General features: G+C 43.1%; 2 protein-coding genes across 2 annotated transcripts; both read left to right on the top strand.

The window, feature by feature from the left end:
• The first annotated feature begins 29,735 nt into the window (after positions 1-29,735).
• LOC115460552 (transcobalamin-1-like) lies at positions 29,736-73,622 on the top strand. The gene is made up of 9 exons (XM_030190315.1): positions 29,736-29,869; positions 41,340-41,528; positions 44,027-44,176; positions 55,819-55,968; positions 60,913-61,085; positions 65,309-65,495; positions 70,412-70,598; positions 70,743-70,861; positions 72,773-73,622. The coding sequence occupies exons 1-9, from the start codon at positions 29,803-29,805 to the stop codon at positions 72,832-72,834; spliced, it is 1,284 nt and encodes a 427-aa protein (XP_030046175.1). The 5' UTR covers positions 29,736-29,802; the 3' UTR covers positions 72,835-73,622.
• Positions 73,623-94,476: 20,854 nt separating this feature from the next.
• LOC115460551 (cobalamin binding intrinsic factor-like) lies at positions 94,477-125,156 on the top strand. Its single transcript, XM_030190314.1, has 9 exons — positions 94,477-94,562; positions 101,545-101,733; positions 106,595-106,744; positions 111,113-111,262; positions 113,368-113,570; positions 117,941-118,124; positions 121,754-121,898; positions 124,232-124,350; positions 124,470-125,156. The coding sequence occupies exons 1-9, from the start codon at positions 94,493-94,495 to the stop codon at positions 124,529-124,531; spliced, it is 1,272 nt and encodes a 423-aa protein (XP_030046174.1). The 5' UTR covers positions 94,477-94,492; the 3' UTR covers positions 124,532-125,156.
• The last annotated feature ends 7,022 nt before the right edge of the window (positions 125,157-132,178 follow it).

Genomic DNA, 132,178 nt, shown 5'->3' with positions numbered 1-132,178 from the left:
ATATAAAGACTGCAGAGGTAAATTTGAAAAAAACTAACAAGAACCAATCACCACTTTACAAATTAACAAATAGAAATAAAACAAATATAGAAAATAAAATAATACCATTTTATTGGACTAATACATTTAGCTTTCAGAGGCCAAAACATCCTTCCTCAGGTCAATACAGTATAGTGCTGTTACAGTATCCTATCCTGACCTGAGGAAGGGGGTTTTGTTCTCCGAAAGTTAGTCAAAATGTATTAAAATTAGTCCAATAAAAAGATTACCTATTATAAACATTTATTAACACAGCTACAATACTACTATATCCTAAAGCAAAAAAATAAAAGTAAATATTTTATTTACAGTTTGTTGTCTCTGGTTTCTGCTTTCCTCATCTTCTTTTCACTGTCTTCCTTCCTTCCTTCCATCCAGCATCTGTCTTTGTTCTCTCTCTGCCATCCAGTGTCTGCCCTCTCTGCTGTTCCCTTCATCCAATGTCTGCCCTCTCTCCCTGCCCCTTCCATCTACATCTGCCCTCTATCTCAGCACCTTCCATCCACCATCTGCCCCTGTCTGCCCTCTCTCTCCCCCTTCCATTCACTGTCTGCCCTTTCTATCGCTTCCATCCACTGTCTGCCCTTTCTCTCTGTCCGCTCAATCCACCATTTGCCCTCCCTCTCCCATCCATCTAAGGTCTGCCCTCCCTCTCACTCCCCCTTCCATCTAGGATCTGTCCCCTCTCTCTGCCCCTTTTTTTCAGCCCCCAGTTCCAGCCCCACTATCCCACCAGTCCCCAGTTTCAGCCCTAGCCCTTTTCTCCCACCAGTCTTGAGCTTCGGCCCCCAGCCACTTCTCCCTGTCCCCTTTTCAGCCCCCAGTTTCAAACCCAGCCCTTTTCTCTCACTAGTCCCAAGCTTCAGCCCCAGCCACTTCTCCCTGTCTTCTTTTCAGCCCCCAGTCCCCACAGTTTCAGCTCTTGTCCCTTTTCAGCCCCCAGTCCCAGTACTAGCCCCCTTATCCCACCTACCCTCCTTTTCAGCCCCCAGTTCCAGCTCCCTTCATCCACATGCCTTGCATTAGGGCCTCCCCTTTCAGCCCCAGACCCCATCTGGGCTCCCCTCCCCATCCCCATCTCCCATCTGGGCACCCCACCCCATCCCCTTCTGTCATCTGGGCTCCCCACCCCATCCCCTTCTGCCATCTGGGCTCCCCTCCCCATCCCCTTCTGTCATCTGGGCTCCCATCCCCATCCCCTTCTGTCATCTGGGCTCCCCTCCCCATCTGGGCACCCCATCCCATCCCCTTCTGTCATCTGGGCTCCCCTTCCCATCCCCTTCTCCCATCTGGGCACCCCATCCCATTCCCTTCTGTCATCTGGGCTCCCCTCCCCATCCCCTTCTCCCATCTGGGCTCCCCACCCCATCCCCTTCTGTCATCTGGGCTCCCATCCCCATCCCCTTCTGTCATCTGGGCTCCCCTCCCCATCTGGGCACCCCATCCCATCCCCTTCTGTCATCTGGGCTCCCCTTCCCATCCCCTTCTCCCATCTGGGCACCCCATCCCATTCCCTTCTGTCATCTGGGCTCCCCTCCCCATCCCCTTCTCCCATCTGGGCTCCCCACCCCATTCCCTTCTGTCATCTGGGCTCCCCTCCCCATCTGCCATCTGGGCACCCCTGATCCGACCCGACTACCAGCTCCGTCGAGATGATAGCGGGTGGGGGGGGGGGGTGCTCCGCTCCCGCTGCTCCCACCCTACCTTCTTTTAAAAAAGAAATCAGTAAAGCGGCGTGGCAGGCAGCGCAGCTTCGCGTCTGCCCTGCTTGTAAAACAAGTAGATCTCCTCGTCGGGCCTTCGCTCACTGGGTTCCTATTTCCTCGAGGGCGGGACCTAGTGAGCGAAGGCCCGACGAGGAGATCTACTTGTTTTACAAGCAGGGCAGACGCGAAGCTGCGCTGCCTGCCACGCCGCTTTACTGATTTCTTTTTTAAAAGAAGGTATGGTGGGAGCAGCGGGAGCGGCGCACCCCCCCACCCGCTGACACCCGGGGCGCATCGCCCCCACCGCGCTCTTGGTTCCCTCAGTGTCCGCCTTCTTCTGACGTCAGAAGAAGGCGGGACAATGAGGGAACCAATGAGTGCAAGGGAAGGGAGACGTCGGCAGCGCTTTCACCGACGCTGCTGCAGCGGCTGCGACCGAGGTAATTTAAAGTCCTCGGGGGCGCGGGGCGAGGGTAAGCACCGCGGTGGCGCCCTCCAGAGGTGGGCGCCCCCCTGCGGCGCTTACCTCGCTTACCGCATCGGCACGGCCCTGATCTCCCCTACTTTTTCTAAGTCCTCTAGGCACAGTAATACATAGAAACATAGAAACATGACGGCAGATAAAGGCCATATGATCCATCCAGTCTGCCCATCCTCTGTAACCCCTAATTCTTCCTGTTCCTAAGTGATCCCACATGCTTATCCCATGCCTTTTTAAATTCTGGAACAGTCCTCAACTCCACCACCTCCACCGGGAGGCCATTCCACGCCTCTACCACCCTTTCTGTGAAATAATCTTAGGTTACTCCTAAGACTATTCCCTCTGATCTTTGTCATAAGCCCCCTCATTCCAGAGCTCTCCTTTATTTGAAAAAGGCTCTCTTCCTGTACATAAATGCTCTTGAGATATTTAAATGTCTCTATCATGTCTCCTCTCTCCCTCGTCTCTTCCAGCGTATACATGTTGAGGTTCATAAGCCTGTCCCTATAATTTTTTGCATTCAAGACCGCTTACTAATTTCGTAACTGCCCTCTGGACCGACTCCATCCTGTTTATATCTTTGTGTAGGTGCGGTCTCCAGAACTGCACGCAGTACTCCAAATGAGGCCTCACCAGAGACTTATACAACGGCACTATCACCTCCTTTTTCCTGCTGGTCATGCCTCTCTTTATGCACCCAAACATCCTTCTGGCTTTGGCCGTCGCTTTTTCTACCTGTTTTAAAGCTTTAAGGTCGTCAGACACAATCACCCCTAAGTCCCGCTCTTCCTTCGCACACTGAAGCACTACACCCCCTATACTGTACTGTTCCCTCAGATTTTTGTGACCCAAGTGCATGACCCTGCATTTTTTGGGATTAAACCTTAGTTGCCAAATATCTGTCCATTCTTCTAGCTTCGCTAGGTCCTTCCTCATGTCATTCACACCCTCCAGGGTGTCCACCCTGTTGCAGAGTTTAGTATAATCCGCAAAGAGACAAACCTTACCAGACAGCCCTTCCACAATACAGACCCAGGGTATAAGATGCTTTACGTACAGATGATATTCTTTTATACCATCCTATTTCTCCATCATGTTTGGACCCGAATTCTTTACAGAACCACCTTTCTGTCATATCCAGATGGTTATCCTATATAATAATTCTCACCTCCAACGTTCTGTCTTGCTGCCTGGGACCGTGGTTCATTCCGAGTTGGTCTGCTAGGCTCCGTAGATCAGGCTGAACACGGGGGAAAAAAACATGCCTCATAGCTGATCCATGTCCAGAGGAGGGTCACTGGACATGGGTGGCTGGAGGGGGGGGCAGGGGAGAGATGAGGGTCGCTGGACATGGGTGGCAGGAGGGGGGCAGGGGAGAGAGGAGGTTCGCTGGACATGGGTGGCTGCAGTGGGCGCAGGGGGAGAGGAGGGTCACTGGACATGGGTGGCTGCAGGGGGAGAGGAGGGTCGCTGAATATGGGTGGCTGCAGGGAAGCCGAGGAAAACCTTGCTAGCGCTCGTTTCATTTGTGTCAGAAACTGGCCTTTTTTTACTAGTTTGACCATAAATTAGTCCTAAACCCAGAGAAAACAACAGCTTGCTGGATTACAGGCAAGCTTCCTGCCATGGATTGATTATTGGAGTTAATAATGGTAATGGTAACTTCAACTATGCTGGATTGCTTTAATGTCAGGTTAAACAGCTCCAAACCTTACAGAATACTATGGCACGGCTATTATATAATGCAAAACAATCTAATCAGGCCTCACCTTTGCTATTTCAATTGCACTGGCTTCCTGTCCACATCAGGTAACAGTTTAAGATATTGTCAGGAGCTCATTTTCAAAAGAGAAAAATATCCAAAAAATGGCACAAATCAGCATTTAGATGTTTTTCTTGCAAAAACATCCAAATTGCTATTTTCAAAATATATTTTTAGATGGTTTCTGTGCAGTCCATCTGCAATGCAAATCAAAAGGGAGTTTGTGAGGGGCATGTCAGGGGCAGGATTTGGGCATTCCCAACACTTGGACATTTTTCTGCCATAATGGAACAAAATAAAAACTTCCAGGACTAAAACTAAGATGTTTTGGGCTAGACCTGGTTTCAGAACAGCTAAGGCATAAAAAGGTACCCCAAATGACCAAATGATCATTGGAAGGATTAATTTATGAAAAATCTTCAATAGGTGAGTAGTCCAGTTTTGAAAATGTTTATTGAAACATCTTCAACTAATCATTAGAAAATCTTAAAACATCTTCACTCATATAATCTTCATTAAATTTCAACGTGGGCCATGTTTTGCCACTCTGCGTCATGGCTAGGGTCTAAAATACAAATAAAATGTAATATCAGTAAGCTGAAACCCTCTAAATATACAAAATTATATACAAACAAGACAACCCACATACCTCAACTAAGATGCCATACAACTTTGGTGTCTCCTTCAGTAATTATACATGAACGTCAAAAACATCACGCTTTTTAAATCCGTTTTCTGATAGGATCCCACCCTATGGAACTCCTCCCACTCAACAATCCACATTGCAATAATGAAGCCCAATCAATTTCTAAATTAAGTCCCATCAGTGACATTGTTCTTAAAGAAAAGATCCAATACTGTTCACGATAATTTCATAACCTCTCCAGGTCCCCACCCTCCCAACCCAGATGTATCTGTTCTAGCACTCTCCATTTGATGTCCATTGGAGAATGAGAGTTTTCCAACCAATGAGATACCAGTGGTGCATGGTCCTTTTTACACATAATACGGGACTTATGCTCATTCAAGCGTAACTTTATAGATCTAGAAGTACGCCCTATATAATACAGGTTACAAGGACACTGAATTAGGTTTAGGTGCTGGGATATCAACTAAGCGTATTCTATATACCACACCTAAATCTAGACACTGCTCATAGAATATGCTTAGGCGAAAATGTTTACCATGCGGATTTTTTAGGCACCTTATATAGAATCTAGCCCTATGTGCTAAGGGGTAATATTCAGCAGATATAACCTGCTATTTCACGTTGAATATTAGCGCTTAGCCAGTTAAGTGCTATTTAACTGGCCAGGAGCCATTCCTGGCTGGTTAAATGGTGCTGAATATCAGCCGGACTGTACTTGAATGTATACCACATCAATAGTCTTCAGACTTGCAGGTGTCTTATATATGGATGGTGGTTTCTGTCTGTGTCTTTGTTTGTATATTTGATTATATTACTTCTCTGCAATGTTGTTGCTTTAGTATGCGTATTTGATTGATGTGATTACTCTTATGCCTAAGTCTTAGTGGGTGAGTGAGAACGGTAGTATGTTCTGTCCTATCTACAAATCGATTTATTTTCTGCCCATTTTTAAAGTTAAAGTGGGATTTGAATCTGGGTCCCTTGGTTACAGTCCATTGCACTAACCACTCGACTACTCCTCAGACTTGATTGAACTCTTTCAAGAATGTCCATAATATCTGAAGCAAAAAATTCAATGTAAACAAAATATTGCTGCCAAATAATTTATGGGTCTAGGAAATTTGAGAGAGCAACTTCACTGCTGATGAAACTACACTGGCTCTCTTTCGAAGCTAGAATAATATTTAAGCTGGCATGTTTTGCACATAAAATAATTTTTGGTCAGGTACTTATATATTTAACAGAGCTTCTCCTAACAGAAGATTTTGAATGATTATTCACTATTTGCTAGGTTTTCCAAGCTCTAAAGGTATAAGCTTTAAAAAAAAGTTGTGGACAGTTCTTTTGCCTATCAGATTGCTTTGATTTGGAACAAATTTCTCATATCTGTTAAACAACAATACTCTTTTTTTCTTTTAGTAAACTGTTGAAACCTTATCTTGCAGAAATGTTTTGGCCATAAGTAGAGGTTGTTATAGTTATTGACTAATTTTTACAGTGTTATTTTGCTATTATGTGGAAATTTTGTATAATGTTTGACTAGGCACAGGTTATGACCTAGCACTGTTTTGGACCTATTGAGATTTAGTTGTCTGTAAATCATAGAGAATAAAATAGAATATTTGTATAACACATAGAAGATACTGGCAGATAAGGAATGCTTGGTTCTCCCATTGTGCTCATTTATACCTGTTTACTTTGCCATCAATATGTGACCTTCTCCCCGCCTCTCCTCTCTGTGCCTATCCCATGTATGCTTGATTTCTGTCACAGACTCCTATCACTTCTCTATTTGTTCCCAGTGTCCACCACCCTCTCATTTTCTTGCTTTCATTTTTAGCATCCCTCCCTTCAGCTTCTGAAACCCTTATTTCCCAGGCAAGCAGAACTTTGGGGGTCCACTGGGAGAAGTAAACACCCCATGCTCCTTGGGTTCTACTGGATCAAAGAAAGAAAGCCTTTCAGGGGCCTAGGCTTCTGGAATAGTCCTCTTGAACATTCCAGTAGAAAACACTGCCACACAGTAGGATATTATTCAAAAGCAATCTTTTCACTGGGGTACTTGACACAAATGAATGATTTGGCATGCGGTGCATTTGTGCTTGGTACAATCCATAGAGAAAATGAAAAAAACAACAACCCCAAAACAGTCCAAAAATCCACAGAAATAGTCACAGACAATTCTAGTGTATACTACTGCTGTGTAGAAAAAAGACACTTTTTGGAGAGGGACCTTCCATGGCTTTTCCTGATATTGGTACTTGAAGGCCTGATGCAAACTCCAACTTTATGGAGGCTCAAGACACTTTGAAGGATCCTCCTGACATAGGGCAGATGAGCTCCAGTTCATACACTAACAACAATTCTGAAGCATTCTCATGCCCAAAACTTCACTTCTACTAGAATTTAGGCAAGCTAAAAAGTAGGATCCATGAGCATGGGACTAACTCCTCCTTCACCAACGTCAGCCTCTAACTATCTCCCAGTCTCCAGATCCTCTTTGGATCCTCAGAGACTACCATTCCTGGATAACCGAGAGCTTCTCCCTTAAGTCTCAGCACTCTCCTAGGATAGGAAGGGGAAGAAAAGATGAGGCCCAAAGTGGGCTTGTGAATTTTGTATGTAGCTGCTTCTCTAGTAAATGAGGTTCAGGGTGACCTCTGAGGAGGGGTGCAAATAGTATTTTTTGGTATGCATGGCTAAAAATCTTAATCTCCTCCACCACTCTCTTCCCAAGCACACAGAGCAAAGATAAAGAGTCCTTGGTGGGTAGCTCAGGATTTTCTTGACTATCCCTCGGCAGGAGCAAGCTACCTACACTTGCAAAAACAACAAGGGAGGCTGTTGGTTTAATGGGCACTCCGCAGAGGAACTAAATGGACAAAAGAAGGGCAATAAAAATAATTTGACATAGAGTCTACAGGAAAAGAGTAAAACGATCATGGGTCATTCCATGTCAAGTGGTCTGTTGGTCCCTGCGCGAAGGCTGCAGTATGGGGTAAAACAGATTACTATATCTCAGCAAGTATTGCATCGGCAAACGTAAAACTTTACCAATGTTCATTGGGGACATGTATGAATGTTCACAGAAAATTTCATCGAAATCCGTGATGGTCGCGCAGGGCAGAGACCACCAGACCACTTGACATGGAATGACCCAAAGATTTCTCTGGCTGAAGGCTAGCATGATGCACCTGGAGCTTGGGCCATACCTCTTCTCTTGCACTGGGTCATCCAAACAAACTGCCACACAGCGGCTTCACTCTTCTCCTGCTTCCTGGAATGTGAAACACTTTAGCAGCATCTCTTCTCCTAAGCTGGAGGATTCTCCCTTCTGATCCCAGCTTCTTACTTTTTCAGAAAGTATTTTTTCTCAGCATTTGATAGCCTTACAAAATGGCACTTGTAGCTTCAGCCATGTGACGCCCGCACGATACAGTGAAGAGTCTTGCCGGCAGCCATCTTGATGGCCTCAAGCAACAGGAACCTGCAAGTGCTTGCTCATTAGTTTTATGATTTTGTACTTTCTATCCATAGGCTAAGAAAAAGAGACTGCTGCAGGGCAGACAATACAGTCATATTCATACGCCAAACCTAGAGACAAATCCAACCATCACATCGAGAAAAGAGGACAGCATACGCACTAAGTGCCAGCTGCCGATCATCCCTACTGTTCAAATAAATTTCCCACACAGTGTGGGGAGTCGCCATGACAACAAAGTAAACCTTTATGTTTTGAAAAGAACTGTTGTCTTTGCAGCCTGATATTTCAAATTCGTGGTTACTTACCTGTCAAATACAGAAAGTCTTTTTCTCAGTGTTTACTAGCCTTAGAAAATGACGCTTGTAGCTTCGGTCACATGACGTCTGCATGGTACAGCACCAGGCTTTGGTGGCAGCCATCTTGATGGCCTCAAGCGTCAGGAACCTGTGAGCACTTGTTTGTTAGTTTTATGATTTTATATCTTTTAATCCATAGGTCAGGAAAAAGAACCTGATAGTGAACCTGCCACATTAGGATGTGTGATGCAGATACATCCGTACAACAAGCCTAGAGACAAATCCAAGCATCTCAAAAAACATCTGGGTCACCCTCTCAAGACAAGAGAGAAAAGTCTGAGTCACCTCGCCCCCCCCCCCCCCCAAGAAAAGAGGAAGAAAGAAGATGCATTGAGACATCAATTCAGAGAGCGGGTCTATAACAATCACTTCAAAATTAATGAAACTGATTCCAAAAATTGGTAATGAACAACCTTAAAACCATAATAAGCTCAATTATATAATAAATGTTGTTGCATATATAAATGGTGCAATTAATATACAAATAAGGCAAATACTTTTATCAACATCCAAAAAGCAGTCATTAAAACACCCACCACAGTTAACATGGTGACTTAATGATAAGGTGCAGCCATTACAAAAGAATATTGAAAATACTACAGATGGTGACAATGCTATCTACACATTGGCTTTACGTAACTGTACATTAGCTAAAACTGAAGTTGTGCTGAACCTTTTAGAACAAATACTGTTAGCAGACACTGCAAACAAATCAGTAAACATGTCAGCAGTGCATTTCAAAAGATTCTTAATTAGTCCTTGACAATCAGCTGGTACTTGCCAATCCAGGTTACAAGTACCTGGCAAGATCCAAAAACAGTACACTACATTTTATGCTGCATATCCTAGAAATAAGCAGTGAATTTTCCCCGTCCATTTTAATAATAGCTTATGGACTTTTCGTTTAGAAAGCTATTCAAACCTTTTTTAAACCCCGCTAAGCTAACTGCTTTTACTACATTCTCTGGCAACGAATTCCAGAGTTTAATTACATGTTGAGTGAAGAAATATTTTCTCCAATTCATTTTAAATTTACTACTATGTAGCTTTATTGCATGCCCCTTACTCCTAGTATTTTTGGAAAGAGTAAACAAACGATTCACGTCTACCCGTTCCACTCCACTCATTATTTTATAGATCTCTATCATATCTCCCTTCAGCCATCTTTTATCCAAGCTGTAGAGCCCTAGCTGCTTCAGCCTTTCCTCATAGGGAAGTCGTCCCATCCCCTTTATCATTTTCGTCACCCTTCTCTGTACCTTTTCTAATTCCACTATATCTTTTTTGAGATGCGGCGACCAGAATTGAACACAATATTCGAGGTGTGGTTGTACCATGGACCAATACAAAGGCATTATAATGTCCTCACTTTTGTTTTCTATTCCTTTCCTAATAATACCTAACATTCTATTTGCTTTCTTAGCCGCCATAGCACACTGAGCAGAGGGTTTCAACGTATCATCAACGACAATGCCGAGATCCCTTTCTTGGTCGGTGATTCCTAACGTGGAACCATGCATTATGTAGCAATAGTTCAGGTTTCTCTTTCCCATTGCATCACTTTGCACTTGCTCACATTAAACGTCATCTGCCATTTGGATGCCCGGTCTCCCAGTCTCATAAGGTCCTCTTGTAATTTTTCACAATCCTCTCGTGATTTAAAAAACTTTGAATAATTTTGTGTCATCAGCAAATTTAACTACCTCACTAGTAACTCCCATTTCTAGATCATTTATAAATATGTTAAAAAGCAGCAGTCCCAGCAACTGAAGTGTGATATTTGGAGGGACTAGAGACGCTGTTATAAACTTTTGTCAGGAAACAGCTGTAGCGCTATTTCAAGCTGTAAAAAGCACTTTTTTTGTGATACTAGGAAGGACCAAAAACATTGTTTCAAACTTCTGTTGGGAAGCTGCTAAAGCACTTTTTTGAACACCTTGAAGATTCTGTTGCCCAGATGATCGAAAGCCCCACACTGTTCCAAACAACGCTCTAAAAATAATGCTGGAACAGCGCCAAGCTTTACTGCCCCTATGATCAGAGATAATAGCATGCATATTTATGCGTGCCATTATCTCTGATCATAGGGGAAAGTGCGGGAGGATGGTGCCTGAGCATATCCCACACTTGTTTGATAGGTCTGGGCTGTCAAAAGCCCAGACCTGTCAAACACAGGGGCTGGAAGTTCTTGGGACCACCAGACCCAAAACAGCGAAGCCCTTGTGGCCTAGTATCCCCACTGAATCCCCACCCCAAGCCAGTGACACAAGGGCTGGAGGTCCGCCGGACCTGTAGTCCCCTCGACCCCCTGACAAGTTCACCCCCAAAAGCCCTGGTGGCCCAGTGGGCTGCAAATCAAGCCCCCCACCCTGGTGTTCTAGTGGCCTTCTTCCCCGCCCCCCTGTACCTTTGTTGGAGGAGGGAGGTATTATATGCTTTGAAGCCCCTCTAACGCATCTCAGGATACACTGGGCAGGGCTGGGCACCACCATTTTCAATGCATCGCTGGAAGATTAGGGAGTGTACTACCTACCTCCTCCAACAAATTTACGGGGGGGGGGGGGGCAGGGAAAAGGGCTGCTAGATCACCAGACTGGGGGGGGCTTGATTTAGGCCCCATTAGGCAACCAGGGCTTTTGGGGGGGGATGTGAGGGGGGTTAGGGGGGCTGGAGGTGTGCCAGACCTCCAGCCCCCATGTCGCTGGCTTGGGGTGGGGGGGGGTTGGGGTTCTTGCTCCTGTGGGATGGCTGTAATAGGGGGAATGGGAAGGGCCTGCTAGCATGCAAATGTATGCTAGACAGGGCTCACCATTCCTCCCCAATGGTCTGCAAACCCTAACGCCAGCTCTGAGCTGGTGTAGGGTTTGCTGCGGACAGCGCACCAATGTTTTGCACGCTGCCCGCTGATCATTGGGAAAGAATATGTTTGCATGCTGCTTACACTAAAAGCCCTGTTTAGCATACATTTGCATGCTAGTTGCAGTCAGAGCCCGCGAGCGCATTGTTTCATGTGCTCTGGGGCTCCGATCATGGGGCGGTAGCAAACACAGGCGCTAGTATGGCATTAATAGCCTCTAGCTCCTGTGTTTGCTTCTGATCATCCGCACACTGTGTTTGCCTGTTTTTGCTGGTTTCAGTAAGCTAAATGCTGAAAGAAATTAAAGCTATTCATTGGAATCTCTTTAAGTACAGCTGAGATTGTTAAGGACTAATTAAGAATCCTTTGAAATGCGCTGCTGAAAGGTTTACTGACTTTATTTGTTTGCAGTGTCTGCTTATAGTATTTATTCTAAAAGGTTCAGCACAACTTGTTTTAGCTAATGTGCAGTAGGTAAAGCCAAGGTGTTGATAGCATTGCAGCCATCTGCAGTATTTTCAATATTCTTTTGTAATGGCTGCACCTTATCATTAAATCACTGGGTTAATTGTGGTGTGTGCTTTAATGACTGCTTTATTTGTATATTAATTGCACATTATTTTTGTAATGCATTGATTTATATAATGTCAAGAAGATCATTGTACCCCCATTAGCGGATCTGAAAGGGTAGGCGTCTCATGCGAAAGAACTCCTCCCCCCTCCAAGGCAGAATCAGTACGACACGTCCCTGGTGGCAGGACAGAGCAGTTCCGGGGCAGGTAGGGCAGGGATCCCGCATGGCCAAGGTCGGCTTACGACTTCTGCCAGGGCACCCGGTCAATGTCCCCCGGTTAATTCAATTAGCATAAATGCATACCCAGAGGTTGCCCGGCGTCGTTCAGCAGCCTCCCCATCATGGTGGGATGACTAGGTCCACGGAGAACGACCGCCGGACATAGGACACGTTCCCGAGCAACTGCAATGCAATGATAGACTAGTACTTATGTATTTATGACTATCTACCAACCACTAGTTTATATTGCAGAGTGAGATGTAGACACTCGGTAACACATGGAGAGATTGGGACGCCGTCATGGACAGGATGCGGGGCTCGATGGCCCCTTGGTCTTTTCCCAGGGTAGCATTATTTATGCACTCATGACTGTCTACCTACCGCTAGTTTATGTTGCAGGCGGAGATGTTGGACACTCAGTAAAACATGGCAGGATTGGCTGCCGTCGTGGACAGGATGCTGGGCTCGATGACCTCCTGATCTTTGCCTAGCATGGCATTACTTATGTAATTATGACTATCTACCAACCACTATCTTATATTGCAGAGATTGGACACCGTCGTAGATAGGATGCGGGGCTCTTCCCAGTGTGTCATTATTTATGTACTCGTGACTATATGACTGTATACCTACCGCTATTTTTATCTCGCAGGGTGAGATGTTGGGCCACTCGGCAACACATGTGCGGCACTCGGGCCATATGGCTCACACTCGGGCCGGAACACAGAAGGCAAAGGCGTAAGAACGCACGGGACAGGAGTCAGAGGGACGAAATGGGCCCACGGTTCTCCCGGTATCCCAGTAATTCAGCGCCTGCAGACCCTGAAAGGAAATGAATTGGCAAATCGCCACTTGGTATATGGTTGTGGATAGACGGCAAATGATGCACGATTGGGCACAGGAGATCTGCCCAGGGTGCTTGCTAAGAGATGGGGGCCATCCTATCTGCAAGTGGAAATGACCAGAATCGCGCAGCTCCCCTCCAACTCCGCACCCGGCCGCAGGTAAGCACACAAGTCCACAGTCTGGACCCCTGACGACGAGAAGAGGGGGGGCACGAACGAAAGAACACCTATGCGTGCTGATGCCCAGACGTGGTGGCCCAACAGCCAGGAATCCCTCCCCGATGCACTCCCATACTCACTGTGAAGAGTCAGGAGGGCCCGAGCACCTCTGTGATGCACCTTTGGCCCGACCGCAACAGGAAGCTGGCCGAGGATAAAATGAGACGCCGAGGACTCCACGTGGCCACTCAGTGAGCCGCCCACGGAGCAGAGCTGGACGATCGGGACTCCACGAGGAATACCTCCTCCCATGCGCTCGGGAACGGCGAGGAGTCGCATGTGTAGTGTATGCAGTGCCCGGACGCCTGAAGAGGCCGTCCGGACTCCACCCAGGGGCTTTTAAACCCCTTTGTAGCCCTTCCCTCTTTTCAGCGGGGTGCCCTTTGGGCGGCGGGAACGTGCCCATCACGCCTCACTTGCACCCCGCTGGCCCGGTGCGCATGCCCATCGGGGCACAGTGCCATATTGTAGGCGGCTCCGTGCACCCAAGGGGGCACTGTGCCTTGCTTTTTGCAGTGTCTGCTTATAGTATTTGTTCTAAAAGGTTCAGCACAACTTGTTTTAGCTACTGTGCAGTAGGTAAAGCCAATGTGTTGATAGCATTGTAGCCATCTGCAGTATTTTCAATATTCTTTTGTAATGGCTGCACCTTATCAATAAATCACTGGGTTAATTGTGGTGTGTGCTTTAATGACTGCTTTATTTGTATATTAATTGCACATTATTTTTGTAATGCATTGATTTATATAATTTGAAGGTTATTTTTCATTTGATACCGTTTTATTGTTATTTGTATTGTAATAAATTAATAAATAATCTGCCAATAAATATCTAAATAAAATAATGATATACATACATAGACTTGTACACATACTGCCAGTTAAACCTTTACAGAAACACTGAAAGATTAGATTTGTGATTTAGACCATTTGGCATAACAGTATTAAATTTGAATATGAACTTTTGCTCCTCATGCAGTAATAATCTATCTATATTCTTTCCTCTCTATGGGAGGGAAGGTTTGCTGATAACCACAAATCTTAATTGATCAAAACTGTGTTTATATTGTATGCAATGTTCTACTAACGTTTTCTTTGTGATGTTGCAGGTGACTGTTCAAAAATCCTTGATTTAACCTGTGTTTTTGTTTTTTTAATTTATTTATTTGTTACATTTGTATCCCACCTTTTTCCACTTATTAGTAGGCTCAAAGTGGCTTACATAGTTCCGGAGAGGTGGTTACAGACTCCGGTGTGAACAAATACAGTATAGGGGTACTATTACAGTGACAAGTACAGAAAAGAAGTATCAGTAAATAGGCTGGGGTGATTCAGACAAAATGTTAGGGTGTGATCATACGTCGGGGTTGAAAACTGTCCGTTTCCTGACTAAAATGCCATATTTCATTATTCGGTGTTTATGTCAGATACTGTGAGTATGCCTTCTTGAACAGGTGAGTTTTTAGGTTTTTTCGGAATTCTAGATGATTATTCGTAGATTTCAGGCGTTTTGGTAGAGAATTCCACAGCTGTATGCATATGTAAGAAAAACTTGACGCACATGTTGATTTATACTTCAGGCTTTTATAACTTGGGAAGTGAAGAGTTAAGTACGTTCTGGCTGATTCAGTTGTGTTTCTAATTGGTAAGTCGATTAGTTCAGACATATAGCTCGGGGCTAGACTATATATTCTTCTGTGAACAAAGGTACAAATCTTGAAAGTGATATGTTCCTTGATTGGTAGCCAGTGTAGTTTTTCCCAGAAGGGTTTTGCGCTTTCAAATTTAGATTTTCCACAGATAAGCCTGGCTGCCCTATTCTGATCAGTCTGTAGATTCTTTAGGATTTGTTCCTGCAACCCACATATACTCCATTGCAGTAATCGACATATGTTAATACCATTGTTTGAATCATGTTGCGAAAAGTTTCCTTCGGGAAGAATTGTTTTTACCCATTTGAGTTTCCACATTGTGTGGAACATTTTCTTTGTAATGGCAGTGGCTTGGTTCTTTAGCATTAGGTTGCTGTCAATAATAATGCCGAGGATTTTCAGGTTATCTGAGATTGGAAGAGTGTGTTCCGGGGTATGTATGGCTGTGGGGTAGTTTGTAAAATGTTGAGAAGAAAGAATAAGGCAGTGTGTTTTTTCTTTATTGAGTTTTAGTTTGAATGTCATAGCCATTAGGCTTAGGCTATTTTTTATTATATACTAGCCGTTCAGCCCGTTAAAACGGGCTAGTGGGTCGCCACTGCCCCCTCCCCCCCCGAGTTCGCCGCTGCCAGTGCCCTCCCCCGAGTCGCCGTCGCCACCCCTCCACCCGGCCCGTCTCTTCGCTATTCAACTTACATCTCCACAGCAGGCAGATCAGCTGAGCTGCCGTCGGCCCTTCCTTCTCTGCCTGTGTCCCGCCCTCGTGTGACATAACGTCGGTGAGGGCGGGACACAGGCAGGGAAGGAAAGCCAACGGCAGCTCAGCTGATCTGCCTGCTGCGGAGATGTAAGTTGAATAGCGAAGAGACGGGCCGGATGGAGGGGTGGCGGCAGCGGCGACTCCGGGGGGGCACCAGTAGCGGCAACCTCGGGGGGGGGGAGGGGTGGCGACCTCGGCGGTTCCCTCCCCTTAGCGCAGTTTCCCTCTCTGTCCCACCCCCCATCAGCACGTATTGACGCGGGGGTGGGACAGAGAGGGAAGTCTGTACTGCGCATTTGTGAGTGGGTATGGTCACTCACCGTTTATATGCTTGATTTTTTTTACATTTGTACCCCGCACTTTCCCACTCGTGGCAGGCTCAATGCGGCTTACATGGGGCAATGGAGGGTTAAGTGACTTGCCCAGAGTCACAAGGAGCTGTCTGTGCCTGTGCTGGGAATTGAACTCAGTTCCTCAGGACCAAAGTCCACCACCCTAATCACTAGGCCACTCCTCCACTGTGATTTCTGAAAGGTTCGATTTGAAAGGTATGTATATTGTGACATCATCTGCATACAGTTTTACCAACTTAAAGCAATCTGCAAGGGCAAATAACTATATAAACAATTCCTTCAGATCTATAGTTTGAAAAATGCCTCATTTGATAATTCTCACCCATACTCGGAAACATGAAGATCTCAGTTTTAAGATTAACTCCACAGGTGGAACAATTATCACATGAAACATAAGTACTTTTACTACCTTTGTTCACGTGATCCATAGGGAGCACTGAAGGTACCAGCATGTCTTTTAGAGTTTTCTGTTTCTTGCATGCAACCATCAATTCTTTATCTGAAAAGTGGGAGCTACCCTGAATTACATGCTAGTGTCTGCGTAGTATCTGTACAATCTCATATAACACGTGTTTATAAAACAGATTACACACCAATCTATTGTCATTATTCTTAAGCATGCTTTTACATTATAATAAAGTTTTCCTTTCTATCTTTCCTGCTCTACTCATCTCTTCATTTATTTGCCTAATTGGGAACCCCCCTTTCTTTGAACCTATGCATCATCAATGTTACTGGTAAATATAATCCTCTGTTCTGGAGCAGATACATTTTAGTCTGAGAAATTGACTAAAAGGTAAGTTCTTAAGTGACAAACTGTGACCGCTTTGATGGTGCAGCTTTTTATTTGCATCGGTATCTTTTCTGTATAAAGTCATGTCAACCTTACCATCTTCATATTTAATCATGATGATGTCTAGAAAAGGTATCTTAGACCTATTGTAATTTATTTGGGACATAAGGCTAAGGTCTCTTCCATTCAACCATTTTTGAAATGAATTCAACTGATTCTCATATACTTTCCAGATGACCAAAATATCATCAATGTAATAATTTGGTCCTGAAATGCATAAGGCTGTTTTTTTAAACAAATAAAGGGTATTGTGATGGCAGCCAGTATGGCCCCATCAACTGCCAATCTCTGTGTAGCTGGAAAACCATGCACTGATGTTATTGCATGTGTACATGTTATAGACATCCAGACACTTTTTCTATGTTGGCACTTTTGATGTTGCAATATTCTGTTACATGTCAGTGGTTTGCATGGTTTTTAATTTAATATATAATATTTAATATATGTAATTAGCTCATATATTCCCTCCCACCTACCTCTAGGTTTCCTGTTCTTATATAGGTAACCCACTAAAGAACAATATTTCTCAATCATAGTAGGTGATTTTGCTAGAAGGATGGGGTAATATATGAATAAACAAAAGACTATATTGTAAGGGGGCATTTAAACCAGAGTGTGGGGACAACAAAGTGAAGCAGGTGAAACCCCCAGATAATGCAGTGGTGATGATAATGTTAGCACCATCATCAGCAAAGGAGAAGAAGAGCGTAGGTGAACCATCATACAGAAGATAGTAGTAAAAGTTTGCTGGAAAGCAATGAGCACAAATGCTTGTAGTTTAGGTAATAAAGTTCAGGATTTCCAGGCTCTGATGTTAGAGGCTGACTTGGATATTGTTGCTATCACAGGCACATGGTTCAATGGCTCCCGTGAGGGGGATACAACCATACCAGGCTATAACCTTTTACGAAAGGATAGGGATGGCCGAAGAGGTACAGGAGTGGCACTATATGTAGAAATCAATATTAAAGCAACTGAAATACAGGGGACCTGGAAAATGGAGGAAGCATTATGGATCCTTGAAGAGAGAAGATGGAACCTTTATACACACAGGTGTCATCTACAAGCCTCCAATGCAAACGAAGAAGCTGGACAAAGATCTGGTTACAGACATCCATAAATTGGGTCTGAAAGGGGAGGTGCTGTTACAAGGAGATTTAAACCTTTCTGATGCTAATTGGAATGTCCCAACTGCAGAATCAGAAAGAAGTAAAGAGACTGTAGACGTTCTTCAAAGCGCTGTGCTCAGACAAATGGTGTCAGAACCTATGAGGGAAGGGACAACACTGGATCTAGTGCTCACAAATGGTGAAAGTGTGTCTAATGTCCGGGTGGGTGCCCGTCTGGCATAGTGAGCATCATACAGAATGGTTTGATGTCAAAGCTAAAGTGGACCATGGACACACAAAACACAAAGTCCTGAATTTCAAGCATGCTGAGTTTAGTAAAAGGAGAGCGTTCCTGAAGCAAGAACTGATGGGATGGGAGCTTATAAGAGGAAAGGAAAGACTGTGGTCCAAGCTGAAAGTAGCTATAAAAATGGCACCTGAACGCTATGTAAGGAAAGTTAACAAAAGCAAGAGGAAAAGGAAACTGATATGGTTCTCCAAAGAGGTGGCGAAAAAAATAAAGGCAAAAGAGGTGGCATTCAAGGACTACAGAAGAATGCAGGAAGAGAAACACAGAAAAGAAAACCAGATAAAGCTCAAAAAAAATGAAGAAAGAAGTATGGTTGGCAAAAGTGCAGGCAGATGAAAAAATGGCTAGAGATGTAAAGAGAGGAGACAAGACTTTTTTTCAGGTATATTGGAGTAAGGAGGAAGACTAGAAATGGAATTGAGAGACTGAAAGATGCTGAGTTCCACTATGTGGAAAGTGATGAGGAAAAAGCATACATGCTAAACAAATAATTCCGTTCTGTGTTCACAGAAGAAAAGTCTGGATAAGGACCTCAGTTAGCTGACAAAGGTATATATGGGAATGAAGTGGATATCACACCATTCACAAAAGAAAGCGTTTACGAAGAACTTGAAAAACTAAAAGTGGACAAAGCCATGGGACCGGACAAGATCCATCATGGGATATTGAGGGAGCTCAGAGAAGTTCTTGCAGGTATTCTCAAAGATTTATTTAATAAGTCCTTGGAGACAAGACAGGTTCCATAGGATTGGAGAAGAGTGAATATGGTCCCTCTTCACAAAAGTGGTAACAAAGAGGTAGTTGGCCAGTAAGCCTCACTTCAGTGGTTGGAAAAATAATGGAGGCTCTGCTGAAGGAAAGAATAGTGAACTATCTGGAGTCCAGTGGGTTACAAGATCTGGGTTTCAAGATATGAACATGGCTTTATCAAAAGAAAAACATGCGAAACGAATACGATTGATTTCTTTAACTGGGCGACCAGAGAACATGTGCTAGATGTAGTCTACTTGGATTTCAGCAAAGCCTTTGACACTGTTCCTCATAGGAGGCTCATCAATAAACTTAGCAGACTGAAGTTAGGACCCAGAGTAGAGACCGGATTAGAAATTTGTTGACTCACAGACAACAGAGGGTGGTGGTAAATGGAATTTGCTTGGAGGAAGAAAGGTGAATCATGGAGTGCCTCAGAGATCGATACTGGGGCCGATTCTGTTCAATATATTTGTAAGTGACTATTGCTGAAAGTTTAGAAGGAAAAGTCTTTTTGCAGATGCCACAAAGATTTGCATCAGAGTGGACAAATGAAAAGAGATCTGCAAATGTTAGAAGACTGGCAGTTAAAATTTAATGCGAAGAAGTGCAGAGTGAAGCATTTGGGGACTAAATATCCACAGGAGTTGTAGGCATGGATCAGGAGAGGGACCTTGGAGTAATAGTGTTTGAGGATCTCATGGCTGTGAAACAATGTGACAAAATGGTGGCCGTAGCTGGGCTGCATAGAGAGAGGAATCACCAGCAGAAAAAGGGAGGTTTTAATGCAAGTCGTTGGTGCAAGTTGTCAGTGAGGTCCCACTTGGAATATTGTGATCAATTCTGGAGGCCAAGGATGTAAGAAGACTTCAAGCTGTCCAGAGAAAGGCAAAGAAAATGATATCAGGATTGTGCCAATAGACGTGTTAGAAAAGACTTGAAGACCTGAATATGTGTACCCTAGAGGAAAGAAGGGGTAGAGGATATATGATACAGACATTTAAATACTCAAAAGGTATTAATCTACAAACAAATCTTTTCCAGAGATGATGAAGTGGCAAAACTAGAGGATATAATTTGAGGTTGTGGGGTGGTAGACTTAGGAGTAACATCAGGAAATACTTTTTCACAGAAAGGGTGGTGGATGCCTGGAATGCCCTCCTGGTGGAGGTACTGGAGACAAAAACAGTGACGGAATTCAAAAATGCGTGGGATAGACAAAACGGATCCCTAAATAGAAGAGGATAGTATCGAAACAAAAGTTAACACATTAATAGTTATAAGTTCATTCTGATGTGCAGGATTGGTACTTAAACAGCAGCTCCAACAGTGGAGAAGTGAAGCCAATGCCCAACAGACTTCTACAGTCTGTGTCCCATATATTTATTTATTTGTTACATTTGTATCCCACATTTTCCCACCTATTTGCAGGCTCAATGTGGCTTACATATTGCCGGAAAGGCGTTTGCCGTTTCCGGTGTGAACAAATACAATGTGATGTTGTGATAAGATGAAGTTTAAATGGCAGAGTCACAGTAATAGTCGTAAAGTGGAAGAGTAGTGTTGTGTTCATACATGCTTCGCTCTTCTTGTGTAGCCAAGGTCAGTCCTTTAAGTTGGATCGGGAGGGTATGCTTTTTTGAACAGGGTGGTTTTTAGTATTTTCTGGAAGTTTAGGTGGTCGTAGGTCGCTTTTAATTCTTTTGGTAGTACGCGCCACAATTGAGTGCTTATGTAGGAAAAGCTGGATGCATAGGTAGATTTGTATTTTAGACCTTTACAGCTTGGGTAGTGTAGGGTTAGATATGATCGTGGTGAATCGGAGGCGTTTCTGGTTGGTAGGTCGATGGCAAGACAGATCAGTATGGGCTGGAATGGGTTTTGATGGCAACTCCAGTAGTTGGGAAGTAGGACCGCTGCAGGGCAGACTTTTTTACAGTCCGAACCCTGAAAATGGTAAGGATGGATCTGGAGCAAGTATGCATATTTTATATTCCACAGCTACAGTCAAAAACCCAGCATTTGTAGCAAATTATTCTGGACATCCCTCTCACCTTCACTCCAGAGATCTCTGCCATCATTAAACGATCCTTCTTTAAACTCTGAATGATCCACTCTATATGTTCCTTGGCTTAAATATCCTTGTGCACTCCCTCGTCATCAGTCAACTTGACTACTGCAATGAACTATACAAAAGAATCAAAGTAAAAGACCGTAAATGTCTACAGATTGTTCAGAACACAGCTATCAAACTAAATCACTGGGCACCGAAAATACAACCATGTTACTCCACTTCTTAAGGCAACCCATTGGATGCCAATTTTCCATCGCATTACTTACGAAATCCTACTTCTTGTCTTCAAGATCCATAGTGTAGGTGAACCATTGTACCTCTCCAGATTAATCACTCCTTATTTCCCCTCAAGTACTTAGATCCTCACACCAAAACCAATTCATTGTCCCATCCTTTAGAGAGATTCTCTTAGACTACTACTACTACTTATCATTTCTATAGTTCTACTAGATGTACGCAGCACTGTACACTTGAACATGAAGAGACAGTTGCCAAGATGGCGCCGCTAGCATAGTGCATTGCCCTCACAACTGTTGACTATGATGAAAAGAAAAGGCAAGCTGAGGATTTATCCCTCTGAACCTCAGCTGCATTCTATAATGTTATGTTATTCCAGTGCTTACAGGCCCTATGAATTCTTTTCTTAGGTGAGAAGGACCGAGCTATTCAGCTTCTGGTGAGTCACTGGCTGGTCAGACCCCAGAGTCAGGAGGGGCATCGCCTTACTTCAGCACGATCTTCTTGACTCCTGATTTACGTACATCCCCGCCTCAACCATTGCTGCTGGCGTCGCCGAGTCCAGACCTGGAAGCTCTGCGGAAGTCGCTTGAAGCCTCTGGGCCAGGAGGGAAGGGCTCATCTGTGCAAGAGGATGTGTTTTCTTCCTGTTTGGGTCAACTGCCAGCAGTATCCGGCAGGACAAGGGCTGCTGAACTGAGAGATGAGATGGCACCTGCTGAAGACCAAATTTTCTCTCTGATGGGTCGGGTTGCAGAAATCACTCTTCACAGACCTACAGTTTTCACACTTATCAATTTGGAAGGCTGTTGCTGATTTAGCTAAAGTGTTATCTATACAACTTGTTGCATTAAATTCTAATGTTGTCGTATGCCTCCAGTTTAAATATTCTTCAAACTCAGACTAGTCAGAATTCTCAGTGCTTAGAAGAACATAAAGTACAATTAAAATCTATACAAGAGGTGAATACATCTTTAATTAACAAAAATTATATAATGAAAAGAAGGATTGAAAGTTTAGAGAATAACATGAGACTCTCTAATCTTTGGATAATTAATTTTCCATCTGCGTTACGGTTTGACAGGTGTACCACCCCAGTCAAACTCCCCATCTACCACTGTTCCTAGCTAATTAGCTTATCAGCTACTCATTTTTAAAGTTCTGCATAAATTGCAACCACATTGGTATTTGTTTACTGATAAGGAGTTAGATTAATATTCTGTTAATTGCAACCAGGGGCGGACTGACTGTATTCTGAGCCCTCGGGCAATAAGGACCATGAGCCCCTAACCACCTATCAAAAGTGATAAATTAGATGGGAGGTAGGGGAGAGTGGACCCCGTTACAGCTGTGGGCCCTCTTGTTCCAATGGTCAGTCCAACCCTGATTGTAATTTGTGTATTGTATGGCATAATGGTTTGTCTATGGCTAAAACCTTTGTGACTGTAAGTGAAAGCAAAACTTAGTAAAAGTTCTCTTTTAAATGCCTAAATTGTAAATACCATTTATGTACTCTTTTGCTAGAGAAGGATTTTAGTGTCTTTTCAGACTGAACCTTTGTAAATTTAGCAAAGCAATGTTTTGCGTTTACATTTATTGTTAAGAGAATATTCCTAATCCAGAACAGGAACTGTTTGTGTTTCATTTTTACAGAAGGAGTGAAGAAATCGGATGTGTCATTGTGATATTCCTGTTCCAGATCTTACTTGCTATTGAGATTCTCAGCATTTCACGCACACATTTTTAAAATGCTGGGCACTCAAACAGTTACACAACAGTAAAACAGAGCACATGGGCATTTTACTTAGGGGTCCTTTCGCTAAGCTGCGATAAGCACTAATGCGTGCTTACCACAGCAAAAAATGCCTTACTGTGAGGTACGCTCAGGCATCCCGTGGCAGTGGCATACCAAGGGTGGGGTGGTCCGCCCTGGGTGCATGCTGCAAAGGGCTGCAGGGAGTAGCTGCATGGCTGTTGGTTCCGCCAGTTCCCTTCTCCCTCTGACATTACTTCCTGTTCTGGGGGCAGGGAACTAGCGGAGCTGACAGCTGCACGACTGCCCAGGAGGTAAGAGTTTTGTGCTTTGAGGGGTGAAGGTGGTGCGCCGAGGGGGTGTCTCATTCATTCGGGGGGGGGGAGGGGTGATTCACTGGGGGGGGGGGGGGGGGACAGCAGTGATCCACCCTAGGTGGCAGCTGACCTAAGCACACCACTGTCCCATGGTAATTTTGCCATGTGCACATGCTAACCAGCACATGGTAAAATTAGTCAGGGGCAGAGAGTATGTGTGTTCTGCGTTAATCAGTTAGTGCAGCTACATTGCCACGCACTAACCATTTAGTGTGTGATTAGCACATGAGCCCTTACCTTCTACAAAACAGGTGTCGGTAAGTGCTCACACGCTAATGGCCATTTGCTAATGGGAAATATAGTTAAGGCACACATGTAGTTTCCGCTTGAATTCAGGGGCAGCCCAAGACAGTCTGCTGCCTGAGGCGAGGGGATGTTTTGCCGCCTCGGCTCAGCTCCGCCTCCCCCAGTCTGATATCTCCCTCTTCCTTCCCCAAATTTACCTTCTTTTCTGGCTTTCCAAAAGTCTGGGTGGAAGCAGTTCCCATATGCTGCCCTGCCGCTGGCCCCGGCCTCTTCTCTCTACTGCGGCCCGCCTGAGGAAACAGGAAGTACGTTAGAGAGGTGGGCCGTAAAAGAGAAAGGGTCGGCAACAGGGCAGTGTATCGGAACCGCTGCTGCCCTGACTTTTGGAAAGTGGGGAGGGCGGGGGCAATGCCACAACATGGTGGGCATGAGGGTGGATGCCGCTCCAAAAGAGTAGGTCCGCCACTGCTTGAAGTTATTTAGATTGATTTCTTAGTTCCGTGCTTGACATTTATGACTTGCTCTTCTTAGTTGAGTTAGAGTTACATCCTTTCATATGCATTAAATACATTCAATGTGTTTATGCTACTGTGGTATTACTTATTAGTTATTCATATACTAACTGCGATATCATATATTAGCAGTGTTAGTGGTTACACTATTTGCCATATATTACTTAAAGGAGTATTATTGCTCCTATATATTAGTACAGACATTTTGTCTTAACCGTGTTGCAGTTGGTTCTAATTTGCATAGTCTTCTTTTTAGTTAGTGGAAGCTGCAAAGACTCCATTGAAGTCTTTTCATTTTCTGTACCTGTTTGTGTGCATAAGGCCTGCGTTAGCCTAACTCAGGTCTATAAATCGAATTCACTTTATCATATCCATCCTGTCATGGAATCTTAATGCATGACCTGTGCCAAGGAAACGCTGTTTGTCCAGAGACATTGAATAGGCCTTTGTTCTTTGTGTGATCATGAGGCCTGGGACCTTACACAAGATATTTGTTTTAGGCCTATGTCCTTGATCATCAACACTGTAAGCACACCGGCCTAAACCGGTCTGATACCATAGCCAACTCTGGTCTGTGTCTTGTTCCATCAGCACTTTAGCTATTGCTCGTAATCTTTTTTCACATGGACGCCTGCACTTGATTGGTTCAGAGAGAAATCATGTGACCAACTCCTCCCATCATCCAATCAGGGAACCTTTTTATGCATGATTCGATGTCTGACGTACAATCATTGATTCTTGCTGGAATAACGGGTTCGGTGGCTATGGGAAGCTAAGCCAGGGTATGTCATTCTATATGGAGATGTGAGGTCAGAGAGAGAGAGAAAGAATGACTCTTAAACCTAAGCTGAGCTAAGCTATGCCAAGCTGTGCAGAGAGCTAAGATGTAAGACCAAAGAGACTCTCTAGCTCAGAGCATTTGGACTCAGAGACTTTTCTCTGATTTTGCCCTTTTGATTGTAAGCTCTATTAAGCAGGGACTGTCCTTCTTTGTTAAGTTGTACAGCGCTGCGTAACCCTAGTAGCGCTTTAGAAATGGTAAGTAGTAGTATGAGTGTTTATGTTTATTAAGTATTTGCAATACCACCTAACGGATTAATGCACAAGGTGGGGTACAGGCTAAAACTGAAAAAGGAAAGGAACTCCATTTACTTAATAAGACAGGACAGACAAGCAAGGAGCAAAGAAAAATTTAGTAATTCAGAGTGCCTGAACACTCAGTGCTCATAAATGTACCTGAACTACAAACTTGTGCTGTACTGAACAAAGGCCAGTATAGAGTATCATCCCAGTTACACTAAGCTCCTGAGAATGGCATGCTTCCAGAATTTGAGTCAGCTTTCTGCCGAGAACACAGACCAAAACACCACCAAGTAGAGGCACCTTATCCACACAATTTTGTGCAGTCTGCTACAGCTGATCCAGGAGCCAGCTGTGAAACATCATCTCAGAGTCCAAGAGGGGGAGGTGAGACCTGCCATGCTGAAGGAGCTAAGGACTCTTCTATGCACATCTCACCATTCGGATGAGGACAATGGTTTCCTTCCTATGGTCCAGTGCACCGGTAAAAAAGGCTCTTTTTTTGCCGAAAGTGGACGTGCAGCAAAATCAAAATTGCCACGCATCCATTTTTGGTCTGAGACCTTACCACCAGCCATAGACCTAGCGGTAAAGAATTTGGGCGGTAATGACCTACGCGCATCAGACGCCACTTGGTGCACGTCCGCTACATGCGCCAAAAAATAAAAAAAAATTTCAGATGTGCGTAGCGGACGTGCGCCAAAAATGAAATTACTGCAAGAGCCATGTGGTAGTCGGGCGGTAACTCCATTTTGGCACATGTTGGGCGCGCGTAGACGCTTATGCGGCATAGTAAAAGGACCCCTCTGTAACCACACGGGAAACTTTTTTCATTGGCCCCAGCAGTGCTCTTCAGAACTGCAAGTGGAAACCAATCTGATAAATGAACTGTTTTATTCTGTTTGTTTCCCCAGCAGGAATAAAGATAAGCTCTGCCACTGTTAGGACTTAAAAGGGATTGAAACAAAATGTTTGAGAGGCTTTGTGATACCTTTGTTTGTTTATTTATTAATTTAAAAAATTATATTCCGCTCTATTGCCAAAGGTTCTAGGTGGATTACATCATTACATGCACAGTAGTAAAAACTCATACATATTATACAACAGTATAGATGTGGGCAAAATTGAAAGGAGCTATTGTAAGGGCAACACACCTTTTTATGTTTAAACAATTTTTATTGAACAAACAATAAAATGACAATCCAAATAGCACTGGTAAGTTGTTCATCATTTCCAATGCATGTCATCCCCTCCCCCATCCACCTCCCTATGAATAGTCATAATCGTGTATGTTCCAATGGAAAAGTTAAAGAAAAAAAAACAGTCACTAGGACAACAATATAGCAATTACATAGAAGAAGGGGAGGCCTGGACTCTGACGGCCTTCCCCCATCTAGCCCTAGTGTTCCATTATTATGTTTCAATGATTGTAATGATGACACAACATAAGAAACAACCAGTCAGCTGTAAAAACCACAGCTTTGAATTCTCATAAGGAATTACAAATTATTGGGTAGTCATCAAAGACATTACAGAAGTTCTTCCCAGTTCCCCCTCCCCCCCCCCTAAAACAACTCTCATAATCATATATATATATATATTTTTGGTTACATTTGTACCCCGCGCTTTCCCACTCATGGCAGGCTCAATGTGGCTTACATGGGGCAATGGAGGGTTAAGTGACTTGCCCAGAGTCACAAGGAGCTGCCTGTGCCTGAAGTGGGAATCGAACTCAGTTCCCCAGGACCAAAGTCCACCACCCTAACCACTAGGCCACTCCTCCAAACAAAACAAAAAAAAGGGGGGGGGGGAAGAAGTGTGTGCTGCATACCGTACTCACTACATATAACCCGAGTCCTCAAAATCAGCCCACCTTTTCTGAAAAGAGTCTCCTCGCACCACCACCAAGGAACAAAAATCAATTTGGGTTAAGAATCAGACTCCTGGCTCTATGTGGCAAAGACCAAATGTAAACATCCCACACTGCATGAAACACCCTCAGGCGTTTAGGGGAGCACCTAACGCTCCAAAAGCGTTAATGCGTGCATACATTAATGCATGGAGTGGAGGAGCGGCCTAGTGGCCTAGTGGTTAGGGTGGTGGACTTTGGTCCTGGGGAACTGCCCACTTCAGGCACAGGCAGCTCCTTGTGACTCTGGGCAAGTCACTTAACCCTCCATTGCCCCATGTAAGCCACATTGACCCTGCCATGAGTGGGAAAGCGCAGGGTACAAATGTAACAAATAAATAAAATAAGATTCCTCCAAGCCCAGAAAGGAGCCTCCTCCCCCAAGAAAGGAGCCTCCTCCCCCACCCAGACCCCCAGAATTATTCTCTTACCTATAGCTCCTGCCTTGCGAACAAACAAAACCTGAGAGCGATTTGAAATATGGAGAGCTTCATATTTATCCAACAAGAATCCAACTGGAGAGCATGGCACCGCTCGGCCCAACAACTTAGACAAATAGCTAGCAACGTCAAGCCAGAACCTCCTTATCCTCAGACAGCTCCAAAATGCATGAAAGAATGAGTTCTGACCTTGATTACACTTCTGGAAAGTTGGGGACTCTATCGCACCCATCTTAAAAAGTTGTTCTGGCGTGAGGTATGCCCTATGTAAGGTACAATATTGACACTCCCTCAATTCTGCACTTACTGAAATCTCTGGGATACGTTTAACAAGAGTATGTGGATCCCCTAAGGCCCCCAACCCCCCCCCAAGTCTTGACTCCATTTAGCAGTGTCTCCATAACTCGGAGCAGGTAAAATAGCCTGCAGCGCCTTATATAGAGCTGATACAGACATTCCCCCCTCTCTGAACTTATCAAAAAACGTCTGAAGACTGACACCTAGAGAAGAGGATAAGGCAAGCCCATCCAAGGAACGAACATAATGTCGCAGTTGGCCATAGGCCAGAAAGTCCTTACTCTCTGCCACCCCTTGCCCACACAAAGTGTTTCAGGAAAGAATACCACCTTGGTCATCCAGCACATTCTGCAGCAAAGAATAACCCTTCCTTGGCCAACACTTGAAGCTCCCATTATCCTGTCCTGGGGAGAATTGCAAATTACCTATAATCGGTAACTGATCCGAAGTTTCAGGACAACCACCCAAGATTGGAACCAAGTAGTGCCACAATGAGGCTGTTCAGCTGCTGCAAGCATTGTGGGAAAGGAGCACTCATGGCAAAGGCTAACATCGAGTCAGTCTTTCGGTTGATACCTGTGTACCCTGATAATTTCCCCATACTGGGATTAGTTTGGGGGCCAATATTACTTTGATAAGTGCATGCTGATGGGCTGTTCAGTGTCCTGTTCTCACTTTGAGTGCTTCAGCACATTTCTGCATTGGGTAGTAGCCAGAGCTTCAGGGAGCAGAAGTATTGTGCAGTACCTAGACAATTTCTTGTTTGTTGACCCTGCAAACAACAATTTTTGTCAGTCCCTCTTGCATCACTTTAAGGCAATAGCGGAGAGCTTTGGCGTCCCCCTAGCTTGTGAGAAAAAATTGTGCCCGGTCTCTCGACTATCCCTTCTGGGTATTGAGCTTGACTTGATGGACATGGTCTCCAGATACATTGTTAAAACCCAGAGGTTTAATATCATGAGCTTTGGGTAAAGAAAAGGTTATACTGCGGACAGGGCCGTCGAGAGGGGGGTGGGGGATGGGGGAAATTCCCAGGGCCTGGCCTCCAAGGGAGGGAGGGGGGGCTGGTGCTGGCAAGCTTCTTCCTGCATGCCTGCTTTCGGGTCTGTCTACCTCCTGTTCCTGTGTGCCACAGGAGCAGGAGATGACAGACTGAGGGAGGAGCAGTGATACACAGGAAGGTAAGGGGGCGGTGCCCAAATGTATGTGTGGGGGGGGGGGGGGGCGCCCCAAGTGTGGGGGGAGGCACGGTGCGGCAGCCCAGTTAGGGGGGGGGGGGGTGGACGGTGATCTTGGCCTGGGCCCGGCTATGTCTCTCGGTGGCCCTGACTGGAGGAGATGCAAGACTCATCCCCTCCCTCCCTCCCTCCCTAATTGAACAGATTTAACTTTCCTTTCATAATGTCACAGCTTTTGGGCGGGAGTACCCAAGCCTGAACTGAGAGAAAGTTGCAGCTGAGGCAGTTGCGCCTCATTTTGAACCCCCCCCCTTGCTGGATGGCAGGGGAATTGTTCTTTCTGATCTTGGAACTATCAGTCTTGCTAATGGTGACGGACTGGGAATTGTTATGTTGAAACTGAAAAGTTCCTGGCTGGCTTAGGTGCCCTAACTTCATAAACATGTGTTTTGAATAAAACTGCGGCCATGTTGTTGCCATTTCATTTCACGAGTTTGAAGGTAGTCCAGCAGGATGGAGGAGTCACGGTTGCCTGTGTTAGTGATTCCTTTCTGACCCCTCCCAGGGTGGAGGATGTTATTGGGAAATCCCTGCCCACAATTGTTCTCTAATTACATCACACACTCACACACTGAATAAAAGAAAGAGGAGCTGAGGTCAGGGAGAGTCATTTCCAGGCTCAGCATACCTTCAGGTGTCAAGTGCAGTGCGGAGACTCAACGATGATACTCCTGATCCTGCTTACCCTGCTTGGTCTTCTCAGCTCTGGGCTGGAGACCAGAAAGTGCTGTGAGTCTGTGTCCTGCTCTATCTTTGTGACAGTCTCTCTAGCTTCTGTCTCTTCATTCTCACATGTAACTTCTGCTTATAGCTGCATCTTTCCCTCAGATTCTTTATGTCATGTTTTGTTTGCATTTTTTTTCTATTGGTTTTCTATGTTTGTGTTCCATCTCTCTGCCTCCTCTCTGCTTTGGCCATTAGGTTTTCTCTCTCTCTCACTAGGACTGTTCTCTCTTTCTGTCTCTTTCGAGGATCTGCTGTCCCTCTCTATCTGCTGGTTGTATATAGCTTGATATTCAGTGACACTGACTGAGTACTTTTCTTTTGAAGTATACACTGCTTGTGCATTTTATTTATTTATTTAGATTTTGCTCACACCTTTTTCAGTAGTAGCTCAAGGTGAGTTACATTCAGGTACACTGGATATTTCTCTGTCTCAAGAGGGCTCACACAATCTAAGTTTGTACCTGAGGCAATGGAGGGTTAAGTGACTTGCCCAAGATCACAAGGAGCAGCAGTGGGATGGATTTGAACTGGGCCGCCTCTGGAATGCAAGACCGGTGCTCTAACCACTAGGTCACTCCTCCAACTCCCCTTAACTTTGGCTGTTTAGGATTACTAAACAGAGAAAGTTATGTGGCCCAAAAAAAGGGGAGTGTTTCAGGGTGAAGTGAGAGCAGGAAAAAACATATGTTCAGCAGCAAAATTCAACTATCCCCCCCCCCCCCCCGAAATTCTATAAATGGTGCTAATTGAGTTACAAGCCTATTCACGCCAATAATTGAGTGCTAATGATCATTTATTGACATTAACAGGCAACAATTTGGATTTACATGCGCATCTTGCTATGCACTATGCTATAAAGATGCACGCATACATTTTTTAGCAAGAATTTTTTTAACATAGCCATGGGAGGGGCATGGGTGGGTTAGGGCCATTCACTAAAGATGCGATCAGTATTAGAGAATTTGGGAGATCTGCACCTAACTTATGTGCAAAGATTTATACCAGGTTTCAGTTAGTGTAAATCCTCACACACAGTGGGGGTCCTACCATTAGGCCAACTGAAGCGGGGCTGGTCCCCCAGACATCCCAGGAGAGCAATGGGGCACCCTAGGGGGCACTGCTGTGCACTTCATAAAAATGCTCCCAGGTACACATCTCACCATTGCTCCCTTGTCTTGTCCCCTGAGCTCTCCAAAACCCACCCAAACCGCCGCCCACTGTATACCACTACAATAGCCCTTATGGGTGAAGGGGGCATCTATATGTGGGTACAGTAGGGTTTTGGCAACTTTCCACAGGTGTGACAGGTACAGGGAGATAGGGACCTGTGTCCCCCCACTCCATAGTGCACTGCACCAACCACTACACTACTCCAGGGACCTGCATGATGCTGTAATACACCTGGCTATAACATCTCAGGCTGTCATAGAGGTTCGTAAGATTTTTATTCACATCTTTGGGGAATGGGCAGGGGTCACCCCTGATTCCCTCCAGTGGTCATCTGGTCATTCAGGGCACCTTTTTGTGCCTTATTCGCTCTAAAAAAAACCAGGTCTAGACCAAAATGTTGAAGTCTCAGCCCCAGATGTTTTGGTTTTGTTCCATTATAGCTGTAAAACCTTGAATTGCTAGAAACGCCCTAAAATACATACTATAATGCCAAAAAATATATACAAAATTATTACTTATACATGATATGCATAAAAAAGCATTTTATAATATCAAATAATAAAAATAATAATTGTAAATAATGAATAATAATATACACTCTAAAAATAGACAATATGTAGATCATAAATAAATAAATAAAATACATATTATAATGCAAAACAATAAAAATTGATTATATGTGATACACATAAAATACATATTATAATGTAAATAATAAATAATAAAGTATATGCTGCAAAATGACCGAGACAACTAACTGTGCAATAAATTGAACACCTACCTAATGGATATCTTTGTGATCATATAATTTCCACTTAAAAATCTGAAAAAGAATAAAGAATAGAAAATAAAAGAATAAAAAAATATAAAACATAAATGATAAATAATAATAAGTGAAAATAGATAAATTAAAAATGAAAAATAGATAATACTCTTAAGCAAGTTATGGAATTAAAAAAATTGTTATTTAATAAAACAGTATTGAGATTCAAAATTTTTTTTTAATAATGTAGAAGAATTTATTTGAACCAGTGGTGGAGTTGAAATAATTAAATAAATGATTAAACAGTATTAAATAAATCAAAGAAACCATACATTTTAAAATATTGTGATGATTGGATACTATTAAATAAATCAATAATATTGATTAGATTGGACAAACCATAAATAATGATTATTAATAAAATGAAAAATAATGAGATAAATTACCTAGTTATTGAACTCACAAATGTAAAGTGGAATGAAAGGACTACTTAACCGAAGGCACTTCAAAGAGAAGAGTCCTACAACAAACGTTTGACAATGTATCAGAGATATGTTATCTCAAAGTGGAATGCCGTTCACAATGATCAAAAAGCAAATTTACTCAAACTGCTCAATTTTCCTTTCAACGGACTGAGGATACCGAGTATACTGCTTTGATTAGGCTAAATATAAACAGAGTTGAATGGAAGACCTCCCATATTTGTCATTAGCTTATGAACAGTGCATATGTAGTAAAATAAACGATATGCACATTGACTAATTTAAAGCAAGCAGTGGTTTCGAAAATCCAAAGATAATTATGGCAAAGGGTCTAGCAGATATACTTACACTCCAAAGCCGCAGGTCTACATCTGTCACACAAAAAAAATGAATGAAGGGAAACCACCAGCTCACTACATATTATACCTAATACAAAAGGTCAAAGTGTATGCTGGAGCATTCTATCCAAAACCATTTAAAATAGTCCACATTATAAAAATTAAATAATACAATTCTATTACATTGCATTACAAATTTGAAAAACGTATACATAAATAGTTTTAGTCGTTACCCATCTATCAATGACATCATCACAATGAAAACGTACAAATCGAATGTGTGGAAAATGAAATTTGAGCGCCATCTAGTGGTGTAAAGAAATATATGTTGCATATTTTTCGTATATAAATTTCAGACTTTAAGTACGACATCTAGTAGTATCAAAAAATAAAATAGAAATAAAAATAAAACATATATTCATTTATATGCTTTTTAAACTTAAAAGTTAGTCCTGAAACTATGGTAAATGGTAAACAATGAATGATTATATAGATGAAAAATATGAAAAAATATGAAGTTTATAAAACTTGATGCTTGTCTATCTATAAATGAGAAAATTATGAAAATATAAAAAAATATAAAAAAAATACTTAAATATTTGTAAAAGAATATGTGTATGGACAGTAAATAAAAAATGAAAAACAAAATGAAAAAATAATAAAATTGCCTAAAAAAGAAAGATGAAAAAATAAAAATAAAATAAAAATCGATTTATAAATAAAAATTATTTGAAAATTAGTAAATATTATCATGAAAATTGTCATAAAAATATCATTAAAAAATTGTTTATTTAGAGGATGGAAAAAAAAGTTTGTGTTTTCATATTGACTGCACATACTGAGCCAGTGACGTAGGAAGGGGGGCGGTGGGGCAGTCTGCCCCGGGTGCACGCCGCTGGGGGGGGGCATCATCTCTGTTGGTTACTTCCTGTTCCGGGGCAGAGAGAGCAAGGAACCAATGGAGCCGACGCAGCTCCCATCGACATGGAGTCGGGGGCGGATCGGCCCTCCCGCCCGCCCCTCGCTTCTAAACTAAGTAAGATCGCTTCTAAACTAAGTAAAAATGCACTCCGGGGGAGGGTGCGCGCCGAGGGGGGCGCCGTGCTGCACCCGGGGGGGGGGGGTGCGCAGCGGCAACCCGCCCCGGGTGTCAGCCGCCCTCGCTACGGCACTGTACTGAGCATGTACCACAGGGGAAATGTCCACTCGGTAGATTATTTAATGGTTTAACGTGAAATGGTAGTGCAGATGGAACTAAAAGATCTTATATGCCACAATTAATTTCTTATCATTGAAAGCATCTAATCCTTGTACAAGGGTGCCAATCCTGCTTATTTTCGCAGGGCCGGCCAAAGTTCAAGGGGGCGTGTCGGCAGTATACCGAAGGCGGGACGGGGGCGTGGTTAAGAGATGGCCGGCCTCGGCCAATAATGGAAAAAAGAAGGCCGGCCCTGACGAGCATTTGGCCGGCTTTACTTGGTCCTTTTTTGTTCAGGACCAAGCCTTGAAAAGGTGCCCAAACTGACCAGATGACCACCGGAGGGAATCGGGGATCACCTCCCCTTACTCCCCCAGTGGTCACTAACCCCCTCCCACCCTAAAAAAAAATTTAAAATATTTTTTCCAGCCTCTATGCCAGCCTCAAATGTCATACCCAGCTCCCTGACAGCAGTATGCAGGTCCCTAGAGCAGTTTTTAGTGGGTACTGCAGTGCACTTCAGGCAGGTGGACCCAGGCCCATCCCCCCCTACCTGTTACACTTGTGGTGGTAAATGGGAGCCCTCCAAAACCCACCCGAAACCCACTTTACCCACATCTAGGTGCCCCCCTTCATCCCTAAGGGCTATGGTAGTGTTGTACAGTTGTGGGGAGTGGGTTTTGGGAGGCTCAGCACCCAAGGTAAGGGAGCTGTGCATCTGGGATCATTTTGTGAAGTCCACTGCAGTGCCTCCTAGGGTGCCCAGTTGGTGTCCTGGGATGTGAGGGGGACCAGTGGCTCCTCCCACGACCAAATGGCTTGGATTTGGCCAGGTTTGAGATGGCCGCCATTAGTTTTTATTATCGGCAAAAACCAATGGTGGCTGTCTCTAAGGCCGGCCCAAATGTTGAGATTTGGCTGGCCCCGACCGTATTATCGAAACCAAAGATGGCTGGCCATCTTGTTTTGATAATACGGTCGGGTACGCCGCTTTACGGGGCCGTCATTACAGATGGCCGCCCTTAGAGATGGCTGGTCCCGTTCGATTATGCCCCTCAATGTTTCCTAAAAATATTCGCAATGTATTTAGACATATTGGTAAATGGTAGGGTACAAATTATTTTATTTTGTCAGCTGCTTTTGGTATGGGATTTAACAATAATTCTCTAGACACATTAGAAGCTCTATGAAAACCCATATCTATGTATTTTTTGGGGTAGCCTTTATCTATAAATCAGTTGGCCATATCCATTGATCTTAATGCATACGTCCTAGAATCAGAACAGAGACGTTTCAGATGCAAAAATTGGCTATAAGGTAAGTTAGATTTAAGTGATGTACTATGACAGCTATTATAATTCAAAAATTTATTGACATCCGTGGGTTTCCGATAAATGTCGGTAATAAATTTATCACCTCTAATGCTAATATTAATGTCTAAAAAAAGAAACAATTCTGTTATTATATATCATTTGAAATTTGAGATTTGTATCCAAGGAATTCAACCAATTGAAAAATAATTTAAGGTCATCTTCTGTCCCTTTCCAAATCATGAAGATGTCATCTATAAATCTTTTCCATACATATATGCTATTCATGTATATATTGTCCATAAGATGTTTCTTTTCAAAATCAGCAACATATAAATTCGCTATCGAGGGTGTGAATGTGGCATCCATTGCTGTACCCTTGACTTGTTGGTAAAATTTACCGTCAAATGCAAAATAATTTTTGGTAAGAGCAATAGTCTTCAATTCTATAATGAATTCTGTAGGAATTCTCTGATGAGAGGTGCGATTGGTTAATATATCTCTAATAATTTCAATGGATTCTAATTGTGGAATGTTCGTGTATAAGCTTTCTATATCAAAAGCAACTAAAAGCATATCATTACTAACAATCATGATGTTAAGTGTATTGATTATATCAGCCGAGTCTTGAACATATGATGGAATCTTAAAAACAAAAGGACATAAAAATTTATCTGTAAAAATTGAAAGTGGTTCTAACAATGATCCACAGGCAGAAACAATTGGTCTACCAGGGGGTTTGGACAGAGATTTGTGTATCTTAGGAAGAATATAAATTGTTGGAAGGACCAGTTCATGGACAATCAGGAAATCTGCTTCCTTCTGATGCAGCCCAGTTGGGCGAAACACGGCCTGTGTCGGGCCTTCTAATTTCATTTTCATCGAATTTCCATTAAATACTGTTTTTTTTCATATACGTATCTGCTTTGTCTGTTTTCCATCTTGGAGTTTGCAGATCGGTTACCCTGCTGTTTTCTTCAGTCATGACTAAGTCAGAAAAATTTGCCCTAACTGACCAGTTGACCATTGGAGGGATTAGGACATGTCCCCTCTTAATCCCATAATGATCACTGACCCCCTCCCACCCACCCCCAAAGCTGTGGCAGTGACAGTAGATACCATGCTCTATGATTGCTCCAGATATTATTATGAGATACCATAATGTATTCTTCTCTACAATGTATGTACGTACCTTAATGCAATACCATTTGTAATTCTGTCAACCGGAAATGGCAATTGCCACCACGGTAAATGTAAGCCACATTGAGCCTGCAAATTGGTGGGAAAATGTGGGATACAAATGCTACAAATAAATACAAAATAAATAAATAAAAATTATTATTATTAGCATTTGTATAGCGCTGCAAGACGCACGCAGCGCTGAACACCTGACACAAAGAGACAGTCCCTGCTCAAAAGAGCTTACAATCTAAATAATACAGACAGACAAGTCAGTTACAGGTGAGGGAAGTACTGAGTGAGAAGGAAGGAAGGAGCAAGGGGAAGGCAAATGAGTAGAGGCTAGGAGCCAAAAACAGCAGGGAAAAGGTGGGTTTTCAGCATGGATTTGAAAACAGGTAGAGATGGAGCTAGACGTATAGGTCCAGGAAGACGATTCCAGGCATAAGGTGCCGTGAGAGAAAAGGAATGAAGCCTGGAGTTAGCAGTGGAGGAGAAGGGGGACGACAAGAGAGATTTGTCCAGAGAGCGGAGTTCATGGGAAGGAATATAGGGAGAGATGAGAGTGGAGAGGTAATGGGGGCTGCAGAGTGGATGCATTTAAAGGTCAGTAAGAGAAGTTTAAACTGTATGCGGCAGCGGACAGGGAGCCAGTGAAGTGACTTGAGGAGTGGGCTAGTGTGGGTATAACGATTATGGCCATTCCTAAGAAAGCAACAAGCAAGTGGATGGAGTAGCCTAATGGTCAGCGCAGTGGACAGTGAACAATGAGATCCAGGTTCAATTCCTACTTTAATTCACATTTCAGTACAAATATATGAACCTTCCTGGATCATAAAAATACCTCCTGTACCTAAATATATAAGTGGCCTGCAAGCCTGACAGCAGGGCCGGTGCTAGGGTCTCTTTCCCCCTCCCCCTGCAAACTATCAGTTGGTGCCCCCCCCCCTTCTGTCCAGCATCTCCTTTCTCTATTCTCCCTCCCCCTTCTCCCACCCCACACCCTTTTTCAGCCCAGTGCCTTAAAAGACGAAGAACAAACATTTTTTTTAGTTGACAGCTTTTTAATTTACTCGAAAGCTTCCCATATGTAAATATTTATATCATGAAATAAAATTGAATATCACTAAAACTGCTTAAAAATTATTATAGCTGGTGGAAACAGCACTAATAAAGGCTGCATTTTGTGCTCCTTTTTTCTACACTGTTCTATATAATACAGTAATATATGGCCAAATTTCAGTGAGGATATCCTGTTTACTGATGGGCTCATCTTAACTGTTGTTATAATCTACTTTGGGAAGCCTGGTGTTACAAAGATTGGAAGTAAAATTCAACTTTCCTTTCATTGGAGCACATGGAATCACATCTTCACTTCATCATCATCATCAATACAACACTAACGAATTCAAAGTGATAAATATACCAAACCTAAACCTTCCAATCTCAAAAACGCTAAAAATCCTTGGTGTCACTATCGACCGCCACATAACACTTGAAACCCATGCAAACAACACAACTAAGAAGATGTTCTACTGCATGTGGAAAATGAAAAGGATAAGACCATTCTTCCCAAGATTCGTCTTTCGTAACCTAGTGCAATCCCTCGTCCTCAGCCATCTGGATTACTGCAACTCATTATACGCAGGCTGCAAAGAGCAAACACTGAGGAAACTTCAAACAGCCCAGAACACAGCAGCCAGACTCATCTTCGGAAAACCAAAGTATGAAAGGGCAACACCACTACGAGAAAAACTACACTGGCTTCCACTTAAGGAACGCATCACTTTTAAGGTATGCACACTAGTCCACAAGATCATTCACGGCGAAGCCCCAGCCTACATGTCCGAGTTGATTGACTTACCACCCAGAAATGCTAGGAGATCTTCCCGAAAAAAACCTCAACCTCCATTTCTCTACTTGCAAGGGCGTGAAATACAAGACGCTACACGCTTCAACCTTTTCTCACACGAGCACGCAGCTTTGGAACACACTGCCACGCAACTTAAGAGCGATCCACGAACAAGCATCCTTCCGCAGACTACTGAAGACCCATCTATTTGAATCAATCTATGGAAAGAACCAAAACACATAGAGTCCACACTCACTGTTCATCAATGCATCATACATCCACTTATGATCTCCCATCCCCTATAATTCAACACTACTCATACACTTACTCACAGAAATATGTACACCATATGCCGTTGTGTCTTAACACTGCCCTTAAGCTTCATGTTGACGTCCCATTGTGATATTCCTAATGATAATTCGATTATCTCGCATAATTTGTACAATATAACCCATAACCAAGTTGTAACAAATGTATTTTCATTATTCTTATCTTATTGTAAGCCACACTGAGCCCGCAAAGAGGTGGGAAAATGTGGGATACAAATGCAAACAATAAATAAATAAATCTCTTTTGTACAAATGGATTATTCTGTTTTGAGCGTGTTTCAGGGACAAGTGGTTTTCAGACATCAAAATAATAAAAATAAATATTTTCTTTCATGCAGATCTCTCATTTGCTTAAACATAACTAAACTGGGCTATAAGCCCCTAATGCAGTCCATTGATTTTCTTATATTTTGTCCTTGTGATGAGCTATACTATGCCAAAACCTGCCCCCCTCCCCACTGCCACCGCCATACCTCTTCCGCATACTACAACTCCCCTCTCCCACACACTACAACCCTCCCAAGAAGACTTAACTTTGATCCTTGAAGGCCGCCCTGGTTGTGTAGTGGCCTCTGCGGCTGTGGAGTCAGAAAAGAATCCTACTCTTACCTGCCCTCTGCTGCTCCTCCGTCTCCTTTTGCTCTTCTGTGCTGTGGGTGGTGGCACCGCTGGGTTTTCAAAAAGGCTGCCGAGATTGCTGCCAGAAGCCTCGGCAGCCATTTTGAAAATATGGCGGTGCCGCCCATGGCACAGAAGAGCAAAGGGAAACAGAGGAGGTGGCAGAGGGCAGGAAAGAGTGGGATTCTTTTCTGCCCCTGCAGCGGCCTCTACAGCACTAGGGCAGCCTTCAAGGATCAAGGTAGGTCTTCTAGGGAGGGCTGTAGTGTAGTGCAGGGTAAGTATGGCAGTTTCTGGTGCCTCTTGAATGTTGGCGCCCCCCTGCCATGCATACCCTGCTTACCACGTTCCGCCAGCCCTGCCTGAGAGCTATTGCAGTGGTAGACCTTTAGGTACGGTAGGTTTTCTGTGCTCCTAGAGGGCTCACAATACAATATGAAGGAGTTTAGGTGGGATTTGTACCTGGGTCCCTTTATGTGAAGTCTACTGCACTTTTTTTTTTAATTTATTGGGATTTATTAACCACCACTAGGCTGCCTCTCTGGTACTTACTGATGGACATGTTGACCTAGCTCAAACCCATAACTGAACTAGAAATTCAGACGTTTTGGGTCCTTTGAGTGAAAGTGTCAAATCTGAAAATATTTCTGTTCCTCTTGCAGCAAAAGTTTATTCAAATCTCCTCCTCCATGAGAGATTGGGTTTACTTATTACCAGAAATCTAAGCTGCTCAAGCGTACAGGTTTCTGAATTGCCTTATGACTGATTGCACGTTGATGTTCTATAATTCTTGTTCTAAGTTCTCTCTTGGTTTTATCTACATACAGAAGTTGGAATGGAGAAATAACTATCCAACTTATTTTCGAAAGAGATCGCCGGCCATCTTCCAACACAAATCGGGAGATGGCCGGCGATCTCCTGAACCCGGCCAAATCGGTATAATCGAAAGCCGATTTTGGCCGGCGCCAACTGCTTTCCGTCGCAGAGCCGGGCAAACTTCAAGGCAGGGTACAGAAGGCGGGATGGGGGCATGGCTACGAGATGGCCGGCTTCGCCCAATAATGGAAAAAAGATGGCTGGCTCTGACGAGCATTTCGCCGGCTGCACTTGGTCCATTTATTTTTAGGACTAAGTCTAAAAAATGTGCCCCAATTGACCAGATGACCACCGGAGGGAATCGGGGATCACCTCCCCTTACTCCCCCAGTGGTCACCAACCCCCTCCCACCCTAAAAAAATAAAAACAAAGACTTTTTTTGCCAGCCTGTATGCCAGCCTCAAATGTCATACCCAGCTCCCTGACAGCAGTATGCAAGTCCCTGGAGTAGTTTTTAGTGGGTGCAGTGCACTTCAGGCAGGTGGACCCAGACCCACCCCCCTACCTGTTACATTTGTGGTGGTAAATGTTAAGCCCTCCTAAACCCCCCAAAACCCACTGTGCCCACATGTAGGAGCCCCCCTTGATCCCTAAGGGCTATGGTAGTGGTGTAGAGTTGTGGGGAGTGGGTTTTGGGGGGCTCAGCACACAAGGTAAGGGAGGTATGCACCTGGGAGCAATTTTTATTTTATTTTTTAATTTTTAGAAGTGCCCCCTAGGGTGCCCGGTTGGTGTCCTAACATATCAGGGGGACCAGTGCACTACAAATGCTGGCTCCTCCCACAACCAAAGGGCTTGGATTTGGCCAGGTTTGAGATGACCGGCATTAGTTTCCATTATGGCCGAAAACCGACAGCTCTGGTTGTATTTGTGCATTAAAGTTCTGAATTTGACTTCCACTACACCTACGTCTTCAATTGGTGATCTACCCTATGTATGTATCACTAGCAACACTCATTCAGAAGGTCCAACTCCTTCCCTGCTTCTAGGATTTGTTTCTGAAACTGTCAGAAATTGCTGTAATCCTCTGGTACAATCTGGTGCCAGAAGGTCTGAGTACCTCATGTACTAGAACAGATGCAGGATGTACACAGGAAAAACAGCAAGTCAGACATGCAGCCTAGAGACCCTAGGTCTGCAGATGACTAAAAACAAAGCCACCAGCTATTCACTCTTATTGGCTAACAGAAAAGGCTGCCAGCCACCAGCTACATACAGACACTGATGTACAATTAGGAAGAGCAAGGGGAAAATACAGGTTTAATCTGTATATTTTCTCTTACAATTGAATCTCATTGTCAACAACTGGGTGCTCATTTCACAGACTCACCTTTCCTGTTGTTGTTCTTCTTCTTCAGCTGTCAGTGAGAATGAACAATCTTCAGTGACCTATCTACTGAGACGGATGCTCAGTTCCTACAATCCAGATGACATTCCGAACCCTAGTATCCTATTAGCTCTGCGGCTGGCTAGAGACCACAACCTGAAGATAGAAAAAGAGATGATTGAGAAACTCAAAGAAGATGCAGTCTTTAGAGATCAAATCAGTAAGGAATCAATTTTCAAATCAGTGGCGTAGCCAGAAGGCAATTTTTGGGTGGGTCAACGGGTTGGATGGGTGGGCACTACAACCCCCACATACACACACGTGTCTGTCCAGCAAATTTAAAGTTATTGGCGCTGCCTCCACTCACCTTCTCCCCGCCCTCACCATGGCGCTGCCTCCTCTCCTGCACTTCATGGTCTCCGTCTCCCACCCCCGCGGCAGCGCTTGCAATTTGCTAACGGCACTGCCTGACAGCTGACAGACGCGGCACGACGACATCCTGCTCTGGGACCTTCCCTCTGCCTCGTGCATTCCACCCTGGGTAAACAGAAAGTTGAATCAACACAGCAGAGGGAAGGCCCCGGAGCAGGAGGACGTTGCACCGCATCTGTCAACTGTCAGGCAGGCAGCGCTGATAGCAAATTGCAAGCGCTGCCGCGAGGGTGGGAAACAGAGACCGTGAAGTGCAGGAGAGGAGGCAGCGCTATGGCGGGGGTGGGAGAAGGTGAGGATGGGCCTGAGACAAAACTGGGTGGGTCTGGGCCCATCCAGGCCCACCCATAGCTACGCCCCTGTTTCAAATAAGGCATTCTTAACCTTTATCTACTAATTTTTATGTTTCTCTCTCAAATTTACTTGCCCTTGCTGTGTCTCCCTCTTTCTCTCTCCCTATTGCTCTTCCTGTGGGTCAGAAACATTCTCTCTGTGCCTGTTAGGCCTTTCTATGGTCACCTGCTTATGGGTCGCTTAACAATTTTAATAATAACACCTTGTATTTGTTTCAAGAGACTTGAATCATGTAGTCTCTTGAAGTCCTTCATCTGTTCTTGCCTCTCCTCTGCTGTCTTTTTCATTCTCACTCTGTCTTTGACATGGAGAGTGATGGAGACAGAGACACAGAGATGTAATCCAAGGTTATCTGCTTCTGAATAAATAATCCAAGGTTATCTGCTTCTGAATAAGTCTCAGGTGAGACCTCATTTAGAGTACTCTGTACAAATCTATAGACCAATATTAATAGGGCTCCATCCTGAGAAGGTAGCCACCAAGGTGGAGGAACAAATGACCACTGCAAATACTTCACAGCAACCAAAACAAGTGGAGCAGAAGGATGGGTCTTTCAACAATGGACACTCGTACACTGATTAGTCCACGGTGAACAGTCTTTGTCAAACAGCTAGACCTGACACGGGACCATGTTTTGGCAAAAACAGCCTGCTTCAGGAGTCTGCTGTTGATGTAATATGTAGAGAAAAAAAAACCCCTGCTGAGATAAAGACCAATATCACATATAACCAGCCGTATAAAAACTAAATTTTTTCAGAAAGTACGGTATATAAACAGCTGTATTGATCTCAGTGTGTCATTCTTTCAATCGTGGGTAAAGTAAAAACCATTTGACAAATAAAGACTGCTTACTGGTGTAGACTAATCAGCATATGGGTGTCCATTGTTGGAAGACCATTCCTTCTTCTCCACTTGTTTTGGTTGCTATAAAATTATCCCCAACATTTCACTCTTAAGAGCATTCAAGGATATAAACTAGATAGAACTGGTGCAGAGAGCAGCTACTAAAATGGTTGGAGGTCGTTATCTTAAAGATACAAACTGGTGAATTTCTGGAAAAAATACAGGAAATATACGTAACCTTTTCACAAATAAGGAGGAAAAGATCTCATAAAGACCGTTATCAATGATACTTAGGTTTAAATTTGAATATAACCACTCAACATTGTAATCGGTCAAAACATAATCATCAGTCTAAAAACCTCCAAAAATTGTTTGATAGCTTCAATATCAAAACTTTAATTCTCATCTATAGTATCTACCAAACTTTGGACGCACAACAGTGTAACTTCACTGTATGAGAGGTCAACAGCACCATCAAATATTCAGGCAATAATGTCAGTTGTGCTCACTGTGCAGTGCTTTGATTCTTTCTTAGAGCTGGCTAAGGTCTTTTCCTCCTTATTTTTGAAAAGGTTATATATATATGTCCTGTATTTTTCCAGGTAATCAATAGAAATAAAACAATGTTTTATTTTGTTTTATTTCTATTGATTACCTTTAAAAGTGGACTAACACGGCTACCACACCTCTGTATTTTTCCAGAAATTCACCAGTATGTATCTTAGATTTTTCAGATTTTTATTTGGTGTAATAGATCTTATTTTTTGTTGTTGTTGTAGGTCTTTATCTTATAGGGAAGAAATGATAACGAGATTTATATTCCTCCAAGGTGTAAATGCACTAGGAGGCTCTAGAATGAGGGGGTCATAGGGTAGAGGTGAAAGGAGATATACTCAGGAGTAATCCAAGGAAAGTGTTAAACACATGGAACAGCCTCCCAGTGGTGGTGGTAGAAACAAAGAAAGCATAGGACAAGGATACTGGATGGAAAACAAGGGACTGTAAGGCTGAGCAGGTAGCATGGATGAGCAGACTGGATTGGTCATATGGTCTTTGTTTGCAAGCATGTTCTATGTTTGTTTCCTACAGATGTGACTTTCAGCTCAGGGCAAGTGGCCCTTTCTGTTCTAGCACTTCAGGCATCATGTAGTGATCCTCAGAACGTCTTAGCCTGGAATTCCAGTGTCGACCTGGTGGACCTATTACAGAGGAAGTACAATGAAGAGTTGCAAAATATCCGTAAGTGTCCCATCGTTTCTCTGAATGTTGGCCGTCTAAGTATGTGTGCTTGTCATTCTCTTTTACCCTGTTTCACTCTTATTTTCATTGCACCTGTAACTTACTCCTGCACATAGTTACACCAGGCATTTACTCCCTCCTTTCTCACTCCTGATATGCAGACATTGTTTATATCCACATTCAGTCACACCATGGAATTAATCCCATAAGCAGTCTTAACTTTCAACAGTTTTTTATTGATGACAGAACATAAGTAACATATCAGTCAATAAAATGCACGCATTGTCCAATGTCATGACATGTAGGGTTATATCAACAAAATACTGTCTGTCATCCATATTTCCAATAAACTAGCCCCTCAACCCCTTCTCCTCCCCTACCCCTCCTTTCCTTGTCATCGCTAAACAATTTTTAAATTTATGACTAAATTATGTTGAAACTACTAGTAGCATCGATAAATACCTTTCCAGAACAACTAACACCCGCTCAACTAACACCCGCTCAGTACAGTAAGGCAAATACAGTCATCAAACTTTTAACCATTTTAACCTCTCCCCCCCCCCCCCCACTACAACCCCACACCAAATTTATTGCCCTGACCGCACATTGATCAACTGCGCATAACATACAAGGCAATCTTGAATGAAACAGATCAATATCTTCTAAAAGATTAACACTCCTATCCTAAACCCCAATCATAACCCCATAAGCAGTCACAGTCAGGCATTACTCACTCTCACACTCATTCTCTTGACCACTATAGGTAATCTAGGAAAATTGGTATAGGAAGTCCAGTGTCCTGAATTCCCAGAAGCAGTGCTGTCACCCCAGTCCGGTTAATTCTCTAGAGTCCCTCTAGGGTAAGACCGATAGATTGAGATTTATCAAAGCTCCAGGCAAAAATCAAAGTAAAAGATTGCAGGCAGAAGTCCAAGGTAAACCAGAGTGCAGGTGAGAATTCCAAACTGAGCAGTAGGAGGATGCTAAAATGTTCCTTGCATTTAATAACTTGGGGGTCGATATTCAAAGAGACTCCCCTTGCCACTTAAGTTGTCTGTCCGGGTCTAACTGGGGATATTATAATATTATTATTTTATGTATGTTATGCTGTGCTGAGAGTGTAGGATTTTGTGGAATAGACATTTTTTAAAATAAATGTTCAGTGGCAGTTACAGTGCCGCTGAATATCCCTTCTAACCACCTATGCCGAAACTGGCTAATTTGTGGGCAATGTGGAGACAGAGTTAGGATGGAGACAGGGTGGTAAGGAAAGCTATCCAGTTTGTAGAGATTTTCAATCTGTTAACCACTGAGCAACTGCATAAAGTTAGGACAGAAAAAAGGCTGTCCTAATTTTATGTGGTGATGGTAACTGGGCCTCCCCCCAAGCTAGACCCCCCCCCCCCCCCGGGCCTACCTGATAGCCCTGGTGGACCTAGTGGGTTTGATGGGTGCAGAAGCGAAGCTCACTCACTTTTGCCCTTTGTGGCTGCTTTAGGAAAATGGCTGCCCCTATTAACCCCACTAGGACCACCAAGGCTATCAAGCAAGTCTGGGGGGAGGGCCTATCTGGACCAGGTGGGGTTGGGGAGGCCATTCTGGAGGGGAAGGAGGAGGAGGGCTTTGAGTTCTGTAGGCTGGGGGGAGAGGGTAGAAAGAAGGAGGCTTTTGGGGGGGCCAGGAGGGGGATTGGGGGGACTTAACTTTTTTCTGTCCTAACTTTATCTTGCTGCACCATATGCCTGGAATAGACTTCCTGAGCCGGTACGTCAAGCTCCATCTCTGGCCGTCTTCAAATCTAAGCTAAAAGCCCACCTTTTTGATGCTGATTTTAACTCCTAACCCTTATTCACTTGTTCAGAACCCTTATTTTATCATCCTCACTTTAATATTCCCTTATCTCTTGTTTGTCCTGTTTGTCTGTCCTAATTAGATTGTAAGCTCTGTCGAGCAGGGAGTGTCTCTTCATGTTCAAGTGTACAGCGCTGTGTACGTCTAGTAGCGCTTTAGAAATGATAAGTAGTAGTAACCAGGACCTGCATAACTTGCATTTAATTTTTAAGTGTAAAATCGTGTGCTTAAATTTATAGAGTTAGGGGGTTAGTATGTAAGTAGGCTAACATATTTTGTAATCAATATGCGTGCTTTGCAACTCTACCAAATCTCTGCTCAGACCATACCCCCAACAAAGCCTACAGTAACACAGAATGCAACAGCATGCCATTATACATAGTTTATATAAGGGGGTTGATACTTAACACCATTATTTTTGCGAAAACTGACACTATAAGTAAAAAGAAGTTGTTTCCATCAGGGTTCTCCACTGAGGTCCAAAAAAGTTTTTTTTTTTTTTTTTGTGGTATAAGAATTTATAGAACTGTAGTTTTCACCACAAGCCTAAGCGACAAAGGTTTTTTTTTTTTTACAAAGCTACATGGCTGCCGGCAGTAGTTCTGGCCCGAGTGTGCGCTATTTTCAGGGTAAAAAGAAAACCCCTGGAAATGACTTGTGTGGCGGTAATCAGGCATCACCGCATGCTGACCGATTATGGCCGGGTTAATGTGGGAGCCCTTATCACCACCTCAGTGGGTGGTGGTAAGGGTTCCCCGCCGCATGGCCATGCAGTAAGAGTTCTCTTATCACTTGGCCATGATTGTGTTCTGCAGTAAAAAGGGACAAAAGGCCTATGATGCTAGCGCAGGGCCCTTTTTCCTGCAGCTTGGTAAAGGGACCCCATAGTTAACATTTGAGAATCAGTCATTTTTAGCGCTTTATAAAACAGCTATTTTACCCATGTACATTGACACATAGATGATAAATTAACTTTATAAAATGATGTCCCTGATATGCTAAGCGATATGTGTGGTGTATCACAGAAACATCGGATGACCCTGCTTAATATCATCCCTATAGCGTAACCTAGTAGTGGCGTATACGCCTCCTTTTTGAAGACGAGGTAATTCTATAACCGAGCACCTATAAAAAGTCAGGTCTTGACATGGTTATCTCTTTTCCGTCATCTTTACCATCAGCACAATTTGAGTTACACATTTGTATGTTTTATTTACTGCATTTGTATCCCACATTTTCCCACCTATTTGCAGGCTCAATGTGGCTTACATTATGCCTAAATGGCGGTAACCATTTCCGGAATGAGAAGTACATATTATTAATTATTACAATTAAAGTATAGAAATATGAAGTACATTAGAAGTAAATGGTTATACAGCACATTAGTATTTTCTATTAGTATTAAGCAGGATAGACCCATTATTAAAACAAGAGGGAAAATTGATGCAGTTAGTTTTTGGAATTTAGTTTCTGATAAGATTTGTACACAACAAAACGATCCTATTGAAATGAAGGCCAAATGGGACCTAATTATTAAAGACGCTTTAGATACTATTGCTCCTATGAAATACCTGAAGGTTAGGTCTTGTAAACCTAATCCTTGGTATACTGATTTAATAAGAAATTTAAAAGGGACTTGTAGATGCCTTGAAGGAAATTTGGAGAAAAGCCTATGATTATTCTGCTAAGTTTAAATGGAAGGAAGCTTTAAGCTCCTATAAATTTCATTTTGCTGAAGCTAAAAAGGCACAATGAAAACCTATAGCCCACTAATTCACCTCACCAACCCACTCAACTCTGAACGCTTACCCTATAATTTCCCTAAACACTCTCTTCCTTCCTCTTTTTTCCCTTCCTAATCACTACACATTATTAACTGAACCGATCTGATATCCTGTAATGACAATATTAACAAATTTATGTAAGCCACATTGAGCCTGCAAATAGGTGGGGGAATGTGGGGTACAAATGCAATAAATAATAATAATAATAATAATAGGGAATGAATTGGTTGATTCGAAAAAGTTATTTGCTTTGGTAAATGGTCTTCCTTCTCCTCCAAGTCTTGGTAGAAAGATGCTTAAAGTTCAACCTAATGCAGAGGACGTAGCAGACTTTTTTTAAATACAAAAGTCCAGAAAATACGCGATGATTTTATTAAAAATCAGTTGTCGGTAATAGACTCCTATTCTTTAGTTTTGCATTCTGATCCAGAGGTTGATATTGTTGCAGATCTATTATGGGTTTTGTTTGAGCCCATTACTATTAGTGATCTTCAATCATTGATCCCAAAATTGTCATCTACTCGATGTGTATTGGATATCTGTCCTTCCAATTTGTTTGCTTATCTACCGATTACCATAATTTTGTGTTTTTTAAATTTTTTAAAGTTTGTTGATGGCTGGGAAGCTTCCTGGAGAGACAAAATGTATTGCTCTTTCTCCTATACCAAAAGCCCAGAATTTGGATTTATCGCTTATCTGTAGTTTCAGACCTATAGCGGGGATTCCCCTGCTTACTAAATTACTAGAAACACTTGTTAGTCAACAGTTATCCAAATATATTGCAACATTTTCATGTTATCATTCAACACAATTTGGATTCAGACCTCAGCATAGAACTAAGTCTTTTACTGGTGTTAACTACTATTGTAAAAGAATATTTGAGTAGAGATAAACAGATCATTTTATTTCAGTATGATATTTCTACAGCTTTTGAGGCTGTCAATCATGGCTTATTATTGACTAGATTTAGTGGATTGGGTTTGTCTGGTTCTGTGTTAAACTGGTTTAGGGATTTTTTGACAAATAGATCTTATGTTGTTTGGAAGGGGGTTGTAATGTTGAAGACTTGTGGGTTCATTTTCGAAAGAGAAGGGCACCCATCTTTCAACAAAAATCGGGAGATGGGCGTCCTCCCAGGGTCGCCCAAATCGGCATAATCGAAAGCCGATTTTGGGTGCCCTCAACTGCTTTCCATCGCGGGGATGACCAAAGTTCCTGGGGGCATGTCGGAAGCGTAGTGAAGGCGGGACTGGGGCGTGCTTAACACATGGGCGTCCTCGGCCGATAATGGAAAAAAGAAGGGCGTCCCTGACGAACACTTGGCTGCCTTTACTTGGTCTTTTTTTTTTTTACGACCAAGCCACAAAAATGTGCCCTAAATGACCAGATGACCACCAGAGGGAATCGGGGATGACCTCCCCCTACTCTCCCAGTGGTCACTAAACCCCTCCCACCCTAAAAAAAATTAAATACTTTTTCCAGCCTGTATGCCAGCCTCAAATATCATACCCAGCTCCATGAGAGCAGTATGCAGGTCCCGGGAGCAGTTTTAGTGGGAACTGCAGTGCACTTCAGGCAGGCGGACCCTACTACTACTACTTAACATTTCTAAAGCGCTACTAGGGTTACGCAGCGCTGTACAATTTAACATGGAAGGACAGTCCCTGCTCAAGGAGCTTACAATCTAAAAGACAGGTGTACAATCTAAACACAATCTAAACAGGCCCATCCTCCCCCCCCCCCCCCCCACCTGTTAAACTTGTGGTGGTAAATGTGAGTCCTCCAAAACCCACCAGAAACCCACTGTACCCACATGTAGGTGCTCTCCCTTCATCCCTAAGGGCTATGGTAGTGGTGTACAGTTGTGGGGAGTGGGTTTTGGGGGACTCAGCATACAAGGTAAGGGAGCTATGCACCTGGGAGCTTTTTCTGAAGTCCACTGCAGTGCCCCCTAGGGTGTCCGGATGGTGTCCTGGCATTTGAGGGGGACCAGTGCACTACGAATGCTGGCTCCTCCCACATCCAAAGGGCTTGGATTTGGTCGTTTCTGAGATGGGCATCCTCAGTTTCCATTATAGCCAAAAATCAGGGACGACCATCTCTAAGGTCAACCTAAATGTTGAGATTTGGGCATCCCCGACCGTATTATCGAAACGAAAGATGGCCGCCCATCTTGTTTCGATAATAAGGGTTCCCCACCCCTTCGCAGGGACGTCCTGCGAGGACGCCTTCAGGAAAACTTGGGCACCCAGTTCGATTATGCCCCTCTTGGGTACCTACTTGGGGAGTGCTTCAGGGCTCACCACTGTCCCCCATGTTCTTCAATCTTTTTATGAGTTTCCTTGTTTTGGATGAAGGCGGGCGCCTATTTTCATACGCTGATGATATTTTAATGTTGGTTCCTGCAAGTTCTATGTTGAGTGGAACATCTGATAGAATTTCTTGTGCCATAAATAAAATTCAGAAATGGGCTGTAGAACTTACGCTTCAATTAAACCAGGCCAAGACAAAATTGTTATGGTTTTCTAATTCTGTGAATGATATTCATTTTAGCATTGTCTAATGGAATAATTTTAAATGTGGTAAAAGAATCTAGGGTCTTAGTTATTATTTTGGATTCTTCTTTGACTTTTGAAGCCCAGATTAGTCAAGGCTGGAAAAAAACCTTTTTTCATTTGCTTCAACTGAGGTTGATGAGGTCTTACTATCAAAGGTCACATTTTACTGTGTTAGTTCAGACGCTGGTATTATCTAATATGGATAACTGCAATTCTTTATATATTAGTAAACATAGTAGATGACGGCAGAAAAAGACCTGCACGGTCCATCCAGTCTGCCCAAGAAGATAAATTCATATGTACTACTTTTTTATTTGTACTGTCCTCTTCAGTGCACAGACCGTATAAGTCTGGCCAGCCCTATCCCTGCCTCCCAACCACCAGCTCTGGCACAGACCCTATAAGTCTGCCCAGCACTATCCCCGCCTCCCAACTACCAGTCCCGCCTTCCACCACCAGCTCTGGCACAGACCGTATAAGTCTGCCCAGCACTATCCCTGCCTCCCACCACCAGCTCTGGCACAGACCGTATAAGTCTGCCCAGCACTATCCCCACCGCCCAACCACCAGCCCCGGCACAGACCGTATAAGTCTGCCCAGCACTAGTCCCGCCTCCCAACCACCAGCCCCAGCACAGACCGTATACGTCTGCCCAGCACTAGCCCCGCCTCCCAACCACCAGCTCTGCCACCCATTCTAGGCTAAGCTCCTGAGAATCCCTTCCTTCTGCACAGGATTCCGTTATGTTTATCCCACGCATGTTTGAATTCCGTTACCGTTTTCATCTCCACCACCTCCCGCGGGAGGGCATTCCAAGCATCCAACACCCTCTCCGTGAAAAAATACTTCCTGACATTCTTCTTGAGTCTGCCCCCCTTCAATCTCATTTCATGCCCTCTCGTTCTACCGCCTTCCCATCTCCGGAAAAGGGTTGTTTGCGGATTAATACCTTTCAAATATTTGAACATCTGTATCATATCACCCCTGTTTCTTCTTTCCTCCAGGGTATACATGTTCAGGTCCGCAAGTCTCTCCTCATACGTCTTGTAACACAAATCCCATACCATCCTCATAGCTTTTCTTTGCACCGCTTCAATTCTTTTTACATCCTTAGCAAGATACGGCCTCCAAAACTGAACACAATACTTCAGGTGGGGCCTGAGTAGTAAGTTGTTAGTCAAACTGCAACTTTTACAGAATACCACAGTTCAGCTGATTTTTTGATTAAGGAAATAAGATAGTGTCTCTGGTTATCTTAATTATTATTATTATTATTATTTGTTACATTTGTATCCCACATTTTCCCACCTATTTGCAAGCTCAATGTGGCTTACATTGTACCGTAGAGGTGTTTGCCATCTCCGGTAGAGAGACAGATACAAAGAGTTGATGTGGTCGGATAAGGTTCATGTGTTATAGACACATTGGGGAATCGTTGAGATGAAGAGTTATGCATAGTTATGCATAGTCTAATACAAGAGTTGCATTGACTTTGTATATAAGTGCAAATTACTTTCAAAACAGTTTGCTTAGTTTTTCAGGTATTACATGGGAATACTTCTAAATTGTTAATCCAATTTTTTTCTCATTCTTTTTATAATTCTGTTAGAGTTTGTGAAAGTTTATTACTGAGATATCCAGGTTTTAAGAAAATTAGATTTAAAAATCAGCTAGGCTCTATGTTTTCTTTCCAAGCTATTACTGTGTGGAGTACTTTACCAGGATTAGTTCATTTAGAATCAAATTATAGGCAGCTATGTAAGAACCTGAAGAGCTTTTTATTTGATAAATTTTTTAATTAGTTTCTTTCTTATTTTATGATTATGTTGTTGTTCCTGCTTTTGTGTGGGTTTTTGAATTGTAAACTGCCTGGAACCTCCTGTTGGGACATGTGTGGTATATAAACTGTGGATTAGATTAGATTAGATTAGAGGGCACCATGTTGGAGCCGTTCTATGAAGGAACGTAGTTGTCTACTTTCCTTTATAAAACACTAGTGAAACAGTGAAAATATGGAGCAGGTGTAAGTGTGTGCACTGAAGTGCCAGTGATACACGTCACTTATAGTAGTCTATAAATTATGGGCTAGATTCTATATATAGTGCATGAAAAATCTGCATGGAAAAAATTACGCCTAGGCGTATTCTCTAAAGTACGCCTACATTTTATAGAATAGACTTAAATTTCCACACGGTATATAGAATGCGCTGAGCGGCTCACCACATTACCAAATTTGGTCATGTCCATTTAGGCCACTTTTTACTTGGTGTAAATCCCGACACCTAAATTAGGTGCAGATTGGGTGTATTCTTTAATAATGCCCATAGATTTTAGAAACACCCACATCCTGCCCATGGCCATGCCCCCTTTCCAGCTATGACTTAGAATTTAAGTGCACCATGTTACAGAATACACTTAGCAAGTTCTGCATGTAAATATTAATTAATGCCAATTAGTGCTAATAATTGCTTGTTAATATCCAATTAACAACGCTCATTAGCTAGTTGACCACAGTTATGCACATTGTTATAGAATATGCTTCAGTTTCTGCATGGCTTTTCAGGCACCATATATATAGAATCCGGGGGTATGTGTGTAACTATCTGCTCCACCTAAGCTCCACCTACTCGTATGCCTACCTGTACAATGCATGCTATGTAAGCTAAGTGTATTTTTACAGAATAACTCTTAGGTGGCATTTTGGCATATATGCACACATGTGTACACACATTCCATTATTTTAATCACTTATGCACATAATCACCATGCAACTGAGTGTACATATTAGAAAATTGCCCTGAATGTATCAGTGTTAAGATCATGCAGGGTATGAATAGTACTACTACTACTACTTGTCATTTCTATAGCGCTACCAGACGTACACAGCGCTTTACACTTGAACGTGGAGAGACAGTCCCTGCTCGATAGAGCTTACAATCTAATTAGATATGTGATGTTGCAGCTATGAACTGAGCATGCAACATGCCTAGAAGACTGCAAGATAGATCAGGAGTGGGCAACCTTGTTCTTCGAGGACGCAGTCAGGTTTTCAGGATTTCCTCAATGAATATGCATGAGATCTATTTGCATGCACTTCCTCCCTTGTATGCAAATAGATCTCATGCATAGTCATTGGGGAAATCTTGAAAACACAACTGGGTTGTGGCCCTCGAGGACCGATGCCTAGATGGTCGAAAGCCCATCATATCAAATAACTACTTAAGGCCATAATGTTTTATTGTAATCTATAATTATTATTAGCATTTGTATATTTCTTATACAGCCATGTTTTTAGACCTCAATGAAATTTCTGATGCTCCTGCTGTGAATATAAATGTAAAGGTAAGAAATGTTATAATTGGGGCCCGATACTATCAATAGTTCGTTTTTCCCAATGTTAAATTAAATTTCTTAACTGGAGGGAGAGTGACCTCGTAAACTTCAACGAGGAACTTACCAGGATATTTTAATATTTTAGAAATTTATTTATTTATTTATTTGTTGCATTTGTATCCCACGTTTTTCCACCTCTTTGCAGGCTCAATGTGGCTTACAATACATCATGAATAGTGGAAATGAGAAGAGAATAAACAATTGGTATTACAGAAGGATTTTGGGTTACATGATAATGATAAAGCATAATAGTGAAATAACAAGAAAGCATTATAAGACAGTTCTGGATACATATGGGGTTTCACATGTTTTGATCTTTGTGATATGTCTTGTCGAAAAGATAGGTCTTCAGTAGTTTGCGGAAGCTGGCTAGTTCATCGATCATTTTCAGGTTGCATGGTAGCACGTTCCAGAACTGTGTGCTCATATAGGAAAAGGTTGATGCGTGCATTACTTTATATTTTAGGCCTTTGCAGTTGGGGAAGTGAAGATTAAGGAATGTGCTGGATGATTTTTTGGCATTCCTGGGTGGTAGGTCTATCAGGTCTGACATGTAGGCTGGGGCATCACCATGGATGATTTTGTGAACCAGGGTGCATACCTTGAACGCGATGCATTCTTTGAGTGGGAGCCAGTGTAGCTTCTCTCGTTGGGATTTAGCACTTTCATACTTTGATTTTCCGAATATGAGTCTGGCTGCAGTGTTCTGGGCTGTCTGGCGTTTTTTGAGTATTTGCTCTTTGCAGCCAGCATAAATTGCATTACAAAAGTCTAGATGACTTGCATTACAAAAGTCTAGATGACTGAGTACCAATGATTGGACCAAGTTACGGAAGACGGTCCTTGGGAAGAATGGTCTTATTCTTTTTAATTTCCACATTGAGTGGAACATCTTTTTGGTTGTGTTTTTCGCGTGACTTTCTAATGTTAGGTGCCGATCAATGGTAACTCCAAGAATTTTTAGGGTGTTCGAAATTGGTAGGTTCAGTTTTGGTGTATTGATGGTGGTACATTTGTCCGTGTTGTGTTGAGAGGTATTAGGCATTGGGTTTTTTCTGCATTTAGTTTCAGCTAGAATGCATCTGCCCATGAATGCATGATATGTAGACTTTGGTTGATGTCGTTTGAAATTTCCTTTAAGTCTTCTTGAAATGGGATGTAGATCGTTACATCATCAGCATATATGTATGGGTTGCGGTTGTTGTTTGATAGTAGTTTGGCCAAGGGTATCATCATTAGGTTGAATAAGGTCAGTGACAGGGGGGATCCCTGTGGGACTCCGCATTCAGGTGTCCATGTGGCTGATGTAGTCGAATTTGATGTCACTTGATATGAGCGTGTGGTTAGGAACCCCTTGAACCAATTGAGAACGTTGCCTCCGATACCGAAGTATTCGAGGATGTGTAGTAGAATTCCATGATCGACCATGTCAAAGGTGCTAGACATGTCGAATTGTAAAAGTAGTATGTTCTTGCTGGTTGCAATCATTTGTTTGAATTTAGTCGTGAGCGTAACTAGTACTGCTTCAGTACTGTGGTTAGTATGAAATCCTGACTGGGAGTCGTGTAGTATTGAGAATTTGTTTAGATAATTTGTGAGTTGTTTGGTCACCATCCCCTCTGTTATTTTGGTTATTAAGGGAATGGATGCTACTGGCCTATAGTTGGTTAGTTCACTTGCATTTTTCTTTGCATCTTTGGGTATGGGGGTGAGTAGGATGTTTCCTTTCTCCTTCGGGAAGAGTCCATTTTGCAGCATAAAGTTCACGTGTTTCGTTAAGGGACTGAATGGTGCAAAGTACAGACAGATTCTGGGTCTGCAAAAAATAAGCTCTTTCCTGCCCTATTAATGTAGGCATCCTTTTAAAAAAATGACCCCCAACATGTCACTCTTAAGAGCATTCAAGGCTTGAAGAGACCCAGTGATTCTACACAACTAACACCTGAGATAGGCAGTGAAGAATTATTGCACATTGTAAACAGCTTTATTTTCTTCATCTAACAACTACCTGATTGGTTGAACTAATGTCTTTTTTCCCCCCTGTTTTCTTTATCAGAAAATCATGGGTACCCAATCACCAACTACTATCAGTTGGGCCTGGATGTCTTAGCGCTCTGTCTGCAGAATGTCAAGCCTGATGTATCCCCACTCCTCGTCCCTACTTGCAAACCTACGCAATATTACCATGGCAACCAGTTTTCTGTTGGTGAGCAAAATTCCTGAAAGTTCTAAGGTGTTTGTAGCTGCAGGGACAAGGTGTTATAATTCAGGCTTCTCTATTCCCTTTGAATAGATTCTAGATGCAGCCTCAGCATAAATGTTGCTACAGGGTGGCAAGTGTCATCTCCCCAAAGAAATGACTTGCCACGCCAGTTTCACCAGGCATGTGGTTCGTCATTTCCCACCCGCTGTTCCCCAGAGGTCTGGCAATTCTATTTCTTCCCCCCTTCAAGGGTGGGGGAATAGAGCAGAAGATGAATGGGATTCAGGAGTACGGGAACAGAGTAGAAGATGAATGGGACTCAGGGGTGGAGGTTGGGGAATAGAGCAGAAGATGAGTGGGATTTGGGTGGAGGATAGGGGAACAGAGCAGAAGATGGATGGGACTCAGCGGTGGGGGAGTAGGGAAACAGAGCAGAAGGATGGGACTCAGGGGTGGAGATGAGGTAAAGGAACAGAGCAGAAGGATGGGTTGCGTGGGGTAGGGTAGGGTAGGGGAACAGAGCAGAAGATGGATAGGACACAGAGGTGGAGGGGGTAGGGTAATAGAGGCAAAAATGAATGGGGCACAGGGATGGGGAAGATAGAGGAATAGAGTGGAAGATGACTGGGACTTGCTGATTGGTGAGAGAATATTGGGGTTAGGGCAGAATATGGAATTATGGCTAGGAGAGATGGAGAGGGAATTTTGAGAGGATAGTGAGGACAAGGCAATTGATAGGTATGAGTAGGGGTGTGTTGATAGGTTGGCAAAATGAGTGAGGGTATGAAATGGGGGGTAAGAGAGAGGGGATGAAGTGTGGGGACAGGTTGAGACATAATGTGAATGACCTGGAGGACTGGAGAGAGGATGAAAGGCATTAAAAAGGAATGGGGGTATTAGGGAAGGGATATGAGAGGAAGGAGATAGGTCTATGGCGGGGTTGAGTGAGGGTGGAATTGGGGTTAAATGATGGTGAAAGAGTGGCACTAGGAGATGGAGAAGAGGGTAAGAGATAGAACCTGGAGGCAAGGGAAAGAAGGGGAGACAGGGATGGAGCTAGACTGGTGAGAGGCAGTGGAGGGTTGGTGAGAGCTGAAAGAGTGAGTACTGAGGACGGAAATAGAGGACTAGGGAGTGGGTAAAAGGGGGGGGGGGGATAGGAGACTATGGAAAGAGAGAAAAGGGGGCAATGCGAGTACTGGAAAGCTAGTAGGTAAATAAGAGGTGAAAAGAAGGAGACTAAGATGAGGATGGGAGAATTAGGGTGAAATCAAATGGGTGGATATAAACGCAGAGAATCGAAAAGTGGAAAAAAACACAAAAAGAAAGATCAGTGGCAGAGAGTTGTAGAGAAGAAAAAAAAAAATGACGAGAGAGAAGAACTGGAAAGGCAAACCTGGAAAATAGTTTGGGAGAAAACTGATACAAGGAAAGTGGAAAAGAGACTGGGACCAGCCCAATCAGAAAAATAAAATACCTAGACAACAAAGGTAGAAAACAAAAATATTATTTAATATTTTTTAAGGATTGGGAAATGTCCATCTTTTCTATTTTTGTATTTTGTAGAGTACAGGGGGAAATGCATTTCTGTTTCCAGGAATGAACCTCACTCTTAAGCCAGGGCCAGTGCTAAGGTTTCTGTTGCCCCCCTGCAATTTATAAATCAGCACCCTCCTCCCTACAGTGCAGCATCTCCTGTTTCTATCCCTTTCCCTCACCTTCCCTCCCCTGTCCTGCATTATTCCTTCTCTCTTCTCCACCCTCCCTCCTACCCATGCAGCATCACACAGGCTCTCTCTCCCCTCCCCTTAGTCTAACATTTCCCTTACTCTCTTCATTCCCTCCCACCCACCCGCTCAGTATTTCCCTTGAAACCTTCTTACTTCCATCCCTTCTGCTATTATATGCCTCCAGGCCCCTAAGCTCACAGCAGCAACCAAAGCACCAGTGTGTGCAGGAAAGCCTTTCAGTCCAGTGCTCACAACTCCCGAATGCCCTGCTGGTCCTGCCCTCTCTGATGCGTACTTCCCGTTGTCAAGGGACAGCACCAGCAGGGCATTTGTAAGAGTTGTAAGCACTGGGCTGAAAGACTCTCCAGAGCATATTGGCATTTTAGTGCTGCTGCAAGCCAATGGACCTGGAGCACAGATACAACAGTGGTGTCTTTAAACAGAAATATTGGGTAGCAACAGGGGCACAAACCAAAGTGACACTTCTACTCATTCTGCCCACCACCACATCATTGTCTGTTTCTGTTTTACCAGTATTGCCCTACTTATAGGGACTGGCTTTCTTGAGTGTGTATGTGTGTGTGTGTGTGTGTGTGTGTGTGTGTGAGGGGGGGGGTCTCCATTTCAGTTTTTGTCTGCATGTTTTTGTGGTCCCCTATTTTGTATCAGGTGAGGGTCATAAGTACATATAAGTACATAAGTAATGCCACACTGGGAAAAGACCAAGGGTCCATCGAGCCCAGCATCCTGTCCATGACAGCGGCCAATCCAGGCCAAGGGCACCTGGCAAGCTTCCCAAACGTACAAACATTCTATACATGTTATTCCTGGGATTTTGGATTTTTCCAAGTCCGTTTAGTAGCAGTTTATGGACTTGTCCTTTAGGAAACCGTCCAACCCCTTTTTAAACTCTGCTAAGCTAACCGCCTTCACCACATTTTTCGGCAATGAATTCCAGAGTTTAATTACACGTTGGGTGAAGAAAACTTTTCTCCGATTTGTTTTAAATTTACTACACTGTAGTTTAATCGCATGCCCCCTAGTCCTAGTATTTTTGGAAAGCGTGAACAGACGCTTCACATCCACCTGTTCTACTCCACTCATTATTTTATATACCTCTATCATGTCTCCCCTCAGCCATCTCTTCTCCAAGCTGAATAGCCCTAGCCTCCTTAGTCTTTCTTCATAGGGAAGTCGTCCCATCCCCGCTATCATTTTAGTCGCCCTTCGCTGCACCTTTTCCAATTCTACTATATCTTTCTTGAGATGCGGCGACCAGAATTGAACACAATACTCAAGGTGCGGTCGCACCATGGAGCGATACAATGGCATTATAACATCCTCACACCTGTTTTCCATACCTTTCCTAATAATACCCAACATTCTATTCGCTTTCCTAGCCGCAGCAGCACACTGAGCAGAAGGTTTCAGTGTGTTATCGACGACGACACCCAGATCCCTTTCTTGGTCCGTAACTCCTAACATGGAACCTTGCATGACGTAGCTATAATTCGGGTTCTTTTTTCCCACATGCATCACCTTGCACTTGCTCACATTAAACGTCATCTGCCATTTAGCCGCCCAGTCTCCCAGTCTCGTAAGGTCCTCTTGTAATTTTTCACAATCCTGTCGCGAGTTAACGACTTTGAATAACTTTGTGTCATCAGCAAATTTAATTACCTCGCTAGTTACTCCCATCTCTAATTCATTTATAAATATATTAAAAAGCAGCGGTCCTAGCACAGACCCCTGAGGAACCCCACTAACTACCCTTCTCCATTGTGAATACTGCCCATTTAACCCCACTCTCTGTTTCCTATCCTTCAACCAGTTTTTAATCCACAATATGACATTTCCTCCTATCCCATTACCCTCCAATTTCCTCTGTAGTCTGTCCATGTTCTATATGTGCACCTGAGGTGAAGGACTTGGCTAACATGTACTGTTTATTTAAGAATCTGTACAGTCCAACCTGTTCCAGTTTCCCAGTAGTAGGTATACTGGTTCTCTAGGGTCCAGTTTAATATTTATAGCTCTGTCTTTTCAAAGGTAGGTTAGGGCTATTATGGTTTAGTAAGTTTGTTATATAGGTTTCGAATGTGTCTTTGCAAGGTTTTGTGTTTTGAAAAAAATGTTTGGCTTTATTTGAAAGCAGGCTCTTGGCACCCAAAATAAAAATCTGCAAGACTAGTGGTCCCCATATCCTGTAGAGTCACCATACAAGCAAAAGCTGTTTTAAACAAAGAGTCTGGCAATGGAAGGAGTGTGTGCTGTTCCCGATGTGATAATTACAATTTGAATATTTATTTGTACGGTGAGTTGTAATGGGGATAGCTCCTTTGTTGGAGAATATGAAGTTTGTGATACAGAGCTGGAGGTACACAGTTTATATTGAGATTCTGTCCAATCCTGTAGAGAATAAACACACCACTCAGAAGAATTTACTAAGTAGTGGTAGGCACTAGTGCGCTGAGGTGTTCTGCAGTACTGTGCGAATTGTCATGTGCTAATCCTGTGCTGAAAAAATAGGTTTTATTTTTTAGTGAGGGGGCATGTTTATGGGCAGAGACTAAGCTTGCCCTGTGCTAATGGGTACATTGCCATGCACTGCCTGATTAACGTGGGATCCCTTTCCGCCTTGTAATAGATGGCGGTAAGGGCTAATGTGCTATGCCAGGCTCTAATTGGTAAATAGCGTGTGGCCATTATGGGAAAAAAAGAAAAATGCAGCCATTTTACTGCAGCGCTAAAAGTGGCCTCAGCGCATGGGAAACCCACCTGCTAAAAGTAGCGTGGGCCACTTTTTAGCGTGGCTTAGTAAAAGGCCCCTTATTTTGCAATTTAAAAAGGGGGGGGGGGGGTTGTGGGAGGGGTGTGTGATGTGGTAGGCTTGATGAGCGGAAATATCACTTTGGCTTGCCACCACACTCCATACCTAGCTTACCCCCCTGTTGCTACCCCAAATATTTCTGTCCGGAGATATCACTGAGCCCCAGAGAACTGGGTTTCTGTTCATGGAATGGATTCTGAATGCAGGTCTGAATTAGATTTCAATATGTTCGGTATGAATTCTGAGTGTTTTCTGATGGGTTCTCTAGTTCTCGTTAACCATCTCTTTCCTCAAATTTGGGCATTTTCAAAGATACTGTATTGAAAAACTGAGAGCAGAAGTTTTAGTCCCAAAGTCTAGCATATGAGCTGTGTTTGTCTCTTGCAGATACCGCCTCAGTTGCAGTTCTTGGTATGGTATGTGTGAAGAACAGAACAGACCTGAATTTAAAAGAGAGACTGAAGATAAAGCTCTCTCTGTTCTGCCTGATGGAGAAAATGCGAAAGGAGAAAACAAGTGGAATGATTGGGAATATCTACAGCACAGGCCTGGCGATGCAGGTGAGCAGGACTCCCCGAGGCTTCCACTGAGATCAAAGAAAGGGAATAAGTGGACAGTTTGCTGGACTGGAGAGGGAGAAGAGTGATAAGAATATTTTATTTATTTTTATTACATTTGTACCCCACACTTTCCCACTCATGGCAGGCAATGGAAGGTTAAGTGACTTGCCCAGAGTCACAAGGAGCTGCCTGTGCCAGGAATCAAACTCAGTTCCTCAGGACCAAAGTCCACCACCCTAACCACTAGGCCACTCCTGAGTTGCTTGGTATTTGCAGGAACTTGGTAAAAGGAGGTTAGATGGTTTCCTAAAGGACAAGTGCATAAACCACTACTAAATGGACTTGGGAAAAATCCACAATTCCAGGAATAACATGTATAGAATGTTTGTACATTTGGGAAGCTTGCCAGGTGCCCTTGGCCTGGATTGGCCGCTGTCGTGGGCAGGATGCTGGGCTCGATGGACCCTTGGTCTTTTCCCAGTATGGCATTACTTATGTACTTATGAGATGGTAGCTGAGTAATTTAATTTTGTCCTCTACCTGCTCTGTCCCTTGTCTTATGGTATACTACAGTGGCCAACTGTGTCTTGATTAGTAGTAGTAGTAGCTTTGAGTGGAGGAGTGGCCTAATGGTTAGTGCAGCAGGCCTTGATCCTGGCAACCATTCCTACCTCAGATCTTTGTGACCTTGGGCAAGTCACTTAACCCTCTATTATCCCAGGTACCAAAAAACTTAGATTGTGAGCCCTCTAGGGACAGAGAAAGAACATGCATATAATGTGTACAGCACTGCATACTCTAGTAGCACTATAGAAATTATTAGTAGTCTTCTTGGGCTCCTTCTCTGACTGTGCTGTATATCAGCCTCTTCTGCCCCCTTCTCTTACTGTGGTGTGGAGGTAAAATGTTTTTGTTTTGTTTCATTTCCTGTGTCATTTGCAGATTTTTTTGTTTTGTTTTTATGAATTTTCATTTTGTTTAATTTTTTTAAATAAATTTTAATTTCATTTTATTTTTATATTTTATATAGTTCTCCTCAGTTGCATCTTTTTTGTTATAAAAATTCAATAAAATGTTCGAAGTTAAAAAAGAATTTCACTGCAAAAATACCACAAAACAGACACCAAGGTACATCAATGTTCCTACGTGAAAGGAAACTAAAACAATCCAGGAATGTACAACTTCTGAAGGTACAACGATTAGACACTTTAGAACAGACAAGAAAAGGCTTAATGAAGATTCATGCTTTCTAATGTATTATTAGCCTTAAAATTCTAACACCTGTCAACTTCTGATCATCTAGGGTCATGGATTTGATATACTGCCTTTCTGTGGGTACAGCCAAAGTGGTTTACATATATTATATGCAGGTACTTTCTCTGTCCCTAGTGGACTCACAATCTAAGGGGTCCTTTTACGAAATGGCAGTAAAAAGGGTCCTGCGGTGGCGCTGGTGTGCAGGTTTGCTGTGCACTGAAGCCCCCTTTCACCACCGCCAGTAAAAGGCTTTTTCTTTTAAGGAAGGAAATGGCCGTGCGGCCATACAGCCATTTCCTGGGGGAGCCCTTAGGAGGCGGTAGGGGCTCCGGTGGTAGCCTGGTGGTAATGATTACCACCAGGCATGCCCCCAATGCTAGAAAATTAAAAAAATATTTTCTAGCTCCAGAATTGGAGCTACTGCTGGGCTCCCCCAGGAGCCCAGCTATAGGGGTGAATCACTGTGTGCCAGGGCCTTTTATAAAAGAGCCTCTTTGTTTTTTTGTACCGGGGGCAAAGGAGGGTTAGGTGACTTGCCCAGGGTCCTAGGGAGCTGCACTGGGAATTGAACCCAGTTCCCCAGGTATTTAGCCCACTCGCTAACCATTAGGTTACTCCTCCACTCCTATCTATGTCTCCTCCCACCCTCACACATATCAGACTATTCTTGAAAGACTTACGATTCACTTATATTTTCTAGAAATATCTTTTGCTCATTCTGTTCTAACATGAGGTAGCATCAGCTCACCAAATCTAGTCATGAAATAGTCCAGTAAACAAAAAAGTATCAGCTTATACATTTTCATTTCAGGGCAATTTTGTTAAGTAAGAGGTGGCTGTGGCTGCAGTTGCTTCCCATACAGGGCCGGTCTTAGGCAGAGGCGACCAAGGCGACCGCATAGGGCCCCGCGCCTAAGGGGGTCCCGCACGGCACACCTAAGGGGGCCCCGCTCAGCACCTCAACTCTGCCTCGCTCGTGCCTCCGCTCCGACCTCCACCGCTGCTCGCCTTAGTCGCCTGAGATGATCCCCATTCCCGCGGCTCGGCCACTCCACTCCCACCACCACCGGCGCGGCATCCACCCCCGGCTTGGGCCCGCTACTAATTGTAGTGGACTTGAACTGAATAATTTCTGGGGAGGGGAGGTTTCATGATAGCATTGTGCTTATTATTTCAATCAGTTTTTTTTTGTAGAAGTTTAGCTTCATTTGTCTTTATTTGAAATTTCATAAATAAAAAAATGTTCTAAAAATGGAATAATCTAATCAATGGGGTGGAGCTAGGGTGGGGACGGGGCTAGGATGGGGCCCCACCAAATTGGTCTGCATAGGGCCCCGCACTTGCTAAGACCGGCCCTGTTCCCATAAATCCTGTTTGTAACAAAGCATCTCAATCACAACTTGAACTCCTGATGACAAACTGCAATCCCCAAAGTACATTACCTGATCCCCTCTGATTTCCCTGTCACCATCCTTAGGCAGTATATCATTTTGTACTCTTCTGGTGTTAGCATCAACTCTCCCCCCACCAAAGAGGCAGCCAATCTTCCATCCACTCCATGATTCCCCCTCTGCATTTACTGCAGGGACTGTCTCTCTTTGTTAAATTGTACAGCTCTGCATAACCCTAGTAGCGCTCTAGAAATGTTAAGTAGTAGTAGTAGTACTGCAGGTATTGTCGCTGGTATAGTGTTGTGGCAGAAGCAATCCCCCTTTGGGGCCCTTTTACTAAATCACGTAGGCGCCTATGTGCACCCAATGTGTGTCAATTTGGAGTTACCACCTGGCTACCACATGTCCTGGGGAGTAATTTCAATTTTTATGCACATCCGCTTCGCATGCCGGAAAAGAATTTCTATTTTCCAGCGCGCAGCAGAAACTGGGCGGTAATTGTCATTCTACGTGCGTAGACCATTATCGCCCGGTTAACGCGTGAGACCTTACTGCTAAGTCAATGGGTAGCGGTAAGGTCTCGGGCCCAAAATGGACGCACACAAACTTTTATTTTGCCGCACGTCTATTTTCGGCCAAAAAAACAAAAAGGCTTCTTTTTGCGGATGCACTGAAAAATGGACCTGCGCGCATCCAATACACGCATCTACACCAGCGCAGGCCATTTTTCAGCGTACCTTAGTAAATGGACCCCTTTGTTTCTAACCCCCTTGCCGCCTGGGTTCATAATGGCAGCTCTGACCCCTAGTGGTAGTTTTGTGGACCTACTACTCTCTGGAATTGGGCTTTCTGCTGAAGAAGCAGGAACAACCCTGGAAACTGGAGTCTCTGGAACTGTAAATCTGCAGTATAAGAGCCCCTGAAACCAAGACTGGAGGCATGAGTGTTGAAGTCTTCAGAGAAGGAGGTAGTGAAGCAAAGGTAGATGTAACCTGGGCTGGAATACCAGGAGCCGGAGTCTTGGAAGCTATAAACACTAAAGCAAAGGTAGGTAACCTGGACTGGAATACTAGGAGTTGGAGTTTTGGAAGCAAGAGACTTTAAAGCACTGCCTGAAGCAGGTGATTTTTATTGTTTGCTACAAGTTGAAGGCAACTTCTAGTGACCGAATAACTTGACTTTTTTTTAGAAGGTCCTGTCTTCTATTTGTATATGGAGGCTTTTTAATTCATTGTAGTTATGATTGTGATTGTGTCAATCCATCTTAGTGCTGGTCTTCCATGTCCTTTCTTAGCATAATTGCTTTTTCTAGGGACTCTGGCCATTACATAATATTTAAGAAATATGATAGCTTCAGTGTAATCTTCCGTGTAGTCATGCGAGCTTCTAGTGAGAATTTGGGTACTATTTGGTTAATGTGCTCAGTGGGCATGATTTTCATTTAGAAAGACCTAAGCACCCACCTCTTTAGAAAAGATGCCTATACTTCATACTGGTAAGTTTTTAAAGATAATCATGAAGTCTTAAAATCTGCCTTGAACTTACTCTTCCTGTCTTCTGGTCTCCCTTCTACAGGCATTTTTTGAATCAGACGAGTTTTACATCCCACTTTTCTGGAACTGCAGCCAAACTCTTCACAAAGTTCTAGGGGAAATTCCATTGGGTACTTTTGATAACCCCATGGCAGCATCACAGATCACCCCTGCCCTGGAGGGAAAGACATACCTGGATGTAAGAGGCAAGAACTGTGCAGCTGATAAAGGTATTGTTCCATAAGCTATACTAAAGGGAATAGAGTTAGGTAGTTCACCACTATTTATCTGCTGTCTTTGCCTCTCTGTCAGTTCAGCTCATTCTCTGAGTGTCTGGCTGCCTTCTTTTTTCTATGCCTGCCTATCTTTTTTTAATATGTTTGTTAGAAGGCAACTGAAATTGGGGTTTTTAGTTTTAGCCTTAACTGAATCTGTGGCCAAAGTTTGCTGCTTGATTTTGGGTGAAACCTCCCCCGGTAGACAGCAGGTCACCCTAGGCCTCCCTGGCAGAAAGAGGGCTCCCCTGGGCCACCCATTCCCCCCCAACCATAATCGCCTTCCTCTCATCACCTGTAGGTCCACCCTGGGCCAAACTTAGAAGCCCTGGTGGTCTAGAGGCCTCGTTAGGGAAGGAGCAATTCTGAGTTGCTTCTGCCCATGCCAGCTCCGCAGACAAAATGGCTGCTGTGGGAGACTGTGGCAACCATTTTGAGATTGGAACCAGCACAAACAGAACAATTTCCAGTTGTTCCTGCCAATGCAGGCTCCAATCTCAAAATGGCTGTGGTGACCACCTGCGCCAGTCTCATGAGGCCACTAGACCACCAGGGCTTCTAAAGGTAGGCCTAGGGAGGGGGGGTCTGCTGATGGTGAGAGAGTGGCACTTGTGGTCATGGAAGGGGGGGGGGGGGGGGCGTAGCAATGCACTGGCATTTTGGGCCAAAACTGAAGCATGGCTTAACTTGGATATCAGGCCGATTTTGATGCTGAAGTCCAAACTGAAACCAAAATTTGGTTGGCCTCTGATGTTTGTACCTACCTCTGTTTTGGTTTATGAATCTCATTATTCATGTTTTCTTAGACTCCCTACAATGGTCTGTCTTTAGCTGTGCCTATGATGCCAACTTTCGGAGCCATTTTAATGGGGAAAAGATGTTTTACTCTATTAAACATTAACATCCCTTGATAGGTCTAAAAGAATGTGCAATGTTCCTAGGAGTATATTGGCAGAACTAGAAAATAACGTACATAGAATGTATTTTTAACTTACATATAAGTACATAAGTACAGTATTGCCATACTGGGTCACTTCAAAGGTCTATCTAGCCCAGTGTCTTGTTTACAACAGTGGCCAATCCAGGTCATGAGTACCTGGCAAAATCCTAAAAACTAATATAATTTCATGTTGCTTACCCAAGATCTACTTAATAACAGTTTCTGAACTTTTTCTCTAGTAACTTGTCAAAACCTTTTTTAAACCTAGCTATACTAACTGCCTTTACTATAACCTCTGGCAGTGAATTCCAGATCTTGATTATGCATTGAGTGAAAAAATATCTTCTATGTGCTTTAAATATACTTCTTATTAACTTCAGGGTATATCTCCTAGACTTTGTACTTTTCGAAAGAGTAGACAAATGATTCATGTTTATCTGTTCCACTCACTTCAAGGATTTGGTAGATCTTTATCATATTTCCCCTCAGCTATCCCTTCTCCAAACTGAATAACCCTAGATTCTTTAGCCTTTCCTTATAGGGGAATCGATCCATCCCTTTTATCATTTTGGTCACCCTTTATTGTACCTTTTTCAATTCTGCCATCTTTTTTGAGGATGGAGCAACCAGAACTGTATACAAACCCCAAGATGCCATTACACTGTCAGGAACACGGGGCAATATGATACCCCTGATAGGGAAGCTACTGAAACTCAAGCTGGACCAGGGGACCATGATCTTCATTGTGTCTTATTGGTTGAGACAGATATGGTTTCCTCTACTTCTGGAGTTAGTCTTCAGAGGACTGTGGAGACTGGAGTGGTTTCCGACTCTGATCACTCAGGTCTGTTCTGCATCCCAACCTCCAGTCCCTAGCCCTCAAGACCTGGATGTTGAGAGATTAGAATTTGACTCCCTCCACCTGAAAGAGAGTATCACCAAGGCCCTACTTGTTTCCAGGAAAGATTCCACTAAGCGGTCATATGGTTTCAAGTGTAGGAGATTTGCTTTCTGGTGTGAGGGTAAGGCCCTAGACCCTTTCTCCTTTCCTACACAAAAACTGCTTGAATACCTTCAACACTTCTCCGAGTCTGGTCTCAAGACCAACTTTCTGAGGGTTCACCTTGGTACAACTGGTGCTTAGCTTCAAAATGTAAATGGAAAGCCCAACTCTTTATAGCCTTTAGTTGCTCACTTCTGGTTTGCACTTACTGAAATCCCCAGTCAAACCTCTCACTGTGTCATGAGACCTCAACGTTGTTCTCACCAAGCTGACAAAAGCTCCTTTTGAGCCACTTGATAACTTGTTACCTAAAGTACCTGACTTGTAAGGTCATGTTTTTGGTGGTGGACACTTCAGCCTGCAGGATCAGTGAGCTCCACCACCTTACAAAAATTTTCATCACAAGAGAGTAGTGCTCCACACAGTTCCTAAGTTACTTACTAAGGGGGGTCTTTTACTGAAGTTTAGCTCAAGATATCTGCAGCAGGGCCCACTTTATTCCTATGGGCCCTGCTGCAGATAACTTGAGCTAAGCTTTTAGTAAAAGACCCCCTCAGGTAGGGCTGGAATTCTATCTTAATCAGTCAATTGTTCTGTCATCTTTTTTCCCCAAACCTCACCCCCATCCTGGTGAAAGCACACTGCACACCTTGGATTGCAACAGAGTTGGTGGCCTTCTATCTGGAGTGGGCTAAAGTCCATAGATAGTCCACCCAGTTTCTTTTTATTTCTTTTTTATCCAAACAGGTTGGGACAACCATTACTTTACGCAACTGGCTACAGACTGCATCTCCTGTACTTACGTAAGTCCAATCTGGGCTGACTCTGGAGGTTGCTCAACAAAAGCACAGATGTTAACATATAAAATAAATTCAATTATTTTAAATAAACAGTGATCACCTCACACAGTAGTGTGAGACTTATATAGGGAACCATCACAGCATATATATGTTCCCTAATGGCCACATAGGTCCAGTATATATAATGTGTATAGTCCAACATCTACTATTGAATATAACATAAAGTACTTATCTCATTAGTTGTCCTAGAGCTGCAGATGTAAAACCCAGATGGTTCCTTCAAACGAATGTCCACCAGTGTGATATAAAGTGCAATACAAATCAGATAATTCTGACTCTGGAGGGCTATGTCATGGCTCATAATGTCAGAGCCATGGCAGTGTTGGTAGCCCACCTGAGATCAGCCTCTGTTGAGATGTACAATGCTGTAACATGGTCTTCAATCCACACATTCACATCTCACTGCTGCTTTGAGCAGGATTCCCCATAGGACACCTGGTTTGATCAGTCAGTCATGCAGAATCTATTTAGAGTCTAGAATTGAACTCCCCCACCCCCCGGCCCATTTTTGTTTCTTTTCCTGGCTGCACCAAAAAAAAGAGTAGTATCATGTTCTGATTGTTGCTGTTGGCTTTTGTGTGTTTCCCTTTTTTGTTTCGGTTGCCTAGTAGCTAGGGATCCCTCTATGTGGAATTACTGTGTCCTGCTTGTCCTCAGAGAAAGAGAAGTTGCTCACCTGTAGCAGGTATTCTCTGAGGACAGCAGGACATATATTTCCACATTACATAAGTATTGCCATACAGGGACAGACTGAAGGTCCATCAAGCCCAGCATCCTGCTTCCAACAGTGGCCAATCCAGGTCACAAGTACCTGGCAAGATCTCAAAACAGTACAATACATTTTATGCTGCTTGTTCTAGAAATAAGCAGTGGATTTTGCCTAAGTCCATTTTAATAATGGTCTATGGACTTTTCCTTTAGGAAGCCATCCAAACCTTTTTTAAACCCCGCTATGTAATCGCTTCTACTACATTCTCTGGCAACGAATTCCAGAGTTTAACTACACGTTGAGTGAAGAAATATTTTCTCCGATTCATTTTAAATTTACTACTTTGTAGCTTCATTGCATGCCTCCTAGTCCTAGTATTTTTGGAAAGAGTAAACAAGCGATTCATGTCTACCCATTTCACTGCACTCAGTTATTTTATAGACCTCTATCATATCTCCCCTCAGCATCTTTTCTCCAAGCGGAAGAGCCCTAGCCGCTTTAGCCTTTCCTCATAGGGAAGTCATCCCATCCTCTTTATCTTTGTCATTGCCCTTCTCTGCCCTAGGAGTTACATTCTATTAGCTATTGTATTAGACTTCCTTGGTGTTGCAAGGCACTTGTAGGCAGGAAGGTGCATGCATGTGTGGTGTGGCTTCAAATAGCTTCTGGAATTAGGAGTTAGGAAGCACGTCCACACCGGGCTCTGTCAGATAACATCACCCATATGTGGAAATATGTGTATAGCTGTCTTTGGAGACCATTTGCTACAGGTGAGTAACTTTGTTTTCTCTGTATTAAATCTTAACTGCCATGTATTGGCCCATGCTTCTAATTATTGTAGATCACTTCTCATTTTGTCTGCTCCCTCCGTGATGCCCACTCTGTTGCAAATCATTGTGTCATGTGCATAAAGGCAAACTTTTCCTCCTAAAACTTCGACAATGTAATTCACAGAGAAATTGAACACTGATAAACACAGAATTTTAAATAGACACAGAAATTACCAGATTAACCCAAATATCCATTTCCCCTCCCAAGTTTCCAGATAATTTCCCAGCAAGTAAATATTCAAAAAGTACAGATTTCTTTCCAGCAGTAGCAAGTCTTGTCTCAGCACTCCTTTAGAACTGTCTACTTTAGCCAAATAGATAGTACAAGGAATATATTTTATTCCTCGTACAATCTACCTGCCTAGAAAGTCCACAGATATTTTGCACCTGCTTCATGTTTCAAAGGGGGAAACACATGCCTACTTTACTCCATGGAGAAACTGTTTGATGAACTGGGGGTGAAGGATTCACCAGGAAGAGGCTGGCTGAATAATTATGTTTACTATGAAATGTACCTTTTCACTTCCAGATAATTTGATGATTTCCACCACAGTCCCTGCTCCCATGTCACCTCCTACTAATATTACAGTCACCTACACAGTGACTGAGGGTGTGAATAACACCTTCAGTGACTCCACTATTGTCACAGTGCCTGAGGGATCTGTCTTCTTGACTGTGATGGAGAAAGCTCAAGAACTGAACAGCATCAAATTCAGGTACGTTTCCTGATCTCCAGGAGTTCAGAGCTGTAGTGATCAGTTTCTGATCTCTGTACTTTCAGGTGCATCTTCTGCTCTTGAGCAACTCAAGGCTGTAGTGAGTCTTCATATATACAAATATTTTTCTATCTTTGCTTGCAGTTTCACTGTGGTATCCAGCTCCTGGGGTCCTTATGTCAACTCTGTCCGTGGTGTGGCAGCCAGTGACAAGGACAGGACATACTGGCAGCTCCTCAGTGGCACCACACCTTTGCCACAAGGTGAGAAAGAGGGAGTTCATGTGGAAAGAGTGAGATAAAGGTGGAAAGAGAAGATTAGAAGGGAGATTAAAACTGAAGGTAAAGAAGGAAGATGGAAAGAGATGAATAGAAAGTGATGGAGAAAGTTGCATTAGAAGGTTTATTTCAGAAAGTTCATAGAGTTTATGTTCATTTGTTTTCAAATTTGTTTATTAAGTTTCATGTCATTGCATGTCATATTGTATAGAGGTCTCTAAACAAATAACATTCCTAGCATAAACAAATTATCTATAATTTCAGTATTCTCTTAAATTGTAACTAATATAAACCTCTGATCTACAAAATTTCGAAGTTGCGATGGTCTACATTCTGCTTCCAATTATGTTCATTATTTTGGATATTTACAAGAGCTATTTTACTTTCCAGCGTTTTATGAGCTTTATTAGCCAAACTTAAAATGTTTACTCAAACAATGAATGCCTAGGGGGAATGAATTTTCATTCAACCATATTATTATTATTATTTTGGGCAGTAAGAGGGGAAGTTTCAACATGGACCACAATTATAACAGGTTATTTTACTGTTAACCCAGGTTATTAGTAACTAGATCTCATTGCCTAAGATGGGACCTGTGCTAAAATAACATGAGTTATAAAATAACCCCTCTTAATGATAGCCCACCATAGGTGCCCGGTATGAGAGGCTTGGGGAGGCTAAGCCTCTCCAGCTGCAAATACAACCTGACCAGCCTCCACAAATTAAAAACTGAACAGCACGGCATAACACACAGCAAAAGGTTCACCATAAACTTAGGGGTTTTGAACAGACCTTCTATTTCTGCAGTGGTGTAACCCCTTCTCCCGACTCTCACTTCAGGGCAGGCTGCTTGGCATCTCTCCCTTGATTACTGTTGGTAGTGATCTGTAGAGATTACAGCAGGCTGCCTCGGCATTCCCTGTGATGCGTCCTGCCCATGAAGAACAGGAAGTTGCATTGGAGGGCCGGGATGCATCACAGGGAAGGCCAAGGCCTCAAGGCAGCCTTATATAATCACTTCAGAATGCTGCCGGCAGTGATCAAGGCAAGTTAGAGGGATCGTCCAACTGCAGAGAGGGAGAGGGACTAAGGAAAATATATGGATCTGCAACATGGGGGAAGAGAGGGAGAGATGCTGGACCTGTGGGATGAAGGGAGAGAAAAGTGCAGGTATTGCTGAGTGGAGTGGGAGAGGGATGGATGGACGGACACTTGGACTTCTCAGATAGTTTGAAAAACGAGGTCCATGAAGAATCTGTGGATCTTGTATCTTCCAATTTCAAGGGACAGCAAAATTAACAAGTTCTCTGGAAATAAGGGGAAGGTATATGTGTGAAAGAGAGAGACTGGCAGGCTGTGGGAAAGTAGGATGTGTGAGAGAGAGAGAGGCAGACTGGCTGACGGCAGGTGGGATGTAAGAGAGAGAGAGCAGACTTACTGAGGGCAAGCGGGATGTGTGATAGAGGCAGATTGGCTACAGGCCTCTATGGAGGCACAGGCATCATTTTCAAATATTTTTTCAATGCACTTTAATACAATTGCCTGAGACATTTATTACACACACACACTGAATTTTCCATTGTTTAATGTTTTTGCTATTTTATTCTTTGACATTTGATACCTATCTAAATTTAATAAAATGTATTATCTGCAGCTATTTTATTGACCTTTCTTTCTGCATGTTGTCAGATAATTATGGACATAGGCTCTGCCTCTGACAATCCCACTTTATTCTCCCCAAACAGCTGGGCCACCAACTGTATATGTAGCCCAGGTTGATAACTTCCCCCCTAATTGCTTAAAAGGTTTATCCATTCCTAGAAGGGACAGATAATATTGAGAGATGAAAATGCAACTTCAGTCCATGTCTTTATCCTGACCTGCTTATGTTTTCAGGTGTTGGAAGTTATAAGCCATCCAACGGAGAGCGCCTTGTGGTGAAGCTCTCTATCTACTGAGCAACAGAAGTCTCTGAATCACCTTGAAATGACCTTGCCTCATACTATCCAGTAGTTAAATATATAAATTTTATGTCGCCTTACAAATGAAAGTGCAAAGTCATATTTTTCCATCTTGTTTGTTTTCTTAATCTTCCTTCAGCGCTTGCTCTTCTTGTGTAATTTCAGCTGAAAAAATTAGATCTCCCAGGACAATATCAATTTACGATTTACAAGTGCTGAGGGTTTAGTTTTTAATTTTGGACTTAAAAAAAAAAAGGACAACATTATTAACAAGTGGACCAATCTGTTGTTAGTAGGGTGGAACAAGTTAAATTTCATTTTAAATCATTACAATAATAGTCAACTGTAATCTTCAGAATAAGTTTCACTGCAGTGACAATCAAAATATATTATTCAAAGCAAGAAATTTCTTCAATATTAGCTTCATAGAAATAAAGAAATTATTAAGGAAATAATATAAATGATTTAGCTGGCCGCTGACCACTTAAATCGCTTGGTTGGGACCAGCTGCTAATATTCAGTGGCTAACTGCCACTGAATATCACTTAGTGCTGAACCCAAAGATGGCTATGTTGGGGGGTGTTCTAGGGGTGGAGTTAGCACTTGGCCACTTAAGTACTGATGTTCAGCACTTAAGCGGTCAGGGTTAGCACATAAACGACTACATAAATGACTGTCCTATCTTCATGCGGTAACCCATGGCCATTTAACATAGAAATATGATGGCAGATAAAGGCCAAATGGCCCATCCTCTGTACCCCCCTAACTCGGGCTGCACATACTGCAGCAGGACATGTTTATCCACTCGAGATCATATTTAACCATCTCTCTGACCTCATGTGCAATTTTCTTTAAATCAGTCACCTTACTTTCTAAGTCTTCTTACTCTCATACCTATCTATATGTTTACCCTTCACTATCAATTAAAATGTTCTATTACATATTGTGTTGACATTGTAAATAATATATCATGCCATACTTTGTATTGTTATTTGAATATTTTTACTGCTGTAGTTGCCTATTGCTCATGTTTGATCTATTCTTACTGTACACCGCCTTGAGTGGATTCCTTCAAAAATGTGGTAAATAAATCCAAATAAATAAATAAAATATGATAGAGACGTTTAAATATCTCTAGGGCATTAATGTACAGGAAGTGAGCCTTTTTCAACTGAAGGAAAATTCTGGAACGAGGAGGCATACTATAAAGTTAAGAGGGAATAGGCTTAAGAGGAAGCTAAGAGTCTTATTTCACAGAAAGGGTGGTGGAAGCGTGGAATGGCCTCCCGGTGGAAGTCGTGGAGTCGAGGACTGTACTGTGTCAGAATTTTAGAAAGTGTGGGATAAACATATAGGATCCGTTAGAAAAAGATTGTTTTTCTTTAGCAGAGGGCGAACCACTGCCCTTTTTAATGATGTTGGTAGTTGCCCATTAGAAAGAGAGGTGTTCACAATTTTTGTGGCTCCTGCTATAAGGCCCATACTTGCCCATACTTGCCTGCTGCACTATCTTTGATGGGCAGGGGTCAAGGGAGCAGGTAGTTGGCTGAAGGTCTCTTATGATTTTGTCAAGGCTCTCCTCTGTCATTGGGTTAAAAGTGTCCCATCTGTCTCTGTTAAGAGGGGGCGAGTTGTGCACCCCTGGTTGACTGGTTGGGGACTGGGTGGGATTGCCTGTAAATCCTGGTGGAGACTTTTAATTTTGTTGGCAAAGTATGCAGCAAAATCATTGCAGTTCAGTTTAAACTGGGCAGGCTGGTTCTGTTGTGGGGGTTGCAGTAGGTTGTTTACTATACTGAACAACTGCTTGGTTGAATTAGCACCCTGTGCAATGCATTGAGATAAATGCTGTTTTTTGGTTGTTGTTAAGGCTTGGCGGTACTTTGCCACGTGCTTCCTACAGTTTAGCCTCTCTTCATCCAGGTGAGATTTACGCCATCTCCTTTCCAGTTTTCATCTTTCAAATTTAAGGATCCGAAGTTCTGGAGAAAACCAAGGTGAGCGTTTGTGAGTCGGGCATAAGGCCTTTTTTAGTGGTGCAGTTTTCTCTAGACAATCAAAACCTCAATCCATACATATATGCAGATGATGTCATGATCTACATCCCGTTTAAACACGATCTAAATGAAATAACCAATGAGATCAACCAAAGCTTCCAAATCCTACACTCCTGGGCGGATCCATTCCAACTAAAACTCAACGCAGAAAAAACACAATGAGGCGTATTTTCAAAGAACTTAGACTTACAAAGTTTCATAGTAATCTATGGAACTTTGTAAGTCTAAATGCTTTGAAAATGAGCCCCAATGTCTTATACTCACCTCACAACATAACACAAGTAAAATCTCCAACATAACTACCCCAAACTTTTCCCTCCCCGTCTCAAACACTTTGAAGATTCTTTGAGTTACCATTGATCAAAATCTCACACTTGAAAATCATGCGAAGAACATAACTAAGAAAATGTTCCACTCCATGTGGAAACTCAAAAGAGTAAAACCTTTCTTCCCAAGAGCCATTTTCCAAAACCTGGTACAATCTATGGTACTGAGTCACCTGGATTACTGCAATGCACTCTACGCTGGCTGTAAAGAACAAATCATCAAGAGACTTCAGACTGCCCAAAACACCGCAGCCAGACTTATATTTGGAAAAACAAAATACGAAAGTGCAAAACCCCTTAGAGAAAAATTACACTGGCTCCCAATCAAAGAACGGATCGCGTTCAAGATTTGCACGATTGTTCATAAAATAATTTACGGAGACACCCCGTCATACATGCTAGACCTCGTGGACCTCCCACCCAGAAATGCTAAAAGATCTGCCCACACTTTTCTTAATCTGCACTTCCCCAGCTGCAAAGGACTAAAATACAAACTAACACATGCGTCCAGCTTCTCCTACATGAGCACACAGCTATGGAATGCACTACCAAGTCATTTGAAAACAACTAACGAAATAACTACCTTTCGCAAATCTTTGAAAACCTATCTCTTCAACAAAGCCTACCACGACAATCTATAACCAACTACAACACCTCACCTCTCCTCCCCTATTCTGACTGTCTCCTGTTATAATTGCTCGACTATATCACCTTGCTATCCTTGATATCTTTGTAACACCAATTGTATCTCTTGTACCTTGAAATGGCGATGCCATAACAGGTGTTTGTAAGCCACATTGAGCCTGCAAATAGGTGGGAAAATGTGGGATACAAGTGCAATAAATAAATAAATAAACAGGGCCCAAAGTTAGCTGTTTAGGGATAGATGTGAGCAGAAAGACAGTAGAACAAATAGCTGGTAGGGGCAATAACACAACTTTATTGAAGTAAACAATATTAAAAGCAGAAGTCAAATCTAGGTGGAAAATATCACAGTACGTCCGGTACAAGTAACAGTTCAATCAATAACCCAACATGTTTCGGCACAATCGCCCAATTTTGACCAACTGTGAGAGGAGACCTCAAAAGGCATTCGAGCAACCTAATTATGCCATTACAGTAGAGCAATCTGTCTTCAAATGCCACAGAGAAATAATCGAACCAAAAAATTAAATTCCAGCCATTAGCTATCTCCAGGATGTTGCAGCAGGAGTTGTAATTTTTTTTGGTTAGATTATTGTATCGGGCATGCTGTGACATTTCCATATAGATTTTGACCTCTGCTTTTAATATTGTTTACTTTAATAATTAATCTTCTTGCTCTTACTAGTTCCGTGTTCCACTGTTTTTTTTGCTCACACTGTCTATTGTGGTTGGATGTGCCTTTCTTGATTTTAGATGTAACAGAGATTCATCTGTTCAGCTAATATTAAAGTGACTGCACTTACTATTGCCTAGCACATTTCTTTGCTCACTGTCTAAGACAGACTCAACACGATCTAGTCCTAAGACATATCTAGCAAAGCCAGAGGAAGCCTGGATCTTTGCTGGTAATATACTAACAGGTTCCATGTTTAAATTATGAAACTCTAGAGTAGTGAATTGTCTTCAGCTATTCTGCATAGTCTTAGCAGGACAAGGAAAGTATAGATTGCAAAGCATAAGTATTTTGCTTTCTTTTTAGCCAAACTGAAAATCATCTATCTGACTCCAAAGAAAATTTACTTATCAAGTGGAGTGGTAGCTTAGTGGTTAGAGTAGTGGACTGAGCCCTAGAAAAGCTGGGATTCAAATTTCATGTTACTCACTGATGATTCTTGTGACCTTGGGCAAGTCACTTTACCTACTAGTGGTAATGAACAGAACATTCGAGTAGCCTGGATGCCTAAATCTAGGCTCCGATTATAGAATACACTTTGGCACTGATTTCAGCGCCGATTTTTTAGGTACCATATATAAAATCAAGCCCAAAACCCATGGCTGGTGGCACACCATAAAGGATTTAAAACCGGTTAAAAAGTAAACTGGTTATAAAAAGTAGGTTAAAAGAAAAACCGGTTATAAAAATTTCATAAATATTATGGGGTCCTTTTGGCACTACTGCCCGGCTACCGCATGCCCCAGACGGTAATTCCACTTTGGGCGCACACCCAAAACACGCAGTAGAAAATATATTGGCACTTAACCCGGCAGTAATTGTCAGTTGGTGTGTGCTGGACACTTACCACCCGGTTAGCGCATGAGACCTTACTGCTAAGTCAATGGGTGGCGTTAAGGTCTCAGGCCAAAAATGGACGCGCGCTGGTTTTCATTTTGCTGCATGTCCATTTTCTGGCACAATAAAAAAAAGCCCTTTCTTCCAGGCGCTCTCAGGAAATGGACCAGCAGGCATCCAAAACTCACGCCTACACCAGCGCAGGCCACTTTTGGGCGTTCCTTAGTAAAAGGGCCCCTATATGCATTAGCCTCCATATGGGCTATCGTCTGGTTTTTTTTTCTATTATTTTTTATATGTCTGTTTTATCACTATGTCCAACTATATTTCATATCCGGTTTTATTTATAACTGGTTTCTCTTTTAACCTACTTTTTATAACCTTCCGTTTTCGCGCCTTTCTGCCTGACAGAATAATTTTATTTTCATATGTCAGTTTTTGAGAATTTACATCTGAAGTCTTTATATTTTGCACTATACAGGCGGAAATGCATTTCTTTCTATTTCTTTAGAATCCTTTTACTAAGCTGCAATAAAAAGTGGCCTGCAGTAGTGCGAGTGCATCTTTTGGTCACGCACTGACCTTACCGCCACCCACTGACCTAGCGGTAAGGTCTTACCCGCTACCCACACAGTAAGCATGCAGCATGTTCCAACCGTTGTTTACTGCCAGGTAAGTGGCCCATGGTGGAAACTAGAAAATTATTTTATACCACGGGATTTGGCACGTGCCAAATTCAGAATTACCGCCGGCTCACATGCTAGCCAGGCGGTAGTGCTAATTTGGTGCGCGCTGTACGCACGTAGGTCCTCCCACACCTTTGTAAAAGGGTCTCTTAGTGTTGTGCTGCATGCAGAGTCTGGGACTTAGGGGTTCAGTTTAATTTTTGTCTGCATTAGTACAAGTTTGCTGTCACTTTATTAAAAAATAACCCAACATGGCCATGTTTCGCCTCCCAAGAGGCTGCGTCAGGGAATTTACTTTACACTACTAGGGTCCCTATGGGTACATACTCCTAGCAGTGGTTAGCGTCTAGCAGCACTGAATCACTCTTGGCTGCTGCACAAATTCTTGATAATCAGAATTTCAAAAACAAAGCTTCTGCTCCAATTAGCAGCAAAGCAGAAACTAGTTTCTAAGCAAGAATACGCAGGGGGGAATTAGATACATAAGCAAAATGGTGATCAGTGTTTTGCTGACCTTTCATCGTCATTATATTCAGAAATGGAACTCAAAAATTTCTGCTGAAAAAAAATCGGAACGTCCATTATACAATAGCACTGAGTGCTGATTTCAGTGCCCAAACTTATGGCTGCTGAAACTAGGTGTAATTCCTGGTGCCCAATTTAAGCGCTCATCTCTGGTATTCTATAACACTGCATACCAATTTTAGGAATGCCTCTGATATGTCCATGCACCTCCCATGGCCACACCCTCTTTTAGGTTGAGCGCTATGGGATTTGGGTGCATATTGTTATAGAATAGTGTGGAGCAAGATGTGCATACAAATTCAAATTAGTGCCAATTAGCACCCATTTATTGGCGCTAACTGGCTTGATAGCCAATTTAGGGGCCCTTTTACTATAGTGCGCTGAAAAATGGGCTGCGCTAATGTAGGCATGTGTGTTTTGGGCACGCAGATCCATTTTTTAGCGCACTTGTAAAAAAGGCCTTTTTAAAATTTTTACCGAAAATGGGACATGCAGCAATATAAAAATTGGTGTACATCTACTTTGGGTCCGAGACCTTACCACCAGCCATTGACTTAGCGGTATGGTCTCATGCATTAACTGTGTGGTAATCATCTATGCGCGTAGAATAAAGATTACCGCCCGGTGTCTGCTGTGCACCAGAAAATAAAAATTAATTACCGACGTGCATAGTGGAGTGGACGCATGTCAAAAATGAAATTACCACAAGGACCACGCGGTAGCCAGGTGGTAATTCCAAATTAACGCGCATTGGGCGCACATAGGCACCTACGTGGCTTAGTAAAAGGGCCCCTTAGTTGGATGCACATCTTGATTCAATAGCCAATTTTGGGTGCCTGTTTTGCTCTAAAAGTATAGCCTGCTTACTTAATCACTACAGACTGCTCAGAAAGTAAATTACTGTAGATTCTTTTGGATTCATATTGGGTAAATGAGACTTTATTAGAGGTTCACTTCAAACAGAGAGTGTATACGTCATTATTGTTTAAGATACACAATGATTAAGATTTATACACAATGGTCAAGCAGTATAACTACTACTACTACTACTTATCATTCTATAGCGCTACTAGATGTACTGAACAAAAGTGAAAATAAACAACAATACCTATCTATAGTTGAAAAACCCCCCCAATCATTTCATCACTGGTCATGCATCACTAAATCCAGGCTTCCTTATCAGTGAAGCTAAGAGTCACTTGACCAAGAGAATATAGAAATATAATATACATACATCACTGGTCACTACATTCAAGCAAAGCTAGGAGTCTCTTGACCAGGAGAATAAAGAAAGATAATATACATACATCACTGGTCACACCTCACCCAGGCTTTTTACATCAGCTGAGAGAAGCCCCTTTTTCAGCAAAGCCAGAGTCTCATGACCAGGAGCAATCTTTTATATGTGATACGTCTATCCATAGATGAGCTTCTGGCTTCCCTGTTCAAAGCTCCCCCTTTTTATTAGGTTGTTTTCAGAGCCATGGAAAATTACAAAACGTGCAAGAGAATGTAGTCACGTGCTCTTGGTTTCAAGTAAACAAACCACTGGCCAGATGGCTTATCTCTTGAACCTTAAACATTCTTCACTTTCCTTTTGCACCAAATTAATCAGAGACATGACTTCAGCTTGTTTTGCAAAAAGAAGTTACTTTTAGTCAGAAAACAGGAACTTTAAAGTAGACTGTCGGTTAGAGCAGAGTTGAAAAACAATCTTTAAATCTTCCATTACAGTGCCATATATAGAATTCGGGGGTAAATCTTCTTCACTTCCACCTGTTAGTATAGTGGCATTGGCATATCAGAGGCTGTTGTTTTCCCTCCTCCAATTTTGAAACTTCTTTCATCGTCTTCTAAACCTGCTTATCTCACTTTGGGGCTCATTTTCAAAGCAATTATACTTACAAAGTTCCATAGGTTTCTATGTAACTTTGTAAGTCTAAGTGCTTTGAAAATATACCTCATGTGTTCTGCATGTAAGTTAAACTCCTTTGCCAATTATGAACCAACTTTTTCCACCATGTTCCGTCTTGATTGTAGCTTCTTGTCCCAAACCTGAGGGTCATGACATTTACAGTCTATCATACAACACAGAAGTGGGCTATTATAATCTAACAGGGCAGTAATCAAGCGTAAGGCTTTTCCATTGAGGAGGAGGCAAAAAAAGCCTACCTGGGCCTCTTTAAGAGACTCCTGTGGGTGTACCAGAAACCCCTAGAAGCACTTCATAAAGAAACTCTCTAATGCAGAGCTGCAAAATTACCCAGTTCCAGGACAGAGACTTTTTGGCCAGTCTTGGTTTTAAACTTACATCCCAAAGCACTTTGGGATTTGTAGTCATTGAGTCCACCCATTCAAATCAACGTTGCAGGTCCCATAATTCATCAGGATGAAGTTTTCAGAAATTCAGGACTGGCCTAAAATAACCCTCCTGAAATTAGGTAAATTGGAACCTCTGATTTAAAAAAAAAAATAGGATTGGCCTAGAAGTCTCCCTCTTGGAACTAGGTAACTGATCAGCTCTGCTAATGCTTCTTGTGTGCCATCAAACATTTCAGCCAAAGACTCACAAAGTTACCAAAAGGTTGCTAGTGGTGTAGGGGTATATTCAGGAGGACAAACTCCTAATATATATCCAGAGATACTTAGCTGACAGAACATTGCTAAATAGCAATTATTCTGGACTAGTTTCTAGGGGAAGCGTACCTTTTGGCCCTATGGCTAGCTAGCTGTACTAATGAAAGGAAAGAATGCCACAGATGGAATATATATTATTTATTAGGAATAGAAAAAATAATAGTTATATATGTGGCAAATTGCCAAGCAGATTACAAAAATAGCTTAGTTACTAAAAATAGATTATCACCAAAATATATATGATTATCCAAACAGACTATCTAAATGAGTGATTACACAACCAATCACAAAACCGATATCCTAATTGATTATTATGAGAACTTACACCACACGTCTTACGCAAAATACACAGTTAGCAGCTAAATTCACAGACCACCAGTCCTGACATAAAACCAATCTGTCCACAGACAAAAGCTAAGGACTAACTATCCCCATGACCATAGGCAGTATATCCAGTTATCTCACCTTGCCGTCTGTTATGGCAGACTTCCAATGGTAAAGAAGCGGATTCATCCTCGGAGACTCAAGCTGAAGCCTCAGCCAGTCTTTCAGTCCAGGAATAAATCCAGGTCAGTATTCTGCATACAGATGGCACAGTCTTTAGGTAATACTCAGGAATCAAAGCGGATAACATAAAACAGATACCAAAGCAGCTAATTTGCCATAAGAAAAGAACATAGATCGAAATTAAAAATAAAATTCACTAATTAAGATAATAGAATTTACTAAAAGGAAAGGTCTTTAAAGCCTTGCAAACTGAAAATAATTAGGTAAAGATCTAATTTGCAAAGGTACCATATTCCAAATCTTACTGGACAGATAACAAAAAAAGCTTACATGAAATCATTTCAGTTTAATATTCTTAACTGATGGAAATCCCAGTTTACGTATAGCGCTAAAATGAGAACTTAGTCTCGTAGAGGGGAAAGTTAATAATTCAGTAAGAAATTTCCCCAAATAATTTTATATACCAATATGTTATCTTGAACTCCACCCTAGCATCAACAGGCAAGTCTTTGAGTTCTTTCTATACTATCCAAAATTAAACAACAATTTTGTTCATAACCAAAAACCCAGTGTAATCAAAGTAAAAATATCATCCACATATGATAAAACCAAACATTGTGATGATTCCATAAAACCACCCAAAGAACTCAAACACATTAAAAAGAATTGGGGATAAGGGAGAACCCTGGGGTCCAGAATTTGGAAAATTCAGCATTCTTCTTCACACTATAACTCCGTTTGGTAAAAAAAAACTTTAATCATGCATGTGCAAGTGCCAGCAAGTACAAGTTTTGTGCTGGAGAGGAAAAGGGGCTGATTTGGGGGCCATTTTGGCTCAAATAAAGGAGGTAGAAAGAGCCTGGGGAGATTCTCACTGAAGTGCTGGGGCTGGATGACTACTGCCTGCCATAGTTGTGGTGCGGGAATGATGGCTGGGCTCCTTGTAGAATGAAGGCCGCATATGAGCAGAGCTCTGCAGCAGAGAAACATACTGACTCGCTGAGGAGATGTGATATGGGACATGAAAGGAGAATAAAAATGAAAGAAACGCTTTCTGAAAACCTTGGCTAGTTATGGGAAAGGGATGGGGAAACTTATTTTATTTATTCTAATGTTAGTTGCTCAGTTACAGGGGGAAACAGGTTGGTTTTTATTACTTATAAAATTTATATCCTGCCTATCAAGCAGGTTGGTTCTGAAGTGTCAGTTGGGAGGGAGCAGCTGATGAAGAGAGATGTAGCCTGATACAGTTCTCTGTCAGGACACGAAATATATTTGAATCAATTCTGAAGGAAAATCAAGAGCTGTACTTAGAGTATTACTCAAAGTCCTGACAAGGAGAAATTAGATCTTACATGCTAATTTTCTCAGTGTTCTCATCTGCTGGTACCCGCTCGATAGAAATGGTAAGTCTGTGAGAGTGATTGAGGAGAACTGCCAAGCACATTTAAGATCTCGGGTGTATGAAATATCATTGTAAGGAGAACAGTATGTTTCTTTTGAAAATTTTTCACCCTCTGTTGAGAAAGGTGGGAAAAACCTTCTAGCTGTGAAAAATTAATTGAGAGAGTTATGGAACAAGTAAAAGGAAACAGTAGAATGTGGTATCCAAATCTGTTTCCTGAAAATCAGAAAGGTGCTGCATTGGAAAATTGCTGTCCAAGAGTTCAAACAAGGGCAGATAGTTGTGAATCCTGTTAGCAAAAGGAGCTGCTGCAGAGAATTTTGAGAGAAAAAAGCATCTTAGCAAATTTTGAGGGGAAAACTAAGTTTAATCGGGACGACCATCTCTAAGGACGACCATCCCTAAGGTCGACCTAAATGTTGAGATTTGGGCGTCCTGACCGTATTATCGAAATGAAAGATGGACTCCCATCTTGTTTTGATAATACAGGTTTCCCCGCCCCTTCGCCCCGTCCTCAGGAAAACTTGGGTGCCCCGTTCAATTATGCCCTTCCACGTTACATTGGCATATCCCAAATAGATAAGGTTTTGCATTCATTAGGTTTTAGAGATAGGTTAGTAGGTCCAGAGCTTGTAAGTTGGGAAGACGGAAGACCTGCTTGTCAATCTTTTTTTGGCCATTACCCCATGATAGCAGCCAAATCAAATTGTGTGACCCCAGGAGGTGCATAATAATGATGCATCTATGGAGAGTCTCCTCAGGATATGACCCTAAATGTGTATTTTGTGACCCACAGTTTGGGAAACTCAGTAGAAATCAAGATTATTCACTGCAACTGGCCTCCGCAACAGGTGGTTTTCTAGGAAGAAAAGGTAACTGAAAGACTGTTAATTACAATTTTGTGTGCACACAACAGAAACACAAATTAAATCACAACAAAGCTTAGGAACAAAGGACTCAATTCTATAAGTTATCTCTAAACAGTATTCTATAAACAATATTCAGAGTTGGGCGCTGTTTATAGAATAGCGTTTGGCGCCAGAATCTGCACCCAATTTTAGGCCTGAGGGTTTACACCAGATCAAATCTAGAGTAAATCCTTGCACCTAAATTAGGGCAGGATCTCCCTTATTCAGTGAAGCTGTGCATAAATTCTAGGCATGCCCATGTCTGTCCCATGGCCATGCCTTTTCAGATCCGTGCGCAAAATGTACATGAACAATTTTGTACACCATATATAGAATTAGGGAAAAATAACCAAAGCTGAGGCTAACTCAAAGAGTAATTATAGTCTGATATATGGTAAATTTGACAGAAAATCAATGCTTACAAATTGTGATCGGGGAAAGCACAGTCTGGCATAGTCTGTGGAGACTTGTAGACCGTAGTGTTGTCGGAGATTATCTGAAAGGTACAATTCATAGGAAAAAAACTTCTAAATGATTGCAAACCTTTTAAACTGGGTAAACAAATAATAAAATACAATAAAATTATCTTTAAAAGTATATTACCTATCTGATGTAAACTTCTTGAAGAAACTGTGTTTTGTAGAAGGGAACGTTGGTAATTTCTTCCTGAGTTCTGACAAATAACTGAGAAATGAACACATCAATGCCTTTTCTTGCTGATTTGCACTTGTTTTTGAATGCGTGAACATAATAAAGAACATTTAACAATTCACCACAAAGCTTTGTAAAGTTTCCTCTCAAAACAGTGAAAGTGTTTCTTTATATTGATAGTGTTAATTCAAACTGAATACGCATTTCTTCTGTCCATCACCTCTGAGGTATTATTCCACTTGACCAAGTTATTACTCAGGTTATCTGTAGGTGGTGATCAAGCATAAGTTCTGATGTGTTACAGTAGTACTGGCAGTTTAGCCCCTAGTGGTAATACCATGAGACCACTGCGAGGTGTCAGAGGTGCCATTGGTTGGGCGTAACCAGGGGAAGCCTATGTGGACTGTAAACTTCAGAGACATGGATATGGATTAAAGATAAGTTTGGTTTATTTTATACCGAGCACATTCAGTTTGAGCACTCTTGTGTGTTTGCAATAGCACCTTTTAAAAAATTCACAATTAAGAGTTAGCCCGATGAAGAGATGCTATGCCACTAGGCAAAGTAATCAATGATCTTGCCTCTATAAGTGGTGTTTACCGAGGGCTCTCTTTAAATATATAATAACAATAAGAAGTCTGCACGTATATAGAGCACGTATAAATAAAGAAAGTAAAGGTATTGCTGTTGGCAGACATCAAGTTAAGGTCTTTGGTTTTGTGATTTATAAACACATATAGAGACAGGCCTAGGAACCTCAACATGTATTTGCTGGAAGAGAGGTGAGAGAGAGGGGGTTTATAATAGAGGCGTTTAAATACCTCAGTGGCGTCAACATACAGGAGGCGAGCTTTTTCAAAAGAAGGAAAACTTTGGAATGAGGGAGCATACAATGAAGTTAAGAGGAAATAGACAGGAGGAATCTAAGAAAATACTCTTTCACCGAAAGGGTGGTGGATGCGTGCATGGCCTCCCAGTGGAGTTTGTGAATCAAGGACTGTGTCAGAAGTGAAGAAAGCGTGGGACGGCATGTGGGATCCCTTAGGAAAGGAAAAAGCTAGTAATTACTGAGGATAGTAGACTGGATGGGGTCTGAGCAATACCCCAGAAATATTGCTAGGCATCTGAAGGCATAGGGTGTGGCTGTCTCAGGGACATTGGGAGGTGTAGGCATTTTAGCAGTATTGTTAACAGTTTCCACCATTGATTAGACCTACAGAAGCTTACTGGAGGTGATATGGTCAGCAGTGGTTTCTGGTATCTTTTATTTTGGGCCCAAGATAATTAATTTATTTATTTACAATATTTATTATCCACATGATCTATATAGTCTTCGGCGGAGTACATTAAACACTCATAATCAGATGATCAACAGCACTACTTACAACTAAACAGTTCATATTCACTATACACAAAGAGGGGCAATAATCGAAAGGGATGTCCTCGTTTCGTTTTGGACGTCCTCGGCAGAACGTCCCCATCCAGGGGCGGGGAAACCTGTATTTTCGAAACAGATGATGTCCATCTTTCGTTTTATAATATGGTCAGGGACACTCAAATCCTGAAATTTGGTTGTCCTTATAGATGGTTTGTCCCTAGACTTGGTCGTTTCTGATTTTTGGCGATAATGGAAGCCAAGGACGCCCATCTCGAAACGACCAAAATGCAAGCCATTTGGTCTTGGGAGGAGCCAGCATTGTAGTGCACTGGTCCCCCTGACATGAAAGGACACCAACCGGGCACCCTAGGGGGTCACGGCAATGGACTGTCAGAATTGCTCCCAGTAATAGCTCTCTTACCTTGTGTGATGAGCCCCCCACCCCCCTAAAACCCACTACCCCCAACTGTACACCACTACCATAGTCTTTACAGTGAAGGGGGGGCAACCTAGATGTGGGTACAGGTAGGGGGGTGTGTCTGGGTCCGCCTGCCTGAAGGTGCACTGCACCACCTAAAACTGCTCCAGGGACCTGCGACGGAAAGCAGTTTGGGACGTCCAAAATCAGCTTTCAATTAACCGATTTGGACGACCCTGTGAGAAGGACGCCCATCTTCCGATTTATGTCGAAAGATGGCGTCCCGTCTCTTTTGAAAATGAGCCCAATAGTAGTAGTATAGAGAGCAGTATATAAGCACAATGTAAGGTCAATAGTCCATGAGATTGCTTTGCATCCCTACTTCCCTACATGTAAATTTCTCCTCATGCATATTGAGTGTGGACATCTAGAAACCTGATTGGCTGGGGTTCTCCCAGGACAGGGTTTGGGAACCACTGCCAAATGGAGTTGAAGGTGTAACCCTAGCCACCTTTCTGGCCAGACTGGATTGGTCATGCTGTATTTATCTGTCATCATTTACTATGGTTGTTATTGTTCAATAATGCATGCCAATGGACAAAAAAAAAAAGGAACAGCCTGAAAATGGAATTACTGAGAGTCCTCCTTGTGCAATACCAGTAAAGCTTCAAAGTCACTTCTTGCAAAGATTTTCATGGGCGTAATCCTGCTCACTCCCTCAGATCAACAGGAACTCGACTGGTCTGTTGGTGCAATCTTCCTTAGCAAAGATTCAATATGTTGACATCTGTGACAGTGTGTTATTCTTGCTGGCCTGTGCTTATAGAACAAACTTCCTGGAAGTATGCAGATGTTATCATCCATTTCAGAATGTAAGAAAAGGGTTAAAATCCAGTTGTTTAGGTCATTTTTTATGGAGTAAAAGGGAGTAGGACTGTTATGTTAGAATTTGTAAAAAGGGTTGAATGGTGTATTGGTTTTTGTTTTTTACTTTTATATTTGATGTATGAATTGTAGTATGCTATTATCTTGTCCTGTTTTTTAAGGTCAATATACAGTATATTCCTGTTCCTAATAGTAACATCAGTGTCTGGGTCTAGCTGGTGGTTGGAAAGGCAACCTTCTTTTCTGTCAGCTAATAAGAGTGAATGGTTGGTGACTATTTTTTTTCAGCCATCTGCAGACCCAGGGTCTCTAGGCTGCACTTTAGACCTGCTGTTTTCCTGTGTCTTCCTGCACCTGTCCTAATGCATGAGGTGTTCAGACCTTCTAGCACCAGATCCTGCCAGTGGATTAGAGTAGTTTCTGGGAAGGAAACCTAGAAGCAAGGGAGGATTTGGACATTCTGAAGAGGTAATTGGTAGTGGTATAGTATACTCCCCTGAAAGAAGATTTAAACTCTGACTTTACCACTTGTCTTTGGAACTTCTCCTGCCACTGACCATACCTGACAAGGGAGAGCCCCGTTCCTGCCAATGCCTGCTGCTGTCCTGATGAAATAGAGAGAGGGGGAGAGAGGGAGAGAGAGAATCAGCCTGTCTATACCCAACCAGTTAGACATCACTGGCACTTGCAAGAGCAAGGATTCAGAAGATGGGACAAGTAACTGGCTTGCTTTAGTGAGGGGGTATAAGGACCCTTCTCATCCTGTATAATCTTATTTGGAAGGAGTAAGGGGAATCATGGGACATTCAGCCCTACCACCCAGGCAGCCCATACACCACTACTACTACTACTATTTAGCATTTCTATAGCGCTACAAGGTGTACGCAGCGCTGCACAAACATAGAAGAAAGAAAGTCCCTGCTCAAAGAGCTTACAATCTAATAGACAAAAAATAAAGTAAGCAAATCAAATCAATTAATGTGTACAGGAAGGAGGAGAGGAGGGTAGGTGGAGGCGAGTGGTTACAAGTGGTTACGAGTCAAAAGCAATGTTAAAGAGGTGGGCTTTCAGTCTAGATTTAAAGGTGGCCAAGGATGGGGCAAGACGTAGGGGCTCAGAAAGTTTATTCCAGGCGTAGGGTGCAGCAAGACAGAAGGCGCGAAGTCTGGAGTTGGCAGTAGTGGAGAAGGGAACAGATAAGAAGGATTTATCCATGAAGCGGAGTGCACGGGAAGGGGTGTAGGGAAGGACGAGTTTGGAGAGATACTGGGGAGCAGCAGAGTGAGTACATTTATAGGTTAGTAGAAGAAGTTTGAACAGGATATGAAAACGGATAGGGAGCCAGTGAAGCGACTTGAGGAGAGGGGTAATATGAGTAAAGCGACCCTGGCGGAAGACGAGACGGGCAGCAGAGTTTTGAACCGATTGGAGAGGGGAGAGGTGACTAAGTGGGAGGCCAGCAAGAAGCAGATTGCAGTAGTCTAAACGAGAGGTGACAAGGGTGCGGATGAGGGTTTTGGTAGAGTGCTCAGAATGAAAGGGGCGGATTTTATGGATGTTGTAAAGAAAGAAACGACAGGTCTTGGCGATCTGCTGGATATGATCAGAGAAGGAGAGAGAAGAGTCAAAGATGACCCCAAGGTTTCGAGCTGAGGAGACAGGGAGAATGAGAGAGCCATCAACAGAAATAGAAAACGGGGGGAGTGGGGAGGTGGGTTTGGGGGAAAAATGAGAAGCTCGGTTTTGGTCATGTTTAATTTCAGGTGGCGTTGAGACATCCAGACAGCAATGTCAGACAAGCACGCTGAAACTTTGGTTTGGATGCAAGGTGAGATATCAGGGGTAGAAAGGTAGATTTGGGAGTCATCAGCATAGAGATGGTAGGAAAAGCCATGGGATGAGATTAATGAACCAAGGGAAGAAGTGTAGATAGAAAAGAGGAGGGGACCAAGAACAGAACCCTGAGATACGTCGACAGGCAGAGGGATAGAAGTAGAAGAGGATCCACCAGAGTGAACACTGAAGGTGCAGAGGGAGAGGTAGGAAGAGAACCAGGAAAGGACAGAGCCCTGGAATCCAAGTGAGGACAGGGTATCGAGGAGTATGCTGTGATCGACAGTGTCAAAAGCAGCGGAAAGATCAAGAAGAATGAGGATGGAATAGAGACCTCTGGATTTAGCCAGTAATAGGTCATTGGAGACTTTAGTAAGCGCAGTTTCGGTTGAGTGGAGAGGGCGAAAACCAGATTGTAGTGGGTCAAGAATAGCATGTGAGGACAGAAAATCAAGGCAGTGGTGGTGAACAGCACGCTCAAGTAATTTGGAGAGAAAGGGAAGGAGGGAGATGGGTCGGTAATTAGAGGGACAAGTAGGGTCGAGTGAAGGCTTCTTAAGGAGAGGTGTGACCACAGCATGTTTAAAGGCAGCAGGGACAGTCGCAGTGGAAAGTGAGAGGTTGAGAATGTGACAGATAAAAGGAATAAGAGCAGGAGAGATGGCATTAAGAAGGTGGGTGGGAATGGGATCAGAGGAACAGGTGGTACATTTTGAGGAAGAAAGGAGAAGTGTAGTTTCCTCAATAGTAACTTCAGGAAAGGAGGAAAGGGAATGAGGGGAAGGAGAGAGAGGGGAACGGACTAGTGGAGAGAGAGGTGGCGAGGTAGAGAATGCAAGGTTTTCTTTTGAACCTTGTCGTGAAAGAATTCAGCAAGGGTCTGAGGAGATAATGAAGGGGGAGTTGGGGGAGGGGGCACCTTGAGGAGAGAGTTCAATGTGGTGAAGAGAAGTCGAGGGTTAGAGCCAAGAGAGTTGGTCAGTTGGATATAATAATCCTGTTTGGCGCGTAAAAGAGCAGATTGGAAGGAGGTCAGCATGAACTTAAAGTGTAAGAAATCAGCAAGGGCCCGAGATTTCCACCAGAGGCGTTCGGCGGAGCGGGTACAGGAATGTAGGTAGGTGATATGTAGAAGTCAGCCAAGGCTGGGGTTTTGTACGCCTTATAGGGCGGGTCATCAAAGGTGCAAGAGTGTCCTAAGGCAGAGGATAGAGTATTGTTTGTAAGAAGAAACAGCCTCGTTGACAGACGTGGATGGTGCCACAGTAGAGAGGAGGTTTTGAAACATGGGAGGATAGAGATGAAGGGTCAATATCGTGAAGATTCCTAGATAAATTAGATAGGATAGGACGGGACTGGGAGGGAGGAGATTTAAGTGTGAAAGTTATAAGATGGTGATCAGAGAGGGGAAGATCAGAGGCAAGGAAACTAGAGGGGAACAGGTTGGAGGAGAAGATGAGATCAAGACCATGACCATTTTGATGAGTGGGGAGTGGAGCATAGTTGGAGATTAAAGGAAGATGTTAAAGCGAGTAACTTGGAAATATAAGAGTTGGAAGGATCATTAGCAGGAATATTAAAGTCACCAAGGATGAGAGAGGGGAGGAAGGATCATGGAAGAAGGCAAGCAGGCATCAAAGTCACTGAGAAAGGATGAAAGGGACTTATCAGGAGGACGATAAATGACCGCTATTCGAAGAGGCAGAGGAGAAAAAGGTGGATAGAGTGGACTTCAAAGGAGGAAAAACAGTGAGATTGAGGGTGAAGAAGGGGTTGAAATCTGGAGGAGGGAGAGAGAAGTAGTCCAACACCGCCCCCGCGACCAGCAGGGTGAGGAGTATGCGGAAAAAAGATAACCGCCATGGCAGAGGGCTGTGACTGAAGCAGAGTCAGGGCAGAGCCAGGTTTCCGTTATAGCGAGTAGATGGAGGTGACGCGAGGTAAAGAGGTCCTGGATATAGGGAAGTTTGTTACAGATAGAGCGGGCATTCCATAGGGCGCAAGAGAAGGGCAGAGAAGAGGAGGGGAGTAGAGGAATAGAGATGAGGTTAGAGAGGTCACGGTGAGATCTGTAGAGTTGGGATAATAATTGGTGAGGAGGCCAGGATTGGGATTGATGTCACCGGCTGAGAGTAAGAGAAGGAGTAAAAGAGAGTGGAGGAGAGTAGGAGAGGTGTGGTCACGAAGGCGTCGAAGGCGAGAAGTATTTAGGTGGAATGAGGAAGGGCAAAATGGAGGGAAGAAAGAGACCGGAGATTAAAAGCCAAGAGGGAGGAAGAGGGTAGGAAAGAAGGTGAGGTGATGAGTCAATGGATGGGCAGTGAGTTCCTGTAGCGGAGAGAGGTAGGGGGTGAGGGAAAAGATTAGGAAGGACAGAGCTAGGAAGAGAATGTGAATAGGGGCCATAAACGATTGAGGTACTTTAGCAACTGAAAAAGATTAGATATAAAGAGAAAAATGCCCCGCGTGCCGTTAGGCACACAGCACCTATAGCGGAGGCACTGAGTGGATCGGAGTGGACCTGGGTGTCACCCCGGAGAAGGCTGTAAGGATTGCAGATGAGCTGCAAGTCCTCCACAGCACCTGAAAGGCAGCTGGTGGTAGAGCTGGGCACCTCTCAGCTGAGGAAAGGCTTACCAGGGGTTAGACCGAAGCCAGCATTCCTCCCCCTGAGGGTCGCCTGATCCGAGCCAAAAGCATCTGGAAACTCTGTGCACTTGGAGCGAGGCCCCTGGGAAGATCGGGGTGGACCTGGAGTCACCCCGGATACAGCTGTGAGGAAATGCAGAAGGGCTGCAAGTCCTCCACAGCACCTGGTGGGAGCGCTGGGCACCTAGAGCGGAGGGCCCTGAGTGGATCGGAGTGGACCTGGGTGTCACCCCGGAGAAGGCTGTAAGGATATGCAGATGAGCTGCAAGTCCTCCACAGCACCTGAAAGGCAGCTGGTGGTAGAGCTGGGCACCTCTCAGCTGAGGAAAGGCTTACCAGGGGTTAGGCCGAAGCCAGCATTCCTCCCCTGAGGGGTCGCCTGATCCACTTCTATGGGACAGTACTTCTACGGTAAGTAGAGGAAAATTTAAGGAAATAAGAAAAACATCTTTACTGTACCAGGCTACAGTGGCAAAGGTATCTATTTACTGTGTATGTGACCATCTACTTGTTCAAATGTATCATCTTATTGAACTGTGCTATTAACTATCTGAATATCATCAGCCTACCCTGAGTAGGCCTCAGTATTTAAGAAGTGTGAGGAGGCATGGATGTCCACTGTAATAAGTTGATGTTTGAATTGACTCTTGTTTCAATATTCCTGTGCTTCATCAACTGACAGAGCAGTAAAGGTTCCAGTTTTAAGTTACTTCATGGTGTGGTCTGGATTTTGTGTGGATGAAAGTCTGATGCCTTGCTTGCACCATCAAATAAATAACTTATTTATTTATTTAGCTTTTGCTCACACCTTTTTCAGTAGTAGCTCAAGGTGAGTTACATTCAGATACTCTGGATATTTCTCTGTCCCAGGAGAGCTCACAATCTAAGTTTGTACCTGAGGAAATGGAGAGTTAAGTGACTTGCCCAAAGTCACAAGGGGCAGCAGTGGGATTTGAACTGGCCACCTCTGGATTGCAAGACTGGTGCTCTAACCACTAGGCGACACCTCCAACTCCCCTAATTCCAGCTTCCAGGCTGTGTCTAGGTGTTTGCCTAGGCACCTCTAAAAAAGGGGGATTACATCTATTTTATAATTATGAGTGTTTATTTGTTCCCCGCCTGGGATATAAATGAAATAAATAAATAACATAATTTTTAATTCTTAAGTTATTTAACCAGCAATCAATCCTGCTGCAAAAGATGTGTTCACAAGACAAATATGCAAGGGCACAAGAAGAAACAACCCAGTAAAAGACAGACCAGCCGATATTCAAAAGTATTTAACTGGCCAGGAATGGCACCTGGCCTGTTAAATACCCTCATAGTAACATAGTAGATGGCGGCAAATAAAGACCTGTATGGTCCATCCAGTCTCCATATCCACCGATATTCAGCAGGAGATAACTGGCTGTCTCCTGGTGAATATCCCGGTCAGCACCTATATTGTGTGACATAACCGGTTACCGCCGGTTTTCATTAGCTGACCAGTTTAGTGGCCAGATAGACCCATGTAAATAGCAGGTCTATCTTTGGCTGCTATAACTTAGCCGGTCAGCCAATGAATATCGGCTTAACCAGGTATGTTTTGTGGCACTCCAAAAAAAGCCAGAAATTCATGCTGTGGCTGGATACAGCCTTGGCGTTAAATTTCCAGGTTTGCTGGCGACCACGGGAGTTAGCCATTCTATCTGCCGTGGTCTCAATATTGGCTGACTATGTATAGCTTGTTGGGATATAGATAGATAGATGTTTTTTAAAGTTATGTATTAGGACAATCTCTCTGGGTGTCAGGATATAGGAGACTTCACATATGGATGGGGTAGGGTGGGATAATCCCCCAGGTGATCTTCAAATTCAACACTCGGGGCCCGATGGTGGGGGGGGGGGGGGGGTGGATCCATGGGCCAGGTCTTCACAGACAGCCAACACTCTACTTTGCTTGTTCTTTATCTAAAGTTAAAATTATGCATTGGTTACTTAAAATGCTGGAGATTATATTCAGTCCATGGTAGTCAGTTTAAAACACTGACCGATACGGGTAAAAATCCTCCTAGTAGATAGATATTCACCACCGGCATCTGGATACCAGCTGGCACTGGAATCTAAGAATCAGTGCTGACCAATGGTGCTATTTGGTTAGGGGTGATATTCAGATCACTAGCCAGATAAAGTTACAACGCCAAAAAGATTGTTCTAACTTCATCCAGTTAGTGGTCTAAATATCATGCTAACTGAACAACCTCCACTCTGCCCATAAGCCACTTCTGTACTGTCTGTTTATTGTATCTGTGAGATATGTATGCAAATTATTATGGGAGTCCATTTTGTGCTTAACCTGCTCTGAAGAGTCCATTTCTACATTAGCATAATGTTCACACTGCACTTTTGTTTGTTCTCACCAGCTGCGTCTGGTATTGCATAAAGTAAGATAAGGAGTTATGAATAACTTCAAAGGGAGGCAAAGGAGTGTGTTGGGAGAGTGTGGTGTGTTACTGGAGGGAGAAGGGAAGGTATATAGACAGGAGAGGTCATGGGAATTTCTCATTCAGCAGACTCAGCTGGGAAAATCCCCACGATGCTGCCTCTGATGGTCTCTGTTTTCTGCCTGCTTGCAGTCTCCATAAGGGATGTTTCTGGACTCTGCTGTAAGTGCCCTGAAGATTTGCTTCATTTCACACCCACTTTCTGTGGTGCATTTCTAGAATCACACTGCTTCTGGAGAAAGCTGGAGTCTGTAGTTTGACAGATTTTTTTTCAATGACTAATAATGACAGTTGTAGTACATGAACATGTGAGAGCTCAGACATCTAAAGAGGCCTATGAGGCCTAAGACGCAAGAGCACTACAATATCTTTTGTCCAGGTCCATCATCATCTAGAAAGATTCCATTCTGGTATATGTCAGTTTTGTAGTGTCTACTTAGTAATTATGTTTTATAGAACTGTATCTTAATGGCATCTGTTGGAATAGCGATGGTAAATTTCACAGTTTCTAAAACCACAAGTTGGGCGCAGTCGTTATTTGCACCTTCAAACTCTACCAGGACTAGGAGAGAAACCATGAAACTAACAGGCAGCAGATTTACAACAAATTGGAGAAAGAACTTTTTCTCTTAACAATCAAGTTGTTTTTTAGGAATCTGACATAACTGATTTAAAAAAAAAAAATCCTAGAAGTGAAGTCCATAAGCAATGATTAGCCAAATAGCCCTCATCCCTGGGAAAGCGTCACAAGGAAATGGGATCTGCTGGGTCCTTTCCAGTGACCCAAATTGGCCACTTTTAGAGAGAGGATGCTGTGTTAGATGGACCTCTGGTTTTTATGCTCTGCCTTATATTTGGATATAGCTTGATTCATTTTTTGGGAGGTGATGGGGAGGGGGAGTAGTGAGATCCAGAGAATCTATTTATATCTCGTGATAGAGAAAGGCAATTTGTCTTGACTAGAAGGTACATCCTGAAGGACCTTAGCTTCACTTAAAGTGTGTCTATAAACCAGCGTGTATATCTGCCTATGACATAGAAATGATATGTAGTAGGGATAGTTCGCTGTTCTTTCTTCTCCCTGTTTCCTGTGTTTGACGTTAGAGGTACAGAGAGAAGGGACTTAACTATTATTGCTGCTGAGAGTTTGAGTTATAGAAGACTACTAAAACTTTAACCTTTTGTAAGTCCCCAGAAAACTCTAAAAATGGCAATAGGAGACTTCCAAAATTATCTAAATATTGAAGATAGTCTAATTGGCTTAATCTCCCTTTTCTCTTCTTATCACGTCAAGGCATTGGTTTCAGGCTCCACTGGCAGTCATGGTAAGCACCCTTATCTCACAAAGGCTGAAGAGGAGCACCTGTGACTATTCCATTTCCACCACCTGTGAAAAGGCCCAGGCCCATCAATTGAGATCAGTGAATGGGAAGGGCCAGGTGCACTCAGCATTTTTCATATAGTCATACAAAGGGTTATTCACAAAGAAAGTAATTTGATAAAAGGATTTTTTCACATGGATATGCAAGTGTATGAGCATAAAACGCTTCTCATAAGATGACCTTGCATGTATATGTGACAAGAATGTGTGTTTTGTATGTGACTTTGGTACTGGTGTGTTAAGGCACAGATTTTGGGCAAAAATCAGGTGGAGTCTTGATGTACAGAAGTATTTTATAAAAATGCATGCAATCTTTGTTGCTCTCAAGCTGTTGCAAATGTACATGGTTTAATTATAGCCACTATTTCCATAGGATTTGAAACTGTATTTTATAAAGACATGTGGAGGGGTCATTTTCAAATGAACATCCAAGTCAGAATAGTGATATATCCATGTCAGAACATCCCAAACGGATGTACCCTCATATGTATTTTCAACAGGAAATATGTTAAGATTTCCTGTTTGAAAATACATGAGAGAGACATCTAGCATGAACATCAATTTTACAAACTGGAAAGTCTAAATTAGGAATGGGAGAAAACAAGAGACATGGACATCTGCTGGCAGCATTCTTTGAAAATGACCACACATACATCTATGGAGAGCAGAGGTGCAGCCTAGTGGTTAATGCAGTGGACTGTGAACCAAGGGACTCAGGTTCAAATTGCACTTTAACTCATTTTATAATTTTGAACCCTGTAATATTTTTGTATTTTGTATTTATGATTTTTGTATTTTGTAATTGTGAGCCCTCCAGGAACAGCAATATACCTATTGTACCTGAACATACACCACTTCTGTAGCCTTCATGCTTGCAGGTGGCTCATATATTTAGGTACTGTAGATATTTTTCTGTTTCTGGAGGGCTCACAATTACAAAAAACGAAGGAAAGCTGAAGTGAGATTTGCATCTGGGTCCCTTGATTTACAGTCCCCTTTGTACTAGCCACTAGGCTACTCCTCAGACTTGCTTCCTACTTTGTTAAGAACGCCCACAGTGTTGGACGTCCCTTTTCTGCCTTTGACCCTCAGGGGTCAAAAGCTAGTGTCATGGATAGAAAGCAAGTGTATTAACCATGTTCTTTATAAACTTGCTGACCCCTGAGGCAGGCGCCTGTAGCACCGAAACACGGCCCGTGTCAGGTCCCTTCTATTAAAGTTTGTACCATTGTTCCAACCATGGAGGCCCTTTTGTACTTCACTTTTATTGGATTTGTGTACTTCTGGACCCTCTCTTGCTGCCCAGCCTTAGCAGTTTCCCAGAAAAGAACTGCGTCAGTTTCATAAGCCTGGTTAAATTGTTTGCATTCATTCCAACATTCCAGTATTCTCTCCTGAAAATTTGCGTTATAGTATAAATGACTTGGAAAAGCCCAAGTCTTAACTGGCCTCTCCGCCCCAGCATGTGCCAGTCTAACCAGACAGCTACATGATCTTATATTACATAGGGACCAATCTGGGTAGCCTTAATATTGGCAAGAAGGGACCGAGAGATCAACAGGTAGTCAATCCTCGACTGTGTACCATGCACCCAAGACATATGTGTATAATTATCCAGAGGGCGCAGTACATGCCATACATCTGACAGATCCAGTAGCTCACAAAAATTTGGCAATCCCTTCGCAGTCCAAGACCTCAGACATGGCAAGGGGTGAGATTTGTCAAGCTCTGAGTCCCAAACCATATTGAAATCACCCCCTATTTGCAAAGGAACAGAAGTTTCCCCAATAAGAGTATTCAAAAAGTATTTATAAAAAGCACTATCCAGATGATTGGGAGAATAGATACTTCCTAACAGCACTGTTTGCCTGGCTATCAAGGCCTTGCAAAAGACATAGCGACCCCCAGGGTCTTTAATAACATTCTGTATCTGTGTGACCAGGCCTTTTCTGAGTAGTATACCGACTCTGCACTTTTTACCTTCTGCTGGAGCCGCTATGCACTCTCCCACCCACCATCGTGCCAATTTTGCATGTTCTTTGTCAGACAAGTGTGTTTCTTGAAGAAAAACCACATCAGCTCTGGTTCGCTGAAGATGTTGCAGAACCTTAGAGCGCTTGATGGGGGAGTGAATACCCCCTACGTGCCAAGTGACAACCTTTATCATGACACAATACAATGCAAGCAATTCTCCACAATCGATCTAATACTTTTAAGAAAGGGAAGCCGCCCCAGCCCATAGCCTCCCTCCAGTTCCATCACAGTATAATAAGCAATAGATGGCGATGTTTTGCATGGTACATGATTGTGAAATACAGGAAAACAATCTCCCCTCAGATTACCGCACTTCATGACCTCAAAGCAAACTAAAAGTTTCACCCAAACCCTCCCCCCTCCTCCCAGTTCCCTTCCTATCCAACTGCCCCAGGTCCCCCTAACATATAGTTCCAAAGTGGAACAGTCACTCTTTAACGCCCCCCTCCCCATCAAACCCTCAAGTACAAGCATATATCTAACCCTCAACTAGACAATCTCTGCTTCCAAAGAGGGAGAAAAAACCCCTTATTGTTGATTATTGCTGGCAGTGAGTGCAGTTCTCCCCAATTAGCCACATGCATTTCCAACAAATCTCGTAGCCCAAACCCAACAATGTCCCTTGTACAGGTCACTCTTCCACAACATAAAACAGTTAAATTGGACATTGTTTATATATATAAAGAGAAAAAAAACCCTTATTGTTGATTATTGTTGGCTGTGAGTGTAGTTCTCCCCAATTAGCCACCCACATCTCCAACAAATCTCATAGCCCAAACCGAACAATGTTCCTTATACAGATTACTCTTCCACAACATAAACAGTTAAATAGGTCATTGTTTGTATATATTAAAAAACAAAACAAAAAACCTCGTAGTGTTCTTATTGCAGGGCGAGTGCCACCAAAGGGGGCCCTCACCCATGTGTGTGCACTGATCTCTTGTACTGTTCAACATCTTTCCGCAGAGACAGCCAAAGTGAACGAAGCGACTGCAGTCATCTTAATAACATAGAGGTCTAAGCCACTAAGTGCAAGCCAGAAGCCACCAAAGCTAGGTAACATATGTGCTTTGATATAAGGAGCACCTTCATATTCTCACTGTTGGGATATCGCCAGGGTCTTCCAGCCAACCAGAGGCAAACCTTGTGAAGTACTCAAATTGCCTGTTTTATCAACAGACTCTCACAAAAGTACCTCATTGTGAAAATCCAAAGGGTTAGATCTTCCATCAGATCAATGTCTAGAACTCTTTCCACGTGGCTCCAAGGAATCCAGCTGCTGGAGAAAGTTCTGGGCCTCTGTCACTGACATGTATATCTTAGTTTCCCTGTGGTGCAAGATTCTTAGTTTAGCTGGTTAAGTAAAGCAAATCTAATCTTCCGATTAAATAGCTGAGAAACTCCGTCATTACGTCACCACAGATGATGAGTAATCCTGGAAGAACAACATTTTTGGTTCTCTAACTCAGTTCTTTACCTCCACGCAGCGCTTGCAAAATAGCATTCTTGTGGGCAAAGTTGAGGAGGCGACATATCACCACATGTGGTTTGGAGGACGTCTCTTGCCAGAGTCCACTCTGTGGCCCCGCTCCATCCGCAGCGAGCCTCCCGTGGTCGACAACAACAACTGTTGTAGCAACCAATGTTCTAGAAATCCATGAAGCTCTCGTTTTCAAAGCTTCTGTCAGCCCCACAAAACGTAAATTATTTCTTCGTGATCTGTTTTCCAGATCTTCCAATTTTTCTTTGTAGGCAGCCAACAGTTTCCGCAGGCAGGATTGCATCTCCTCCACTGTAGCCATACGGTCCTCCAGTTCTCTGGTGTGGTGTTGAAAAAGTAGTCAGCTCATTGGTAAGCTGTTCCATATTGCTGTGTTAGTTCTAATTTCGAGTCTTAATCGCTTGTCCAAGATATTCTCCATGGCTCCGGTCACTTCAGCTGTTACTTCTGCCACACAGGCCGAGCTGACTGTGGAGCAGGCCGGGCTGGCGGGCGCCACCATTTTGTCATTGTGCAGCTTCTGCTTTCCTTATCTTTTCGGGGAGCTTTGGTCGCCATTCTCTGTGATAATGCTATAAGTCAGCTCCTGAGGTATTCTGTTAGCGTTATTGAGCTGAATAGCCCAAACTGTCGGGGTCCAAAGAGTGAAAAAAAGTGGGTTTTACAAAGAAATGGCAGGAGCAGAACAATTAGCAGCTGTTCCCAAGCATGGAGTCACGTGACCTGGCTGAGCTCCTACTTAAATGCCACACCTATGCTACAAGGAGGGTGGAAACCCCTGCCAATAATGCTGTAAGGGACTCCATATCCAAGATATCATGGGCTAGAGACTTCTCTCAGGCTGCTGGGAAATGAGGTTCTATCTGACCTCATCAAGGAGCTTATTACTTTCTCCCCTGGTTTCTGTGCCTGCAGGCATTTTTCACTTAATAGGGGAAACCTCCTTCTAAAATGTTTGGACACTTTCTCCATTACAGTAGATACATGGATACAAAAGTCTCAATGCATTTTATTCCTTCTAAACATGCCTTAAAAAGTTCAGGCCCGCTATTCAGCCGGCAGCGGACAGTGCTTTTTTTTTTCAGTTCATGAAAATTTTATTGAATTATATAATAAAAGTACGTTATAATAGTACAATACAATGGTATCACCAGCGTTAAACCCGGATATTCAATGCCAGGCCATTTCCGGCGAATGATGTTCAATATCTGGTATTTTTAATTTTTTGCCACTAAAAACCTACCCGGTTAAGCTGATATTCAGCGGCTGACCGATTAAGTTATAGCAGTTAAAGATAGGGCTGCTGCTAATCTTATCCAGTTGTGCACTGAATATCCGCATCTAACTGGATAAGTTACGTGATATAGCTGGTTTAGCGGTGGGCGCTAACTGCGCATATTTGTGGTTAGCTTCATAAACGCTGAATATTTGGGGGGGGGGGGGGTCATTTTTAATTCAGCACAAGTGAGTGTGTTGTGAGACCTAAGCATACATTTGAGGTAATCTGACAAATCACTATTTTTCCAGGTAAATGGCTTTGAGAGTTTTCTTCCTATTGCTGTTTGGCTTTCTCCACTATTCACCCTCTCGAAGAGAAGGAAACTTATTTGAGCTCAACTTGAGCTCGCAAAACAGGGTTAAGAGAACAACTGGGGTTCGCCATAACGACAGAGTTACCAATACGCAGAGTAGACTAGTGCCTGTGGGCAGCCACCCTTCCTGTGCGACACTTGTGTTACACCATCAGTTGCGGTGCTGTGTCATTATGGCTGTTGTTCTTCCCTGTTGTGTTCTAAATGTCACATGCAAAGTTGTGGGGGGGGGGGGGGGGGGGGGGGGAGCATCCAGCTGTCCATATGCATTAGGGCAACCGGCGGTATAAATCTAATACAGGGTGACCAGAGATCATGAGATTAAGTAGGATCTATGGTGGCATATTAGGAAGGGACACCTGAGAAGATCTGGTTCACCTAAAGGTACTTATTTGCTGATGTCGCTGTGCTATGTTCCTGGTGCATATAACCACACTTATGACCTGGAACTGGGTAGTCATGATGTTTTTGCAAAGATAATACATGGACTGGTGAGGTGACTTCCAAGAATCTACTCCATCTAGATTGGGCCCTGGTTCCTGTGTATAAAGATGATGCTGTTTCTGGTGACATGACTGCCATAGACATATCTTTCACAGTATACTTGTGGTTTCATGCATTTCCCTTTCTTTTTAGCCATCCCAGCTAATCAGCAGTCTCTTGTCACTGCTCTCCTGCACCAGATGATCCGATCTGTAGGCACCAGTGGTCTGCCAAATCCTAGTGTCCTCTTGGCCATGAACCTTGCTGGAAAGCCAGATGTGGCCGCTGAGAAACTGCTAGTGCAGCAGCTAAAGGAAGATGCAGTACAGAAATTGTTAAATGGTAAACAGCGAGAGTTCCTAATTCTATCTCTGTGTCATCTAGGTCTCAGTCTCTCTCTACTTTACAATTTCTCTCTCTCTTTTTCTCTAGGAGATGTTTGCACAGGCCTCTCACGGTCTCTCTCTCTTTGTTTGCTTTTGTGTCTCTTTCATGCCTTTTTTTCCCATGTTTCTCTCTCCCCCCTCTCATTTCTGTCCCTTCTTTCTCTTTTATTCTAATTTTTATGCCACTCTGTTACTTCCTTTCTCTCTGCCTTTTTGTTGTTCTCCATCTCTCAGTTTCTCTCATCCATAGTTTTCTTTCCAGCAGCTGCTACCTCACATAAGAGCTCATTTTCAAAATAGAAAAATGTCCAAAAAGTGACTTAAATCTGCATTTGGACTTTTTTTTCTCACAAAAACGTCCAAATTGGTATTTTCTAAAACAATTTTTAGATGTGTTTCTATGAAGTCTGTCAAAAGTATGTTGAAATCACAAGGGGACGTGTCAGGGGTGTGCTAAGGGTGAGATCTGGGTGTTCCTAACACTTGGATGTTTTTCAGCCATAATGGAACAAAACAAAACTGACCAGGACTAAAAGTAAGGCATTTTGAGTTAGACCTGTTTTTATAACGAATAAGGCATGAAAAGGTGCCCTAAATGACCAGATGACCACTGGAGGGAATGAGGGATGACCTTTCCTTACTCCCCCAGTGGTCACTAACCCCCCCCCCAAAAAAAAAAAAAATGTGATTTAAAACATTACTTGCCATCCTCTATGCCAGCCTCAGATATTATACTCAGGTCTATTAGAACAGCATGTAGGTAGTCTAGTAGTGGTGCAGTGCACTGCAGACAAGTGGACCCATGCCCATACCTCCCCCTACCTGTTACACTTGTGGAGGAAACTGTGAGCCTTCCAAAACTCACCAGAAACCCACTGTACTCACATATAGGTTCCCCTTCAACCATAAGGGCTATGGTAGCAGTGTACATTTGGGGGTAGTGGGTTTTGGGTGCATTTGTGGGGCTCAGCAGACAAGATAAGGGAGCAATTGTTAGATGTGTACCTGGGAACGTTTTATGACGTCCACTGCAGTGCCCCTTAGGGTGCCCTATTGTTTTCCTGGGATGTCTGGGGGACCAGTCTACTAAAAATGCTGGCTCCTTCTACATCCCAATGGCTTGATACTGTGCATTTTGCACAGTAACGTCCAAATCACAAAACCTTCTTCAAAACCATATTAAAAAAAAAGATACACGTTTTTATTCTTTGAAAACGACCTTCTTTCCTATTCAGATTTTGGACGTTTTTTGCAAAGTGTCCAAAGTCGGACTTAGACGTCATATTGAAAATGCCCCTCCCTTGTGATCACATGGTCACACAGTGATCCATTGCCTGCTCATGGCCTGCAGTGAAGTTGGGAAACCCTTCCCAAGTTAAGTGCAGACCACAGAGATCCTGGAGGCTACCTTCAGATCTGCAAATGAAACAGTATCACCAAGGCAAGTGCCAGAACAGGCTGGTAACTTTTTCTCTGCCTTTTCTTTCTCTTTATTTTTTTTTCTGGTTCTCCTTCCTGCTCTCTCACTCAGGGCCGGTCTTAAGGCGAGGCAACCGAGGCGGCCGCATAGGGCCCCGCGCTCAGTGGGGCCCCGCGCGTGCCTCAGGTCGCCCCGCCTGCCCGAGCTCGTCCGTCCTTCCGTCCTCCCTCCCAACGAATCCGATGCGCGATGGCGGCGTGGAGGGGGCGGTCCGCCCCCCCCCCGATGTCAGCGGGTGGGTGGGGGGGTGCTCCGAGTCGCTGCTCCTGTCCAGTGTTGCCAGGTGGGCGGTTTTACCGCCCAATTGGGCGGTTTTCCGCGACCCGCCGCGGGAAATTTTTGCCTGCGGCGGGTTGCGGTTTTTTGGGCTGCTTTGGGTCGTTTGGGCGGTTTTTTGGGCGGCTTTTTGCCTTTTTTTCGGCCGCGGGGGGCGGGGTTAGTGACGTTTTTGGGCGGGGTTAGTGACGTTTTGGGCGGGCCGATGACGTGGGAGGCGGGGCCGATGACGTGGGAGGCGGGGCCGATGACGGGGAGGCGGGGCCGGTGACGGGGGGGGCGGGGCCGGTGACGGCGGGGGGGGGGGTTGATGACGGCGGGGGCGGGGGTGATGACGCGGGGGTGGGGGGTGTTCAGGGGCGGGGTTTGTGTTTGGGCGGGTTTTGGGCTGTTTTTTGGGCTGGATTGGGCGAGAAAAAAATTTTCCACCTGGCAACCCTGCTCCTGTCTCCTGCCTTTAAAAACGCGATTTGGAAGCGCCGAAGACAGTGACAGGCAGCGCCTCGCGTCTGCCCGCCCTGCTACAAAAATCTGTTCGACGTCATTGGGCCTTCCCACATTGAGTCCCGCCCTCCTCTGATGTAACTTCCAATTACCGCGAGGGCGGGCGGGACTCAATGTGGGGAAGGCCCGAAGAACATCGAAGAGATTTTTAGTAGCAGGGCAGACGCGAGGCGCTGCCTGTCACTGTCTCTCCGATGCTTCCAAATTGTTTTTTAAAGGCAGTGAGGGTGGTGGGCGGCAGAATGGAGCTCAGCTTGTAGGTGGGTCGGGGGGGGGGGAGGAACTCAGATGGGAGAAGGGTGGGGGGGGGGGGTGTTCTCAGGTGGGGAAGGGTAGGGTGGGGGTTCTCAAATGGGGAGGGGGTTCACGGATGGGAGAAGGGGTGGGGAGGGGGTTCTTGGATGGTTGAAGGGGACAGGTGGGGAGGGGACTGGGGTTCTTGAATGGGATAAGGGGACTGAGGTGGGAGGGGTATTCACGGATGGGAGAAGGGGGTGGGGAGGGGGTTATTGGATGGTTGAAGGGGACTGGGGTTGGGGAGGGGGTCACGGATGGGAGAAGGGGATGGGTGGGGAGGGGACTGGGGTTCTTGGATGGGATAAGGGGACTGAGGTGGGAGGGGTATTCACGGGTGGAGAGGGGGTTCTTGTATGGTTGAAGGAGGCTGGGGATGGGGATGGGAGAAGGGGGCAGGGAGGGGGTTCTGGATGGTTGAAGGGGACGGGTGGGGAGGGGACTGGGGTTCTTGGATGGGAGAAGGGGGACTGTCACTGGGGTCTGAGAAGGGGCCATATGGGGCCTGGGGCTGGTGGGAAAATGGGGCATGCGTGGGTCAGGTGGGAGAATGGTTCTGAAAAGGGGGCCCTAATACAAGGCATGTGGATGAAGGGGGCTGGAACTGGGGGCTGAAAAGGAGGGTAGGTGGGATAAGGGGGCTAGTACTGGGGACTGGAGGCTGAAACTGGGGGCTGAAAAGGGGACAGGGAGAAGTGGCTGGGGGGCTGAAGCTCGGGACTGGTGGGATAGTGGGGCTGGAACTGGGGGCTGAAAAAAAAGGGGCGGAGAGAGGGGCATATCCTGGATGGGGAGCGAGAGGGAGGGCAAACCCTGGATGGATGGCAGAGGGAGGGCAAATTGTGGATTGAAGGAGCAGAGAGAAAGGGCAGACAATGGATGGAAGGGATAGAAAGGGCAGACAGTGATTGGATGGGGGAGAGAGAGAGGGCAGACAGGGGCAGATGGTGGATGGATCATGGAAGGGGCAGAGATAGGGGCGATGTGGATGGAAGGAGCAAGGAGAGAGGGCAGACATTGGATGGAGGTGACAGCAGAGAGGGCAGACACTGGATGGCAGAGAGAGACCGAAGACAGATGCTGGATGGAAGGAAGACAGTGAAAAGAAGATGAGGAAAGGAGAAACCTGAGACAACAAACTGTAAATAAAATATATATTTTTTATTTTTTTGCTTTAGGATAAAGTAGTATTGTAGATGTGTTAATAAATGTTTATAATATAGAACATGTAAACAAGGTAATCTTTTGAATGGACTAATTTTAATACATTTTAATACATTTTGTCTAACTTTCGGAGAACAAAACCCCCTTCCTCAGGTCAGGATAGGATAGTACTATACAATATTGACCTGAGGAAGGATGTTTTGGCCTCTGAAAGCTAAATCTATTAGTCCAATAAAATGGTATTATTTTATTTTTTATATTTGTTTTATTTCTATTTGTTAATTTGTAAAGTGGTGATTGGTATTTGTTAGGTTTTTTTTTTCAAATTTACATCTGCTGTCTTTATATTTTGCACAGTACTAGGGGACATTTTCTGTTTCTGTGGTGTTGCATTGTATGCAGAGTCTGGCATCTTGGGGGTTCAGTTAATTTTTGTCTAAATAGAAAGTTTAATATTACTACTTATTCTATCGTGGATTAGGGTGTATCTGTGTTTGTGAAAAAGACATGGCTTTCACTTGGCATTGACTGTGTAGGATCGACGACGATCTGTACTATTCTGTCTGGTTTCATTTTACAATAGGTGAATTGATGCTCTAGTGCTTACTGTAGTGTTTTAAGATGTTTTCCTTTTCTTTGTGTGATTTAGTAGAAATGACTGCTTATGGTATGGTAGAATTGCTCTATAGGTCCTGAGTGTTTTGTATTCTCGGCATACCTAGTACTGGATTTTGGAGGGGGATGTTAAAAAATGACTGGGAGGGAGGGAGGGGGGGCCTTGGAGCTGGGAGGGAGGGAGGCCCTGGAGCTGGGGGCCTTGGAGCTCGAAGAGAGCGGTCTGGGAGCTTGGAGGGAAGGGTGGCCGGCCCTGGAGCTAGGGAGGGGGCGGAGCTAGGGGCGGGGCTAGGGTGGGGCCCCATCAAATTGGTCTGCATAGGGCCCCGCACTTGCTAAGACCGGCCGTGCTCTCACTTCTCTTTCTGGCTGTAGTTACACACTCTGTCTCTCCTTTATCCATTGCTCTGTCTCTCTCATGCCTCTTGTGAATTTTAATATAGCTGTGCTGACGTATCTGATTTATTTTTTTTACTATTTCCAGATCAGAGCTTTTCCTCAGGGCAAGTTGCTCTCTATATTCTTGCTCTGAGGTCATCTTGTGAAAATCCCTTCAAAGTCTCTGCTCTGGGGAAAACCATTGACCTAGTGTTTGTGCTGGATGAAAAAATGAAGGAGGAGATAGCACACATAGGTGAGAATGGAAGCAAGGAAAGCTTTCACACTGAGGCCCTGATACACCGTTAAAACACAGTGCACATTTATATCAGCAGCTGAGTGATTTTGAAACAGTGACCAATGCACAAAGGAAATCACATGCAAATGAGATGCATGAAAAATCTGTAAGCATCTCAGTAGGGAAAGCGCCTAGTATATGGGCAGAACAGTTTCTCAGTAATCCTTGATGTTCTGCTCATGCACTTTCACCTTGAAAGCTCGGCTTTCCACTCCTAGGGCACACATGATCATTTTAAACACAGAAAATGTGTCTGTGTGTTTAAGCTATAAAATCTTGTTTCATTTCATTTAGAAGACAGTTGCAAAACAGTTGTGGTAACTTAAAAATTTGGGGTGGGGATATGTTTACAAAGAAAATGCTTTCAATACGAATAACCCGGCGCTGTACTGTGCTAAATCCTACTGAGATAACTGGTCTCACCACTCAGTTTCGGGCACCAGCTAGCTCTCTGAGTCAGTACCCGAACTGGGGCCACAAATAAAAGTTTATTTCACTTGAGCTACGTGCAGGCTAGGGCTGTGCGTGATCCCGGTAGGCTGTAAGGTTTAAAGCCACACTTTTACTTATTTTTCTTAATCAGTCTGGGAGTAAAATAACTTTGCTCACACTCCAAAGAAACTCTCCACTCCAGATTGTATAACAAAGTGCAATAACTTTACTGACGCTGCAACAGTCAGATACCCAAACTCTTCTAGTAACAAAACAGTTCTCTTTATATCAACACAGTCCACTTTGCTGAAAGAGGTTTTTGTGCCAATCCAAGACTTTTGGTGTAAAGTTCCAACTTCTAAATTAATAGTCTATGTATAAATCCTAGGGTATTTACATATTCACACTTCCAACCAGTCCTCTAATCCTCTCTGGCAGAACAATCCAAGGCTGTGCTTCACGCCATAGGAGCCAACTTTTCAAAATTATTGGGGGTGCTAAGCCCAATGTAAAATAACCCTTCCCTGGACACATATAAGGAATTTTCTCAATATTGAGGGTGCTCAAGCACCCACAGAGCAGCAAGTTTTCCCACTGGGCTTTTACCCAACCGCTGGACTCACTCAGGACCAGACCTCCCTGTCTCTCTTTTCTCTCCAGAGGGGCACTTTCACAAGCTGCTGCCTCTGGCACAGAACAGGCTCTTCCTGCTCTGCTCCCAGGCAGGGTTAACCCTTTCTACCCACCTGGAGCACTCCTCACTGTTAATGCTTTTGTTGGCAAAAACTTCCTCTTTATTCAGCCTTAGGTTATTGGGCTTATCTTTGGTTGCCTTCACCCCTGCCTGGACCTGTGAGGAGAGGGGGTCTCCTCACAGGTCCAGGCAGGGGTGAAGGCAACCAAAGACCATGTGCTCACTAATCCCTTCACTTTTATCACCTTCCAACTCCACCCCAACTATGACACCCATTGTCAGTTATTCTCTATCAATCCTCCCTCTGGGCCGGCTCTTCACCCTCCACTCATGCTGTTCTCCTCCCACCCCTCCCCCAGTGAATCTGGAGAGTTCCGAATCCAAACTCAGTCTACCAGAAGGTTACATTCGTATTCTGTATTTGTATTCGACTGAATAATATTTTTCATTATTCGTATTTGGCCCAGCCACTTTCCCTCTAGGCCCGCCCATCCAACATCCTTCGCTCGCTGTTGCTGCCTTTTCTCCCACGGCTCCAGGTACAGCTGTCCGGGAGGCAGCATTCAGCATTGCCTGCGAGTCTGCCTGCCCTGAAATAATTCTTCTCCCCAGGCTCCGCTGCATCGGTCCCTGCATTCTCTTTTTCGCCCATTGCTGTCATTCACACAGGCAGCTCCGCCCCCCCCCCCGCCACGTCCATCTGGCCCTATGTAAACAAGAAATGCATCAGAGAGGGCCGGATGGACGCGGCAAAGGGGAGCGGAGCTGCCTGTGTGAATGGCACCGATGGCGTTTCTAAGCTTGTACGGACAATCATAGGAATAAAATGGTCCCTACTACAGCTAACTCAAACTAAGCTTTAGTAAAAGACCCTCTAGAAATTAAAAAAAAAATTTAAAACCAGCAGATCAGATTATTGATTTAAGAGCATTAAATTTTCAATGCCTTATGAAAGGAGATATAAGACACGATAACTTGTATTTCAACAGGAAGCTTATTCCAGATTCTAGACCCTTGAAATCCAAACAAGCATTCCCAATATACCTTCGAGTACATACCCTTTACAAATGGAAAATCCAATGTCAGTTTTTTCATACTTTTCAAATGATACCCACACCGAACCATGGTCTCCTGGTTGACTATTGGCTCCCCCCCCCCCCACCCATTTTAGTTTAAATGCTGCTCTATCTCCTTTTTAAAAGTTAGCGTCAGCAGCCTGGTTCTATCCTTTCGGAAAAGTCTCCCCCTTTCCCAGAATGCTTCCCAGTTCCTAACAAATCTAAATCCCTCATCGCTGCCCCATTGTCTCTCCTCATACGTCTTGTGACACAAATCCCATACCATTTTTGTTGCTTTTCTCTGAGCTGCGTCAAGTCTTTTTACGTCCTTAGCAAGATATGGCCTCCAAAACGAACACAATATTCCAAGTGGGGTCTCACCAATGACTTGCACAGGGGTATCAATACCTCCTTTCTTCTGCTGGTTATTTTATTTATTTATTTATTTGCTGCATTTGTATCCCACATTTTCCCACCTATTTGCAGGCTCAATGTGGCTTACATTATGCCACAATGGTGATCACCATTAACGGAATGATAAATACAAAAAGGTGTTACAATCAAGGTACATGAAAATACCGCATAGATTAGATATGATAATAAACATCAAATGAATTGGAAGAAATAGGTAAATGATTCATAACAGGTACATACAAATAGAATAGGACATGTTAAAACATTCAATATTATTAAAGTAAATTAAAGTAACCAGATTATACCTCTCTGTATGCAGCTTAGCATCCTTCTGGCCATGGTTACCGCTTTGTCTCATTGTTTCGTCACTTTGAGATCCTCAGACACCATAACCCCAAGGTCTCGCTCTTGAACTGTGCTGATCAATCTCTCCCCTCCTATCTGATACATCTCTTTTGGATTTCTGTACTCCAAATGCATCACTCTGGTACAAACAGAAGACCTGGCAAAGGAATCTGTGATACTTCTGTGTTTTAACTTTAGAAGTTATTCACGTCTGTGAATGTGGAGAGGAATGTAAAGGAGAAAACTGCCCCTTTGGTGCTTAATCCAGGAATCTAGTGGATTCCAGAGAAAAAGGAGGAAAGGGATTTTGCAGAGCAGATATTGAAGCTCTGGAGTATAATTAGGGTTTTTATTCTTAGGTGTTTATAAATTGTCAATTTAGATGTTTATTTTCTTTGAGGGAACAGAAAATCAGGTAGCTTGGCGTTTTCATACCACAGGTGCTTTCGCTGGATATGTTTTTCAGTGGAACTAAATATGTACATTTAGATCACTTAGGAAAAGACACAAAATTGGATTTGGGGATGGAAGACAAGTCAGGAGAGGTGGGAGAGAGTATTGGTAGAAGTGTTTTTTCTGGTGTTAATCCAATAGATACCCATTTTAATTTTTTTGCATCTTAGTGTTTTATCGGGTCCTTGGGAGTCAGGGGACCCAGAAAGATTCAGAGAGCTCAAAGTGGATAGACACAGAAGAATGGTGTCCCAAAATTGAACAGAAGAAAGAATCTAGCTCCTGTTTCGATTTGCTGTGAATATATGCTGTAATAAATCACTAAAACTTGTACAAGTGGCTATTTTGTTCAAAGTTATACAGTACATTAAAAATGTATTTTGGAACACTACATCCAGGTCTGGAGTATGCCGTGAACCCTGAAGTGGATAGTCCTTTCACTAAAGAACACAAGCCAGCTTTTCCCTAATGTCCTACAATTAGGTAAACGTGAACTGCTCATTCAATGTAAGTGCTCGGAAGAGGTCCTGCACCCCATTTATGGAAAGGGGCTACAAAGACTCTTCTCCAGTCTTTTGGAACTACTCCAGTCTCCAAAGAGTTGCTGAACATGTCCTTCAGGGGACCTGCTAGGTCTTCTCTCAGGATGCTATGGCTTTGTCCACTTTCACCTTTGCATTCTGACCAAATGAGCTCTTTGCTTGTTTTGCAGGAAAGTCAGAAGTCATTTTCAGGTCCAGAGGTATGAGCTTATTGTTCACAATGAGTGATGACAATTGAGGACAGACATATAAGACTATATGTTGGAGAGTGCTATGTTCTAACTGGCCAGTTAGGTTTAGACATACTAAAAGTGGATCTAAATATAAATGTAAAGATATTTATGGATGGTCTTGATAAAAAAAATAATTCTGCTCTCATTCTTTGCAGAAAAGTATCAGTCCCCTCTGACAACATATTACCCAGTGGCATTGGGTGTACTGGCGCTGTGTGAGGAAGGAAATAAAGCTGCATACCCAGCAGCTGAGACCCTTGCGAAGGCTGCACTGAACAACCAGCTAGATGCTTCTTTTTCTGTGGGTGAGTGAGGGCTTCCATCCTGTACACATGGTTCTACTACAGACCTTTAATCCTGCCCTGCTTCACTATAGCAGTACCCCACCCTCTCAGCTGCCCAAGCTATTCAGTGCTGAGTCCTATACAAAGCTGTGCAAATGTATCTCAGACCTGACCTCTAGCACCCCCTGCTGTTCAACTACTGGGATCCTCTCCCTAATATCTCTGTCCTGACCTGTAGCACCCCTGTTGTCCTAGACTGGAATCCTCCTAATCCTATAGCACCCCTTGCAGTTCCAGTACTGGGATCCCCTTCTTGATATCTCTACTACGTACTACTAATCATTTCTATAGCACTACTAGACAAACACAGTGCTGTACACATCAATTGCGGGTACTTTTACTGTCCCTAGAGGGCTCACAATCAGTTTTTACCTGGGGAAATGAGGATTAAGTGACTTGCCCAAGGTCACAAGGAACTGTAGTGGGAACTGAACCCAGATAGCCAGGATCAATCGCTACACTAACCATTAGGCTACTCCTCTGTCCTAACCTGTAGCACCCCCTGCTCTTCTAGACTGGAATCCTCTCCCTAATAGTTCTATCCTGACCTGTAGCACCCCCCTGCTGTTATTTCTTCCCTAATACTCAGATCGAAATAGTTATCCATGTATCTCCATATCGATTATTTTTCAGGGGGTGGGGGGGTGGGTCCAAAGCCACCCAGCTGGGTAAATAGCAATTTATCTGTATATATTGGCATCTGAAGCCTGCTCTTCCACAGTGCAGGTAAAACTATGCCCATTGCTCTCTAGCATTCATGCTTTTTACCACAATGAGAGGAGGTATCCTGGGGATATGTTTGGGCAAGTCTGGAAAATAACATGCATAGACTGAATTTTCAAGTATAGGCATGCTATTTCCTGAAAAGTATACCAGCACAAGCACAGGTGAAAAGGCCTTAGGTTTCTAAGAGAAAGCATGTACATATTTTCCCTTTGAAATCTAAGGGGTTCTTTTACTAAACTGTTTTAGGCACTAATGAGTGCCTAAGACAGCAAAAAATGGACTAACATGGGATGCGCTGAAGCATCTCATGGTACCTTTTGCAACTGCACATGCCAACCTCGTGTTAAATGTTTTGTATTTTTTGAGGGAGTGTGTCAGGGGTGGAGAGTGCGTGTTCATATGTAGTGGTGTTCCTTAGTCAGCTGCCACCCGGGGCGGATCGCTGCTATGCAACTCCCCCCCCCCCCCATGTGCAATGTCCAGGGCCGTCAAGAGACTGAGCCGGGCCCAGGACGAGGCCGCCCTCAGCCCCTATGGCACCAGTGGCCTGGGAGCAGGAGAGGGCGAGAGACCCCGGCGCCAGGCCCTCCTTGGAGTCCTGGGTCTGGGAAATTTTGCCCTCTCTGCCCCCCCTCTCTGCGGCCCTGGCAACATCCCCCCCCCCCCCCGGTTGCAGCGTTGTCCTCCCCCTGAAGCATCGTCTCGAAACCCCCCCCCCCCCCCACACACATGGGTGCATTGTAACATCAGAGGGAGCAGGGAACCCGTGGAACCGACAGTCACACGGCTGCTCCCTGCACACCCCTGCAGCTTGCAGCCGGGGCGGATCGCCCCCACTGCCCCGCCCTCGGTAAGCCACTATTCATGTGCTAACCAGTTAGCACATCTACATTAGCGCATGGATAATGCAGGAGCCCTTTACTGCCTACAAAATAGGTGGTGTAAGTGCTCCAGAAGAATTTTAAAACTGACTATGCACTAATGGCAAAATTTTTTAAAAATCAGTGTTTTTATGGCTGTGCTAAAAATGCCTTAGTGTCCGGGAATGACCCATATAAGGGCGCTCTAAGGCCAATATTTATCGCAGCTTTGTAAAAGGACACCTTATATTGGTACAAAGTCTACTGATGAAATCTGCTTGTAGACCTTGCACCAAAATTCACAGTTTGAAAATTGCTTGTGGATATGAGTCCTCCAGATCTATTAAATACATTTCTTGTTATCTATTCTAACATTCCCATAGTAGTGCTCTTTTATCTTACCCAGACTTATGGTGCCTGGAATTGGAGGTGAGAATAATCTCTTTACCGAATGTTGTAACAGTCTTTGCATTATTTCAGACACCGCATCTGTGGCGGATCTGGCGCTCACTTGCATCTTTAATGGAAAGTCGATCACTGGTGTTGGGACAGTGGTGGATATCTCTGGGCAGACGCGCAGCACTGTGAAGGAGGCCCTTTCTGTGCTCACTTCAGGGATCCTGAAAGCCCAGAAGAGCGATGGAGTCATAGGAAACATTTACAGCACTGGCTTGGCTGCCCAGGTAGGGGTACAGAAGGTCACAGAGAAATGCAGAGAGGGATAGGTGAGGATAGAAAGGAAGAGAAAGAGAAGTGAAAAAAGTTTAAAGATGGAGGAATTATGGAGTAGGGAGTGTGATTAATTAATTAATTATACAATCTCTATGACCAAGCCAACTGAAACAGTTTACAATGATAAGGTTCAAAAATATAACTAAAAAACTAAAACATAAGAGTATAAAAACAAACAAACTGCCAATGAACATAAAGGGCTCCTTTATCGAAGCCACACTAGCAATTAGCAGCACGTCAAATGTGACAAAGCCCATTCAATTCCTATGGGCTTTGTCGCATTTGATGCACGGGAATCACTACCACAACTTTGTAAAAAGAGCCCAAAATAAGCAAAGAAACCATAGGTTGTTGTCCCGGAGGTGTAGTCTACCAATACTAGAAGATAAAAAGGTCATAGGAAAGAAATGTCTTTAAATCCTTTGATTAGACTGTAAACTTTGTCAAGCAGGGACTGTCTCTTACATGTTCAGTGTACAGTGCTTTGTATATCTAGTAGCGCTATAGAAATGATAACTAGGAGTAGGAGTAGGCGTAGTCTTTGGGATTCCAGAATCTTGCTACTCTTTGGCATTCTGCACAGATTCTTGCTACTCTTTTTCCTTATCCCTTTTTTGTCCTGTTTGTCTGTCTTGATTAGATTGTAAGCTCTGTCGAGAAGGGACTGTCTCTTGTTCAAGTTTACAGTGCTGTGTGCACCTAGTAGCACTATAGAAATGATAAGTAGTAGTAGTAGTCTTTGGGATTCTGATTTTTTGCTACTCTTTAGGATTCTGCACAGTATCTTGCTACTCTTTGGGATCTGGATTCTTGCTACTCTTTGGGATTCTGCACAGAATCTTTCTACTCTTTGGGATTCCGGAATCTTGCTACTCTTTGGGATTCTGCACAGAATCTCGCTACTCTTTGGGATTCCGGAATCTTGCTACTCTTTGGGATTCTGCACAGAATCTTGTTACTCTTTGGGATTCTGCACAGAATCTTGCTACTATTTTTGCTTATCCCTTATTTGTCCTGTTTGTCTATCATGATTAGATTGTAAGCTCTGTCGAGAAGGGACTGTCTCTTACATGTTCAGTGTATAGTGCTGCATACGTCTAGTAGCACTGTAGAAATGATAAGTAGTAATAGTAATTTAAGTTTCTTGACCTGCTAAAGAAAGAGATGAGAAAGGCTGTGAGCGCTCAACTGAGAGAAGAGGAGACCGTCACCTCTTTCTGCAGACAGACTGTACCCGAAGACTCAATGAAAAAAGAATTTAGAGGATCTTTTACTAAACTGTGCTAAGTCCCAACACGGGGTTATCACTCAAGAAAAGGTATACTGCAAAATGCACTAAAGTGTTTTGTGGTAATCTGCCTGTCAGCATGCGCTAATTGCGTGCTATTTATTTATTGTTGTGTAATTGTTTGGGGAGGAGGTGTATCATGGGTGAAATGGGTGTGGAAGTGTTATCTAGCTAGCATATTTGCATTAGCGCATACTAACTGGATTACGCAGACTAAATGTGGGAGCACTTAGCACTTCCTAAATAGAAGGGGGTAAGTGCTCCTGTGTTAATATTTTTGCAGGTCTTGCACGCTAATGGAAATGTTAGCATGCAAATATTAGCGTGGGATCTGCAAAAACAAAAAACCCTAGGTTTGGAATGGGTTAATATTCTGCCACCACATACATGGAGGCAGGTTGCATGTTGTTTGTATAGATTATTCATTGCTTGTGCTTTTAAGATAAGAAATAGTGCCCTTGGACTACAAATCTGTGCAATTTTGTAGTTCTCTCTGCAGAGCAGTCAAGGGGGCTGACCCACTCAGCAGGAGATCTAGGGCCCGCCTCCAGCCCACCCCACTCTGCCCCTAGCTGTGTCCTGCCCCACCCAGCTCCACCCACAACTCTGCCCTTTGTTCCGCCCATCCTAACCCATTGTTCCGCCTCTTTGTTGTCTATGTCTTCTTTTCTATAATTACTTGATGTTCCAAATTTCAGTTTCTGTATTCTCTTTATGACATTTTTATTGTAAACCACCTTGATGCTTGTACGGAAGGCGGTGTATCAAATCCAATAAACCATAAACCATCCTGTGTTCTGGCATGGCATCACTGGGATTTTCCAGTCTGGGTCCGAAGAACATTCTAGTAAGGGTAGTCACATACACACAGGATATATCATGCAGTTGCCAGTACTAGGTGGGGGTAGACGTGATGTGCTGAGGAATCAACTCATTCCTTCTCCCCTACCATAACCATTCTTCTTTTATATTATCGATCTAGGATTCTTCTATTGCTTTTACACTGTTTGGCTTGCTGTTTCTTGTGCTGAATAAAGAAGAGTGAACACAGTTTGGTACCTCCAGAGTGCGATTTGTCGTATAGTATAAGTAATATTGGTCTTAATAAAGGTTTTCTTTGGAGGGGTCTTAATAAAGGTTTTCTTTGGAGCATCTTACCCTGGTGTAGTGACTGATTACCTGATATTGGGCTCTTTCCACCCCATTACTGTTGCGTTGCCAGCCTCAGATGTCATACTCAGGTCCATCACAGCAGTATGCAGGTCCCTGGAGCAGTTTTAGTGGGTGCAGTGCACTTCAGGCAGGCGGACCCAGACCCATCCCCCCCTACATCTTACCCTTGTGTGGTGACTGATTACCTGGGGTCCTTTCCAGCCCATTACTGTTGTGTTTCACTTTTGTGGAGAGTGTGAACCCCATTTGGCTTTTTGTCTATAGAGGCTGGCAATCAATAGATGTTTTTTGAGGGTGGGAGGGGGTTAGTGACCACTAGGGGAGTAAGGGGAGGTCATCCCTAATTCTCTCCGGTGGTCATCTGGTCATTTCGGGCACCTTTTTGTGCCTTGATCATAAGAAAAACACGACCAGGTAAAGTCATCCAAGTGTTTGTCAGGGATGTCCTTGTTTCTTTCGATTATGAGTCGAGGACGTCCTAGTGTTAGGCACGCCCGAGTCCCGCCTTCGCTACGCCTCCAATACGCCTCCTTGAACTTTGGCCGTCCCTGCGACAGAAAGCAGTTGGGGACGTCCAAAATCGGCTTTCAATTATACCGATTTGGACGACTCTGTGAGAAGGACGCCCATCTTCCGATTTATGTCAAAAGATGGACGTCCTTCTCTTTCGAAAATGAGCCCTATAGGCAGACATCTTTTTCCTTACCTTTCAGCTACTACCAGCCTCCTTTTCCTCTTAGGTTTATTTACTTTCCTTACAAAAAGGTCTGTTGCCCTTAATAGCTCCTTTCAGTTTTGCCTGCTGCTTTCCAACTTCTTCCAGATGTTCCCACCCAAACAGCAATTCCTTGAGGTAATCCCCTATCTGAACAAAGTTAGTTTTTTTAAAGTCTAGAACTTTCAGTTTTGAATGAACCCTCTCCACGCCTGTCTTAATATTAAATCACACCATCTAGTGATCACTGGATACCAGATGATCACCTACTATAATATCAGAAACACTCTCCCCATTAGTAAGCACTAAGTCCAGTATGACCAAGTCCGGTGTAGGTTCCATTACCAACTGCTGGAATAATTCCCCCTGTAGAGAATCCATGATCTCCCTGCTTCTAAAATACCCACAGTAGCGATACCCAAATCAACATCTGGCATATTAAAATCATCTTTTAATAGTACTTCCCCTTTCACAGCTGTATTTTGAATGTCTTCAACTGGATCGTTTTCCATTTCTTGCGGCATGTGTGAGTTAAACAGGAAGTAAGGGGTCTGAGGTATTTGATCCCATAATTATTTTATATTTACTATAATGATATATGCATTACTACATTGTTATAAAATGTTACAGTACTTGCGCATGTTTCTAAAAATACTGTTCTTACTACAATTACTATAATCATTTCTGTTTGACATATTGTGCAAACATTATGGGCCTGATATTCAGTTTGTGGAAATCTGACCACTGCCGGCACTTAACCCGGAAAATCAATGCTGGGCCATGTCCGGACAACAGCATTGAATTTCCAGGTTTGCAGAGCCAGTTGACTGCAATATTCAGCACTTAACCTGCTGTGGATTATCGCCTAAACGTAGGACTAGCTTTTATACGGTCCTATTTATGTGGTAAGTGCCAACTCTGCTCCTGTAACGCCCCCAAAATTACCAGTTTGCAGTTTGGCGCTACCTGGTTATTTTCAGCATCAGTACCCAGTTAAGAGCGACAGAAAATTAGTGGTTAGTCCTGAACAGGCGATTTATCCAGCCAGGATCCATTTCTGGCCAGTTAAATCAGTTTGAATATCAACCCCTACAGTTTTGATATTTTTGGCACATGGTTGTAATTGGGTCGTATCTCTTCTCCAGGCCCTGACTGCAGTATCTGATATTTATCCAGTGTCAGACTGGAACTGCCCGATGACCATGGCTAAAGTCTTAGCTGAGATCCCTGAGGACACATTCTCTCTGCCCATGGCAGCCTCTCAAGTCCTCCCATTCTTGAAGGGAAAGACCTACCTTGATGTGACTAGCATCTGTGTGCCAGAGAATGGTAAGACCCTGTGAGCTCACTGACAGTTCAGAGTTGTTATATTATGTTTTGTTATGTTATGTTATGTTTTGCCAGAACTCCAGTTCCGCCTTTACCGTTACAGTTTATTGATGGATTACAATAAAAAGAAACCGTATCAAAATATCTGGGAATTACAATACTAAGGGGTCTGTTTACTAAGCTGCGGGAAAAAGGGCCCTGCGGTAGCGGCAGGGGCCATTTTTTCCACATGTCAGGGCCCTCAAAAATGACCATGCAATAAGATTACTCTTACCGCATGGCCATGCGGGGGGGGGGGGGGGGGGGCACTTACTGCCACCCATTGAGGTGGTGGTAAGGGCTCTCATGGTAACCCGGTGATAACCGGGCAGCATGCAGTGACGCCTGAATACCACAAGGTTAGTGCCGCGCTATAAAATAAACACTTTTTTCAAGCACACTCGAGTCAGAATTACCACTGGTGACCATGTTGGGTTGGCGGTATTCCAGGTTAGAGTGCGGTAAGCTCGTATTGGGCTTACTGACGCTTTGTAAAAAGGCCCCTAACTAATTAATAGAACCCCCCCCCAAAAAAAAAAAAAAATTACAATCATGTCAATTGGAGTCAGAAGATGTAAGACCAACACCACGAAGTAAATAAGCTTTCAGCCTTTTTCTAAATCTTAAATAATGCAGACAAGTTCTTAATGAGGTGGGTAAAGATTTCCACAATGTGGCCATCTGGTAGTGTTCCGAAGCAGCAAAGTGTTTAACTGATTTAGTTTGGTTAGATCAGGAAAGCATTCATTAAATATGAGTGTAGGACTGGTGTAATGGTTAGAGCCCTGGTTTTGATAGCCAGAGGTGGCAGGTTCAAATCCCATTGCTGTTTCTTGTGATCTTGGGCAAGTCACTTAACTCTTCATTGCTTCATGTGTGAATTTAGATTGTGAACCCTCCAGGGACAGAAATACCCACTGTTTCTGAATGTAACTCACCTTGAGTTACTATTGAAAAAGGTGTGAGCATAATCGAAATAAATAATATAAAAAGGAGCGGCACCCTGACAAAACAGCCTTGTAACAAAATAGCCCTTGACAAATCAGCTCAGAACAAAATGGTCCCTTCCACAAAATAACCTTGACAAAATAGCCCCCTTAACAAAATAGCCCCCTAGAAAAAAATACTTCCTATTACCGCATAGGCGGGACGTGGCAGAGAGAAGCCAGATACAAGACTTCCGGAGTCGGCTGGTGATCAGTTCTCCTCAAATACAGGGATCCTCTACAAGTAAATTTGTGCAGATCCTCTTGCAGTGTGCCGGAAGGTAAGTTCTTCCCCTGTCTGGTACTGTTCAGGTTAGTTTGTCAGAGGCCATATTCTGGGCAGCCTGATCTGGGCCCTTTTGTTGGAGGGGGGGGGGGGGCATTTTGACAGTGGCTCTTATGTCAGGAGCTTTTTTGTGGACGGGCAGGCAGGCAGGCATCCTTTTGTAATTCATGTAAGCCACATTGGGCCTGCAATTGTAGGAAACTGTGGGGTATAAATGAACCATAAATAAATAAATATATATATATATATATATATATATATATATATATATATATATATATATAGCTTTGGGACTTTAATTTTTTCTGCTCATAGTATGGATCGAGTTACACAGTTGTTGATAGGTTTATATTGGGTACCATTGGAGGCCAGGATCAAGTTCAATTCTGTATGTTGATTTTTAATATACTTTATAGTTGTGCTCCTCTATACTTAACCAACTTGACAGGCCCTTTTTCTAGAGTAAGATCTACAGCATAATGAAATTGCTCGCTTTGCAATTCCACAATCCCAGGGGTTTGAGATCAAAGGTCAAGCAGATTTGATTATCAAGCATCTGAGGTATGGAATGTATTTCCTAAACAAATTCAAATTATTACAGTTTATCCCATATTTCATAAAATGCTGAAAGCTCACTTATAAAAATGTATTTATTAGATTAGTTTACCTCTTCTTTTTAGCTTCCCAGGAATGTTCTGGCTTCTTGTTTTGTAATCCACTTGGAACTCAAGAGGATACAAAGGAATATAAGAACATAGACATAGACATATAGCACACTTTAGATGTCTACTGTGCAGAGTAGGAGGGATCTGCCCTTGGACCCCTTCTCTTCTCAATCTACACCTCTTCCCTAGGCTCACTGATCTCATCTCATGGTTTTCAGTATCATCTTTATGCTGATGACACCCAGCTATATCTCTCCACACCAGACATCACCGCGGAGACCCAGGCCAAGGTTTCGGCCTGCTTATCCGACATTGCTGCCTGGATGTCCAACTGCCATCTGAAGCTGAACATGTCCAAAACCGAGCTCCTCGTCTTTCCACCTAAACCCACCTCTCCTCTTCCTCCACTCTCTATCTCAGTTGATAACACCCTCATCCACTCCGTCACATCTGCCCGCAACCTCGGAGTCATCTTTGATTCCTCCCTCTCCTTCTCTGCGCATATCCAACAGACTGCCAAGACCTGTCGCTTCTTCCTCTTCAACATCAGCAAAATTCGCCCTTTCCTATCTGGGCACACCACACGAACTCTCGTCCACGCTCTCATTACCTCTCGCCTCGACTACTGCAACTTACTCCTCACCGGCCTCCCACTTAGCCATCTATCCCCCCTTCAATCCATTCAGGACACTGCCGCTCGTCTTATATTCCGCCAGAACCGATATACTCACATCACCCCTCTCCTCAAGTCACTTCACTGGCTTCCGATCAGATACCGCATACAATTCAAGATTCTCCTCCTCACCTACAAATGCACCCGGTCTGCGGCTCCTCACTACCTCTCTATCCTCATCTCCCCCTATGTTCCCGCCCGTAACCTCCGCTCACAGGACAAATCCCTCCTTTCAGTTCCCTTCTCCACCACTGCCAACTCCAGGCTCTGCTCATTCTGCCTTGCCTCACCCTATGCTTGGAACAATCTTCCTCAACCCCTACGCCAAGCCCCCTCCCTACCCATCTTCAAATCTCTGCTTAAAACTCACCTCTTCAATGCTGCTTTCGGCACCTAACCTTTCGTGAAATATAGTATGCCCTATCAGACAGACTCTACACTTGTCTTTAGATTGTTTAGATCGTCTTTAGATTGTACACCTGTCTTTTAGATTGTAAGCTCCTTGAGCAGGGACTGTCCTTCCATGTTAAATTGTACAGTGCTGCGTAACCCTAGTAGCGCTTTAGAAATGTTAAGTAGTAGTAGTAGAGCTGAGTCAAAGATGATTCCATGATAGTAGACAGACCGAACTGGGAGGACATGGAGCTAGAAAGAGAGAGACAGGGAACTGAATTGGGAGGAAAGATAAGAAGTGTTTTTAAAGATGCAAATGGCTACATCATAAAAATGGGGAAATTACTTCTTGTCTCCGCCATACTGCCCAGTTGACACTACATCACTTGAGACTCTATTTGATCTCTGTTTTTTGCTCTCCCTTCCCCTTAGCTAAAATCTCTAGATTTCATTTTATATACACACATCCTATTGGATGAGCCTTACTTATTGCAGTATTATTGTTTGGTATAGAACTCTCTGGCTTCCAGTTGTAATAATAATTGACTAGTGAATAATTACATCTAATTTCCTCTTTTTCTCTTTAGTTCCTGATATCAGGGTGGAATACACAGTTATTAATGATCTCGTAGGAAACAGCTTTAAATTTTCCATCTGGGTCACGGTGTCAGAGGGGTCTGTGCTACTGGATGTGTTGGAAAAGGCTGAGCAGGTGAACCCCAAGGAGTTCAGGTGAGAGATGAGTTACACATTTGAACAGTTGCCCTGTTCCTTTATCTTTGGGGGGGAGGGGGGAGTGTCTGTCTCTTCCCTCTATAACCTCTTTGTCTGTAACTGTCCTTATTTCTCTCTGCTTCTCCTCCTTCTCCACAGTAACATAGTAAGTGAAGGTAGATAAAGACCTGATGGCTGGAGGAGTATTTTTGTCTCCACCACCTCCAGCAGGAGGACATTTCAGACATCTACCACTCTTTGCTTGAAAAACAAATTCCTGATGATGCTTTTAAGTTTATTATCTTGCAGCTTCATTTCATGCTCTTCAGGTTTATAACTTACCCTGCTTTGGAAAAGATTAATTTTCTTATTAATATCTTTCAAGTATTTAAATATCTATATAAAATCTCTGCTTTTCCTCCTCTCCTCTGAGTAGACATATTTAGGCCTTCTCATATGGCTTCTGGAACAGACCTTATAGCAAGTTTGTTGCTTTTTCCTGGACACTTCTAGTCTATATTTTTAGTATGCTACGGCTGGGTTGGGAAAAAAGGATTCTGATTAGAGATGTGGAGAATTGGAAGAGAGATGATGGACCAGGGAGAGGTGTTGGAAGGAAAATGATAGACCGGGATGAGGTTAGAGGTGAGATGTTGGACTGGGAGTGATAGGCCTACTACAACAATATGTGTTCTCCATTTTACAAGGGGAATACACATTGCTAGCAAAAAAATCTGGAGATTCAGCATTTAAATCTGTTCTAAGGGAGGTATAAAGGCTGATGTTCATAACCCCACATCCCCAAGATAACAGCAATGACTCCCTGACAACACAATACCTCCTCTCCCCCATGACAGCCAACACACTCCTGAAATTGCAACACCCCTTGATAACACAACTTCTCCCAAGGGCTCCCTTAGAAGACCTGCCTATCCCATCCTCGGCTAAAATCGCTAGAGCACCTTAGTAAACAGGGCCCTAAATTTATAGTTTTGGGATCTCAATATAAACTTTTTGGAGAATCAGCTCTTATTGTTAATAATATTACATTTCAGTTGGAAAAGAAATAAAGATTTTGGGGGTAATTTTTGATGAATATTTATCTTTCGAATCTCATGTGAATCAAATTTTAAAGAAAGGATTTTATAATATGGAGAGATTGAGATCTAATTTGAATTTCAGCGCTTTTAGACTTTTGGTACAGTCATCGCTCTTGTCTCAGATAGACTACTGTAATGTAGTATTAGTGGGTTTGTCAGAAAGCTTATAGAAAAAACTCCAGACACTTCAAAACACATCAGCTAGATTGATTTGTAGTTCGTCTCGTTATGAATCAGCCACCCCGCTTTTACGAAAATTGCATTGATTGCCTGTGAGGGCACAAGCCATGTTTAAATTGTGCACGATTACTTTCTCTATTTTAAATGGTTTTGCTCCTGCATATTTATCAGATCTCGTAATTCTCTCACGTTGTCATGGCACTTTATTGGATTGATTGGCTTTCTTACTGCAGTACCTCAATCCTAAAGGTGTTATTTATAGGTCTGTTTTTGACGGATTATTTTCATTTCAGTCTGTGAAATGGTGGAACTCTTTACCTTTGAATATTAGAATATTAGCTCAGATTAAACGGTTTAAGAAAGCTCTTAAAACATGTCTTTTCCAATTATTTAATAAGTAACGTAACATACTTTAAATTTTGTGACTCACAAGGAATGCCTTGTACGTCTATCTTAGTGTAACCCGCAGTAAGCTCCTGTAAGATCTTGCGTGGTATAAGTGCCATTGAAAATGTAAATATGACTGGCATAAGAGCAGGTGCCCACATGTTAGGTGCACCATTACCAGGTTACGCTAGCATTCTATAATGGAACTAGGCGCCTTGGTTCTGTCAGCTCTTGCCACATGACCTTGGAGTGCCTACTTGGAAGTGCTCAGTAGTAGAATAACTCCTTAAGGCAATGGTTCCCAAACCTGATCCTGGAGGCACCCCAGCCAGTCAGGTTTTTGGGATATCCACAATAAATATTCATGAGAGAGATTTGCATTCAGTGGAGGCAGTGCATGCAAATATCTCTCATGAATATTTATTGTGGATATCCCGAAAACCTGACTGGCTGGGTGCCTCCAGGACCAGGTTTGAGAACCACTGCCTTAAGGTAAGCTTTATTGGCTACACTGTCCCTGGTGCATATCCTACCACTTTTGAATTTGTCATGTATGTTAAATAAACTCACGTGGAGCAACTGACCCTTGAGGTTTCTCCCTCAGACTGACTGTCCCTGAATTCTCACCCCCTGCCAGCTAATACTACTGAGATTTATCTACAGATTCATTTTCTGTCCTTCTAGCTTTACGTCAGAGAACAGCTCCATGGGTACCTTTGTCACCTCTATCCACGGTCTTGCTGGGAGTAGCAATGACAGAACCTACTGGCAGTTTTACAGTGGTACTGCACCACTCAAAGAAGGTGAGGCACCTCCCTACTGTTTGAAACCTGGGCAGCAGGACCTGGCATCTTTCATAACAAAGCTCTTCTTATTCCTGGACCCTCACAATTCAGAAATCTCCTTCTTTTACTTGTCACAGGTGTTGGAACTTATATACCCAAGAACAATGAGCACATCCTGGCAATCTACAGCAAATACTGAAGGAATGAGTGTCCCACGTGTCACCAGTTTCCTGTTTAATGACATGTCTCTTCTAATCACCATCCTCATCACTGTGATTGCAAGATAGAACTCACCTGGATCCCGACCACATGCACCGCTTGTCTTTTTCCTCCTCATTGCCTCCAGCAGTGGCTTAGCTCTGGGCCCCTGGTTTGGCTGGTGGGGGGTCCCCAACCCCTGCCAGCTGAAGCCTTCGTCCAGCGCTCATCTCCAGCGCCGCCACACTGCCTGCCCTGCTCTCTCTTCCCCTCACAGTCCAGCACGCTCGTTTTACTGAATCTGAGCATGTGCGCATGCTCAATTTCATTAAAAACAAGCGTGCCAGATTCTTAACTAAGACAAATCCATCACTAAAACATTAAGGGACTTGAACACCCAGCTTTAAACCACCATAAAAGCTTGGGCAAAAAGGAAAGCCTTAAAATGTTTACGGAACTGAAGAAGTGAAGTGATACTTCTTAAATTAAAGGCAATAAATTCCCAGGGCTGGTGCTAGAGTCTCTGGCACACCTCCTGCAAGCTATCAGTCGGTAACCCCCCTCCTCCAGTCCAGCATCTGCTTTCGCTCTTCTCCCTCCCTCCTCCCACCCCGCCCCCTTTTTCAGCCCAGTGCCTTAAAAGGTGGAGAACAAAAGGGGTTTTTAAAAAAACTTATTTGACAGCTTTTTAATTTATTTGAAAGCTTCCCATATATAGATATAAATATCATGAAATAAAATAAGTTATTGTAGCTGGTAAAAACAGCACTATTAAAGTCTGTATTTTGTACTCATTTTTCTACACTGTTCTATACAATACAGTAATACATGGCCCAATTTTAGTGAGGATATCCTGTTTACTGATGGGTTCATCCTAACAGTTGTAATCTGCCTTGGAAAGGAATATACTAAGAAATTAAATTTAATTAAAATTGAACTCTCCTTTAATTGGGGCACATGGAATCATCTCGTTTGTACAAATGGATTATTCTGGTTTGAGTCTTTCATGAGGTACTTTGTCAAATGCCTTCTGGAAATCCAGATACACAATATCAACCGGCTCACCTTTATCCACATGTTTGTTCACCCCTTCAAAGAAATGTAGTAGATTGGTGAGGCAAGATTTCCCTTCACTAAATCCATGTGGACTTTGTTACCTCATCTCGTTTGTACAAATGGATTATTCTGGTTTCAGCATGTTTCAGGGACAAGTGGTTTTCAAAAGTCAAAATAATAAAAATAAATATTTTCTTTCATACAGATCTCTCATTTGTTTAAACATAACTAAATTGGCTATAACCCCCTCTGCAGTCCATTGGTTTTCTTATATTTTGTCCTTGCGATGAGCGTTACTTATACTGTGCCAAAGCCTGCCTGCCGCCCCCTCCTGCACACTACAAGCCCCCCTACTGCAGCAGTTGATGCCCCCTCCCCCACACTAAAGCCCTCCCCGGTCCTACCTTGAAGAGCTCTGGTGGTCTACTGGCTTCTTTGGGGACAGGAAAGAACCCCCACTCTTTCCTGCCCGCTGTCGCTACTGTGCCCGGCGCCGGTCGTGTTTTCAAAATGGTACCAAGACTTCCTGTGGCAGGAAACTGCTGCCGAAAGCCTTGGCAGACATTTTTAAAACACAGCAGAGGCGCCGAAGAGCACAGCAGAGACAGAGTAGCGGCAGTGGGCAGTAAAGACTGGGATTCTTTACTGCCCCAGTTGCAGAGACTACTACACCACCAGGGCAGGCCCTTCAAGGTAGGACTTGGGAGGGCTGTAGTGTGTGATGACAGCAGCCAGTGGAGTGCAATGGGTAAGCAAAGCATTCGCAGTTTCTGATGCCCCTCTAAAGCTGGCGCCCCCTGCCGTGCATACCTTGCTTACCACATTCCACCGGCCCTGCAAATTCCACTGCCTCGCACCCTTAATATAAAAAAATAGTCAAAAGGTGTGGGTATATCTGGATGTTTGTAAAATGACGCAAGATAGGAGAAAGAAATTTTTGTCGTATAGAGAAGAGACCCGAGCGCTGGGGGCAACATATTTACTGGCCTACCCATGTAAATGTCTGGTTAAATATTTGGGGGTAAAATATATGTTTTTTGAGCCAGAACATCTTAAAGCGTTTTTAGAAATGAAAAAATTAGCCATTAAACCTGCAGAGTAAGAATTACCATCTGATTATCAATGTTAATGAATGAAGATAAGGTCAGGCCATATACGTTTTTTTTTCTCTTTTCTTTTGAGATCTCCTATTATCTGAATCGCCCCCACTTCAGCCATTTCATTGTGGTCTATTGTATAGCTTGTTTTTTTCCTTTCAAGTTTGGTGAATGTACCTTTAATTTTAATAACTAAGACTAAATTTGTTTATTGAATTATTCAAGTTATGCAATGTATTTCTATTGCATGTTTTACGTGTAAAAGATTTAATTAATTAATAAAAGATAAATTTAAAAAATAGTCAAAGGATACTCTGTTAGTCTAATATGAAAGGAAGGAATGTCAAGCAAAAGTTTGTCTGAAGAATTCAGTGCACAAGTAGGCTGATAGAAGCTCAAAGAACTAGCTAAGAAACTGGCACATCGTTGTTTAAAGCCTTAAAAAATTAGCAATAAGATTTTAAACCTGATTCTCCACTGTATGACCAGTTGAACTCTTTAAGTATTTGCGTAATATGAGCAAAGTGAGAGGTAGCTGTGAGCAAACAAGCATCAGCATTTTGAGCAATATGTAAAGGACAGATCTTATCTTGAGGTAACCCAAGATACAATGCGTTACAGTAATCAAACAAGGGAGTGATCACATACCTTAGTAGAGACCTAAAGTTATTGGGCAACAACAACTACTCCAGCCACCTAATCAGACATAATTTGAAAAAAAGCTTTCTGAACAGATGCACGCATCTGAGTTGAAAATGACAAATTAGAATCCAACCAAACCCCAAGATACTTTAAACTCCACACAATGGGAATTTTCAAAAGAATCCAATACAAAGGTTTCTGGAACCAAAGAAGGGGAAGTCTTGCCAGACAAAAATAAAATCTGCGATTTAGAAACATTCAACTGAAAACGATTAGCATCCATCCAAGCCCTCATGGACAGTAAACAAGTAGCTAAAAATTGAAAGCTTTTCTCAACAGTATCAGACATAGGGAAGAAAAATTGAATATTGTCTGCATAAAGCCTAAATTGAACATCTAGACATCGAAGGACCTGACAAATAGGTCTCACATAATACACAGGGCAGATACCCAATGCCAGAATGAGATCCTTCTCATTCTGAGGATTTCTGTAACCAAATTCACACTGACCAAGACTCCTGCTGACCTTTCTCAATGCATAACCTCTTCAGCTGCCAATATACACTCACTAGAGTTTGTCCTGCTCCTGAATATAGATCAACCTTTCTTCTGTTGTGACACACGTGACAGACTGTGTTCATGTGTGCGACACATTGACTACCACAATCTACAGCTGAACAAAAAATAACTCAAATATTGTTTCATTGTAGCTATAAGTGATGCAATGGAAATAAAAACTTTTATTAACAGAACTTTCAATATATAGTTGAATGGTAGACAAATTTACACTAATGTCAACATCAAGATTTTTTTTACCTATAGAGTCTAAAAAGAACAAAATTAGAATGCTTCCTTTATAGGTCGCCAAAAAAAATGTTAAAATCTGCTGTCACTTCAGTGACAGCAATATAAAATCCCTCCACTGTCAAATACTTTATGGGAAAACCCCCCCACAAAACCTTGCAAATAAGCTATTCAAAACCTATGTAGTAAATTTCCATACATTTCAGGACACAAATTGCAAGGACTGGACCTTAAATAGAACGTCAATAAGTACATAAGTATTGCCATACTGGGACAGTCCGATGGTCCATCAAGCTCAGCATCCTGTTTCCAACAGTGGCCAATCCACGTCACAACTACCTGGCAAGATCCCAAAACAGTACAATACATTTTATGCTGCTTATTCTAGAAATGAGCAGTGAATTTTCTCCAAGTCCATTTTAATAATGGCCTATGGACTTTTCCTTTAGGAAGCCATCCAAGCCTTTTTTAAACCCCACTAAGCTAACTGTTTTTAAACTACATTCTCTGGCAACAAATTCCAGAGTTTAATTACACGTTAAATAAAGAAACATTTTCTTCGATTTGTTTTAAATTTACTACTTTGTAGCTTCATTGCGTGCCCCCTAGTCCTAGTATATTTGGAAAGAGTAAACAAGCAATTCACGTCTACCTATTCCACTCCACTCATTATTTTATAGACCTCTATCATATCTCCCCTCAGCTGTCTTTTCTCCAAGCTGAAGAGCCCTAGCCATTTCAGCCTTTTCCATAGGGAAGTTGTCCCATCTCCTTTATCATTTTCGTCGCCCTTCTCTGTACATTTTCTAATTCCACTATATCTTTTTTAAGATGCGGTGATCTGCTATTGGAAATGCCAAACAAACCACACAAAAACTCCATGCCAGCAAAATCCCTCACACATAACGAAGACCAACTCTTATTAATATCAGAATGAAGGGTTAGAAATGAAATCTCAATATTCAGCTAACGGTGACAAGAGGTTTTTTTAAACACTCCCTGCTGCTTTGGTCAGAATTAAGCCTCGATATTCAATGCTTGGCTGTATCTGGGCAATGACATTGAATATTGGTGGCTGACTGGATTGTGTCAGGCCGGAAACACTTATGCAGGTCCTGCTTGACTATTGGCAGGAACCTGCGTGCTTGTGTCTATATCCTCTCAATCAGAATGAGCACCTCCAGGCCTATCTGAATGCTATGGTGATCTAGTAGAGTAATGGGGGTAGGAGTGAACCCCACTTGCTCATGCCCCAAGTGGCTCCATGCTAACAATGGCTGCCTGTGACCTCTAGCAGCAGTGTTGGGTATGATTTCAAACCAAATAAATTGAAATGATGATTTAAAATCATTTTGTATGATTTTTATATTTTTTATTTGAATTGAAATCACTCTTTTACCCTGATTGTTATTTTAGATTTCAAATCACATATTCAAGTGATTTTGTATCTTTTTCAGTTATTAAATCAAAAATCATTTGCTGATGGATACCGATTTAAAAGGAAGTGGTTACAGAGGATGGGCAGACTGGATGGGCATTTTTGGCCTTTATCTGCCATCGTATTTCTGTTTCTATGTTTCCATTCTTTTCTGTTAGCTTTGTTGACAGTATTTTTATGTGCATAGTAAGTAGTTTGCTCTATAAGCTTGAAGTCTTAAAGTAGTTTCTGCTAGAGTTCAAAACAACCACTACGTCAGAACGAATTCTAAAGAGAGAGCAATAAAATTTGATTTCAAAACTTTAATTGGGAACACATGCAATTTAAGTATTAATTAGCCATTAGTATACAGTTACAAGTTGCTTTTAATGGTCTCAGCTTTATAAAATAGCCAGCTCCCAAAGGTGCTGTAGTGTGATCTAAAACTAGACTGTCTAGGATGGAGAGCCAAGGACTTTTCAGCAAAAGAGGAAAGTCGATTGAAAACAGCTTTTTCAAGGATCTTGAAAAGGAAGTAAAGATTGGATACCAGACGATAGTGGCCTGGAATAGAAGGATCTAGGGTAGGATTCTTAAGAATGGGACAGATAGCTTGCATGAGGAGGGAAACTGGCTGGAGGAAAGGCTAGAGTTGATCAGAGAGAGAGAGAGAGCAAAAGGTAGCAGTTTTGGATGAGGATTTCTTAGTCAAGAAGAAGGGAAGGGGTCCAGTGTACAGGTGAAGAGCTTCATGTAAGAGACAAGATGAGAAAGAGAGGTCAGAGCCAAAGGTTGAAAAGTGTCCCAAACTGATGCTTTCAGGGAGCAATTGGATAAGGGAACTGGATTTGTCTCTGGAATGGAGAAAGCGCTCTTAAGGGACGCAATCTTAGAACTGAAAAATTGGGCTAGATCTTCCGCAAAGGGACAAATCTGATTTTCAGCTGGACAAGGGGGTAGATTGAGGAAGCAGTAAATAGAATATAGTTCCCTTGAAGGATTAAGAGCAGAAGAGATAAGAGTCTGAAAATAGGCAGCTTTAGCTTTTTTCAGGTGAAAATTATAGTTTCTGTGGAGTGCCTGACAAAATTGCAGATCAGCAGTGGAATTGGATTTCTTCCGAAGATGTTTGGCTCAACGAGTCTGGTGCTTCATCTGACGAAGACTGCTATGGTACCAGGGTTTGCGGGAGGCACCAGAAGAGGAGTGAAAGCAAGGAGGGGCAATTGAGTCGAATGCAGACGATAAGGTGGAGTGCCAACTGAGGGTTTGGTCATCAAGCAATTTTTCAAAGAAGTTTGAGGAAAAAGAGGAGAAAGAGATGGAGAGAATGAGTCAGGATCAATATTTCGGTAGGATCTCGATCAGTAACCCAGTTAGGAAGGGGTAATTCCTCTTCATTTCACCTCCATCTTGAAAAATGGCAGTGCCCTTATTTGGCAGCTTGACTCTTACTTTAACAGTAGTACTGTGAGATTACTGCCAGGGATCAAAGGTGCCATTTTGAACCCTGGTGTCCCATGGAGCAGGTGTGATTGGGGTTTGCTCCTAATTCCTGTTATATCAGCAGGGGACAGCCCTGGTAAGTGTTGGGGAGGGTGATGGGGTGAGGGGGAAGGTATATATTGTGTTGGGGAGGATCTGGTGGGTGGGAAGTGGGTCTATATTGTGTCAGAAAGTGGTAGGGGGAGAGATTTATGAATGATATGAGGAGGTTTTCGTGGGGGGTGTATGGAATGCTGTTGGAGTGAGAGGATGTCTGTATTGGGTGGCAAATGAGTCAGCAACTACAATGTACATTGCAAAATCATCATCTGCATATTTACTTACTGGTGCTTTTGTGTAAAACGCCTTGCGGGACTATGCTTTTTCTGTGCATGTGTATATTTCTAAAATAAACAATTTCAAAACTCTAAAGCTTACAGTGCTCTAAAGTTACCGGACCTCAGCAGTGACTCTTCTCACATCAAGACAGAGCTGAGGTCCAGTACTTTAGAGCACTGTACCCCCATCATTAAATATATTGGACTGTTATTTGTTACATTTGTATCCCACTTTTTCCCACCTATTTGTAGGCTCAATGTGGCTTACATAGAACCAGAGAGGCCTTTGCAGGCTCCGGTGTGAACAAATACAGGGTGATGTTATGGTAAGATCAAGTTCAAGTGGCACAGCCACATTAGGGAATCGGAGAACGGAGCAGTTGTCTTATGCCCATCACGTGCTTTAGTTTGGTTGTGTTGCAGAGATTAGGCATTTAAGTTGGATCAGTAGGGTATGCCTTTTTAAACAGGTTGGTTTTTAGTGATTTCCGGAGGTTTAGGTGGTCGTACGTCATTTTCAAGGCTTTTGGTAATGCGTTCCACAGTTGTGTGCCTATGTAGGAAAAACTAGATGCATAAGTTGTTTTGTATTTAAGTCCTTTGCAGCTTGGGTGGTGTAGATTTAGATAAGATCGTGTTGATTCGGATGTATTTCTAATTGGTAAGTTGATCAAGTCTGTCATGTAACTCGGGGCTTCTCTGTAGATGATTTTCAGGCTTATTTTCGAAAGGGATCGCCGGCGATCTTTCGACACAAATCGGGAGATTGCCGGCGATCTCTCACTCCCGGCCAAATCGATATTATCAAA

Source organism: Microcaecilia unicolor, chromosome 1 (assembly GCF_901765095.1).
Source record: "Microcaecilia unicolor chromosome 1, aMicUni1.1, whole genome shotgun sequence".
NCBI lineage: Eukaryota > Metazoa > Chordata > Amphibia > Gymnophiona > Siphonopidae > Microcaecilia > Microcaecilia unicolor.
The sequence above is the reverse complement of the archived record's forward strand: the minus strand, read 5'-3'. Positions and strand labels throughout refer to the sequence as shown.

Bases quoted from the DNA above. Each gene is read 5' to 3' on its own strand.
- LOC115460552 (XM_030190315.1), top strand. From the start codon at position 29,803: ATGATACTCCTGATCCTGCTTACCCTGCTTGGTCTTCTCAGCTCTGGG. The intron at 29,870-41,339 runs GTGAGTCTGTGT...CTTCTTCTTCAG, and splicing joins GCTGGAGACCAGAAAGTGCT to CTGTCAGTGAGAATGAACAA. The intron at 55,969-60,912 runs GTGAGCAAAATT...TGTCTCTTGCAG, and splicing joins TGGCAACCAGTTTTCTGTTG to ATACCGCCTCAGTTGCAGTT.
- LOC115460551 (XM_030190314.1), top strand. From the start codon at position 94,493: ATGCTGCCTCTGATGGTCTCTGTTTTCTGCCTGCTTGCAGTCTCCATA. The intron at 111,263-113,367 runs GTGAGTGAGGGC...GCATTATTTCAG, and splicing joins AGATGCTTCTTTTTCTGTGG to ACACCGCATCTGTGGCGGAT. The intron at 124,351-124,469 runs GTGAGGCACCTC...TACTTGTCACAG, and splicing joins TACTGCACCACTCAAAGAAG to GTGTTGGAACTTATATACCC.